The sequence below is a fragment of the Oncorhynchus gorbuscha genome, linkage group LG11 (genome assembly GCF_021184085.1).
Source record: "Oncorhynchus gorbuscha isolate QuinsamMale2020 ecotype Even-year linkage group LG11, OgorEven_v1.0, whole genome shotgun sequence".
NCBI lineage: Eukaryota > Metazoa > Chordata > Actinopteri > Salmoniformes > Salmonidae > Oncorhynchus > Oncorhynchus gorbuscha.
This window is the reverse complement of record NC_060183.1, coordinates 42,380,100-42,519,503: the sequence shown is the minus strand read 5'-3', so window position 1 is coordinate 42,519,503 and position 139,404 is coordinate 42,380,100. Positions and strand designations below refer to the sequence as shown.

At 43.4% G+C, this 139,404-nt stretch overlaps 1 protein-coding gene across 1 annotated transcript; it reads left to right on the top strand.

The window, feature by feature from the left end:
* The first annotated feature begins 18,585 nt into the window (after positions 1–18,585).
* On the top strand, positions 18,586–132,725 carry LOC124048675 (calmodulin-regulated spectrin-associated protein 1-B-like). Its single transcript, XM_046369690.1, is given in 20 exon segments — positions 18,586–18,722; positions 19,238–19,407; positions 35,077–35,339; positions 75,280–75,441; positions 76,977–77,057; positions 91,440–91,581; positions 98,654–98,793; positions 99,434–99,530; positions 99,712–99,844; positions 105,058–105,149; positions 105,717–105,801; positions 106,088–106,401; positions 106,404–108,601; positions 110,679–110,818; positions 111,375–111,586; positions 118,626–118,688; positions 123,955–124,045; positions 124,268–124,383; positions 128,005–128,123; positions 130,869–132,725. Coding segments are annotated over 19 exon segments (4,833 nt in total). The 5' UTR covers positions 18,586–18,722; positions 19,238–19,316; the 3' UTR covers positions 131,163–132,725.
* The last annotated feature ends 6,679 nt before the right edge of the window (positions 132,726–139,404 follow it).

The window sequence follows — 139,404 nt, the reverse complement described above, 5'->3', positions numbered from 1 at the left end:
CTGTATTCCTTTGAAACTTTTCTGAGTGTAATATTTACTATTCATTTTTGATTGTTTATTTCACTTTTGTCTATCTATTTCACTTGCTTTGGCAATGTCAACTTGTGTTTCTAATGCCAATAAAGCCCTTTGAATTTAATTAGATTGAGAGAGAGAGAGCGAGAGACAGAGAGAGAAAGAGACATTTATCTATTTAGAGATGTATCTATTTATTTATTTAACCTTTATTTAACTAGGCAAGTCAGGTAAAAACATAAAGAACAAATTCTTATTTACAATGACAGCCTACCCCGGCCAAACCCTCCCGTAACCCGGACGATGCTGGGCTAATTGTGCGCCTCCCTATAGGACTCCCAATCATGACCGGATGTGATACAGCCTGGACTTGCAAATGTCACTTGAAAAAATGTTTGGCACCAGTATTTTGTCGTTTATTTTGTTTTTTGCTTTGGGTTATTTTGTGGTGAGGGGAGGGAGGGATGAGCCAGAGTAGATCTCAGATGTCTAAGCCTGTGGGTTTATTATAGCCTCCTTTGTCAGCCTGATCCCTGCACCCCCCCCCCACAATAAACAAAACTGAAACAAACAATCATAAATTAACAGTAATCACTATCACATCATGAAGTGCTTTGAGAGACTAGTCAAGGACCATATCACCTCCACCCTACCTGACACCCTAGACCCACTCCAATTTGCTTACCTCCCAAATAGGTCCACAGACGATGCAATCTCAACCACACTGCACACTGCCGTAACCCATCTGGACAAGAGGAATACCTATGTGAGAATGCTATTCATCGACTACAGCTCGGCATTTAACACCATAGTACCCTCCAAGCTCGTCATCAAGCTCGAGACCCTGGGTCTCGACCCCGCCTTGTGCAACTGGGTACTGGACTTCCTGACGGGCCGCCCCCAAGTGGTGAGGGTAGGCAACAACATCTCCACCCCGCTGATCCTCAACACTGGGGCCCCACAAGGGTGCGTTCTGAGCCCTCTTCTGTACTCCCTGTTCACCCACGTCTGCGTGGCCACGCACGCCTCCAACTCAGTCATCAAGTTTGCGGACGACACAACAGTGGTAGGTTTGATTACCAACAACGACGAGACGGCCTACAGGGAGGAGGTGAGGGCCCTCGGAGTGTGGTGTCAGGAAAATGACCTCACACTCAACGTCAACAAAACTAAGGAGATGATTGTGGACTTCAGGAAACAGCAGAGGGAACACCCCCCTATCCACATCGATGGAACAGTAGTGGAGAGGGTAGTACGTTCTAAGTTCCTCGGCGTACACATCACAGACCAAATGAATTGGTCCACCCACACAGACAGCATCGTGAAGAAGAACCTCAGGAGGCTGAAGAAATTGGGCTTGTCACCAAAAGCACTCACAAACTTCTACAGATGTACAATCGAGAGCATCCTGTCCGGCTGTATCACCTCCTGGTACGGCAACTATAAGGCTCTCCAGAGTGTAGTGAGGTCAGTACGGGTGCATCAAAGCAGGGACCGAGACACTGAAAAACAGCTTCTATCTCATGGCCATCAGACAGCCACCACTAACATTGAGTGGCTGCTGCCAAGATACTGACTCAACTCCAGCCACTTTAATAATGGAAATTGATGGAAATTGATGAAAAAATGTATCATTAGCCACTTTAAACATTGCCACTTAATACAATGTTTACATACCCTACATTACTCATCTCATATGTATATGTATATACTGTACTCTATATCATCAACTGTATCTTGCCATCTTTATGTAAAACATGTATCACTAGCCACTTTAAACTATGCCACTTTTATGTTTACATACCCTACATTACTCATCTCATATGTATATACTCTCCTCGATACCATCTATTGCATCTTGCCTATGCTGTTCTGTACCATCACTCATTCATATATCTTTATGTACATATTCTTTATCCCTTTCCACTTGTGTGTATAAGGTAGTAGTTGTGGAATTGTTAGGTTAGTTCACTCATTGGTTATTACTGAATTGTTGGAACTAGAAGCACAAGCATTTCGCTACACTTGCATTAACATCTCCCACTTTACCACCACTAAAGCACCCCCAGACCATCACATTGCCTCCACCATGCTTGACAGATGGCGTCAAGCACTCCTTCAGCATCTTCATTTTATCTGAATGTTCTTTGTGATCAGAACACCACAAACTTAGATTTGTCTGTCCATAACACTTTTTTCCAATCTTCCTTTGTCCAGTGTCTGTGTGCCCATCTTAATCTTTTCTTTTTATTGGCCAGTCTGAGATATGGCTGTTTCTTTGCAACTCTGCCTAGAAGGCCAGCATCCCGGAGTGGCCAGTTGAGGACTTGTGAGGCGTCTGTTTCTCAAACCAGACGTTCTCATGTACTTGTCCTCTCAGTGGCACCGTGGCCTCCCACTCCTTTTTATATTCTGGTTAGAGCCATTTTGCACTGTTCTGTGAAGGGAGTAGTACACAGCGTTATAAGAGATTTTCAGTTTCTTGGCAATTTCTCGAATGGAATAGCTTTCATTTCTCAGAACAAGAATAGACTGACGAGTTTCAGAAGAAAGTACTTTGTTTCTGGCCATTTTGAGCCTGTAATCGAAACCACAAATGCGGATGCTCCAGATACTCAACTAGTCTAAGGAAGGACAGTTTTATTGCTTCTTTAATCAGGACAACAGTTTTCAGCTGTGCTAACATAATTGCGAAATGGATTGATGGTTGCTGATATTGGCCTCTACACCTATGTAGATATTCCATAAAAAATCTGCCGTTTCTAGCTACAATAGTCATTTACAACATTAACAATGTCTACACTGTATTTCTGATCCATTTGATGTTATTTTAATGGACAACAAATGTGCTTTTCTTTAAAAAACAAAGAAATGTCAGTGACCCCAAACGTTTGAACGGGAGTGTAAGTATTCAGACCCCTTTGCTAATTGAGCTCAGGTGCATCCTGTTTCCTTTTATCATCCTTGAGATATTTCTTCAACTTGATTAGAGTCCACCTGTGGACATGATTTGGAAAGGCACACATCTGTCTATCTGAATAAGGTCCCACAGTTGACAGTTCAGGTCAGAGCAAAAACTAAGCCATGGGGTCCAAGGAATTGTCCATAGAGCTCAGAGACAGTATTGTGTCCAGGCACAGATCTGGGGAAGGGTACCAAAACATGTCTGCAGCATTGAAGGTTCCCAAAAACAGTGGCCTCCATCATTCTTAAATGGAAGTTTGGAACCACCAAGACTCTTCCTAGAGCTGTCCGCCCAGCCAAACTGAGCAATCAGGGGAGAAGGGCCTTTGTCAGAGAGATGACCAAGAACCCGATGGTCACTATGACAAAGTTCCAAAGTTCCTCTGTGGAGATGAGAGAACCTTCCAGAAGGACAACCATCTCTGTAGCACTCCACTAATCAGGCCTTTATGGTAGAGTGGCCAGACGAAAGCAACTACTCAGTAAAAGGCACACAACAGCCTGCTTGGAGTTTGCCAAAAGGCACCTAACGGACGCGCAGACCATGAGAAATAATGTGAAAAAAAGAAATAACCAAGTTTCACGTCTGGAGGAAACCTGACACCATCCCTATGGTGTAGCATTGGAGGCGTGTGGCGAGGTGGACACCGGTGCTCCCGAAGAAGGTTATCCAGACGGATGGCCATCGCGATGAGATCGTCCAAGGATATGTTGCCATCCCGACATGCCAACTTTGTTTGAACCTCCTTGTGCAGTCCACTGCGGAATAGATTGTGGAGTGCCGGCTCATTCCATCGGCTGGAGGCTGACACAGTCCGGAAGGTGAGGGTGTACGTCACAGCTGTCTGGGCACCCTGCTGGAGTTGGAAAAGTCTCTCACATGCCTCTCTGCCCTCTGGAGGATGGTTGAAGACCGCTCTGAACAGAGCCATGACCCTCTCATAGGAACCCAGCTGGGTAGGCTGGGGGACTGGCTCACTGTGACAACAGTGGAGAACACGGAGGACCTCCTTAATTGTCGTACCCAGTAGATCCAACTGGTCGTGGTGTTTGTGGAGTAGATGACCTTGTTCCTCAAACCTCCGGAAGAAGGTGTTATCTTCTGCTACTTCCCTTTTTTCAAAGACATTATTCTGTAACGTATACGCAGGAAGTCAGGAAACAGGTGCAGAAGGTGACCTGAAGACTGAGGCTACTGAGGGCTAAATAAAGGGGAAGTAATCAAGGTAATGTCCAGGTGTGCATAACGATGGGGAGCAGGTGTGCGTATTGATGGTTGCCAGGTGTGCGAACTGTGGGTTGCCAAGATTGGTGGTTAGTAGACCGGCGACGTCGAGCCCCGGAGAGAGGGAACGGAAGTAGGTGTGATAATTATAGCCTTTTGCGTTGCACAACCCCACCCCGCAGTGGCTATATTGATATCAATAAATGAGACAAAACAAAATATTGATTAAGTCTTGGCTATAACCTGTCCTGAGCGAAATAGCTAGGGGTCCCAAATGGTCAAGACTATCTATAGCCTATTCTTATTCCCAAATCTGTTTTCCCTGTCAGCCACTTCACGTGCTTCTTCAACTATTTTGTTTAAAATGTATTTAGAGGCCTGTGAGCTAGGGTCTCTTTTTAAAGTGATACGCTAAAGAACTTTGGAGAATTTAGATCATTTCAATAAACAAATTTAATAACATTGTTCTATTCTCTTTGATTTAGTTCCTATTGCAGCTCATACAAATGACCGAATGGATGACATACTGACTGATGGCCATACTTCTGGACATCCTTCTTCGGGAGTGCTGGCGCCAACGTCTCTCCTCACCCCCCTCATTTGGCTGTCCTGAGGCAGAACCTCAACCCATGGAGGTAGGGGCCACATAGCTCTCTGCGGCAGAGCTGGGCTCTGTCCTATTTGCGGCCAGGAGGGGCACCAGCTTCAGTGGTGTCCTGTGCTTCTCAACCCGGATTCGACTAGGGCAGAGGGGCGACCCCATGATCTTCCGTCTCCCAGGGTAGGCCTGAGTATTCCAACATCTTTTTCCGCCAAACCCTTTTTGGTTTCCATTTCACTGGCTGGCTGTCCCTCCGGTTTTGTCTCTACAGCTTTAGTGGACTCCGGTGCCATGGGTAACTTCTTCGACCAGGCCCTCGCCTCGTCCCTGAACATAACCTCGTACCTGCTCTCCTCTCCTTTTCCAGTCTAAGCCCTGGAAAATCGACCATTGGGACCTGGTACAATTACGCACATCACAGCACCATTCACCCTTAGCATGGGACCCATGCCCCATGAAAGCCTTCCCTTCCTCATCATCACCATACACAAACTCTTCCTGTCATGTTTTGTCATATATTGTCTTGTCCTTGTGCTTTCCCTTCTGTTCGTTTCCCCCTGCTGGTCTTATTAGGTTCGTTCCCTTTTTCTATCCCTCTCTCTCCCCCTCCCTCTCTCTCTTCTCTCTATTGTTCCGTTCCTGCTCCCAGCTGTTCCTCATTCTCCTAACTCACTCATTTAGTCTTTTCACACCTGTCCCCTATTTTGCCCTTTGATTAGAGTCCCTATTTCTCCCCTTGTTTTCCGCTTCTGTCCTTGTCGGATCCTTGTATGATGTTCGCTGTGCTGTGTCCTTGTCTCGCCCTGTCGTGTCTTGTCTCCTTCAGATGCTGCGTGTGAGCAGGTGTCTTAGTCTGCTACAGTCGGTGCCTTCCCGAAGCAACCTGCAGTCAATGGTCGAGTCTCCAGTCTGTCCTCGTTACTACGAGTGGATTTAAGTTTTTTCCTGTTTTGTTTTCTTCTTTAGTGTTCCAGGATTATTACTTTTGCCATTTACTGGAATAAAGACTCTGTTTTCGCTAAGTCGCTTTTGGGTCCTCATTCACCTGCATAACAGAAGGATCCGACCAAGAATGGACCCAGCGACTACGGATTCTCGTAACACTGCCGTCGAGATCCAGGGAGCTATGCTCGGCAGACACGAGCAGGAATTGTCTGCTGCTCGTCATGCCGTTGAGACCCTGGCCGCTCAGGTTTCCGACCTCTCTGGACAGTTTCAGAGTCTTCGTCTCGTGCCACCAGCTACTTCCTGGTCTGCCGAGTCTCCGGAACCTAGGGTTAATAACCCACCATGTTACTCCGGACAGCCCACTGAGTGCCGCTCCTTTCTCACCCAGTGTGATATTGTGTTCTCTCTCCAACCCAACACATACTCGAGAGAGAGAGCTCGGATTGCATACGTCATTTCACTCCTTACTGGCCGGGCTCGAGAGTGGGGCACAGCTATCTGGGAGGCAAGGGCTGATTGTTCTAACAATTACCTGAACTTTAAAGAGGAGATGATACGGGTTTTTGATCGTTCAGTTTTTGGTAGGGAGGCTGCTAGGGCCCTGGCTTCCCTATGTCAAGGTGATCGATCCATAACGGATTACTCTATAGAGTTTCGCACTCTTGCTGCCTCTAGTGACTGGAACGAGCCGGCGCTGCTCGCTCGTTTTCTGGAGGGACTCCACGCAGAGGTTAAGGATGAGATTCTCTCCCGGGAGGTTCCTTCCAGTGTGGACTCTTTGATTGCACTCGCCATCCGCATAGAACGACGGGTAGATCTTCGTCACCAAGCTCGTGGAAGAGAGCTCGCGTTAACGGTGTTCCCCCTCTCCGCATCGCAACCATCTCCTCCCTCCGGCTCAGAGACTGAGCCCATGCAGCTGGGAGGTATTCGCATCTCGACTAAGGAGAGGGAACGGAGGATCACCAACCGCCTGTGCCTCTATTGCGGTTTTGCTGGACATTTTGTCAATTCATGTCCAGTAAAAGCCAGAGCTCATCAGTAAGCGGAGGGCTACTGGTGAGCGCTACTACTCAGGTCTCTCCATCAAGATCCTGTACTACTATGTCGGTCCATCTACGCTGGACCGGTTCGGCTGCTTCATGCAGTGCCTTGATAGACTCTGGGGCTGAGGGTTGTTTTATGGACAAAGCATGGGCTCGGAAACGTGACATTCCTCTCAGACAGTTAGGGAAGCCCACGCCCATGTTCGCCTTAGATGGTAGTCATCTCCCCAGTATCAGATATGAGACACTACCTTTAACCCTCACAGTATCTGGTAACCACAGTGAGACTATTTCCTTTTTGATTTTTCGTTCACCTTTTACACCTGTTGTTTTGGGTCATCCCTGGCTAGTATGTCATAATCCTTCTATGAATTGGTCTAGTAATTCTATCCTATCCTGGAACGTTTCTTGTCATGTGAAGTGTTTAATGTCTGCTATCCCTCCTGTTTCTTCTGTCCCCTCTTCTCAGGAGGAACCTGGTGATTTGACAGGAGTGCCGGAGGAATATCATGATCTGCGCACGGTCTTCAGTCGGTCCAGAGCCAACTCCCTTCCTCCTCACCGGTCGTATGATTGTAGTATTGATCTCCTTCCGGGGACCACTCCCCCTCGGGGTAGACTATACTCTCTGTCGGCTCCCGAACGTAAGGCTCTCGAGGATTATTTGTCTGTTTCTCTTGACGCCGGCACCGTAGTGCCTTCTTCCTCTGCTGCCGGAGCGGGGTTTTTTTTTGTTAAGAAGAAGGACGGTTCTCTGCGCCCCCTGCGTGGATTATCTGGCCAGGGCTGAATGACATAACGGTTAAGAATCGCTATTATCCTCTTCCCCTTATGTCATCAGCCTTCGCCCTAGATTCTGCAGGGAGCCAGGTTCTTTACTAAGTTGGACCTTCGTAATGCTTACCATCTCGTGCTTTTACACCGCATCAGAGAGGGGGACGAGTGGAAAACGGCGTTTAACACTCCGTTAGGGCATTTTGAGTACCGGGTTCTGCCGTTTGGTCTCGCTAATGCTCCAGCTGTTTTTCAGGCATTAGTTAATGATGTACTGAGAGACATGCTGAACATCTTTGTTTTTGTCTACCTTGACGATATCCTGATTTTTTCACCGTCACTCGAGATTCATGTTCAGCACGTTCGACGTGTACTCCAGCGCCTTTTTTAGAGAATTGTCTCTACGTGAAGGCTGAGAAGTGCGCCTTTCATGTCTCCTCTGTCACTTTTCTCGGTTCTGTTATTTCCGCTGAAGGCATTCAGATGGATCCCGCTAAGGTCCAGGCTGTCAGTGATTGGCCCGTTCCAAGGTCACGTGTCGAGTTGCAGCGCTTTCTAGGTTTCGCTAATTTCTATCGGCGTTTCATTCGTAATTTCGGTCAAGTTGCTGCCCCTCTCACAGCTCTTACTTCTGTCAAGACGTGCTTTAAGTGGTCCGGTTCCGCCCAGGGAGCTTTTGATCTCCTCAAGAAGCGTTTTACGTCCGCTCCTATCCTCGTTACTCCTGACGTCACCAAACAATTAATTGTCGAGGTTGACGCTTCTGAGGTGGGCGTGGGAGCCATTCTATCCCAGCGCTTCCAGTCTGACGATAAGGTCCATCCTTGCGTTTATTTTTCTCATCGCCTGTCGCCATCGGAACGCAACTATGATGTGGGTAACCGCGAACTGCTCGCCATCCGCTTAGCCCTAGGCGAATGGCGACAGTGGTTGGAGGGGGCGACCGTTCCTTTTGTCGTTTGGACTGACCATAAGAACCTTGAGTACATCCGTTCTGCCAAACGACTTAATGCACGTCAAGCTCGTTGGGCGTTGTTTTTCGCTCGTTTCGAGTTTGTGATTTCTTATCGCCCGGGTAATAAGAACACCAAGCCTGATGCCTTATCCCGTCTCTTTAGTTCTTCTGTGGCTTCTACCGATCCCGAGGGGATCCTTCCTTATGGGTGTGTTGTCGGGTTGACAGTCTGGGGAATTGAGAGACAGGTTAAGCAAGCACTCACTCACACTGCGTCGCCGCGCGCTTGTCCTAGTAACCTTCTTTTCGTTCCTGTTTCTACTCGTCTGGCTGTTCTTCAGTGGGCTCACTCTGCCAAGTTAGCTGGCCATCCCGGCGTTCGAGGTACACTTGCTTCTATTCGCCAGCGCTTTTGGTGGCCTACTCAGGAGCGTGACACGCGCCGTTTCGTGGCTGCTTGTTCGGACTGCGCGCACACTAAGTCAGGTAACTCTCCTCCTGCCGGTCGTCTCAGACCGCTTCCCATTCCTTCTCGACCATGGTCTCACATCGCCTTAGACTTCATTACCGGTCTGCCTTCGTCTGCGGGGAAGACTGTGATTCTTACGGTTGTCGATAGGTTCTCTAAGGCGGCACATTTCATTCCCCTCGCTAAGCTTCCTTCTGCTAAGGAGACGGCACAAATCATCATCGAGAATGTGTTCAGAATTCATGGCCTCCCGTTAGACGCCGTTTCAGACAGAGGTCTGCAATTCACATCACAGTTTTGGAGGGAGTTCTGTCGTTTGATTGGTGCTTCCGTCAGTCTCTCTTCCGGTTTTCATCCCCAGTCTAACGGTCAAGCAGAAAGGGCCAATCAGACGATTGGTCGCATACTACGCAGCCTTTCTTTTAGAAACCCTGCGTCTTGGGCAGAACAGCTCCCCTGGGCAGAATACGCTCACAACTCGCTTCCTTCGTCTGCTACCGGGCTATCTCCGTTTCAGAGTAGTCTGGGTTACCAGCCTCCTCTGTTCTCGTCCCAGCTCGCCAAGTCCAGCGTTCCCTCCGCTCAGGCGTTTGTCCAACGTTGTGAGCGCACCTGGAGGAGGGTGAGGTCTGCACTTTGCCGTTACAGGGCGCAGACTGTGAGAGCCGCCAATAAACGTAGGATTAAGAGTCCTAGGTATTGTCGCGGCCAGAGAGTGTGGCTTTCCACTCGTAACCTTCCCCTTACGACAGCTTCTCGTAAGTTGACTCCGCGGTTCATTGGTCCGTTCCGTGTCTCCCAGGTTGTCAATCCTGTCGCTGTGCGACTGCTTCTTCCGCGACATCTTCGTCGCGTCCATCCTGTCTTCCATGTCTCCTGTGTCAAGCCCTTTCTTCGCACCCCGTTCGTCTCCCCCCCCGTCCTTGTCGAGGGCGCACCTATTTACAAGGTACGTAGGATCATGGACATGCGTTCTCGGGGACGTGGTCACCAGTACTTAGTGGATTGGGAGGGTTACGGTCCTGAGGAGAGGAGTTGGGTTCCATCTCGGGACGTGCTGGACCGTTCGCTGATTGATGATTTCCTCCGTTGCCGCCAGGATTCCTCCTCGAGTGCGCCAGGAGGCGCTCGGTGAGTGGGGGGGTACTGTCATGTTTTGTCATATATTGTCTTGTCCTTGTGCTTTCCCTTCTGTTCGTTTCCCCTGCTGGTCTTATTAGGTTCGTTCCCTTTTTCTATCCCTCTCTCTCCCCCTCCCTCTCTCTCTTCTCTCTATCGTTCCGTTCCTGCTCCCAGCTGTTCCTCATTCTCCTAACTCACTCATTTAGTCTTTTCACACCTGTCCCCTATTTTGCCCTTTGATTAGAGTCCCTATTTCTCCCCTTGTTTTCCGCTTCTGTCCTTGTCGGATCCTTGTATGATGTTCGCTGTGCTGTGTCCTTGTCTCGCCCTGTCGTGTCTTGTCTCCTTCAGATGCTGCGTGTGAGCAGGTGTCTTAGTCTGCTACAGTCGGTGCCTTCCCGAAGCAACCTGCAGTCAATGGTCGAGTCTCCAGTCTGTCCTCGTTACTACGAGTGGATTTAAGTTTTTTCCTGTTTTGTTTTCTTCTTTAGTGTTCCAGGATTATTACTTTTGCCATTTACTGGAATAAAGACTGTTTTCGCTAAGTCGCTTTTGGGTCCTCATTCACCTGCATAACACTTCCTCCAATGTCATAACCCCACCATCTCCTGGTCGAGGATGAAAATCCCTACCTGGGCACCAGGATGCCGGATGACTTGCTTTCCCGTACCCTGTGGTTCCACATCTGTTGAGAGTCCTGTAAGTGCCCTCCAGCCCATCATTCGGTGGACATCCGCCAGGCTCTGGAGAGGGAACCAGCTCCTGCTTTCTGCCCTCCTGAATGCATGTACGTCCCCACTTGGGTAAGAGATCGGCTGTTGACCTGGGCACACACATCCCTCGCAGCTGGACACCCAGGTATCACCCGCACCATTCAATCCATCTCCCCAAAGTATTGTTGGCCCACCTTGGCACAGGACGTCACCCACTATGTCAACACATGTACAGTATGTACCCAAACAAAATCTCCCCGACTTGCTCCAGCAGCAAAACTCCTTCCCATACCCGTGCCTCAGCGGCCTTGGTCCCATCTGTCCATGGATTTTGTCACTCTCTCCAGTCTCTCCACCTCTCTCCAGTTCGTTGAGGAACTGTTCCAGTGGGTTTTCCAGCAGTATGGCTTTCCGGAGGACCTCGTCTCTGACCGTGGCCCTCAATTCACGTTGCTGGTATGGAGAGTCTTCATGGAGAAGCTGGGGGTCACGGCCAACCTCACATCCGGGTACCAGCCTCAGTCTAACGGCCAAGTGGAGACAACCAACCCGGAGCTGTGGAGGTTCCTTACGAGTCACTGCCAGGACCAGCAGGGGGAGTGGGCCCAGTTCCTTCCCTGGGCGGAGAACGCCCAGAACTCACTCTGTCACTCCTCCACCGGGCTGACTCCCTTCCAGTGCATCCTGGGATGTCAGCCAGCCCTGGCCCGTGGACCTCGAGCCAGACCGAATCCCCTGCGGTGGACGAGTGGTTCCGTGTCCAGAAGGAGCAGGCGGACCACCACTGTAGTGAGGCTCCTGTGTTCCATTCTGGTGATCGCGTCTGGCTCTCCACCAGGAACCTGAGCCACCGGTTTGTGGGACCCTTCAAGGTCATCCGGAGGGTCAAGAAGGTAACATACCATTTACAACTCCCCACCAATTACCAGATCTCACCATCTTCTCATGTTTCCCTTCTCAGGTTGGTGGTTCCTGGTCCCCAGGCTGATGCCTTCCCTCGCAACACCCCGATGCCTTCCCTTGCAACACCCCATCGCTTCCCCTGGGACCCCTGCCTATGCCGTCGGGTCCCTACTGGAATCCTGTTGTCGTTCAGTACGATACTTCTGTTCTGTTTATCTGCCTTGTCTTATTATCTATTTTTTGACTTTTCCCCTTTTTTCTGCCCAATTCCGTGGTATCCAATTGGTAGTTACAGTCTTATCTCATCGCTGCAACTCCTGTATGGACTCGAGAGAAGCGAAGGTCGAGAGCCATGCGTCCTCCGAAACACGACCCAACCAAGCTGTAATGCTTCTTGACACAATGCCTGCTTAACCCGGAAGCCAGCCACACCAATGTATTGGAGGAAACACCATACACCTGGCGACCGTGTCAGCGTGCATGCGCCCGGCCCACCACAGGAGTTGCTAGAGCATGATGGGACAAGGAGATCTCTGCTGGCCAAACCCTCCCCTAACCTGGACGATGCTGGGCCAATTGTGCACCACCCCATGGGTCTCCCGGTTGCGGCCGGCTGCGACAGAGCCTGGAGTCGAACCAGGATCTCTAGTGGCACAGCTAGCAACTCCGATGCAGTGCCTTAGGCCACTGAACCACGAGGGAGGCACCTTGTCTTATTATTAAACTGTCTTTCTGAACCTCGTTCCTTTCTCACTGTGTATACGTTACACTTCGTTGACAGCTGGAGCTGCTATCCTTTCACCCTCTCCCATGGCTGTTAGCTAGCTACCCACAAATGCATTTGGAGTTTGTGTTTTTAATCATACAATGATAAATACACCAAGATAGCTAGCTAATATGAAGTTAGGTAGCTGGTGATATATATATATATATTAAAATAGCCATCTATACAGTATGTAAAGTTGGCTAGCTAGCTTCGTTAGCAGCTCATTTGAGTTAGCCTCCACTGTAGCTAGCTAATAATAAATAGTTTTTATTTATATTTTTACATTTTTCAAATGTATTTACTTACTTGAATAGGTTCTCCCAGCCGTGTGGACTGTGGGAGACAAGGCAAACAAAGTTTGTTTGTCAACAGTGTGGTTTAGAGTAGAGGTCGACTGATTAATTAAGGCCGATTTCAAGTTTTCATAACAATCGGAAATCAGTATTACATTTACATTACATTTAAGTCATTTAGCAGACGCTCTTATCCAGAGCGACTTACAAATTGGTGCATTCACCTTATGACATCCAGTGGAACAGTCACTTTACAATAGTGCATCTAAATCTTAAAGGGGGGGTGAGAGGGATTACTTATCCTATCCTAGGTATTCCTTAAAGAGGTGGGGTTTCAGGTGTCTCCGGAAGGTGGTGATTGACTCCGCTGTCCTGGCGTCGTGAGGGAGTTTGTTCCACCATTGGGGGGCCAGAGCAGCGAACAGTTTTGACTGGGCTGAGCGGGAGCTGTACTTCCTCAGTGGTAGGGAGGCGAGCAGGCCAGAGGTGGATGAACGCAGTGCCCTTGTTTGGGTGTAGGGCCTGATCAGAGCCTGGAGGTACTGAGGTGCCGTTCCCCTCACAGCTCCGTAGGCAAGCACCATGGTCTTGTAGCGGATGCGAGCTTCAACTGGAAGCCAGTGGAGAGAGCGGAGGAGCGGGGTGACGTGAGAGAACTTGGGAAGGTTGAACACCAGACGGGCTGCGGCGTTCTGGATGAGTTGTAGGGGTTTAATGGCACAGGCAGGGAGCCCAGCCAACAGCGAGTTGCAGTAATCCAGACGGGAGATGACAAGTGCCTGGATTAGGACCTGCGCCGCTTCCTGTGTGAGGCAGGGTCGTACTCTGCGGATGTTGTAGAGCATGAACCTACAGGAACGGGCCACCGCCTTGATGTTAGTTGAGAACGACAGGGTGTTGTCCAGGATCACGCCAAGGTTCTTAGCGCTCTGGGAGGAGGACACAATGGAGTTGTCAACCGTGATGGCGAGATCATGGAACGGGCAGTCCTTCCCCGGGAGGAAGAGCAGCTCCGTCTTGCCGAGGTTCAGCTTGAGGTGGTGATCCGTCATCCACACTGATATGTCTGCCAGACATGCAGAGATGCGATTCGCCACCTGGTCATCAGAAGGGGGAGAGGAGAAGATTAATTGTGTGTCGTCTGCATAGCAATGATAGGAGAGACCATGTGAGGTTATGACAGAGCCAAGTGACTTGGTGTATAGCGAGAATAGGAGAAGGCCTAGAACAGAGCCCTGGGGGACACCAGTGGTGAGAGCGCGTGGTGAGGAGACAGATTCTCGCCATGCCACTTGGTAGGAGCGACCTGTCAGGTAGGACGCAATCCAAGCCTGGGCCGCACCGGAGATGCCCAACTCAGAGAGGATGGAGAGGAGGATCTGATGGTTCACAGTATCGAAGGCAGCCGATAGATCTAGAAGGATGAGAGCAGTGGAGAGAGAGTTAGCTTTAAAAGTGCGGAGCGCCTCCGTGATACAGAGGAGAGCAGTCTCAGTTGAATGACTAGTCTTGAAACCTGACTGATTTGGATCAAGAAGGTCATTCAGAGAGAGATAGCGGGAGAGCTGGCCAAGGACGGCACGTTCAAGAGTTTTGGAGAGAAAAGAAAGAAGGGATACTGGTCTGTAATTGTTGACATCGGAGGGATCGAGTGTAGGTTTTTTCAGAAGGGGTGCAACTCTCGCTCTCTTGAAGACGGAAGGGACGTAGCCAACGGTCAGGGATGAGTTGATGAGCGAGGTGAGGTAAGGGAGAAGGTCTCCGGAAATGGTCTGGAGAAGAGAGGAGGGGATAGGGTCAAGCGGGCAGGTTGTTGGGCGGCCGGCCGTCACAAGACGCGAGATTTCATCTGGAGAGAGAGGGGAGAAAGAGGTCAGAGCACAGGGTAGGGCAGTGTGAGCAGAACCAGCGGTGTCGTTTGACTTAGCAAACGAGGATCGGATGTCGTCGACCTTCTTTTCAAAATGGTTGACGAAGTCATCTGCAGAGAGGGAGGAGGGGGAGGGGCGGAGGATTCAGGAGGGAGGAGAAGGTGGCAAAGAGCTTCCTAGGGTTAGAGGCAGATGCTTGGAATTTAGCGTGGTAGAAAGTGGCTTTAGCAGCAGAGACAGAGGAGGAAAATGTAGAGAGGAGGGAGTGAAAGGATGCCAGGTCCGCAGGGAGGCGAGTTTTCCTCCATTTCCGCTCGGCTGCCCGGAGCCCTGTTCTGTGAGCTCGCAATGAGTCATCGAGCCACGGAGCGGGAGGGGAGGACCGAGCCGGCCTGGAGGATAGGGGACATAGAGAGTCAAGGGATGCAGAGAGGGAGGAGAGGAGGGTTGAGGAGGCAGAATCAGGAGATAGGTGGGAGAAGGTTTGAGCGGAGGGAAGAGATGATAGGATGGAAGAGGAGAGAGTAGCGGGGGAGAGAGCGAAGGTTGGGACGGCGCGATACCATCCGAGTAGGGGCAGTGTGGGAGGTGTTGGATGAGAGCGAGAGGGAAAAGGATACAAGGCAGTGGTCGGAGACTTGGAGGGGAGTTGCAATGAGGTTAGTGGAAGAACAGCATCTAGTAAAGATGAGGTCGAGCGTATTGCCTGCCTTGTGAGTAGGGGGGAAGGTGAGAGGGTGAGGTCAAAGAGGAGAGGAGTGGAAAGAAGGAGGCAGAGAGGAAAGAGTCAAAGGTAGACGTGGGGAGGTTAAAGTCGCCCAGAACTGTGAGAGGTGAGCCGTCCTCAGGAAAGGAGCTTATCAAGGCATCAAGCTCATTGATGAACTCTCCGAGGGAACCTGGAGGGCGATAAATGATAAGGATGTTAAGCTTGAAAGGGCTAGTAACTGTGACAGCATGGAATTCAAAGGAGGCGATAGACAGATGGGTAAGGGAGAAAGAGAGAATGACCACTTGGGAGAGATGAGGATCCCGGTGCCACCACCCCGCTGACCAGACGCTCTCGGGGTGTGCGAGAACACGTGGGCGGACGAAGAGAGAGCAGTAGGAGTAGCAGTGTTGTCTGTGGTGATCCATGTTTCCGTCAGTGCCAAGAAGTCGAGGGACTGGAGGGAGGCATAGGCTGAGATGAACTCTGCCTTGTTGACCGCAGATTGGCAGTTCCAGAGGCTACCGGAGACCTGGAACTCCACGTGGGTCGTGCGCGCTGGGACCACCAGAGTAGGGTGGCCGCGAGCGTTTGTATGGTCTGTGCAGAGAGGAGAGAACAGGGATAAACAGACACATAGTTGACAGGCTACAGAAAAGGCTACGCTAATGCAAAGGAGATTGGAATGACAAGTGGACTACACGTCTCGAATGTTCAGAAAGTTAAGCTACGTAGCAAGAATCTTATTGACTAAAATGATTAAAATGATACAGTACTGCTGAAGTAGGCCAGCTGGCAGTGGGTGCGTTGTTGACACTACACTAATCAAGTCGTTCCGTTGAGTGTAATAGTTTCTGCAGTGTTGCTATTCGGGGGCTAGCAGGCTAGCTAGCAGTGTTGTTTGCGTTACGTTGCGTTAAAAGAACGACAATAGATGGCTAGCGAACCTAGAAAATCGCTCTAGACTACACAATTATCTTTGATACAAAGACGGCTATGTAGCTAGCTAAGTAGCTAGCTACGATCAAACAAATCAAACCGTTGTACTGTAATGAAATGAAGTGAAAATGTGATACTACCTGTGAGTGCGACCGGGTAGTTGAGTTCTATACAGAAGACGTTGGCTAGCGATGGCTAGCTGTTGGCTAGCTAGCAGAGTCACCTACGTTAAGGACGACAAATAGCTGGCTAGCTAACCTCGGTAAATTAAGATAATCACTCTAAGACTACACACTCTAAACCTAAACAACACAATTATCTTGGATACGATGATACGAAGACAGCAAAGACAGCTATGTAGCTAGCTAACACTAAACTAATCAAGTCGTTCAGTTGAGTGTGATAGTTTCTCCAGTGCAGCTAATCAGTGGACGTTAGCTAGCTGGCTAGTGAAGACTACGTTAGGACGGCGAAATACGATAATTACGCAATTATCTTTGATACAAAGACGGCTATGTAGCTAGCTGAGAAGAATTTGCTAAGATAAGACAAATCAAACCGTTGACAGGCTACAGATGAGCTACAGATGAGGCTACGCTAATGCAAAGGAGATTGGAATGACAAGTGGACTACACGTCTCGAATGTTCAGAAAGTTAAGCTTACGTAGCAAGAATCTTATTGACTAAAATGATTAAAATGATACAGTACTTCTGAAGTAGGCTAGCTGGCAGTGGGTGCGTTGTTGACACTACACTAATCAAGTCGATCCGTTGAGTGTAATAGTTTCGACAGTGCTGCTATTCGGGGGCTAGCTGGCTAGCTAGTAGTGTTGATTACGTTACGTTGCGTTAAAAGAACGACAATAGCTGGCTAGCTAACCTAGAAAATCGCTCTAGACTACACAATTATCTTTGATACAAGGACGGCTATGTAGCTAGCTATGTAGCTAGCTACGATCAAACAAATCAAACCGTTGTACTGTAATGAAATGAAATGAAAATGTGATACTACCTGTGATGCCACCGGGTTGTTGAGTTCTATTCAGAAGACGTTGGCTAGCTGTTGGCTAGCTAGCAGAGTCTCCTACGTTAAGGACGACAAATAGCTGGCTAGCTAACCTCGGTAAATTAAGATAATCACTCTAAGACTACACACTCTAAACTACACAATTATCTTGGATACGAAGACAGCAAAGACAGCTATGTAGCTAGCTAACACTACACTAATCAAGTCGTTCAGTTGAGTGTAATAGTTTCTCGCCCCTTCCTGGTTCGAGCACAGGAAGGGGCGAGGAGAGGGACAGAAGCTATACTGTTACACTGGCAATACTATAGTGCCTATCAGAACATCCAATAGACAAAGGTATATGAAATACAAATGGTATAGAGAGAAATAGTCCTATAATTCTATATGAACTACAACCTAAAACCTCTTACCTTGGAATATTGAAGTCTCATGTTAAAAGGAACCACCAACTTTCATATGTTCTCATGTTCTGAGCAAGGAACTCAAATGTTAGCTTTTGTACATGGCACATATTGCACGTTTACTTCTCCAACACTTTGTTTTTGCATTATTTAAACCAAAATGAACATGTTTCATTATTTATTTGAGGCTAAATTAATTTTTATTGATGTATTATATTAAGTTAAAATAAGTGTTCATTCAGTATTGCTGCAATTGTCATTATTACAAATATAAGTTAACCTGTACAAGATGCCTAATAAATTACGTTGTTACAGGTGTCAAGCTTATGGGCATGTGGCAGCAGAGTGTAGGAGGGAGATGTGAGAAGTGTGCAGAAGGGCAAAGGACAAAGTAATGTGTAGCATTGGGGAAAGAAAAGGTATGTGTCAATTGTTGGGGTGCCCATGGACCTGGGGATCTGACATATCTGGTGCGAAAGAGACAGGTTGAGTTTTCCAGGGTTAGAGTAGTGTAGAAGTTGTCAGATGTTGAGGCAGTGAAGAAAGTAGAGGAAGATGGGTCAAGGTGAAGGGATCCTGAGAGGAGTGGTGTGGCCAACAAGCGATATATGCTTCAGTAAGAAGTACAGGGAAGTCGCAGAAAGGTTGTGGTGACAGGGTGTCTTTTTTTGGTATTTTTTTTTTTTACAAGTTTAGAGTTAGATGGTAGGGTATTTGTTGATTTATTTCCTTTGAATGTAAAAAAAAGTGCAATGTATAAGGGAATTGTACTCCAGGGTAGTAGGTGGCGGTAATGCAACATTTATTGGATGCCAACCGCCGTTAAACCTCATCTAAGAAGAACTGCACATCATATTGTCTTGCTGGTCAGTTGGTGGGGAGGACCAAACTGTAACTTTAGCTGTGGTGAAAGCGATGTTTTTTTTTGGGATACGTCACTATTCGTCAAAGCTGGATTGTGGATCTCGTGCTCATTTAAAAGTAATATTTTATTGCTTTAAAATGAATCAACTGTACAATGACTGTATTTGATAATTAGCCAGGTAGCATAGCTAACTAATTTGGCTAAGGTTAGCCGTGTCATCTCTCAAATCGGCTTAGCGTTGCTGCTAGACTATAAAACTAACGAAGCTACTACATCTAGCTGGCTAACCAACTAACTCTGATAAGGGAATTTAATCAATTAACGTGCTATTTGTGTGTCGTCTTATTTTACAAGAATTATGAATCGAGACTATGGTTAGTTACGTTTGGTGGTTGACCATCCGCTATAATCTTGTTTTTCCAGAGGTGGGCGTTTCATTCATGCGCCACGATGCATTTATTTTGTTAAACTAGCACATGAACTAACTAGTCATCTAGCGTTATTGTCTGTGATTGTATTTATACAGTACATTAGAATGCAGTTCCTTTGCTAGTAAATTAGCTGGTGCATACAGTTGACATTGGTAAATGTCATTGCTCTTTCTAACTAGTCTGTGGTTTGTCTGGTGCAGGATGGATTTAGACGTGTGTGCAGGCGGGAACAGTACCAAGGGAAAAGCTGATTCGGCTCATGCTGGTGAAGGAGGCGCTATGGCGACCGTGCCTCTGGAGCTCTATGACTCCGCTAGAGCGAAAATAGATGCAAATCTCCGCTGGCTGTTAGCCAAAGCTTACGGTATAGGTATGTGTTTTCTCTTGGGCGAGTGCTCGCAATCTTTTGTGTTTTGAATATTGAAACGCTACTGTTAGCTTTGGGACACATCGGGAGTCTGTCTATTGCTTGGACTCCCTGAGTTGTACTTCGTTTTGGTAGATGGCGACGGGAAAATAACCATGCCACGGTATAGCCGACGACTTGTCAATAAAAGCATATATATAACCTCTAGGCAGTCCAATTTACCAGACAAGGTGAAATGTCTCCCTCTCTGTCAAATAAATATTTGAATCCAACTTTTGTCCAAACAGCACCATATTCCTGTGGTGTAAACAGTGGTAGATTTGTACACTGAACAAAAATATGAACGCAACATGTAAAGTGTTGGTCTGATGTTTCATGAGCTGAAATAAAATATCCCAGAAATGTTCCATTTGCACAAAAAGCTTATTTCACTCAAATTTTGTATACACATTTGTTGACATCCTTGTTAGTGAGCATTTCTCCTTTGCCAAGATAATCCAACCACCTGACAGGTGTGCCATATCAATAAGCTGGTTAAACAGCATGATCATTACACAAGTGCACTTTGTAATGGGGGAAGTAAAAGGCCACTCTAAAATGTGCAGTTTTGTCACACAACACAATGCCACAGATGTCTCAAGTTATGGGGGAGTGTGCAATTGGCATGCTGACTGCAGGAATGTCCAACAGAGCTCTTGCCAGATTATTTTATGTTAAATTCTCTACGATAAGCTGCCTCTAATATTGTTTTTGAAAATTTGCCAGTACGTCCAACCTACATCACAACGGCAGACCAGGTGTAAACACTTAATCTATGGGATCATCTGAGACCAGCCACCCTGACAGCTAATGAAACAGGGTTTGCAAAAGCGAGTAATTTCTGCACAAACTGTCAAACCATCTCAAGGAAGCTCATCTGCGTGTTCGTCGTCTTGACCTGACTGCAGTTTGGTGTCGTAACCGGCTTAAGTGAGCACGCTGGAGAAGTGTGCTCTTCTAGGATGAATCCCAGTTTCAACTGTACTGGGAAGATAGCATGTATGGCGTTGTGAACAAAGTACCCCATGGTGGGGTTTTGGTATGGGCAGGCATAAGCTACGGACAACAAACACAATTGCATTTTATTGATGGCAATTTGAATGCACAGACATATCGTGACGAGATCCTGAGGACAATTGTCGTGCCATTCATCCGCCGCCATCTCATGTTTCAGCATGACAATGCACGGCCAATGTTGCAAGGATCTGTACATAATACCTGGATGCTGAAAATGTCCCAGTTCTTACATGGCCTGCATACTCACCCATTGAGCATGTTTTGGATGCTCTGGATTAGTGATGCACCGATATGACATTTTTGGCCGATATCTGATATTTTCCTTGCCAGAAAAAACGATACCAATAACTGATATTAAAAATTTTAGAATGCCTTTTAAGCATTCTAGTAGGAGGACCTGAGCCCTAGGACCACGCCCCAGGACTACCTGGCATGATGACTCCTTGCTGTCCCCAGTCCACCTGGCTGTGCTGCTGCTGCTCCAGTTTCAACTGGTCTGCCTGCGGCTATGGAATTCTGACCTGTTCACCGGACGTGCTACCTGTCCCAGACCTGCTGTTTTCAACTTTCTAGAGACAGCAGCAGTGGTAGAGATACTCTTAATGATCGGCTATGAAAAGCCAACTGACATTTACTCCTGAGGTGCTGACTTGCTGCACCCTCGACAACTACTGTGATTATTATTATTTGACCATGCTGGTCATTTATGAACATTTGAACATCTTGGCCATGTTCTGTTATAATCTCCACCCGGCTCAGCCAGAAGAGGACTGGCCACCCCTCATAGCCTGGTTCCTCTCTAGGTTTCTTCCTAGGTTTTGGCCTTTCTAGGGAGTTTTTCCTAGCCACCTTGCTTCTACACCTGCATTGCTTGCTGTTTGGGGTTTTAGTCTGGGTTTCTGTGCAGCACTTTGAGATATCAGCTGATGTACGAAGGGCTATATAAATACATTTGATTAGTAAAGTTAAATAGGTACCACACACACACACATGGGCACAGCGGTCTAAGGCACTGCAACTCAGTGCAAGAGGCGTCACTACAGTCCCTCGTTCGAATCCAGGCTGTGTCACATCCGGCCGTGATTGGGAGGTCCATAGGGCCCAGCATCGTCCGGGGTAGGCCGTCATTGTAAATAAGAATTTATTCTTAACTGACTTGGCTAAATAAATTAAGGTTACACACCAAACTGAACAAAAAGTTATTGTGTTGGCATTTACATATTTCTATTTATTTAAACTTTATTTAACCAGGTAGGCTAGTTGAGAAGAAGTGCTCATTTACAACTGCGACCTGGCCAAGATAAAGCAAAGCAGTGCAACACAAACAACAGAGTTACACATGGAATAAACAAACATACAGTCAATAACACAATATAAAAAAGTCTATATACAGTGTGTGCAAATGAGGTAAGATAAGGGAGGTAAGGCAAAAATAGGTCATAGTGACAAAATAATTACAATTTAGCAATTAAACACTGGAGTGATAGATGTGCAGAAGATGAATGTGACAGTAGAGTTACTGGGGTGCAAAGGAGCAAAATAAATGAATAACAGTAGGGGATGAGGTAGTTTGATTGGCTATTTACAGATGGGCTTATGTACAGGTGCAGTGATCTGTGAGCTGCTCTGACAGTTGGTGCTTAAAGCTAGTGAGGGAGATAAGTGTTTCCAGCTTCAGTGATTTTTGCAATTCGTTCCAGTCATTGGCAGCCAAAGGAGGAATTTGCTTTTGGGGTGACCAGTGAAATATACCTGCTGGAGTGCGTGCTACGAGTGGATGCTGCTATGGTGACCAGTGAGCTGAGATAAGGCGGGGCTTTACCTAGAAAATACTTATAGATGACCTGGAGCCAGTGGGTTTGGCGACGAATATGAAGCGAGGGCCAGCCAACGAGAGCATACAGGTCGCAGTGGTGGGTAGTGTATGGGGCTTTGGTGACAAAACGAATGGCACTGTGATAGACTGCATCCAATTTGCTGAGTAGGGTATTGGAGGCTATTTTGTAAATGACATTGCCGAAGTCAAGGATCGGTAGGATAGTCAGTTTTACAAGGGTATGTTTGGCAGCATGAGTGAAGGATGCTTTGTTGCGAAATAGGAAGCCGATTCTAGATTTAATTTTGGATTGGAGATGCTTAATGTGAGTCTGGAAGGAGAGTTTACAGTCTAACCAGACACCTAGGTATTTGTAGTTGTCCACATATTCTAAGTCCAAAGAACCGTCCAAAGTAGTGATGCTGGACGGGTGGGCAGGTGCTTGTAGCGATCGGTTGAAGAGCATGCATTTAGTTTTACTTGCATTTGAGAGCAGTTGGAGGCCACGGAAGGAGAGTTGAATGGCGTTGAAGCTCGTCTGGAGGTTAGTTAACCTGTCTGGCACCAGTAGGACGGTAGCATCCCACCTGACCAACATCCAGTGAAAGTGCAGGGCTCCAAATTCAAACAAGATAAATGTCATAATTAAAATTCCTCAAACATACAAGTATTAAACACGATTTTCAACATAAACGTCTTGTTAATCCAGCCACAGTGTCTGATTTCAAAAAGGTTTTACAGCAAAAGCACACCATGCGATTATGTTAGGCCACAGAAAACCATACAGCCATTTTCCAAAGAAGGAGAGATGACACAAAAGACAGAAATAGCGTTAAAAGGAATCACTAATCTTTGTTGATCTTCACCGGATGGCACTCCCAGGACTCCATGTTAGACAATAAATGTGTGTTTTGTTCGATAAAGTTCATCTTTATGTCCAAAAAACCTCATTTGAAATTGGTGCGTAATGTTCAGAAAAGCATTGTCTCAAACAAACATCTGGTGAAAGTGCAGAGAGCCACATCAAATTACAGAAATACTCATCATAAACATTGATCTAAGATACAAGTGTTTTACGTACGATTAAAGATAAACTTCTCCTTAATGCAACCGCTGTGTCAGATTTCAAAAAGGCTTTACGGCAAAAGCACACCATGCGATTATGTTAGGTCAGTGCCTAGCAGCAGAAAACCATACAGCCATTTTCCAACCAAGGAAAGGTGTCAAAAAAGTCAGAAATAGAGTTAAAATGAATCACTTACCTTTGATGATCTTCATCTGATGGCACTCCCAGGTCTCCATGTTAGACAATAAATGTTTGTTTTGTTCAATAAAGTTCATCTTTATGTCCAAATACCTCCTTTTTGTTCACACTTTTAGTCCAATAATCCAAATGCAGGAGGCGCGGGCACTAAGTCCAGACAAAAAGTCAAAGTTCCATTACAGTTTGTAGAAACATGTCAAACGATGTATAGAATCAGTCTTTAGGATGTTTTTATCATAAATCTTCAATAATATTCCAACCGGACAATTCCTTTGTCTTTAGAAATGAAAGGGAACAGAGCTTGTGCGTGACTAAACTAAAGGCTTTCTTCCAGACCACTGGTTCAAACCGCTCTTATTCACTCCCCTTTCACAGTAGAAGCCTGAAACAACATTCTAAAGACTGTTGACATCTAGTGGAAGCCGTAAGAAGTGCAATCGGACCCCATTTACACTGTATATTGGATAGGCAATCACTTGAAAAACTACAAACCTCATATTTCCCACTTCCTGGTTGGGTTTTTCCCAGGTTTTCACCTGCCATATAAGTTCTGTTATACTCAGACATCATTCAAACATTTTTCGAAACTTCAGAGTGTTCTATCCAAATCTACTAATAATATGCATATCCTATCCTCTGGGCCAGAGTAGCAGGCAGTTTACTATGGGCACGCTTTTCATCCGGACGTAAAAATACTGCCCCCTTCCCCAAAGAAGTTAACACCGTGTCCAAAGAAGGGTCAGAAGTATACACTATGGTATAGAGGTGGATCAGAGAATCACCAGCAGCAAGAGCGACATCATTGATGTATACAGAGAAAATAGTCGGCCCAAGAATTTGACCCTATGGCACCCCCATAGAGACTGCCAGAGGTCCGGACAACAGGCCCTCCGATTTGACACACTGAACTCTATCTGAGAAGTAGTTGGTGAACCAGTCGAGGCAGTCATTTGAGAAACCAAGGCTGTTTAGTCTGCCTGTAAGAATATGGTGATTGACAGAGTCGAAAGCCTTGGCCAGGTCTATGAATACAGCTGCACAGTATTGTCTCTTATCGATGGAGGTTATGATATCGTTTAGGACCTTGAGTGTGGCTGAGGTGCACCCTTGACCAGCTCGGAAACCAGATTGTATAGCGGAGAAGGTGTGGTGGGATTTGACATGGTCGGTGATCTGTTTGTTAACTTAGCTTTCGAAGACCTTGGAAAGGCAGGGTAGGATAGATATTGGTCTGTAGCAGTTTGGGTCAGAGTGTCTCCCCTTTGAAGAGGGGGATGACCGCGGTAATTTTCCATTCTTTGGGGGTCTCGGACGATACGAAAGAGAAGAGAGTTTTTTGAACAGGCTAGTAATAGGGGTTGCAACAATTTTGGCTGATAATTGTAGAAAGAGAGGGTCCAGATTGTCTAGCCCGGCTGATTTTCCAGCTCTTTCAGAACATCAGCTATCTAAATTTGGGTGAAGGAGATATGGGGAGGCTTGGGCAAGTTGCTGTGGGGGGTGCAGGGCTGTTGACCAGGACAGGGTTGGCCAGGTGAAAAGCATGGCCAACCGTAGAACAATTCTTATTGAAATTCTCAATTATCGTAGATTTATCGGTGGTGACAGTGTTTCCTAGCCTCAGTGCAGTGGGCAGCTGGGAGGAGGTGCTCTTCTTTTCCATGGACTTTACAGTGTCCCAGAACTTTTTGGAGTTTGTGCTGTAGGAAGGAAATTTCACAGGATGTTTTTGTGCTGGTCAAGGGCAGTCAAGTCTGGAGTGAAACACGGGCTGGCTATATCTGTTCCTGGTCCTACATTTTTTGAGTGGGGCATGCTTATTTAAGATTGTGAGAGAAGCACTTTTAAAGAATAACTAGGCATCTTCTACTGACGGAATGAGTTCAATATCCTTCCAGGATACCTGGGCCAGGTTGATTTGAAAGACCTGCTCGCTGAAGTGTTTTAGGGCGCGTTTGACAGTGATGAGGGGTGGTCGTTTGACCGCACACCCATTACAGACCAAAGCAATGATGCAGTGATCGCTGAGATCCTGGTTGAAGACAGCAGAGGTGTATTTGGAGGGCAAGTTGGTTAGGATGATATCTGAGAGTGCCTTGTGTTTACAGATTTTGAGTTGTAACAGGTAGGTTCATTGATAATTTGTGTGAGATTGAGGGCATCAAGCTTAGATTTTAGGAAGGCCGGGGTGTTAACCTCTTGCTTCTACCTGGCACGCAGGCGTCCCATCTAGAGCTCTGGAAATGCAAATGCACTATGCTAAATGCTAATAGTATTAATTAAAACTCAAACGTTCATTAAAATACACATGCAGGGTGTTGAATTAAAGCTACACTCGTTGTGAATCCAGGCAACAAGTCAGATTTTTAAAATACTTTTCGGCGAAAGCATGAGAAGCTATTATCTGATAGCATGTAACACCACAAAAGACACGCAGGGGACGTAAACAAGATAATTAGCATATTCGGCGCTACACAAACCGCACAATAAAATATAAAACATTCATTACCTTTGACCATCTTCTTTGTTGGCACTCCTAGATGTCCCATAATCACTATTGGGTCTTTTTTTCCCGATTAAATCGGTCCATATATAGCCTAGATATCGTTCTATGTAGACTGTGTGATAAACGAAAAAAATAGCGTTTCATAACGTAACATCATTTTTTTAAATTCAAAAAGTTGACGATAAACTTTCAAAAAAACACTTCGAAATACTTTTGTAATGCAACTTTAGGTATTAGTACACGTTAATAAGCGATACAATTCATCAGGAGGCGATGTAAATTCTATAGGTGTCATCTGGAAAAAAACATGGCCGGAGAGAGCTCGACCAAAACATCCGGTCGGAGACCGGAGGGAAGGAGTTCCCTTGAACCGGTTGGACCAAGAATCAAAGCTGAATCAAATGACAAGACTCTAGACAACGTGTGGTAGCTGTAGGCGCTGAAACCTCGGTCTCATGTAATTCGGTTCACTTTGACCAATTCCTGGAAGTAAGCGCAAGGATATTTATTTCAAATCAAATCAAATCAAATTTATTTATATAGCCCTTCGTACATCAGCTGATATCTCAAAGTGCTGTACAGAAACCCAGCCTAAAACCCCAAACAGCAAACAATGCAGGTGTAAAAGCACGGTGGCTAGGAAAAACTCCCTAGAAAGGCCAAAACCTAGGAAGAAACCTAGAGAGGAACCGGGCTATGTGGGGTGGCCAGTCCTCTTCTGGCTGTGCCGGGTAGAGATTATAACAGAAAATGACCAAGATGTTCAAATGTTCATAAATGACCAGCATGGTCAAATAATAATAAGGCAGAACAGTTGAAACTGGAGCAGCAGCACAGTCAGGTGGACTGGGGACAGCAAGGAGCCATCATGTCAGGTAGTCCTGGGGCACGGTCCTAGGGCTCAGGTCCTCCGAGAGAGAGAAAGAAAGAGAGAATTAGAGAGAGCATATGTGGGGTGGCCAGTCCTCTTCTGGCTGTGCCGGGTGGAGATTATAACAGAACGTGGCCAAGATGTTCAAATGTTCATAAATGACCAGCATGGTTGAATAATAGTAAGGCAGAACAGTTGAAACTGGAGCAGGAGCATGGCCAGGTGGACTGGGGACAGCAAGGAGTCCTCATGTCAGGTAGTCCTGGGACATGGTCCTAGGGCCCAGGCCAGTTGAAACTGGAGCAGCAGCATGGCCAGGTGGACTGGGGACAGCAAGGAGTCATCATGTCAGGTAGTCCTGGGGCATGGTTCTAGGGCTCAGGTCCTCCGAGAGAGAGAAAGAAGGAGAGAAGGAGAGAATTAGAGAACGCACACTTAGATTTACACAGGACACCGAATAGGACAGGAGAAGTACTCCAGATAAACAAACTGACCCTAGCCCCCGACACATAAACTACTGCAGCATAAATACTGGAGGCTGAGACAGGAGGGGTCAGGAGACACTGTGGCCCCATCCGAGGACACCCCGGACAGGGCCAAACAGGAAGGATATAACCCCACCCACTTGCCAAAGCACAGCCCCCACACCACTAGAGGGAAATCTACAACCACCAACTTACCATCCTGAGACAAGGCCGAGTATAGCCCACAAAGATCTCCGACACGGTACAACCCAAAGGGGGGAAACCCAGACAGGCCGACCACAACAGTGAATCAACCCACCCAGGTGACGCACCCCCAGGGACGGCACGAGAGAGCCCCAGCAAGCCAGTGACTCAGCCCCCGTAACAGGGTTAGAGGCAGAGAATCCCAGTGGAAAAAGGGGAACCGGCCAGGCAGAGACAGCAAGGGCGGTTCGTTGCTCCAGAGCCTTTCCGTTCACCTTCCCACTCCTGGGCCAGACTACACTCAATCATATGACCCACTGAAGAGATGAGTCTTCAGTAAAGACTTAAAGGTTGAGACCGAGTTTGCGTCTCTGACATGGGTAGGCAGACCGTTCCATAAAAATGGAGCTCTATAGGAGAAAGCCCTGCCTCCAGCTGTTTGCTTAGAAATTCTAGGGACAATTAGGAGGCCTGCGTCTTGTGACCGTAGCGTACGTATAGGTATGTACGGCAGGACCAAATCAGAGAGGTAGGTAGGAGCAAGCCCATGTAATGCTTTGTAGGTTAGCAGTAAAACCTTGAAATCAGCCCTTGCTTTGACAGGAAGCCAGTGTAGAGAGGCTAGCACTGGAGTAATATGATCAAATTTTTTGTGATCAATATGATCAATATGATAATATGATCAAATTATTTCCATTTTCAGTGATCAGGTTTTCCTGCGCTATTCAATGAAACTCACGCTCTGGTATAGTCACAGCCGTGATTTAACCAGTTTTATAAACGTCTGAGTGTTTTCTATCCACACATACTAATCATATGCATATACTATATTCCTGGCATTAGTAGCAGGGCGCTGAAATGTTGCGCGATTTTTAAGAGATTAATATGCTGATATATGCACATGATAGATATCACATGATATTTCATGAGCATTCATTACTATTCACAGCTTACATTATTAAATGTATTTAGTCTCATTTAGTCTGTTTAATGAACCTTGCGTTGTTATATATAGACGGCAATATATCAATAACAAACAACAATAGTTAAGAGTCAAAGATATGTTTTGTGTAATTCTATATATGTACCGGATTTCAAGGATCGGACCAAAGCGCAGCGTGATAAGTGTTCATGATGATTTTAATTAAAGAAAGCACTGAACACTGAATCAAAACAATAAACGATGATGTGAAATTACAAACCCGAAACAGTACCGTGTGGCCCAAACACTCACACGGAAACAAACACCCACAAACCAAACGTGAAACCCAGGCTACCTAAGTATGATTCTCAATCAGAGACAACTAACGACACCTGCCTCTGATTGAGAACCATACTAGACCGAACACAAAAACCAACATATAAAAACAAACATAGGCTGCCCACCCCAACTCACGCCCTGACCATACTAAAACAAATAATAAAATAACTATGGTCAGAACGTGACAGTACCCCCCCAAAGGTGCGGACTCCGGCCGCAAAACCTGAACCTATAGGGGAGGGTCTGTGTGGGCGTCTGTCCCGCCAGACGTGGACCCCACTTCACCATAGTTTTTGTCCGCCTCCTCAACCGCCCCCATGGCCTCTTATGCCGACCCTCGCTGCCAACCTCGGACTTGGGAACCTCGCCACGGGTCCCGAATGGAGGGGAGATTCCGTCAGCGCCGGTCAGGCGGGAGTCTCCAGCAGCGCCGGACAGGCGGCTCTGGCAGCTCCTGGCTGGCTGGCTTCTCTGGCGGCTCCTGGCTGGCGGCTCCTGGCTGGCTGGCTTCTCTGGCGGCTCCTGGCTGGCTGGCGGCTCTGGCAACTCCTGGCTGGCGGCTCCTGGCTGGCTGGTGGCTCTCGTCATATGCACCATTATGAGTTTCTATCTGGTTTCTGTCGTCCATTCATCCATTGACCACAGAATATAATATTTTAATGTTATTATGTTACTAGTTTTTGCTTAGTAGCCAGAGCAATTTGGTCATGTGCTGAATGCGTGGACAGCACGGATACTCTTGGGAAAAGTGACATTTTCAAATAGAGCTGCATCTTCTTATATTTAGAGTTTGACAAAGTGTCATAGTTTCGATGGGCCGGCTTTGCATGCTGGCAGGCATCATTTGTTTCCTACTCATATGTTTTTGCATTATTCTAAAGGCCTACTGCAACACATAGCATGTTTTTGTTTTCCTTACAAAAAATTGATTAGTAATTGAGTTATAGTAAATAAAACAGTCCTGTAACAGCCTCCTTTTACAAAGTAAAACGTAAAAGAGAATGGTATCAACTAGAGCTGACCCCATTTAGTTGATTGTTTGGTTGATAGGCTGTTGGTCAACCAAGATTTATTTTAGTTGAGCAGTCGCAATTTATTACATTTTTCATGGTGCACAAGACACCGGTCTGATTCGCGTCTGTCTTATTGGACTAGTCAATTGCGAAGGCCACGGGGATGGCACAGTCGATCACGCTAAGACATGTGATACTGAAATTGTATATGGTTGTAGTATGTAAAAACTAATGGTGCAACACTAATCTAATATTATTTTTGCGCTTTTTCCAGCGTTGGATATTGTTACTGTCTGCGGTTCTGAAACATCTTCAGTGTGCCATACAAGTGGCACCTTTCCCTATGTAGCTATGTGCGTAATAGCAAAATGAACCAGCATATTGGGATTGAGAACAATGCGGAGGAGGCAGCAGCAGCAGAGACAAGGAAACAGGCCTTGCATTAAGCCCTATTGGTACGGGATGTGTTTTTTCTGGGTTTCTAAAAAAATATATAGATGTTTAACCTTTTATTTAACTAGGAAAAGCCTTTTGAGACCCAGGTTGCGGTTCAAACTCACAGAAACCCCTCAGTTTGCAAGAGTACAATTCTGTTCACTTCGGGGCCTCCCCATAATTCAATTTGCGACAATTCTACATCCGCTAAAATCAGCCAAATTAAAACCTAAACGTCAACATACAAGTGTACGTAAAAATGAATTTAAATAAGTTAGAAATTGTGCTACTAATGCACGATGGCACAAACACGTCTCGTAAAAGTAATGATGTTTTTGTTTGGTTATCTTTTGGAAATTGTAGAAATAAAAAAAAATGTCCTTCAGAAGTCCCAGCTAGGCAGGCTAACGTCAATTAGATAATTAATTCACTAGCTATCATACTGTAGGCGTATATTAATAGTTATTTATATAATGTAAGTAGACATGCAATCAATATGGATTGTGTTTGGAAATTGCTCCCAAGGATGAACCAGATTTGTGGAGGTCTACAATGTTTTTTTCTGAGGTCTTGGCTGATTTCTTTAGATTTTCCCATGATGTCAAGCAGAGGCACTGAGGTTGAAGGTAGGCCTTGAAATACAGCCACACCTCCAATTGACTCAAATTAAGTAAATTAGCCTATCAGAAGCTTCTAAAGCCATGACATCATTTTCTGCAATTTTCCAAGCTGTTTAAAGGCACAGTCAACTTTGTGTATGTCAACTTCTGAGCCACTGGAATTGTGATACAGTGAAATAATCTGTCTGTAAACAATTGTTGGAAAAGTTACTTGTGTCATCTACAAAGCCGATGTCCTAACTGACATGCCAAAACTAGTTTTTTTAACAAGAATTTTGAGGATTGGTTGAAAAACTAGTTTTAATGACTCCAATCTAAGTGTATGTAAACTTCAGACTTCAACTGTAGGTATTCCTCTTGTCCAGATGGGTTAGGGTAGTTTTCAGTATGATTGCGATTGCATCATCTGTGGACCTATTGGGGCGGTAAGCAAATTGGAGTGGGTCTAGGGTCTCAAAGCACTTCCTGATGAGTGCCACAGGGCGATAGTCGTTTAGCTCAGTTACCTTAGCTTTCTTGGGAACAGGAACTATGGTGGGAACAGCAGACTGGGATAAGGATTGATTGAATATGTCCCAACAGTGTTGGGGCGGCAGGTAGCCTAGTGGTTAGAGCATTGGGCCAGTAACCGAAAGGTTGCTGGATCGAATCCCTGAGCTGACAAGGTAAAAATATGTTGTTCTGCCCCTGAGCAAGGCAGTTAACCCACTGTTCCCCAGGCACTGAAGACTTGGATGTCGATTATGGCAGACCCCCGCACCGCTCTGATTCAGAGGGTTTGGGTTAAATGCGGAAGACACATTTCGGTTGAATGCATTGTTGTACAACTGACTAGGTATCCCCCTTTCCTACTCTGTCTCTCTCGCTTGCTCTCTACCGCAGCTGCTGTCTCATCTCTGAATGCTCGGCTATGAAAAGCCAACTGACATTTACTCCTGAGGTGCAAAGATCGACCACCTGTTTTCCCTTCTACAACTACTATTATTTGAGCATGCTGGTCATCTATGAACGTTTGAACATCTTGAAGAACGATCTGGCCTTAATGGCCATGTACTATCATAATCTACCTCCGGCACAGCCAGAAGAGGACTGGCCGCCCCTCAGCGCCTGGTTTCTCTCTAGGTTTCTTCCTAGGTTCTTGCCTTTTCTAGGGAGTTTGGTAATGTAATAATGGTCTGGGCTACCAGCCCCAGACCATTATTCCCCCACCAAACTTTACAGTGGGCACTATGCATTGGGGCTGGTAGCGTTCTCCTGGCATCCGCCAAACCCAGATTCATCCATCGGACTGCCAGATGGTGAAGCGTGATTCTACACTCCAGTGAATGCATTTCCACTGCTCCAGACTCCAATAGCGGCAAGCTTTACACCACTCCAGCCAACGCTTGGCATTGCGCATGGAGATCTGAGCCTTGAGTGCGGCTGCTCGGCCATGAAAACCCATTTGATGAAGCTCCCGATGAACAGTTCTTGTGAAAAGAAAATGTATGTACGTATATATATGTGTATATGTATGAATGTTTATATATTTATATATATATATGAATATATGTGTGTATGTATATAGATATATATTACCGTTCAAAAGTTTGTTGTCACTTAGAAATGTCCTTGTTTTTGAAAGAAAATGATTTTTTTTGTCCATTTAAAATAATATCAAATTGATCAGAAATACAATGTAGACATTAATGTTGTAAATTACTATTGTAGCTGGAAATGGCAGATTTTTAAAGGAATATCTACATTTATCAGCAACCATCACTCCTCTGTTCCAATGGCACATTGTGTTAGCTAATCCAAGTTTATAATTTTAAAAGGCTAATTGATCATTAGAAAAGCCTTTGCAATTATGTTAGCACAGCTGAAAACTGTTGTCCTGATTAAAGAAGCAATACATCTGGCCTTCTTTAGAGTAGTTGAGTATCTGGAGCATCAGTATTTCTGGGTTCGATTACAGGCTCAAAAATAGCCAGAAACAAAGTACTTTCTTCTGAGACCTGTCAGTCTATCCTTGTTCTGAGAAATGAAGGCTATTACATGCAAGAAATTGCCAAGAAGCTGAAGATCTCGTACAACAGAACAGAGTAAACTGGCTCTAACCAGAATAGAAAGAGGAGTGGGAGGCCCCGGTGCACAACTGAGCAAGAGGGCAACAGTTGAAGTTGGAAGTTTACATACACTTAGGTTGGAGTCATTAACACATTGAACACAGTATATTCCGTCTTAAATTTGATCGATTATTTACGTTTTAGGGTATCTAACGTTGGATTAGGAAAGTTGTTTGGAAAACGTTTACAGGTAACTTATTAGATACTTTGTAGTCATGTTGGGCGAGTTGGAACCGGTGTATTTCTGAATCAAACGGGCAACATTTTGGGGATATAAAGAAGGCATTTATTGAACAAAAGGACCATTTGTGATGTTTCTGGGACATTTTGGAGTGCCAACAGAAGAAGATCTTCAAAGGTAAGGAATTAATTGTATCTTCATTTCTGACTTTTGTGTCGCACCTGCCTGGTTGAAATATGTTTTTCATGTGTTGGTATGCGGGGCGCTGTCCTCAGATAATCGCATGGTTTGCTTTTGCCGTAAATCATTTTTGAAATCTGACACGGCGGCTGGATTTACAACAACCAACTTGTTGCTTTATTTTGATGTATTGCACTTGTGATTTTATGAAAGTTAAATATTTTTAGTAATTTAATTTGAATTTGGAGCTCTGCAATTTCACCGGATGTTGTCAAGGTGGGTTGAGAACATTTGAGTCATTTGGAGGTGTACCTGTGGATGTATTTCAAGGCCTACCTTCAAACTCAGTGCCTCTTTGCTTGACATCATGGGAAAATCAAATGAAATCGGCCAAGACCTCAGAAAAAAACATTGTAGACCTCCACAAGTCTAGTTCATCCTTGGGAGCAATTTCCAAACGCCTGAAGGTATCAAGTTCATCTGTACAAACAGTAGTACACAAGTATAAACACAATGGGACCACACAGCCGTCATCCCGCGTTCTGTCTCCTAGAGATCAATGTACTTTGGTGCGAAAAGTGCAAGTCAATCCCAGAACAACAGCAATGGACCTTGTGAAGATGCTGGAGGAAACAGGTACAAAAGTATCAATATCCACAGTAAAACGAGTCCTATATCGACATAAACTGAAAGGCCGTTCAGCAAGGAAGAAGCCACTGCTCCAAAACCGCCATAAAATAGCCAGACTACGGTTTGCAACGGCACATGGAGGCAAAGATCGACAAAGATGTCCTCTGGCCTGATGAAAAAAAAATAGAACTCTTTGGCTATAATGACCATCGTTATGTTTGGAGGAAAAAGAGGGATGCTTGCAAGCCGAAGAACACCATCCCAACCGTGAAGCACGTGGGTGGCAGCACCATGTTGTGGGGGTGCTTTGCTGCAGGAGGGACTAGTGCCCGTCACAAAATAGATGGCAACATGAGGGAGGAAAATTATGTGCATATATTGAAGCAACATCTCAAGACAGCAGTCAGGAAGTTAAAGCTTGGTCACAGATGGGTCTTCCAAATGGACAATGACCACAAGCATACTTCCAAAGTTGTGGCAAAATGGCTTTAGGACAACAAAGTCAAGGTATTGGAGTGGCTTTCACAAAGCCCTGACCTCAATCCTATAGAAAATGTGTGGGCAGAACTGAAAAAGTGTGTGCGAGCAAGGAGACCTACAAACCTGACTCAGTTACACCCGCTCTGTCAGGAGGAATGGTCCAAAATTCACCCAACTTATTGTGGTAAGCTTGTGGAAGGCTACCTTAAACGTTTGACCCAAGTTAAACAATGTAAAGGCAATTCTAAAAAATACTAATTGAGTGTATGTAAACTTCTGACCCACTGGGAATGTGATGAAAGAAATAAAAGCTGTTATAAATCATTCTCTCCTATTTTTTTGACATTTCACATTCTTAACATAAAGTGGTGATCCTAACTGACATATGACAGGAAATTTGTATTATAATTAAATGTCAGGAGTTGTGAAAAACTGAGTTTAAATATATTTGGCTAAGGTGTATGTAACCTTCCAACTGTATCTAACAACTATTTTAATTTAAGTTGACTATCTCTTTTTTCTTTCTCTCCACCTCCCTCTCTGCCTCTCTGCATCTCTCTCTCTTCATCTTCCCCTCCTCCAGACCACATCCCAGAAGATCTATGTGACCCCTTCTACACGGACCAGTATGAGCAGGAGCACATCAAGCCGCCCGTCATCAGACTGCTGCTGTCCGGGGAGCTGTACTGCCGTGTCTGCGGCCTCATCCTGAAGGGCGAGCAGGCCTCAGCGCTCCAGTCCCACCTGTCCGTCATCCAGGCCCTCTCCCGGAAAGGCATCTACGTCCTGGAGAGCGACAACAACCCAGTCTCTGACGGTGACCTGGACTGTAGCCCCATCAAGATGGTGAGTAGAACGTACTGGGCTTGGATAGAGAGTTGTAGTTGGATATTATGGGTTTGAGGTTTAGGACTGGGAAAGCATGTCTGCATCCATATTTGGGTCTGGCTTTTGAAGTTGTTTCATTTATCTCCCCCACAGTTTTATTGATACAAATGAAGTAACCCTAATAAAATGTTTGTATACCAGATAGGAGATAGGAAATATCAAGCACTCTGTTTTGTTCTGCACTATTTTAATGCAGCAGCAATGCATGGTGGTGTTTACAACAGTAAATGTGGTGCTACAGTGACAGTATTGTAAATCCTGTCAGCAGTAGGGGAACGATTGGGAAAGGAAGGCCGTCTATTTGCCTTGACCCTGCTTCTGGCCAAATTAGCAGCACAGTCACCAGCACTGTGTGTGTTACTAAGAATTGTAACACATCTTGTACATGTGTTTTTGTTTTACTATACTGTAGGGGTGTAACCCGGGTTTGGTACGTATTGCGTTTTTTGAGTCATGTTTCGGGTACATCGGGAAAATTAATTGCCAAAAGTTACCTCTTTTAAGGATTTTATCTTTTGGTACCATCTTAGAAATGCAAGAGAGGGGCCATAATGTATTATTCCAGCCCAGGCGTAATTTAGATATGGACACTAGATGGCAGCAGTGTATGTACAATGGTTTTTTTGACTGATCCAATGAACCATTGCATTTATGTTCAAAATCCAAAGTGTTGGTATTCCTGATTCCATATATGATCATGTGTGTGTGTGTGTGTGTGTGTGTATAAAAATAGTGAATACATCAAAAAATGAAATAACACGTGGTATCATGTAATAACAAAAAAATATATATTTTATGTTCGAGGTCCTTCTGTAGCTCAGTTGGTAGAGCATGGCGCTTGTAGCGCCAGGGTAGTGGGTTCGATTCCCGGGACCACCCATACGTAGAATGTATGCACACATGACTGTAAGTCGCTTTGGATAAAAGCGTCCGCTAAATGGCATATATATGTTTGAGATTCTTCAACATAGCCACCCTTTGCCTTGATGACAGCTTTGCACACACTTGGTATTCTCTCAACCAGTTTCACCTGGAATGCTTTTCCAACCGTCTTGAAGGAGTTCCCACATATGCTGAGCACTTGTTGGCTGCTTTTCCTTCGATCTGCGGTCCAACTCATTCCAAACCATCTCAATTGGGTTGAGGTCAGGGGATTGTGGAGGCCAGGTCATCTGATCAGCACTCCATCACTCTCCTTGGTCAAATAGCCCGGAGGTGTGTTGGGTCATTGTCCTGTTGAAAAACAAATGATAGTCCCAATATGTGCAAACCAGGGGGGATGGTGTATCACTGCAGAATGCTGTGGTAGCCATGCTGGTTAAGTGTGCCTTGAATTCTAAATAAATCACAGACAGTGTCACCAGCAAAGCATCCCACACCATCACACCATCTCCTCAATGCATCACAGTGGGAACCACACATGCTTGGCGGTTGGAACCCGAAATCTCAAAGGACATATTTCCACCGGTTTAACGTCCATTGCTCGTGTTTCTTGGCCCAAGCAAGTCTCTTCTTATTATTGTTGTCCTTCAGTAGTGGTGTCTTTGCTACAATTCGACCATGAAAGCCGTGTGTCTGTTACTTGAATTCTGTGAAGTATTTATTTGGGCAGTTGGTAACTCTAATGAACTTATCCTCTGCAGCAGAGGTAACTCTGGGTCTTCCTTTCCTGTGGCGGTCCTCATGAGAGCCAGTTTCATCATAGTGCTTGATGGTTTTTGCGACTGCACTTGAAGAAACTTTCAAAGTTCTTGAAATTTCCCGGATTGACTGACCTTCATGTTTAAGGTAATGATGGACTGTCATTTCCCTTTGCTTATTTGAGCTGTTTTTGCCATAATATGGACTTGGTCTTTTACCAAATAGGGCTATCTTCTATATACCACCCCTACCTTGTCACAACACAACTGATTGGTTCAAACGCATTAAGAAGGAAAGAAATTCCACAAATTAACCTTTAACAAGGCACACCTGTTAATTGAAATGCATTTCCGGTGTGTCATGTATTTCTAGGAGTGGTGGGTGTAGAGTCAGGCGCAGAGAGCAAACTTCCAAAGAAATGTGTTTATTGCGCATAGTCCAGCCAAACAAAAAGGCAATGCCCATAGAACACGTATGTCTCCAAAACAGGGAAAGAACATAATACACAGGCGAAAAAAAACAACAGCACCACTGACAGTAAGGATAAGCCCGCACAACAGCAAGCGGGCACTAGAAGTTTAAATAGACAACATAATGAACCAAAATGAGCAAAAGGTGAAAACAAAACAAACAAAGGAAAAATTGATCGATGGCAGCTAGTAGACCGGTGACGGAGACCGCCAAGCACCTCCCGAACAGGGAGAGGAGCCACCTTTGGTGGAAGTCGTGGCAAGGTGACCACCTCATGAAACTGGTTGAGAGAATGCCAAGAATGTACAAAGCTGTCAGCAAGGCAAAGAGTGGCTACTTTTAAGAATCTAAAATGTATTTTGATTTGTTTAACACTTTTTGGTTTACTACATGAAACCATATGTATTATTTCATAGTTCTGATGTCTTCACTATTATCCTACAATGTAGAAAATAGTAAAAATAAAGAAAAACCCTTGAATGAGTAGGTGTGTCCAGATTTGTTAGGTAATGTAATATACTGTATTTTAGTCAATGCCACTTCGACATTGCTCGTCCTAATTTTATATTTCTTCATTCCATTCGATTTGTGTTTATTGTTGTGAATTTTTAGATCCTAGCTCCAACAGTGCAGTAGTAACACAAGCATTTTGCTACACCCGCAATACCATCTGTGACCAACAACATTTGATTGTGTGATTAATAAGATGCATAATGAATATACACACAGGCGAGTCAATTTAAGTACACCAAATTGTGCAAATTAAACCATAGACCGATAAGCATGACCGGTCTAATGTATTTACATCATCTGGTATTTCTATCAATAAATAGGCAAAAAAAAGCATTATTTAACAATGGGATGTTTTTACTTACTTCCTGACATTTTTATTGGCTTTTCTATAAAGAGAAATCAAGCCAAAAGCCGGCTATTAACAGCTAACGGAAACCCTGCCCCGGTGATGTGTTGGGCTGACTGCACCACCCTCTGGAGAGCCCTGCGATTGTGCACGGTGCAATTGGCCTTGCCAGGCGGTGTGAATGTCTTTGGGGCAAGCCGAATTTCTTCAGCCTCCTGATGTTGCGCCGTCTTCATCACATCTGTGAGGATGGACCATTTCAAGTTGTCTGTGATGTGCACGCTGAGGAAATGGAAGCTTATTTTTGTTTTATCTTCCTGTTAAACTAAGGGCTGATGTAATCTTTGGTGTACGCATGAATTGTCTGAGAAATTACAGGAAATAAATGTAGCTTGGGCAAAGGCCCGACGGACTGATTCTATGTCTGATTGGCAGTCCTTCAGACATTTGGGAAATAGATGCCTATCCCTGGTTAAAAAAGTTAGATCAACATATTTCTTGAATTGTGTATCAGAGTTGTTGTAATCCAGACAATTTCTGAAATGTGGTCAAATCTTTCAAACTAAACCACCCCCTTGTTGCCCCGGCAGGTTTTGACAGTCTCTGGTCCCATTTTAGACTAAATGGAGATTTGAGATGCTTTTAATAACCATTTTGCTTCATCTGGCCACCTGTTTAGAAGGATCATCTCTGAAAATTGAAACATCCTTTAGTCACATCAGAACAGATTGTAGAGAATGATGCATTAACAGACTGACATACTTTATTTTCATTTCAACCCTTTGATGTCTATGATGTACTAAGTACTTTGCTAAGGATTGATGTTAAAAAACAACAGCATAGGGACTTATTCAGTTGATCTCTTCTTACTGCAGCTCTGCCCCACTTATTGCAGAACCAATTGTTTCTGGTGTTATCCCTATGATCTGGCAAGCAGCCAATGTAAGGAGATCTTTATGATTTAGATAACTACAGTTCAATTTCCAAATGATCTTGCCTTTCCAAAGTTTTAGAATCCATTAACAACTTTCAGCTAAATACTTTAACTTCTCACTCTATTTTTAATGTGCACCAATCTAGTTTTAGATCTGGACATGGCACAGCTTCAGCTGCTTCGCTTATTTTAGGTGTGTTAAATTGCTTGAATCCTAAAAATAATTGTGCTGCCTTATTTATAGACCTTTCCAAGGCCTTTAATACCATTTACTGTATCATCACATTCTTATTCAACGGTTAACTGAAATAGGCCTGGATCAGGCTTCTTGCAAGTAGTTTGACAATTGTCAGACAGAAATCAATGAGCGATCTCTGGTGTTTCCTGGATATTACAAAAGGTGTACCGCAGGGGTCGGTACTGAGACCAGTTCTCTTTAATATTTATATAAATAATATTGGTCTATTTGTTAAAACTTGTAATATTCATCTGTATGCAGATGAGACTTGTGTATGCCGTTGCCCCAACGTTTGACCAGGATATGTTAGAGCTGCAATCTGACATTTTTAACTGGTTGTTTTGCCCTGGTTGTTTTAAAAATTGTACTTAATGCAGGTAAGACTAAATGCAGGTTTAAAAACTCTAATTGCCTAATTTCATTGCTAATGTATAAAATAATGCACTACCAAACCCATTCACAGGATTGGTTAACTCTTGAGGTCCTCTGGTGAATCCTCCTTTAATTTTAATGCCCCGCATTGTTGGAAAAACCTACAAAATTCTTTGCGTCTTGATTCCCTGGTGCCGCTAGGGCAGTTTAGGACTCTGGCGTTGAATGAATTAATTACAGTTATTTCGATAGTGTTTTATTTGTTGAAATTGTGATGTTGAGGTTTTCTTGTGGTTATTTGTTCTTCCTGTTGTGAGAATTTTTGTACTCAAGGTACCATTTGGAATGAGACCTTGGTCTCAATTGGGCAACATTGAATAAATACGTAAGTTCATACATTTTCACCACCCTCTCCACTACGGATTGGGGGGTGCTCTCTCTGTTGTCTCCTGAAGTCCACGATCAGCTCCTTCGTTTGGTTGACATAGAGGGAGGAGGTATCTTTTTTAGTATGTTTTTTTCTGCCAGACAATTCTCTCAAGATTCTATTTGATCTTTGGCAAACCTGTGACCGAAACATTTATTGCCACTCGTGGCAAACAGTTTACCAGGAGCCGTTTCTGGTAGTGATGCACCGATATGACATTTTTGGCCGATACTGATATCCTATATTTTCCTTGCCAAAAAATAAAACCGATATTTTAAATTTTAGTGGCCTTTTAAGCATTCTAGTGCATTTAGATAGGTAACACACACACACATGGACGCAGCAGTCTAAGGCACTGCATCTCAGTGCAAGAGGCATAACAAAAGTCCCTGGTTCGAATCTAGGCTGTATCACATCCGGCCGTGTTTGGGAGTCCCATAGGGCAGCGCACAATTGGCCCAGCGTCGTCCGGGCCATCATTGTCAATAAGAATTTGTTCTTAACTGACTTGCCTAGTTAAATAAAGGTTACACACACACACACACACACACACACACACACACACACACACACACACACACACACACACACACACACACACACACACACACACACACACACACACACACACACACACACACACACACACACACACACACACACACACACACACACACACACACACACACACACACACACAAACCAAAAAGGTATTTTGTTGGCATTTATGTGTATGTCCCCTTTACCAATAAAACATAATCAAAACCTATTTATTTCACTTACTTGCTGTGCTGTTTCGTTGTTCATCTGTTCAGTCGTTTCATTCTCAACCAGGATTTCTATGGAACGCCATTTGGGTCTTTGCATGTCAAATAAGCTTGTTGACCAATCAGGACCTGAGTATGACTGCACGTCACATAATAATTGAACACATTCACGTTCATTAATTGTTTACCTAGTTATTACACATCGATTACACTCACTCGTATTTCATATGTCAGAACAATTTATCGGTACGTATTCTATGTTGCTGGTAAAGTTGTCTCGCACACCTACAGTGCTGGTCATAAAACAAAGCTCGCTAGCTCATAGATGCACACAATGTTTTTCCCCCAAAACATAGCAAAACGACAATCTGTTTCAGTAGCTATAGCTAGCTAACTAACTATATAGCTAGGTGTCATCTAAAATAACCCTAATTTATAAGGACAGTTCTTATTTGATTAATGGTGGTTGGACCCATCTATGTGAAGCTAGCCACAATAAGGATTAGCCACAATAGTGGACTTTGTGGTTAGCCTTCAAAATAAAAGGCATAATTCTACTATTTGTATTCATTTACATCACTGTCAATTAAATACTTTTATTTTGAAAGCAAACTGCAAATTCCACTATTGTGCCTAATCCTTATTGTGGCCAGCTTCACAACACATAACCCGGTCTGGTCGAGCCTCACTTGCCAGCTGCTTATAACGTTAGCTTTGGGCAACAGGGATAAGTAGCTGGCTAGCTATTTATTTTACTAAGTTCAATTTCCATTGGCAAACAACAAATGGCAACCTAGCTAATACTTAGTCACAAGGATTCCCAAATCCTTGCTAAGAATAATAAAAATGACTGCAGTTTCTAATGGTCATTGTTTTCAGATTGGTGGTATTGGTGCTAGCTAGGTACCAAGCTAAAGCTATTTACCCCAGAAGTTGCGGTCGAACAAATGATGCTTTATGACCAACGCGGTATTGTAAACACATTTGTGTCCGGGGTTTGCTTGTTTGCAAACAGTTTTGTACAGCTTTGACAGTGCTCCTGTATCTTTTTTGACTCGCAAAGACTCAAACTGCATTCCATGATATGTATGCCGTGAAGCTAATAGCAGAGACGCTATTACTTTGTAACTCCGATAGGGCAACATCTGAAAAATAGCGCACTTGGTAGTGTGGTACCGGTGCTCGATCAGTCAGCGAAAGTCAACATCACCCACGACAGAGAAAGGTTGATTGTCAGGGGCAATGCATTCCATTATCTTGGCTTTAATGGTTTTCGCCTTTGAGTTGTCTCGCTGATATTTTCTTACTCTTTCAAATGACTGTTCGACTTGTTGACTTCTCGATCCACACAACAGACATTGTGTGGGATAGGTTATGAATGCTTTGTTGCATCGTGTAGCGCAACATTTTACGTGGCGTCATTACATCATGTACCTGATTATATAGGTATGCACGGTAGCTTTGACATCGGTGTTAAACTAGACATTCCGATATGTTCACCGATATATCGAAGCTTGTTAGCTTCGGGGATGGTAGTCTTCAGACGTCTGGACAGAAGGCGTTGTGCTGGGCTGCTGTCCATGTTTTCGGTGGGTGTGTTCCTCCACTGTAAGATCGCTTTCCATGGTTCGTTGCTGTCGCGCAAGGCCCTGCTTAACAGGTTTTTTGCAATCTTGACAGCTGATTCTGCCTTGCCATTTGCTTTTGGGTGTCTTGGAGAGGAGGTCACGTGGTCAAACTCCCATTCTGAGGCGAAACGCTTGAACTGTGCAGTGAATTGTGGGCCATTGTTCGTGATTACCTTGTTAGGCTGACCTTGCCTTGCAAACTGCGCCTTGCAGCGCTTTATGACCGTCTCTGCAGACAAGTCAGGGAGCAGTTCAGTTTCCCAAAAGTCAGAGTAGTGATCAACGATGAGAAGATAGTCCTTTTGTCTGTGGCTGAATAAGTCCATGCTGACGATTTGCCAGGCCCTTTTGGGCAGTTCGTGTGACATCATGGTTTCCTTTTGCTGTTCATGAGTGTACTCGTTACATGTGGTACAGTTGCTGACAAAGTCTTTAATTTTGGCTTGCATGTTTGACCAGTATAATGTTTCACGAGCCTGGCGGTAGCATGCGTCACCTCCAACGTGACTGGAGTGTATGCGGGTAAGCATCTCTGGACGTAGTGATTTGGGAATAATGACCTTCTGACCTCTGAACAAGACGCCATTTTGCACGCTGATCTCATCTCGAAAGGTCCAGTATTCTCTCACTGTGAAAGGTGTCTCCTCTTTCAGGTATGGCCAACCTGCGAGAGCCATGGACTTCAGTGACTGTAGGTGTTCGTCCTTGTCAGTGTGTTGCCTTATCTGGGCTAGGCGGTGATCTGTTACGTTTAAGTAGTCTGTCTGATTGATCTGTTGAACATCTTGTTGTTCCTGCTGTAGCGAACAGATGACCAGCCGCTGATAGACAGTGCCTCTGCCTGTACATTGTGTTGTTGCCCTGCTCAGTGTGTCGCTGATGTACATCTCTGGTCCTGGCTTGTAAATGACCTTCAGGCTGTAGTTTTGCAGAGTCAGGAGCATGCTTTGAAGCCTCTTGGGCGCGTTGAGGAGAGGTTTACTGAATATGGCAATGAGTGGTTTGTGGTCAGTTTCAGTGGTGACGAGCTCTCGCCCATATAAGTAGTGATGGAATCGCTGGCAGGAGATGACGATGCTGAGGCACTCTTTCTCAATTTGTGCATAGTTTTGTTCGGTGGGGGTGAGCCCTCTCGAGGCAAACGCAACGGGCTGGCCTTCCTGCATAAGGCAGCATCCAAGTCCCCTTTGGCTGGAGTCGCTCTGGATTGTGACAGGCTTCATGATGACGTAGTAGCGCAACAATGGCATGGATGAAGCCAGAGATTTCATCTCCTGCACTGCGGCCTCGTGCTTGGGTAAACAGTGCCATGGTGTGTCTTTGTCCAGCAACCGGCGCAGAGGCTCACAGACTGCTGATAGGTGTGGCATGAACTTTGCAAGATAGTTTGCAAAGCCGATGATACTCTGTACTCCTTTTGCATCAGACGGGTTTGGCATGTCGAGGATCGCTCTGACCTTGTCTGGGTCCGGCTTCAGGCCTTTTGCCGAGAGAATGTGGCCATGGAAGTGGGCGTCTTTCACCTTGAACTGCAGCTTCTTCAGGCCAAGGCGAAGCTTAACTGATCGGCAGCGCTCCATCAGTGCCAGGAGCTTCACATCGTGGTCGCGTTCTGCTTCTTCGTCTGTGTCACCACAGCCTACGATCAGGACATCATCGGCGATGGGTTCAATGCCCTTGAGCCCAGCCAGTAACTCGTGCTGCTTGCGTTGGTATATCTCAGGCGCCACTGAGACACCAAACGGGAGCTTGAGCCAGCGTTTCCGACCCCAGGGGGTCCAGAAGGTAGTCATGAAGCTGCTTTCTTTGTCCAGCTTGCATTGAAGGAATGCATCTCGGGCATCCACCAAGGTGAAAGTCCTGGCCTTGGGAAGCTTATAGAGGACATCCTCTAGTGTCGACATGATGTAGTGGGATCGTTTCAGTGCTTGGTTTAGATGCTATGGGTCGATGCAGACCCTCAGCTTCTCTGTTTTTTTCACTATGACCATATTGCTGATCCAGTCTTGTCCAGCTGGGCCTTCACAGCCACTTTCATTGCAATGGGCACATTGCGAGGAGCACACTGGACTGGAGTGATGCTCTCATCCACTTCAAAGTGTACCTCCCTAGGCACAGATTCAACGGGCATGTTGAATACATCGTCATATCTGCTGAGTAGTTGTTCTTTGGACAGGGGTCCATGCTGGACATGATCCACAATGTGCAGGTCATTTGGTACAGTGAACTGCATCAGTTCCAGGCGTTTGCATGTAGAGCCTGAAAGGAGAGGATGTTGACTGGTTTTTACAATCTCAAACTCCAGCTTGTGTTTGCGTCCCCGAATAACACATTCGGTCTCAAAGGTGCCCATAGAGCTCATTAGCTCTCCTGAGTACAGCTCTAGTCTAGTATCGCTGGGCAATAGATATGTGTCAGGTGCCAGGTTGATTTTGTCTTTGTAGCTCATTACGTGTACCTTGCCCTCACTCACCCTTCTTTTGCTTTTGAGACACACTTTTGCAAAATGATTATTAGTTCCACAAGCTCTGCATGGTTTTCCGTAGGCAGGGCAGTGCTCTTTGCCACGTGTGTGTGTGTGTGTATTCCCACAGTATTTACATGCTAATGGGCTCTCTGTGTTCACCGTTCGTGGTGAATTGCTCTGCCTCGATTGGTTTAGTCTGAATGTCTGCCTAGCAACAGCGTGAACAGTATCAACGTCGGAGCGTGTGGTGTTGATTTCAATTGTTCTCATTCTCATGTCAGTGACTTCAGCAGTGGGGCACATTTCGATGGCAGTTACTAATGTTAAGCCTCTCTCTCAGTAGACGCCGGCGTGTATCCTCATTTGCAATTCCCAGTACTATTTTGTCACGAATCAATTAATCTTTCAATCCCCCGTATTCACAAGTGGCGGATTTCTCTCTCAAACGGGTTACAAAGTTGTGCACTGACTCACCCTCTTCCTGTTTGCAGCTTCCGAAAACAAATCGCTCGTAAATGACGTTTCTGGCGGGTTTGAAGTAATTCTCCAATGCATCCAATATAGCCTTTGCATCACACTGTTGTCGTGCTGTGAGGGTGAGATTGTGCCGGTAGATATGCCTGCATTCGCTGCCCATTAAACTTCTCTTACCTCGTTGGGTTTCTCATGTAGACCGGTTGCCAGCGCATAGTCCTCGAATTCATCCCTGAAGTTGTCCCCATACATTTAGCCTTGTTTGTGCATTGTACCTATATGCACTGCTCAGAAAAATGGAGGGAACACTAAAATAACACATCCTAGATCTGAATGAATGAGGTGAATGCACCAATTTGTAAGTCGCTCTGGATAAGAGCGTCTGCTAAATGACTTAAATGTAAATGTAATGTAAATGTAATGTAAATGTCCCAATTAGTATTCCAGTCTCCTGTGAGAACCATGGGATTTGGTGGCGGAATGTTCGCTGCCATAGCAATGGAATATGAGATTTCTTTGCCTTCAGTCATCGAAGTAGGTAGTGATGCTAGCTAGCCAGCTAACAACGAGGTGATCAGTGTTGTGAGTAGGAAACGGCGTGTGTTCGCATATGGAACGTAACTGCGCCTATACTGTACTTAGCTACAAAAGTAACAAACGTGTGTTTTCCAAGCCACTTCTGATACCATGTTTCAGTATGATATGTTGGATAAAGGAATAAAGACAGACACCAATGTCAGGTTCAATAGCCTTGTTTGTGCATTGTACAAATCCCTACACATGGAGTCCGGGGAACAGTCTGGCTAGTCGAATACCTATCAACTAGACTCCGCAACAGTAACTACCGTTAGCTAGCTAACTAATGATTTGCCTAAACACATTTTTTGGTGAACACGTTGCTGTCTTTTGGTACAATTATGCATATCAATAGCATAATAGCTAAGGCAGCTAGCTAGCAACAATATGAGTTGATTTGACATCAAAGCAAAAGGTAACTTTTGAAGATTGATATCCTTGACCTACCCGTGGTGTTGGGAGAGGCTGTATTGGGAGGAGGATGCATCAACACCCTGGAAATATGTTTGTGGTGCACTCACAACTGTTTTTGAGTGATAAATTAGTATAGTTTTCAAGATTGATAAGGTAAGTAAATGCATGTATTAATTCTCATAAATATAGCCCATACATTCATTCTTTGTTACAATTGGATCTTTCATTGCTTTAAACTGGGGCTACAGGTAGTCTAGTGGTTAGTGTGTGCCTCACTCACCCCTAGAGTGTGTCAAATCCCCGAGCTGACAAGGTAAAAATCTCTCGTTCTGCCCCTGAACAAGGCAATTAACAAGGCAGTTAACCCACTGTTCACCGATAGGCCGTCATTGTAAATAAGAATTTGTTCTTAACTGACTTGCCTAGTTAAATCAATAAAAACTAGTAGCTAGCTCATATTGATGTTGTTCCTTCTCTCTTTCTAGAAGCAATCAGTTACAAAAATAAAGGTTTAGGCCTTCAATCAAACTGAGAACAGAGAATTATGTGTTCACCAGACAGGTCAAGGCTTCTTTGTATGTAAGGCTTTGAGATGTAAATTACACAAAAACAACAAAAAAATGGGTTGTTTGAATGACCCAATTGCTGGGTTGAAGGCATTTGGTTGTTTTCTGTAAGTACAGCAAGGTTGGGTTGTTGGTGCTGGACTATGACTATTTGACCCAGCAAGTGGGTTAATTCTCCACCCACCAACATGTGAAGTACACCAGAATAATGTGACTGATAAGTGGAAAACGGCTAACATTATTTTGACAGACTAAGGTTGCTTTGGCTGACTGAAAACCGTGGAAACAGTAAGTAACAAATGTTGTAAATTATGAATTTGATGGTCATTCAGGTCAAATAGGTTGTCCTATTAGCTAGGTAGCTAGCTAATGTTAGCTTGTGCATTAGTTAGCTCACAACTGTTAGCTAGCTAGCCATTTCCTGTGCTAATATCGCTAGCTGTGGTAACGTTTGCAAGCTAGCGACCATGCAAGTATTCTAGTTTACTGAAGTGTTGTCGTGGAATATATATATATATTTTTTTATTTCACCTTTATTTAACCAGGTAGGCTAGTTGAGAACAGGTTCTCATTTGCAACTGCGACCTGTCCAAGATAAAGCATAGCAGTGTGAACAGACAACACAGAGTTACACATGGGGTAAACAATTAACAAGTCAATAACACAGAGAAAAAAAGAGGAGTCTATATACAATGTGTGCAAAAGGCATGAGGAGGTAGGCGAATAATTACAATATTGCAGATTAACAATGGAGTGATAAATGATCATGTACAGGTAGAGATATTGGTGTGCAGAAGAGCAGAAAAGTAAATAAATAAAAACTGTGGGGATGAGGTAGGTGAAAATGGGTGTGCTATTTACCAATAGATTATGTACAGCTGCAGCGATCGGTTAGCTGCTCAGCTAGCTGATGTTTGAAGTTGGTGAGGGAGATAAAAGTCTCCAACTTCAGCGATTTTTGCAATTCGTTCCAGTCACAGGCAGCAGAGTACTGGAACGAAAGGCGGCCGAATGAGGTGTTGGCTTTAGGGATGATCAATGAGATACACCTGCTGGAGCGCGTGCTACGGATGGGTGTTGCCATCGTGACCAGTGAGCTGAGATAAGGCGGAGCTTTGCCTAGCATGACCTTGTAGATGACCTGAAGCCAGTGGGTCTGGCGACGAATATGTAGCGAGGGCCAGCCGACTAGAGCATACAAGTCGCAGTGGTGGGTAGTATAAGGTGCTTTAGTGACAAAACGGATGGCACTGTGATAAACTGCATCCAGTTTGCTGAGTAGAGTGTTGGAAGCAATTTTGTAGATGACGTCGCCGAAGTCGAGGATCGGTAGGATAGTCAGTTTTACTAGGGTAAGCTTGGCAGCGTGAGTGAAGGAGGCTTTGTTGCGGAATAGAAAGCCGATTCTTGATTTGATTTTCGATTGGAGATGTTTGATATGGGTCTGGAAGGAGAGTTTGCAGTCTAGCCAGACACCTAGGTACTTATAGGTGTCCACATATTCAAGGTCGGAGCCATCCAGTGTGGTGATGCTAGTCGGGCATGCGGGTGCAGGCAGCGATCGGTTGAAAAGCATGCATTTGGTTTTACTAGCGTTTAAGAGCAGTTGGAGGCCACGGAAGGAGTGTTGTATGGTATTGAAGCTTGTTTGGAGGTTAGATAGCACAGTGTCCAATGACGGGCCGAAAGTGTATACAATGGTGTCGTCTGCGTAGAGGTGGATCAGGGAATCGCCCGCAGCAAGAGCAACATCATTGATATATGATGTTGACAAACGCTCCACACCGCGTGGCCGCTGCCACCCTAATCTGGTGGTCCCAGCGCGGACGACCCACGTGGAGTTCCAGGTCTCCGGTAGCCTCTGGAACTGCCGATCTGCGGCCAACAAGGCAGAGTTCATCTCAGCCTATGCCTCCCTCCAGTCCCTCGACTTCTTGGCACTGACAGAAACATGGATCACCACAGATAACACTGCTACTCCTACTGCTCTCTCTTCGTCCGCCCACGTGTTCTCGCACACCCCGAGAGCTTCTGGTCAGCGGGGTGGTGGCATCGGGATCCTTATCTCTCCCAAGTGGTCATTCTCTCTTTCTCCCCTTACCCATCTGTCTATCGCCTCCTTTGAATTTCATGCTGTCACAGTTACCAGCCCTTTCAAGCTTAACATCCTTATCATTTATCGCCCTCCAGGTCCCTCGGAGAGTTCATCAATGAGCTTGATGCATTGATAAGCTCCTTTCCTGAGGACGGCTCACCTCTCACAGTTCTGGGCGACTTTAACCTCCCCACGTCTACCTTTGACTCATTCCTCTCTGCCTCCTTCTTTCCACTCCTCTCCTCTTTTGACCTCACCCTCTCACCTTCCCCCTACTCACAAGGCAGGCAATACGCTCGACCTCATCTTTACTAGATGCTGTTCTTCCACTAACCTCATTGCAACTCCCCTCCAAGTCTCCGACCACTACCTTGTATCCTTTTCCCTCTCGCTCTCATCCAACACTTCCCACACTGCCCCTACTCGGATGGTATCGCGCCGTCCCAACCTTCGCTCTCTCTCCCCCGCTACTCTCTCCTCTTCCATCCTATCATCTCTTCCCTCTGCTCAAACCTTCTCCAACCTATCTCCTGATTCTGCCTCCTCAACGCTCCTCTCCTCCCTTTCTGCATCCTTTGACTCTCTATGTCCCCTATCTTCCAGGCCGGCTCGGTCCTCCCCTCCCGCTCCGTGGCTTGACGACTCATTGCGAGCTCACAGAACAGGGCTCCGGGCAGCCGAGCGGAAATGGAGGAAAACTCGCCTCCCTGCGGACCTGGCATCCTTTCGCTCCCTCCTCTCTACATTTTCCTCGTCTGTCTCTGCTGCTAAAACCACTTTCTACCACTCTAAATTTCAAGCATCTGCCTCTAACCCTAGGAAGCTCTTTGCCACCTTCTCCTCCCTCCTGAATCCTCCTCCCCCCCCCCCTCCTCCCTCTCTGCAGATGACTTCGTCAACCATTTTGAAAAGAAGGTCGACGACATCCGATCCTCGTTTGCTAAGTCAAACGACACTGCTGGTTCTGCTCACACTGCCCTACCCTGTGCTCTGACCTCTTTCTCCCCTCTCTCTCCAGATGAAATCTCGCGTCTTGTGACGGCCGGCCGCCCAACAACCTGCCCGCTCGACCCTATCCCCTCCTCTCTTCTCCAGACCATTTCCGGAGACCTTCTCCCTTACCTCACCTCGCTCATCAACTTATCCCTGACCGCTGGCTACGTCCCTTCCGTCTTCAAGAGAGCGAGAGTTGCACCCCTTCTGAAAAAACCTACACTCGATCCCTCCGATGTTAACAACTACAGACCAGTATCCCTTCTTTCTTTTCTCTCCAAAACTCTTGAACGTGCCGTCCTTGGTCAGCTCTCCCGCTATCTCTCTCAGAATGACCTTCTTGATCCAAATCAGTCAGGTTTCAAGACTAGTCATTCAACTGAGACTGCTCTTCTCTGTATCACGGAGGCGCTCCGCACCGCTAAAGCTAACTCTCTCTCCTCTGCTCTCATCCTTCTAGACCTATCGGCTGCCTTCGATACTGTGAACCATCAGATCCTCCTCTCCACCCTCTCCGAGTTGGGCATCTCTGGCGCGGCCCACGCTTGGATTGCGTCCTACCTGACAGGTCGCTCCTACCAGGTGGCGTGGCGAGAATCTGTCTCCTCACCACGCGCTCTCACCACTGGTGTCCCCCAGGGCTCTGTTCTAGGCCCTCTCCTATTCTCGCTATACACCAAGTCACTTGGCTCTGTCATAACCTCACATGGTCTCTCCTATCATTGCTATGCAGACGACACACAATTAATCTTCTCCTTTCCCCCTTCTGATGACCAGGTGGCGAATCGCATCTCTGCATGTCTGGCAGACATATCAGTGTGGATGACGGATCACCACCTCAAGCTGAACTTCGGCAAGACGGAGCTGCTCTTCCTCCCGGGGAAGGACTGCCCGTTCCATGATCTCGCCATCACGGTTGACAACTCCATTGTGTCCTCCTCCCAGAGCGCTAAGAACCTTGGTGTGATCCTGGACAACACCCTGTCGTTCTCAACTAACATCAAGACGGTGGCACGTTCCTGTAGGTTCATGCTCTACAACATCCGCAGAGTACGACCCTGCCTCACACAGGAAGCGGCGCAGGTCCTAATCCAGGCACTTGTCATCTCCCGTCTGGATTACTGCAACTCGCTGTTGGCTGGGCTCCCTGCCTGTGCCATTAAACCCCTACAACTCATCCAGAACGCCGCAGCCCGTCTAGTGTTCAACCTTCCCAAGTTCTCTCACGTCACCCCGCTCCTCCGCTCTCTCCACTGGCTTCCAGTTGAAGCTCGCATCCGCTACAAGACCATGGTGCTTGCCTACGGAGCTGTGAGGGGAACGGCACCTCAGTACCTCCAGGCTCTGATCAGGCCCTACACCCAAATAAGGGCACTGCGTTCATCCACCTCTGGCCTGCTCGTCTCCCTACCACTGAGGAAGTACAGTTCCCGCTCAGCCCAGTCAAAACTGTTCGCTGCTCTGGCTCCCCAATGGTGGAACAAACTCCCTCACGACGCCAGGACAGCGGAGTCAATCACCACCTTCCGGAGACATCTGAAACCCCACCTCTTTAAGGAATACTTAGGATAGGATAAAGTAATCCTTCTCACCCCCCCCCCTTAAAATATTTAGATGCACTATTGTAAAGTGGCTGTTCCACTGGATGTCATAAGGTGAATGCACCAATTTGTAAGTCGCTCTGGATAAGAGCGTCTGCTAAATGACTTAAATGTAAATGTATATATATACAGAGAAAAGAGTCGGCCCGAGAATTGAACCCTGTGGCACCCCCATAGAGACTGCCAGAGGACCGGACAACATGCCCTCCGATTTAACACACTGAACTCTGTCTGCAAAGTAATTGGTGAACCAGGCAAGGCAGTCATCCGAAAAACCGAGGCTACTGAGTCTGCCGATAAGAATATGGTGATTGACAGAGTCGAAAGCCTTGGCAAGGTCGATGAAGACGGCTGCACAGTACTGTCTTTTATCGATGGCGGTTATGATGTCGTTTAGTACCTTGAGTGTGGCTGAGGTGCACCCGCGACTGGCTCGGAAACCGGATTGCATAGCGGAGAAGGTACGGTGGGATTCGAGATGGTCAGTCACCTGTTTATTGACTTGGCTTTTGAAGACCTTAGATAGGCAGGGCAGGATGGATATAGGTCTGTAACAGTTTGGGTCCAGGGTGTCACCCCCTTTGAAGAGGGGGATGACTGCGGCAGCTTTCCAGTCCTAGTTTCAGAAATAGAGGGTCCAGATTGTCAAGCCCAGCTGATTTATACGGGTCCAGGTTTTGCAGCTCTTTCAGAACATCTGCTATCTGGATTTGGGTAAAGGAGAACCTGGAGAGGCTTGGGCGAGGAGCTGCGGGGGGGCCGGGGCTGTTGGCCGAGGTAGGAGTAGCCAGGCGGAAGGCATGGCCAGCCGTTGAGAAATGCTTGTTGAAGTTTTCGATAATCATGGATTTGTCGGTGGTGACCGTGTTCCCTAGCCTCAGTGCAGTGGGCAGCTGGGAGGAGGTGCTCTTGTTCTCCATGGACTTCACAGTGTCCCAGAACTTTTTGGAGTTGGAGCTACAGGATGCAAACTTCTGCCTGAAGAAGCTGGCCTTAGCTTTCCTGACTGACTGCGTGTATTGGTTCCTGACTTCCTGAACAGTTGCATATCGCGGGGACTGTTCGATGCTATTGCAGTCCGCCACAGGATGTTTTTGTGCTGGTCGAGGGCAGTCAGGTCTGGAGTGAACCAAGGGCTGTATCTGTTCTTAGTTCTGCATTTTTTGAACGGAGCATGCTTATCTAAAATGGTGAGGAAGTTACTCTTAAAGAATTACCAGGCATCCTCAACTGACGGGATGAGGTCAATGTCCTTCCAGGATACCCGGGCCAGGTCGATTAGAAAGGCCTGCTCACAGAAGTGTTTTAGGGAGCGTTTGACAGTGATGAGGGGTGGTCGTTTGACTGCGGCACCGTAGCGGATACAGGAAATGAGGCAGTGGTCGCTGAGATCCTGGTTGAAGACAGCGGAGGTGTATTTGGAGGGCCAGTTGGTCAGGATGACGTCTATGAGGGTGCCCTTGCTTACAGAGTTAGGGTTGTACCTGGTGGGTTCTTTGATGATTTGTGTGAGATTGAGGGCATCTAGCTTAGATTGTAGGACTGCCGGGGTGTTAAGCATATCCCAGTTTAGGTCACCTAGCAGAACAAACTCTGAAGCTAGATGGGGGGCAATCAATTCACAAATGGTGTCCAGGGCACAGCTGGGAGCTGAGGGGGGTCGGTAGCAGGCGGCAACAGTGAGAGACTTATTTCTGGAGAGAGTGATTTTCAGAATTAGTAGTTCGAACTGTTTGGGTATGGGTTAGGGTTAGGGTATGACATTACATTACTTTGCAGGCTATCTCTGCAGTAGACTGCAACTCCTCCCCCTTTAGCAGTTCTATCTTGACGGAAGATGTTATAGTTGGGTATGGAAATCTCTGAATTTTTGGTGGCCTTCCTGAGCCAGGATTCAGACACGGCAAGGACATCAGGGTTAGCAGAGTGTGCTAAAGCAGTGAGTAAAACAAACTTAGGGAGGAGACTTCTGATGTTGACATGCATGAAACCAAGGCTTTTTCGATCACAGAAGTCAACAAATGAGGGTGCCTGGGGACATGCAGGGCCTGGGTTTACCTCCACATCACCCGCGGAACAGAGAAGGAGTAGTATGAGGGTGCGGCTAAGGGCTATCAAAACTGGTCGCCTAGAGCGTTGGGGACAGAGAATTAGAGGAGCAGGTTTCTGGGCATGATAGAATATATTCAGGACATCATGCGCAGACAGGGGTATGGTGGGGTGCGGGTACGGCGGAGGTAAGCCCAGGCACTGGGTGATGATGAGAGATTTTATCTCTGGACATGCTGGTGGTAATGGGTGAGATCACCGCATATGTTGGAGGAGGGACAAAGGAGGTATCAGGGGTATGAGGAGTGGGGCTAGGGGCTCCATAGTGAACTAAAACAATGATAACTAACCTGAGCAACAGTATACAAGGCATATTGATATTTGGGAGAGACATACAGCGAGGCATACAGTAATCACAGGTGTTGAATTGGGAAAGCTAGCTAAAACAGTGGGTGAGACAACAGCTAATCGGCTAGCATAACAACAGCAGGTAAAATGGCATTGACTAGGCAACGGGGCCGACAGATAAAACAAACAAGCAGAATCGAGTACCGTGATTAATGGACAGTCCAGCGTGCATCAGCTATGTAGCCAAGTGATCAGAGTCCAGGGGCAGGGGGGCTGGCGAGTGTTATCCAGGTTAAGAAAACTAACAATGACTAAGTAGCTTGTAGCTAGCTAGCTGGTAGCTAAGTAGCTTGTAGCTAGCTAGCTGGTAGCTAAATAGCTTGTAGCTAGCTAGCTGGTAGCTAAATGGCTTGTAGCTAGCTGGTTAGCTTCTGGAGGTTCTTGGGTGTGTTCTGGGCTAAACAAGCTAAACAAGCTAGCAGTTAGCATGCCGAGTTAGCAAGCAAGGAGATAGCGAGGGCTAGAGAGTTAGCCTTTGGAGGACGTTGCGATGGGGTGAGTCTGTTTATTCCTCTTCATGCGGTGACATCGATAGACCGGTCGTAGTCAAGGTATTGTAGCCCAGGAGTATGCTAGGAGCTCTGGCCGGGCTAGCGTCAAGCTACGTGGGTGGAAACGCTAGCCAGGAGTAATCAACCAGGGTTGCTGTTTAGCTCGATAGCTAGTTGTGAAGATCCAGCTGAAGAATGTTCCGTTTGTGGTGGGAATCCAGGGGTAAAAAATAAATAGGTCCGTTATGCTCTGGTTAGCGTCACGTTGTTCGAACTGGTGAGAGCTTTCCGAGCTAAAGGTTAGCTGAAGACCGCTAGCATAGCTCGCTAGCTTCAGTTGAAGGGTTCCGATTTCGGTTTCGAAGTAAATATAACTACTTTAGGAAAAGTAGCTACATTGGCGGGTTGCAGAAGAGTATTTGGAAGCTTAGGTTTAGCAAAATGTTTTTAAAGATATGCGAAGAAAAAAATATCTAAAATATCTAAAACGAAAAAGAGACGATATTTACAGAGAGACGATACGACAGGACGAGTTACTGCTACGCCATCTTGGAATCAGACATATAACGAAATGTATGTTATTTGTCGACCTAGCTAGCTAAGTTATCATAGCTAGCTTTGACTTATTCTCCATCTGGGTTAATTTAACCAAGCTATTTGGTAGGCTTATCTCATGCTTGCATGGTGATTTTTGAGTTAGCTAGCGTTACTGTACTGGTTTTCAATTATTTCTGACAGGGGTAGCTTTAGTCAGACTTGTGGAGTTGAGAAGGATGGTTGCTAATTCAGTTAGCTAGCTAACATTAGAGTTTAGCTTAAATTTGATGTAGCCAAGTTTGTCTAGTTAGCTAGCTATGTTTCTAACATTTATTTATTTCTGTACTTAAATGCAGAGGACAAGGGCCAGTAACTGTTTGGTTGCTAGTTCGAATTCCAGAGCCAGCAAGGTGGAAAAACATGTTTAATGCATTCATTTGTGCAACTGATTAGGTACCCCCTTTCCCTTTTACCCTCTGTTTTGCTGGGGAGGTGATGGACCAGGAAATGCTCTTGCTTTTGGATGACTCGACTATAGCCTGAAGTTAGAGAAGAACATAAAAGCCTTACACTCAGTGAGTGTTCTGCAAACACCAACTTTTTTATCTTTTTTATACACTAGGAGAGGTCCTCGGGACACGCATATTAATACATTGGACTGTAGACACACCAAGCAACACACCAAGCAACACACCAAGCAACACACCAAGCTTGACCAGTAGTCGGGTCTTGCCAGATACATGTTGAAAGATTTGTGTTTTGAAAACTGATTGTTAAAAGGAATTTATAATTCATTGAATACTTTGTGCTCACAAGTCAAATGTGAGAGGGCAGCCTTTTTTATTTTCAATCAAATATAATTGTCCTGAATGCAAAAACAAGGCTTCAAAGCACCCACACAACATGATTGAAAGTAGATCCACTGTAGATTATGTTACATTGAAAATCACAGTAGCAGGGGGGTTTAGAAACCATCACACCTACTCCATACCAGTAGGTGGGATGGTGTTCTTCAGCTTGCTAGCCTCCCCCTTTTTCCTCCAAACATAACGATGGTCATTGGCCAAACAGTTCTATTTTTGTATCATCAGACCAGAGGACATTGCACCAAAAAGTACAATCTTTGTCCCCATGTGCAGTTGCAAACCGTAGTCTGGCTTTTTTATGGTGGTTTTGGAGAAGTGGCTTCTTCCTTGCTCAGCGACCTTTCAAGTTATGTCGATATAGGACTCGTTTTACTGTGGATATAGATACTTTTGTACCTGTTTGTTTGTACAGATGAACGTGGTACCTTCAGGCGTTTCGAAATTGCTCCCAAGGATGAACCAGACTTGTGTAGGTCTACAATTTTTTTTCTGAGGTCTTGGCTGATTTCTTTAGATTTTCCCATGATGTCAAGCAAAGAGACACTGAGTTTGAAGGTAGGCATTGAAATCCATCCACAGGTACACATCCACTTGACTCAAATGATGTCAATTAGCCTATCAGATGCTTCTAAAGCCATGACAACTGTCAATTGAGTGTATGTAAACTTCTGGCCCACTGGAATTGTGATAGTGAAGTATAAGTGAAATAATCTGTCTGTAAACAATTGTTGGAAAAATGACTTGTGTAATGCACAAAGCAAATGTCCTAACCTACTTGCCAAAACAATAGTTTGTTAAAACAACTCTTAATGACTCCCAACCTAAGTGTATGTAAAATTGGATGGAGGGTACGTACACTTGTGTTGTACAGCCATGTATTTGTAGGGTAATTGGGATGTATTGATCTGTAACAATGGCTAGGTAGTATCTATACTATAGTGGGACAACGTTATCAAATCCATATTGAGCCTCTAACCCCCCCCCCCCCAGCATGCCAAATCAACCAAGATCATTTTCACATTCTGAGGTGTAACGTCACTCACTCACAACACTTACAAAAGTAATGCCAGCTAGCTACGTATTTGTAGATTAAAAAAAATATACTGGTCAAGCAATTTGGTACACCTAGTTCTTTAAAAAAATTATGTATATGCATGTATTGTCTTGATTAAACTAGGCTATACCTGCTTGATCTGAATTGATTGTTGGTAACAATGACTAACTTAATTCTAACTAATCCCTCATCCCAGCATGGCCAGCATGCTATGACTGCAGCAGCAGAGACTTTTTTCTCAATGCTTTCCCGGTCAGTTGAAGAACCCAGACAGGGACAGAATCAGGGAATGGCTGCTAACCCAACCGTTCCAAACGAGATGGCCAGGTAGTGTAGCCAGCAGCTTAAAAAGTAGAGTTAGTACACAAACATATTTTCCATGTTCAACAATAGAAAACTTTTGACATATCTTTTTTTGTTGTTGTTGTTATGAGTCGAAACTCTGAAATGACCCCATCCACAGCTGAAGAGCTGGAGCTAATCCAGGCCGGACTAGGGAAGAAACTACGAGTCACTGCTTATTCAGTGGTCTCCAATTTAACCTCTGGAGCTCAGAAATGATGAAGATTACACTGAGAGACAGTGCCACTCTGTTGGACTGGAATTTTGTGCTGATGTACAATAACACTGTAGACGTCCTGTTGATTACCCAAGGTTATGTTATTTGTATGCAGCAAGGGATGGAATGTTTTATTACAATTCTTCAGTTGCTGCTGCAGTTGCTCATTTTTATATTTTGACACAAAGTTCTGTATTTGTGGATCTACTGTATTAGTGTTTACAGAATTGTGCTAACCACCATTCAATGAGCTCTGTGTCACTTTAGCATTGTTATGTCACTGCCTGCTTTTGACTTTCATGTTAAGACACTGGATGGCATGTACACTAACTGTAAAGGTGTGTACACTAACTGTAAAGGCTCGATAAATTATATGGGGGGAGAAAGTTACCTCAGGAGCCATATGACACCCATGGATTCTTGAACTCTTCTGTAACAGGATAGTGTTTTATAGATCACTGCATTATTAGAACATACGAACGATTAACCTCTGAACTTGGAACATGTTTTCTGTATGCCCAATGGTAGTGCCATGAACATGTTACAATTATTCACGGGATTATTTTGACACTGTTATACTACACAATGTTGATTCTTACACAGTATTTATCAGTTTTATATGTTCAAATGTTGGGTTTGTTTTTAGAGAGAACCTACCTCCTCCCACTGCCACCTGCCTTCTCCATTTTTTGGGTAATGCTGTAATCAATGGGGAATACAATGCATCAAGTTTTGTGCGCTACTACAAAATATTTGATTGCTAATTTTATTTTAAAGCCTGGTTTTCGCTTTCAGAAAAAAAATATTGAAAAGAATAAAAAATTGCTCTCGACAAAAATACACAAATGTACCTCCATACAAGTGGCTTAACAACATCTGGCCGGCAACCCAGGTTGCGGAGTACATGAAGGAGACCGCGGTCCAGAAGGCTCAGTGGACCAGACAGAACGGGGCCAAGACAGTCTGAGAGTATCTGTCTGCTGAATACTCCAGGCATGGTGGGTTGCATGTTTTACTAAAACATTAGACTTGAATTTGATTCTGATGAGACCCACTTGACTCACAGGGAGAGGTGTGACAACACACATTAGTTTGTTAATCTAATATTGGCAAATAAATTGTGCGACAGGGTTTGATTGGTTCTCTCAAATATTTTTTTGATATGAGACCTCTCATTGTTTGAATCTGAAAATCCAATCATTGTAATAGAAGTGGGCGGCGCTCTGTGGCTGTGGGTGTTTAAATGAGAAAGACACAGAGAGCCAACCAGTAAAAGCACAGTCCCCTTTATTAAAGACACATTGTGCCGACAACATCAGTCATTCCCACTTGGGCGGCAGGGTAGCCTAGTGGTTAGAGCGTTGGACTAGAAACCGGAAGGTTGCAAGTTCAAACCCCCGAGCTGACAAGGTACAAATCTGTCATTCTGCCCCTGGACAGGCAGTTAACCCACTGTTCCTAGGCCGTAGTGATTAATTGCAATTGAAAAGTAATTGTTTGTCTGGCTACAACAACACAATTTGAAGTGTTAGAAACAGCATTGGGTGTGGATACAGTGACAACATGTGGATCTGAGGAAGTGTAATGTCATTCATGTTTGTGGATATGTATGTAAATGTTAAGTTGTCTTGCTTTTGTCAATGTATGTTTTTGTTTGTCAACAAAACAAAGTAGAATAAAATATCACAAAAAAAGTAATTGTTTTTTTTACTACACATTGCTCAGGATTTAAATCCAGCTAGGGGTCTTTGTTTCGCCAACCTAGAGAGAACCAGGCCCAATATATTGTCTTGGAAGTGTAGGTATAGTGTGAAATGACCCTGCTGGTGTCCGTATGCTTCCCTGACGAAACAGTAAGGAAGAGTTTGTGCATATATTATGATGACAATTTGTGACATTTTTGTTTGTTTTGGACTTCGTTACGGGTTTTCGGTCACACCACATTTTGGGGGGAGGCAAGCCGAAGTCTATAGCTGGTCTAAGCCCTTTAGTCGGTGATGGGTCAACAGTAAAGATTCTTCAGTAAAGTCGTTGTCATTCAACGAGAGACGACTTGTTTTCATACACATTTTCTCATTTAGAAAAATATCTTAGTTATATGTAAAATTGCGCAACTAAGATCTTTTCAGCAAAAACATAAAAATTAAGTCAATAAATCTTTATCTTAGATCGATTCAGACTACTTTGAGGAAGTATATACTGGCTACTGCATCTCAAAATTGACAAGCAGTACTATTGCTGCTTTTTTCTTGTTTTGTAACCCATTATAGTCTGTTACTGTTATTATCCAATACAAACGCATTGAATAACAAATAAACTACATGGAACAACAGTCCCCATAATATAATCTAAAGGAAGTTTGTTCAGAAGTTTCTGACCTATGTCTGAGAGAGAGAAAATTTTCTTTTTTACATTGAACCCCTTATTTTTGGCACTAAACAGTCTCCATATATACTTCCACTCACACCGACATGTTCGTGAGAGTCTCACCTTTACACAGAGGGGTCATATTAGTGTGTAGCCCAGACTGTTCGGACGAAGTTGGCAGATCGGCTGTACCGACTTCCAATGACTCCCAAGATGCTTTTGGGAGTCGTAGAGCAAAACGGAGATCACCATCGTGTTCGTGAGTCCAATATTTCCATAATAGTTTGTAGGCCAAACGATTCGGATGCTACAGAAGATTTTGAGAGAAGACTGCTTTTCGGGATGTCTCATGGTCTGACAAACACTGCTCGTGCTCTCTCACTTTTCACCACAGATGTGGAAATGCAAAAATGTCAGATGTGGTGGATTGAGACACATCCAATGCATGAAAAATACATATGTCTGACTTTGTCTATAGCCATTTTTTTTCGTTTTACACTCATTTTTTGTTGTTGCCTGAAACTAAGAAGTTATTCACTAAACATTCTTCTCTCCAGATACACAAGGTGACATCACTTTAAGACTTCTGCCAGTGGTCCTCCCAACAGTCTACAAGGTAGGCAGGAAGACATTTCCGATCCAGCTTCAGTGAGACCAGTCTGTAAGTTGTTATGCATAACTGCACATTACAAGACATTGGGTAGATTTCCATTCAAATTGCGACAGATTTCCATGCAAATATTTAAAAATCAGCATAAAACAATATGCGCATTTTCCCACCATAAATATTTCCAGTGAACAGACTTTTTGTGGATAAAAGGCTGTGCGTGATGACATGTGTACATAAAAATAACTTTTGCCACACAATTAACAAGTTTAATGGGTTTCCATCGCATTTTCAACTCTACTAATGGTTTTGTCAGAAACTGTTGTGTTATATAGCAAATGTTCCAACTCTGGTCTTGGCACATGAGCTCTAGCCAACAGCTAGATGATGAGACTATTATGGGACTATTATGGATAAGAGCGATATTACAGTTGAATTCAGAAGTTTACATACACTTAGGTTGGAGTTATTAAAACTCGTTTTTCAACCACTCCACAAATTACTTGATAACAAACTATAGTTTTGGTAAGTCAGTTAGGACATCTACTTTGAGCATGACACAAGTCGTTTTCCCAAAAATGGTTTACAAACAGATTATTTCACTTATAATTCACTGTATCACAATTCCAGTGGGCTAGAAGTTTACATACATGAAGTTGACTGTGCCTTCAAACAGCTTGGAAAATTCCAGAAAATTATATCATGGCTCTAGAAGCTTCAGATAGGCTAATTGATATACTTTGAGTCAATTGGAGGTGTACCTGTGGATGTATTCCAAGGCCTACCTTCAAACTCTGTGCCTCTTTGATTGACATGGGAAAATCAAAATAAATCATCCAAGACCTCAGAAAAAAAATTGTAGACCTCCACAAGTCTGGTTCATCCTTGGGAGTGTAACAGTATAGCTTCCGTCCCTTTCCTCGCCCCTACCTGGGCTTGAACTAGGGATCCTCTGCACACATAGATTACAGCCACCCTCGAAGTATCCTTACCCTTCGCTCCACAAAAGCCGCGGCCCTTGCAGAGCAAGGGGACCAACTACTTCAAGGTCTCAGAACGAATGACGTCACCGATTGAAACGCTATTAGCGTGCACCCCGCTAACTAGCTAGCCATTTCACATCGGGTACAGGAGCAATTTCCAAACGCCTGACGGTACCAAGTTCATTTGTACAAACAGTATTACACAAGTATAAACAGGTTGGGACCACACAGCCGTCATACCGCTCATGAAGGAGACGCGTCCTGTCTCCTAGAAATGAATGTACTTCGGTGCGAAAAGGGCAAATCAATTCCAGAACAACAGCAAAGGACCTTTTTTTTTTTTTTACCTTTATTTAACCAGGCAAGTCAGTTAAGAACATATTCTTATTTTCAATGACGGCCTGGGAACAGTGGGTTAACTGCCTGTTCAGGGGCAGAACGACAGATTTGTACCTTGTTAGCTCGGGGGTTTGAACTCGCAACCTTCCGGTTACTAGTCCAACGCTCTAACCACTAGGCTACGCTGCCGCCCCCTTGTGAAGATGCTGGAAGAAACAGATACAAAAGTATCTATATCCACAGTTAAACGAGTCCTATATCGACATAACCTGAAAGGCCGCTCAGCCAGGAAGAATCCACTGCTCCAAAACCGCCATAAAATAGCCAGACTACTGTTTGCAACTGCATATGGGGACAAAGATCGTACTTTTTGGAGAAATGTCCTCTGGTCTGTTGAAACAAATATAGAACTGCTTTGTCGCAAATGGGTCTTCCAAATGGACAATGACCCCAGGCATACTTCCAAAGTTGTGGGAAAATGGCTTAAGGACAACAAATTCAAGGTATTGGAGTGGCCATCACAAAGTCCTGACCTCAATCCTATAGAAAATTTGTGGGCAGAACTGAAAAAGCGTGTGCGAGCAAGGAAGGAGGCCTACAAACCTGACTCAGTTACACCAGCTCTGTCAGGAGGAATGGGCCACAATTCACCCAACTTATTGTGGGAAGCTTGTGGAAGGCTACCCAAAACATTTGACCTAAGTTAAACAATTTAAAGGCAATGCTACCAAATCCTAATTGAGTGTATGTAAACTTCTGACCCACTGGGAATGTGATAAAAGAAATAAAAGCTGAAATAAATCATTCTCTACTATTATTCTGACATTTCACATTCTTAAAATAAAGTGGTGATCCTTACTGACCTAAAACAGACTTTTTACTAGGATTAAATGTTAGGAATTGTGAAAAACTGAGTTTAAATGTATTTGGCTAAGGTGTATGTAAACTTCCGACTTCAACTGTATTTGTCAAACGGCAGCCAAGCATCGATCATCATGTCACCAATAAATATTGAGGGTCTTATTCTGGAGTATTTATCAACCTCATCACTTCACACATTCACCATTCAGTGAAGTTCATAATTTATTTAATAATCTCAAAGTATGATGACAAGCGCCGGGCAATGACAATCGCCCGACTGAACCACTTCAGTTTGTTGTCTTTTGAGCGTGAACTGACATACATTGGATTGTGATGAAATCAGCACCATATTCAACTCAGACTCGCAGTCTGTGCCTTGTGATGTAGGTCACACCTTATGATATGTCTACTAAAGGTAAGGTACCATTTTGTAGTACTATTACCCGCCGTGGTAAAAATTGTAACATCAAATATAGGCTTGTTTGCCCATCGAGAGTAAAGTGCATCTGAAGATGAGTTTTATGTTGTTGGCAACTGGTATAAAGTTAGTGTCTAATTTTAATATGCTGGGATATTTAATTATTTGTATATGTAACGAGGTTCTTCCAAGTACTATGCACAAGTATAAAACTATTCTATTACGAAATAATATACGGTGCACGTCGCAATTTATTTTTTAAATTAATGAGTATAAAACATGCCTATTGAAATTTTTCTAGGCCTATACCCCCCCCCACCCAAAATTCTGGTTAGGCCCCTGGACCAGACCCCAATTCTGGGGACTGCACACAGGTGTTTACAGCCATTAATGGACTGGCATTGGAGCAAGGTACACTGCTTGTGGCACTGGATGTGTGCTTCAAGTCCTATTATGTGTTTGACATTAACTTTCCCACTGTTGCCCAGCATGGGAATTCCTATAGTGTATCAGCTGCCAGGAACTGAATTCCCCACAGTAAGAGTGTTGCGAGCATGTCTTTTTTCCACTGAACAGTAGTGTATAAGTGCCCACTCTTGTATGTAGTGTGAGAACTGACAGGAGGAAGCACATCCCTCCAGCTGATGTGTTCCTGTGAATTAATAGATCAATGAGCCATGAGTATCTCATTCCAATGCATAATATGCTCTTAAGGAACTATTTATAGTTCTGTTAAATTGACATTTAATTTGTTTTTAAATGTATCTGTGCCGATTTTTTGCCAACGGTAATGTGTGTGTGGCTTGTTTGCCTTTAATTCAACTACTGGTGCCTTCTGGTAATCAAATCAAATTTTATTTGTCACATATACATGGTTAGCAGATGTTAATGCGAGTGTAGCGAAATGCTTGTGCTTCTAGTTCCGATAATGCAGTAATAACCAACAAGTAATCTAACTAACAATTCCAAAACTACTGTCTTATACACAGTGTAAGGGGATAAAGAATATGTACATAAAGATATATGAATGAGTGATGGTACAGAGCAGCATAGGCAAGATACAGTAGATGATATCGAGTACAGTATATACATATGAGATGTGTATGTAAACAAAGTGGCATGGTTAAAGTGGCTAGTGATACATGTATTACATAAGGATGCAGTCGATGATATAGAGTACAGTATATACGTATGCATATGAGATGAATAATGTAGGGTATGTAACATTATATAAGGTAGCATTGTTTAAAGTGGCTAGTGATATATTTACATCATTTCCCATCAATTCCCATTATTAAAGTGGCTGGAGTTGAGTCAGTGTCAGTGTCAGTGTGTTGGCAGCAGCCACTCAATGTTAGTGGTGGCTGTTTAACAGTCTGATGGCCTTGAGATAGAAGCTGTTTTTCAGTCTCTCGGTCCCAGCTTTGATGCACCTGTACTGACCTCGCCTTCTGGATGATAGCGGGGTGAACAGGCAGTGGCTCGGGTGGTTGTTGTCCTTGATGATCTTTATGGCCTTCCTGTAACATCGGGTGGTGTAGGTGATGCTTTGTGCAGACCTCACTACCCTCTGGAGAGCCTTACGGTTGAGGGCGGAGCAGTTGCCGGACCAGGCGGTGATACAGCCCGCCAGGATGCTCTCGATTGTGCATCTGTAGAAGTTTGTGAGTGCTTTTGGTGACAAGCCGAATTTCTTCAGCCTCCTGAGGTTGAAGAGACGCTGCTGCGCCTTCTTCACGATGCTGTCTGTGTGAGTGGACCAATTCAGTTTGTCTGTGATGTGTATGCCGAGGAACTTAAAATTTGCTACCCTCTCCACTACTGTTCCATCGATGTGGATAGGGGGGTGTTCCCTCTGCTGTTTCCTGAAGTCCACAATCATCTCCTTAGTTTTGTTGACATTGAGTGTGAGGTTATTTTCCTGACACCACACTCCGAGGGCCCTCACCTCCTCCCTGTAGGCCGTCTCGTCGTTGTGGGTAATCAAGCCTACCACTGTTGTGTCGTCCGCAAACTTGATGATTGAGTTGGAGGCGTGCGTGGCCATGCAGTCGTTTATTATACACTTTCATTCTATGACAACTATTTTTTTTAAATACAAATGTTACATTTTGGGGACTGTGAAGTGCTTTATGAATGAACATTAGGCAATGAGTCATTAGTCCATGTCCTTAGTATAGTGTAGAGGTCAGCCGATTATGATTTTTCAACGCCGATACAGATTATTGGAGGACCAAAAAGGCTGATACCAATTAATTGGCCGATTTTAAAAAATGTATATATTTAAGACAATTACAACAATATTGAATTAACACTTTTAATTTTTTTTTTTGTATAATACATCAATAAATACATTTTAGTCTCAAATAAATAATGAAACATGTTCAATTTGGTTTAAATAATGTAAAAACACAGTGTTAGAGAAGAAAGTAAAAGTGCAATATGTGCCATGTAAAAAAAGATAACGTTTTAGTTTCTTGCTCAGAACATGAGAACATATGAAAGCTGGCGGTTCCTTTTAACATGAGTCTTCAATATTCCCAGTTAAGAAGTTTTAGGTTGTAGTTAAAGGAATTATAGGACTATTTATCTCTATACCATTTGTATTTCATATACCTTTGACTATTGGATGTTCTTATTTGCACTTTAGAATTGCCAGCCTAATCTCGGAGGTTGATAGACTTGAAGTCATAAACATCGCAATGCTTGAAGCACATCGATGAGCTGCTGGCAAACGCACAAAAGTGCTGTTTGAATGAATGCTTAAGAGCCACCGCTCAGTCAGACTGCTCTATCAAATCATAGACCTAATTAGGATATAATAAACACACAGAAATACTAGCCTTAGGTCATTAATATGGTAAAAACCGGAAACTATCATTTTGAAAACAAAACGTTTATTCTTTCAGTGAAATACGGAACCGTTCCGTATTTTATCAAACGGGTGGTATCCCTAAGTATAAATATTGCTGTTACATTGCACATCCTTCAATGTTATGTCAAAATTATGTAAAATTTGTCAAATGAATTACGGTCTTTGTTAGGAAGAAATGGTCTTCTCACAGTTTGCAACGAGCCAGGCAGCCCAAACTGCTGCATATACCCTGACTCTGCTTGCACAGAACGCAAGAGAAGTTACACAATTTCCCTAGCTAAAAGAAATTCATGTTAGCAGGCAATATTAACTAAATATGCAGGTTTAAAAATATACTTTTGTATTGATTTTAAGAAAGGGATTGATGGTTATGTACACATTGGTGCAACGTCAGTGCTTTTTTCGCGAATGCGGTTGTTAAATCATCACCTGTTTGGCGAAGTTGGCTGTTATTCGATGATAAATGAACAGGCACCGCATTGATTGTATGCAAAGCAGGACACGCTAGATAAACTAGTAATATCGTCAACAATGTGATTATGTTAAGATTGATTGTTTTTTTTACAAGACAAGTTTAATGCTAGCTAGCAATTTACCTTGGCTCCTTGCTGTACTTGTGTAACAGGTGGTCAGCCTGCCATGTAGTCTCAGCATGAACGGCGTCCAAAAATGCCGATTACCGATTGTTATGAACATTTGAAATCGGCCCTAATTAATCGGCCATTCCGAGTGAACTTCAAATGTAATATTTTACACTTGACCTGTGTAACAATGTTTTAACTAGACCCAAATGAAGACTTATGTATGGCAAAACAACAGCATGGTGTGTACTGTCACCTAAAATAGCCTAAGCTAGCTGATGTGTGTCAGTTAATGTGAATGTCCATTCAATCTGGCACGGGTAAACATATTTAGATAATAGGGCTTTGTTTCAATGTGCTATTTAAAAAAATATATATATTCTTGTATATTCTCTGACGTGATGTATGTTTTAAAATGCAGGTAATAGAAATTAATTGTTTGAAATTCAACATTGTATCTTGATTAGGTGTGTGTAAGAAACATAGGTGGTGGGATGATAGAGAAGGCTAAATTGAAATTAGGATTAGATTGAGAGAAAAAAAATGACCCAGCTACTGGGTCAATCCCCAACCCCAATGTGCTGGGTGTATGTCACTACCCAACACGCTGGGTGGTTTTAACCCAGCAATATAGTCTAATTTATCCAACAGTTGAGTCAAGCGCTCAACCCAAGTCGCTGGGTTAGAAGCAAAACCCAAATCCACTGGGTTGAATTAACCCAATGCTTTGTTTTGTCCAATATTGACCCCAGAGCTGGGTTGTCAAAATTACCCAAATTAGGTTATTTTTAACCCAGCATTTTTTATAGTAACAATAGTTCATTTTGGGGAAATAATATTGCCATATTAGGCATAACTACATTGCTACCTTTTAAGATGCCAAAATATGCATTGTTTTCAGTATCATAATTTTGTTTTGTTTTCTGATTTGTTTTAGTGCATGCATTCAACGAGCTTTGGAGGAAGGACTTTCACAGGGTCACAATCTCCAAAGTTCACTCAAAAAGGCAATAGTTCCGAACTGGGTTTGATTTAGTTTTTGTTGTTTTAATTATTTTTTTAAATAGCTAATTATCTTATAAACTTCCATTGGTTAATTTATTGCTCAGTTATCACTTGGCTCATGTAAATAATTATTTTGTTATCCCTTTAAACATCCTAAGGTCAATGTCCCCATAGTGTTCACTTCACATTTCTCTCATGTAAATGTTGTAGCTGCATAAAAAGATTAAACATTTTATTTGGGAAATATCCTGTCTTTGCTATTTTCTTCATTACCATGCTGATGATTTCAAGTTGTATTGGATTTATTTTATCTGTTAAGACATTGAATACATGTTGTTTAGTATATTTACTACATTTAGTATGTTTCGTTTTTTTCTCTGTGAAGTAAGTTCATTTATAGTTGTGACTTGGTTTATGTATATACTTTTCAATGTTTAACACACAGTAACCAAAACCCTGATATAATTTCAATATTCGTGCTGAGTTTCCCAGAGTTGTTTGCCAGAAGTTCACAAGTTGCAAATTGTCCAAATGTTTGCCAGAAACCGGTTTTCTGTAAGGTAAATATTACCACCACCTTTTTAAAACCATGTCTATTAGGTATGTAACAATTCACATATGACTCGGTCCCGATTCAAATGTTTAAGATTCGACTGACTGCATCTGTACACGGACCCCAAACCGAACCAAATGTAGCATGCAGTCAGAAAATCGATTCAAACGTTACGCATCGCGGAGTCACAAAAATGTTTTGCCCTTTCTTTTTTTTTTACACCCAATGCGTCCTCTCCTTCGGTGTCGAACTAAGCATGTAACGTTAACTGTGTTAACAGTCATTTATCTACAAGTCATTGTGCATGCCGAACAACCCTAGGCTATATCAGTAGCCTCGTCAAACTGCACTGTGCCCAGTTTCGCACGATGACCAACGCGAGGTAGGCGGCCTGTTCCTGGTCTTGCACATCTGTGTGGCACCCATAACACGTTTAGCATTAGATTAGGCTTTATTAGTTAAGTGACTATGTCATTTGCTAGGTAATTGTTATATATGCACTGTTGAAAATGCTGTTTTAGCAGAATAAAAGTAAGTTACCGGAGACGCAACTCCGGCTACATGCTTAATTAACGGAGTTTACAATAGATTTTATTCAGATTGTTCAGGTTCATCATCAGCAATAATTTTGGTCAACTCTTTTAAAAAATGGTGATGTCTAGAACTTGAAAGGGTTATTTGACTGTCCTCTTAGAAGAACCCTTTAAAGAACCATTTTTAGTTCCAGGTAGGTTGGTTCTACCTGGGACCAAAACGGTTTCTCCTATGGGGACAGTCGAATAACCCTTCTGGAACCATTTTTTAAAGAATAGTTTTGCTTTAAACAATCTTTGTATATTTGGTCATGTTTTGATATACAGTGTGTGGTTGATCATTTGCGAGGTGCACTGCATGGCCTACACGGGAGTAGAGAAGAAGCTCACGAAAAAATTACAAACGATCAAAACCATTTGATTTTGAGATGGGGGTGAAATCCAAAGTTGTACTATATATTCATTCATTGGCTATGCCATTGCTCATTTGTACATTTTAAATATTGATACCTTACTAGCTCAAACACTTAATTTGCAAAATTACAATTTAATTAGTGGGTGATGGTGATTTCAGAACCAAAGTGTGGGGGACAGAAGACAGGCTACATTGCCCTCCCTAGTTTGACACACACACACAGTACATACACCGTATACATGCATAATTTACACACGTCAAGCTCAGACAGATCCAGCTCAGAGGCCCAGCTCATGAACTCCATCAGCAACAGATTTGAATCTAGAATGGAAATTAATGTGAAATGAATGAATGTGTTTATGCAACAAATGTTAGTGCATCGAACCGAATTGCATTGATTCGTTCTCTACTCAAACGTTTCTAGCTAAAATGTATCGTATCGGAGCCCATGTATCTAGATAAGGTACGTATGGAATCGTCTTGAAAGGGAAATATGCATACCCCTGTCTATTTTTTATTTTCCAAACACAATTCAACACATCACAATTTTTAAACATCATTGTAAGCATCTTTTAACACAAGATTAACACTTAAACACTTTTTTCCCTTTTTTTAAACTTATGCCCGAGTTTTTTCTAAATGAGCATTGTTGCACTATTAAAGGTCAGTACACTGCATTTCAAACCGTCGAGAATAATTTAATGAATTCAGGGCTTGTAAAATTATACCTAGGATAAATATAAGCCTTCCAGAACCATAAGACCAATTTAATTATTTTATCAATAATCACTGATTTGGCTTTCAAGTCTATGAAAATGCTATTTTTTGTTACAAACTTAACCAGAAACATGCACAATGCATATCCACTAATAATGACAAACTTCTGGTAGCAGGCAATATAGAAAACTAACACGGGTATCATAAACAATCTCTCAAGCACAAGCCCACATGCTAGTGAGTAGCCAGCTCATCTTTATATTTCAAGTCTAGCCAACTTTGATCCATTTGCTTGCTAAACAAGGAAGAACTATTAAACTGTTATAAATACATTGTTCATAATTGTTTCATAATTATTGGCACTCATTTAGTGCTTAGTGCAACCACCTCTGGCAAGGTTAACAGCATGGAGTCTATGCCAGATCCTTTCAAGATCCTTCCCATTCTTGGGTTTGAGCTTATCAACTGCCCTCTTCAACTCAGCCCACAGGTTTTCTATTGGATTGAGGTCCGGCGACTGAGATGGCCATGGCAGAACATAAATTTTGTTCGATCTTGAGGTATGTTTTGGGTCATTGTCTTGTTGGCCTGCAATTCTTTCTCAGTGATTATTGGGGATTTTGTTACTTCTCTCACCATCCTCCCTATCCTGGAGGGATTTGCATTTGCATCCTCTACCCGTGAGGTTAACTGTTCCATGTCTTTTGATTTTTTAAATAATTGCCCTGACAGTGCTCAGTGGTATATTCAATCATTTGTGTATCTTCTTGTAGCCGTTACCAGATTTCTGAAGGTCTATGACCATCTGTCTCTTTTGAACTGCCAGTTCTTTTGTTTTCTTCATGGTGTTGGATGACAAAGGGACATTGCATGCGTGTTACCATGTTTTTATACCCTAGTGAAACAGGAAGTGATGTAATGGCTCAATATAGTTCCTTAACACTTTTATATAAACTTAAATAAGTGGAATTTAATTCCTGGTTTAATTTTGGTAGATGTTATTTACTATAATCTTTAAGGTTGCCATTAATGGTGAAATTCTCACATGTTAGTATTTTGAGTTTCTCTTTATAGTATTGTTGGTGCATTGCCCATCAGAGGTGCCAGTAATTTTGGAGCCCACTGTACAGTACCCAACCCTACACATGTATTTATGCATGAATAGTTTAAAATGTGTATATTGTATCGGGAAACTCCACAAATTCACTTTTAAAAAGGCACACCTGTTAATTGAAATGCATTCCAAGTGACTGCCTCATGAAGCTGGTTGAGAGAATGCCGAGAGTGTGCAAAGGGTGGCTACTTTGAAGAATCTCAAATATAAAATATATTTTGATTTGTTTAACACTTTTTCCGTTTCTACATGATTCCATATGTATTATTTCTGTGTTACTTCTGTAACCGTAATAGCCTTGGTTTCATGCATGTTAACATTAGAAGCCTCCTCCCTAAGTTTGTTCTATTCACTTCTTTAGCACACTCTGCCAACCCGGATGTTCTAGCTGTGTCTGAATCCTGGCTTAGGAAGACCACCAAAAATTCTGAAATTTTAATCCCAAACTACAACATTTTCAGACAAGATAGAACTGCCAAAGGGGGCGGTGTTGCAATCTACTGCAAAGATAGCCTGCAGAGTTCTGTCCTACTATCCAGGTCTGTACCCAAACAATTTGAACTTCTACTTTTAAAAATCCACCTCTCTAAAAACAAGTCTCTCACCGTTGCCGCCTGCTATAGACCACCCTTTGCCCCCAGCTGTGCTCTGGACACCATATGTGAACTGATTGTCCCCCATCTATCTTCAGAGCTCGTGCTGCTAGGCGACCTAAACTGGAACATGCTTAACACCCCAGCCATCCTACAATCTAAGCTTGATGCCCTCAATCTCACACAAATTATCAATGAACCTACCAGGTACCTCCCCAAAGCCTTAAACATGGGCACCCTCATAGATATCATCCAAACCAACTTGCCCTCTAAATACACCTCTGCTGTCTTCAACCAAGATCTCAGCGATCACTGTCTCATTGCCTGCATCCGTAATGGGTCAGCGGTCAAACGACCTCAACTCATCACTGTATAACGCTCCCTGAAACACTTCAGCGAGCATGCCTTTCTAATCGACCTGGCTGGGGTATCCTGGAAGGATATTGATCTCATCCCGTCAGTAGAGGATGCCTGGATATTTTTTTTGAATGCCTTCCTAACCATCTTAAATAAACATGCCCCATTCAAGAAATTTAGAACAAGGAACAGATATAGCCCTTGGTTCTCCCCAGACCTGACTGCCCTTAACCAACACAAAAACATCCTATGGCGTTCTGCATTAGCATCGAACAGCCCCCGTGATATGCAGCTGTTCAGGGAAGCTAGAAACCATTATACACAGGCAGTTAGAAAAGCCAAGGCTAGCTTTTTCAAGCAGAAATGTGCTTCCTGCAACACTAACTCAAAAAAGTTCTGGGACACTGTAAGGTTCATGGAGAATAAGAACACCTCCTCCCAGCTGCCCACTGCACTGAAGACAGGAAACACTGTCACCACTGATAAATCCACCATAATTGAGAATTTCAATAAGCATTTTTCTACGGCTGGCCGTGCTTTCCATCTGGCTACTCCTACCCCGGTCAACAGCACTGCACACCCCACAGCAACTCGCCCAAGCCTTCCTCATTTCTCCTTCTCCCAAATCCGTTCAGCTGATGTTCTGAAAGAGCTGCAAAATCTGGACCCCTACAAATCAGCCGGGCTAGACAATCTGGACCCTTTCTAAAATTATCTGCCCGAAATTGTTGCCAGCCCTATTACTAGCCTGTTCAACCTCTCTTTCGTGTCGTCTGAGATTCCCAAAGATTGGAAAGCAGCTGCGGTCATCCCCCTCTTCAAAGGGGGGGACACTCTTGACCCAAACTGCTACAGACCTATATCTATCCTACCATGCCTTTCTAAGGTCTTCGAAAGCCAAGTCAACAAACCGATTACCGACCATTTTGAATCTCACCATACCTTCTCTGCTATGCAATCTGGTTTCAGAGCTGGTCATGGGTGCACCTCAGCCACGCTCAAGGTCCTAAACGATATCTTAACCGCCATCGATAAGAAACATTACTGTGCAGCCGTATTCATTGATCTGGCCAAGGCTTTTGACTCTGTCAATCACCACATCCTCATCGGCAGACTCGACAGCCTTGGTTTCTCAAATGATTGCCTCGCCTGGTTCACCAACTACTTCTCTGATAGAGTTCAGTGTGTCAAATCGGAGGGTCTGCTGTCCGGACCTCTGGCAGTCTCTATGGGGGTGCCACAGGGTTCAATTCTTGGACCGACTCTCTTCTCTGTATACATCAATGAGGTCGCTCTTGCTGCTGGTCTCTGATCCACCTCTACGCAGACGACACCATTCTGTATACTTCTGGCCCTTCTTTGGACACTGTGTTAACAACCCTCCAGGCAAGCTTCAATGCCATACAACTCTCCTTCCGTGGCCTCCAATTGCTCTTAAATACAAGTGAAACTAAATGCATGCTCTTCAACCGATCGCTACCTGCACCTGCCCGCCTGTCCAACATCACTACTCTGGACGGCTCTGACTTAGAATACGTGGACAACTACAAATACTTAGGTGTCTGGTTAGACTGTAAACTCTCCTTCCAGACCCATATCAAACATCTCCAATCCAAAGTTAAAATCTAGAATTGGCTTCCGATTTCGCAACAAAGCATCCTTCACTCATGCTGCCAAACATACCCTTGTAAAACTGACCATCCTACCAATCCTCGACTTTGGCGATGTCATTTACAAAATAGCCTCCAATACCCTACTCAACAAATTGGATGCAGTCTATCACAGTGCAATCCGTTTTGTCACCAAAGTCCCATATACTACCCACCATTGCGACCTGTACGCTCTCGTTGGCTGGTCCTCACTTCACACTCGTCGCCAAACCCACTGGCTCCATGTCATCTACAAGACCCTGCTAGGTAAAGTCCCCCCTTATCTCAGCTCGCTGGTCACCATAGCATCTCCCACCTGTAGCACACGCTCCAGCAGGTATATCTCTCTAGTCACCCACAAAACCAATTATTTCTTTGGCCGCCTCTCCTTCCAGTTCTCTGCTGCCAATGACTGGAACGAACTACAAAAATCTCTGAAACTGGAAACACTTATCTCCCTCACTAGCTTTAAGCACCAACTGTCAGAGCAGCTACATTTACATTACATTTAAGTCATTTAGCAGACGCTCTTATCCAGAGCGACTGCACCTGTACATAGCCCACCTATAATTTAGCCCAAACAACTCCCTCTTTCCCTACTATATTTAATTAATTTGTTTATTTTGCTCCTTTTCACCCCATTATTTTTATTTCTACTTTACAAATTCTTCCATTGCAAATCTACCATTCCAGTGTTTTACTTGCTATATTGTATTTAATTTGCCACCATGGCCTTTTTTTGCCTTTACCTCCCTTATCTCACCTCATTTGCTCACATCGTATATAGACTTGTTTATACTGTATTATTGACTGTATGTTTGTTTTACTCCATGTGTAACTCTGTGTCGTTGTATGTGTCGAACTGCTTTGCTTTATCTTGGCCAGGTCGCAATTGTAAATGAGAACTTGTTCTCAACTTGCCTACCTGGTTAAATAAAGGTGAAATAAAATAAAAATGTCAAAGTTTTGATGTCTTCACTATTATTCTACAATGTAGAAAATAGTAAAAATAAAAATAAACCCTGGAAGGAGTAGTTCTGTCCAAACTTTCGACTGGTACAGTACTTTTGTATATTATATATATAATTACAGTACAATTTTCAATGAACAAATAAGGTTTTATATGCAAGATGGTTAAATAAAGAGCTAAATTATTCATTATTATTATTTGTGCCCTTGTCCTGTAAGAGCTCTTTGTCACTTCCCACGAGCCGGGGTGTGACAAAAACAAATTATTGTGTTTAATAAATGTATGTGGCAGACTTACAATGATGACAAAAAAACATTTGCTGACCCTGTTTCTAGAGGGGGTACGCAGCTGGAGGTTGAATGTTTGAAGGGTACGGGACTATAAAAAGCTTGGGAACCACTGCCTTAAACGATCAATCGAGTAGGGTAGGAGCAAACATGCTAAACATATATTGTTTCTCCCCTGTGTGTACAGAGTTCCCACATACCATTAATTGATTCCCTGATGATGGCCTACACAGTGGAGATGATCAGCATAGAGCAGGTGGTAGGCTGCGTCAAACGCTTCTCCACCTTCAGCGCCGCCAAGGAGCTGCCCTTTGACCTGGAGGACGCCATGGTCTTCTGGATCAACAAGGTGAGCCGTGCGTGCGTCAGGGTTTCCATTAGGAAAATGTGTCACCGGACATTTAACCGGCAACATTTTAATTTAGCGGACATTTAAGACATTTACCGGATCCATATGCATTGGGTGCATAACCTGATCACGGCGTCCACCCACGGTGCTCAGAATGACATTTAGAATTAACTGAACATTCAAGTCGAGGATGCAATGATGTGCGGTCCTTCTTACTGAATTCTGATAACTACTTTTTTACTTTTCCTCAGCCAACACGACAAGTAACGAACGGCAAAATCACTAGCCTATGTGTGTCATTCTACTATAGTAGAAAAGTTTGTTGAGAAATAAATAGCCTATTCCAAACAGACTCGGGGACAGTTGTGGGACGATAGATCCCAAATTCATATAACCAGTAGGCCTACAATAGTTTACATGTTCTTTTTTTTTTACTTTGAAAAACAATGAGTCTGATGCAAAAGATCAGAATGTTTAACTTAAAATATTTATAAACGTATTTCTTCACATTGTAAGCGCATTAATATGCTAAAGGCAGTAGGCTGCGTGCAAATGTTTGTTCCAAAGTGCAATTCGCAGGAAAACACTACACATGAGAACTGGACATGAGAAGGACACTACACATGAGAACTGTTTCATGTGACCGAGATGAAAATATCAGTTAGAAATTTAGAAAGAGAGGAGATCTAATGGGCTACTTTGAAGCATGGTAAGACATGTCTTGTGTATTAAAACGTTCAACGTTAAAGCTTTCAAACAATTAAGTATATGTTTTCTAAATGCATACTGCCTCCAGCTCATTGGAAAAGAGAAAGGGGGATACCTAGTCAATTGTACAACTGAATGCATTTAACCCAACCCTTCTGAATCAGAGAGGTGCGGGGGGCTGCCATAATCGACATCCACGTCTTCGGTGCACGTGGAACAGTGGGTTAACTGCCTTGCTCAGGGGCAGAACGAGTGCAGTGGTATGTGACGCGCTGATGACGTGCTAATGAAGCCTGCCTTCCATTGCCGTTTGATGCCACTTTCAAAACAACTGGGAACTCGCAAATCTCTGATTTCAGTGCGTTCAAGTCAACTGGTCATCCAACTCGGAATTCTAACTCTTTCTAGAGCTCCGACCTGAAGATTACTGATGTCATGATTTGACTTCATATTTTTCAGTTCCCAGTTGTCTTGAAAGCACCACAATTTTGTGCTGTCTTGACAGATTTTCCACTCAAAGGCTCTGTATGCTGTACGCGTGTGATAAATAAGAGCATGACGAATATACTGTACACGCGCCAATTTAATTCCACTAAATTAAGAAAATTAACCACTAAGCATGACCTGTCAAATGTATTTACATTTCCAAAAATGAATAGGCTAAAAAGCAGTATTATGCAACAGGAATTTCTTCTCCCAGACTGTTGGCTGGCGGCAATTTTATTTTTCAGGTTTTCTATTATTTTATCGGACAAAAGCCTGCTATTGTGTGAGTGTGAGAAAGTGGGACTATGTGTGTAGTGTACTGACCCTTGTCTGTCCCCCAGGTGAATATGAAGATGAAGGAGATCACAGAGAAAGAGACCAAAATCAAGCAGCATCTGCTAGAGTCCCCCAGCCACCAAAAGGTATTCTTACGTTTTCCCCTCGCTGTCTCGCACGCTCACTCTCGCTGTCTTTTTCACTCTCACTGTCTTTCTCTCTCTCGCTGTCTCTCGCGAGCCATCTCTCTTTCAATTCAATTTAAAGGGCTATTTTGGCACTATCTGCATTTCTTTCATTTTTTTCCTCACGATTTCTTTCATTTTCACTCACCCTCACTTTCTCTATCTTCAATTTCTTATTACCATCCCTCAGTGTTCACCTACCATTGCTAAGGTGCGAACGGGCTCCCTGCCTACCTCTACCCTCTCCCTAAAACAATGTGTGCCTTTAATTGTTTGTAACAGGAAATGTTGATGTCAGCAGCCCTGGATACTGTTTCTGGGGCCTCTAGTTACAGCACCCCGCCAAATAAAAAAACCTGGGTGAAACACTACATTTTAGGTTGACGTTATAATTAACATGAGCATTTCCATGTCAGCCTGTATTTTTCTGGTCCCTGTATTGGCCTGTTACGATCAACTCTAAATGTTTGATTTGAACCTTCTTAGAGACCCTATTCTCCCAATATAGTGCACTACTTTAGACCTTAGCCAATAAAAGTAGTTCACTATACAGGCTAATAGTGTTATTTTGAGATGCGACCCATAGTCTAACCATGAAGTGTGGACCTGATCTCTTCCTGTCACTGCATCTGACCTTTGAACTGTCTGCTGCTCTTCCTGTTTGTCTCCCTAAACTCCTCACCCCCTGTCTTTTGAATACTTAGTCTCCCTCCAAATGTTACTGGAAGCTTGTACCTGTAAGTGGAAATGACTACAGCTTCTGCTATTGTGTGTGTCTCAGGTTTTCATTAGCTGCCAATTGCGGCTTTTGGCCCAAAACATTATATAAGAAGCCGATAAATAAAACTTTTGTTGGCCAAAATGACCAGGAGAAATAAAATCCCATTGCAAATGCTAAATATTGCTTTTTCTTCATTGATGGAAATACCAGTCAATGTAAATGCCTTTGACCATCATGCTTATCGGTCTATAGGTTAATTTGCATAATTGAGTGGAATGAAATTAGCCTGTGTGTATTTTTGTTAGTGAACATGTATCTTTTTTACCAACACAACTATCACACACAGCATACAGAGCCTATTCCTCTACTGGTTGTTGCTGGAGTAAAACATGTGCTTTTGCAAGACCATTCATTGCGCAACAATTCTTAATTACAATCCCGTGTTTAAAACATTTTCGGTGCACGACTAAAAATAGCTACTATTTTTATTTCTCAACTAGTCATTTAAGTGCGACTCCCATTCACCATTCAAGAGATACAAATCTAAAAGTTAAAATTACACTAATGTGAGAGCACCAGCCTCAGCTATATGGACACATTGAAACACCGTGATCAATTGCCGGCTAAAGAAATGAGTGCATGGAACTCATAGCCTATAGGCCAATGCAGCAGTAGGCCTATAGTTGCTCTTTTAAGATTTGTGATTATTGAAGGGAGATTGTTGGAAAGATTTTTAAAATAGGTTTTTATTTTTTTACTTTTTATTTCACCTTTATTTAACCAGGCAGGCAAGTCAGTTAAGAACAAATTCTTATTTACAATGACGGCCTTCTCCAGCCAAACCCAGATGGGCCAATTGTGCACCGCGCTATGGGACTCATTGCCTGATGTGATACAGCCTGGATTCGAACCAGGTACTATAGTGACGCCTCTTGCACTGAGATGCAGATGCTTCAGAAATACACTTGTGCATAAAACATTCTCCATTCAGGCTGTAAAGGCTTTCCTCCTCAACCAGATTGAATGGCTAGAAGGTAGAGAAAATAGGGAAAATAGGCATACAGAAGTGTATTACAGATTGTGCACATCAAGCCCATACGATAGTGGAGATCCATAACGCCCACTAGCGACTGCCCAGGCTACCGCTGAGGCATCGTCTCAATTACAGTTGAAGACGGAAGTTCACATACACCTTAGCCAAATACATTAAAACTCAGTTTTTCACAATTCCTGACATTTAATCCAAGTAAAAAGTCCCTGTTTTCGGTCAGTTTGTATCACCACTTTATTTTAAGAATGTGAAATGTCAGAATAACATTCCCAGTGGGTCAGAAGTTTACATACACTCACTTACTATTTTGTAGCATTGCCTTTAAATTGTTTAACTTGAGTCAAACATTTCGGGTAGAATCCACAAGCTTCCCACAATAAGTTAGATGAATTTTGTCAGAGCTGATGTAACTGAGTCAGGCCTCCTTGCTCGCACACGCCTTTTCAGTTCTGCCCACACATTTTCTATAGGATTTCTATAGGGCTTTGTGATGGCCACTCCAATACCTTGACTTTGTTGTCCTTAAGCCATTTTCCACAAATTTGGAAGTATGCTTGGGGTCATTGTCCATTTGGAAGAACCATTTGCCACCAAGCTTTAACTTCCTGACTGATGTCTTGAGATGTTGCTTCAAAATATCCACATAGTTTTCCTCCCTCATGAAGCCATCTATTTTGTGAAGTGCACCAGTCCCTACTGCAGCAAAGCACCCCCACAACATGATGCTGCCACCCCCGTGCTTCACCGTTGGGATGGTGTTCTTTGGCTTGCAAGCCTCCCCCTTTTTCCTCCAAACATAAGGATGGTCATTATGTTAAAACAGTTCTATTTTTGTTTCATCAGACCAGAAGACATTTCTACAAAAAGTATGAAGTTTGTCCCCATGTGCAGTTGCAAACAGTGGTCTGGCTTTTTTATGGTGATTTTGGAGCACTAGCTTCTTCCTTGCTGAGCGGCCTTTCAGGTTATGTTGATATAGGACTCATTTTACTGTGGATATAGATACTTTTGTACCTGTTTCCTCCAGCATCTTCACAAGGTCCATTGCTGTTGTTCTGGGATTGATTTGCACTTTTCGCACCAAAGTACGTTCATCTCTAGGAGACAGAACGGGTCTCCTTCCTGAGCGGTATGACGGCTGTGTGTGGTCCCATGGTGTTTATACTTGTGTACTATTGTTTGTACAGATGAACGTGGTGGTACCTTCAGGCGTTTGTAAATAGCTCCCAAGGATGAACCAGACTTGTGGAGGTCAACCATTTTTCTTCTGAGGTCTTGGGTGATTTCTTTTGATTTTTTCCATGTTTTCAAGCAAAGAGGCACTGAGTTGGAAGGTAGGCCTTGAAATACATCCACAGGTACACCTCCAATTGACTCAAATGATGTCAACTAGCCTATCAGAAGCTTCTAAAGCCCAGACAACAAATAATGGTTTAAGCAGGAACGTTGTGTAGCCTAACTGCCAACATTACCAACGTAAGCAAAATTGCTTCGGTAAGAGGGCAATGTAGGTTTTGGTAATTTTTGGTTTATCGTTCCACCTCTAGTTAGTGTTGTCTATCAAATTTTATACAACTGGTGGGTCTAATCCTGAATGATGATTGGCTAAAAGCACATTCCAGACGGTGTCTATTCCACAAGTTACCACCAGCTAAGTCTATGATGTTAAAATGCCTATTTACTCTGTTCTATCTGACTGTGCAATACACTGTCTCATCAGCCCAGGCAGGGAATGTATAAACTTGATATCCACTATAAAAAGCATCTCGACATCTCACATTTCTTTGAGACTAATATTTAGTTTTCAACAGCGATTTGTATAAACCTTGATTATTGAGTTTCAGCTGTCAGAGAAAAGCATCTAAAACAAAAATATGAACACAAAATGTCAAATGTTTGGACCCATATTTCATGAGCTGAAATAAAAGATCACAGAAATTTTCCTTATGCACAAAAAGCTTATTTATTTACAATTTTGTGCACAAATGCGTTTACATCCCTGTGAGTGAGTATTTCTCCTTTGCCAAGATAATCCATCCACCTGACAGGTGTGGCATATCAAGAAGTTTATTAAACAGCACGATCATTACATACATTACACATTACCTTGTGTTGGGGACAATAAAAGGCCACTCTAAAATGTGCAGTTTTGTCACAACACAATGCCACAGATGTCTCAATTATTGATGGAGCGTGCAAATTGGCATCCTGTTTGCAGGAATGTCCACCACAGCTGTTGCCAGAGAATTTAATGTTAATTTCTCTACCATAATCCTCCAATGTCGTTTTAGAGAATTTGCTAGTACATCCATCTGGCCTCACAATTGCAGACCTCGTGTAATTCTGCCAGCCCAGGACCTCCACATCTGGCTTCCTAACCTGCGGGATCGTCTAAGACCAGCCACCCAGACAGCTGATGAAACTGTGGGTTTGCACAAGCAAAGAATTTCTGCACAAACTGTCAGAAACCGTCTCAGGGAAGCTCATCTGCGTGCTCTTCGTCCTTACCAGGGTCTCAACCTGACTAGTTCGACGTTGTAACCGACTACAGTGTGCAAATGATCACCTTCGATGGCCACTGGCACGCTGGAGAAGTGTGCTCTTCACGGATGAATCCCAGTTTCAACTGAACTGGGCAGATGGCAGATGTGGATGAACGGTTTGCTGATGTCAACGTTGTGAACAGTGTGCCCCCCATGGTGGCAGTGGGGTTATGGTATGGGCAGGCATACGATACGGACAATGAACACAATTGCATTTTATCGATGGCAATTTCAATGCACAGAGATATCATGATGAGATCCTGAAGCCCGTTGTGGTGCCATTCATCCGCCACCATCACCTCATGTTTCAGTATGAAACCCATGTCGCAAGGATCTGTACACAATTCCTGGAAGCTGAAAATGTCCCAGTTCTTCCATAGCCTGCATACTCACCAGACATGTCACCTATTGAACATGTTTGGGAATGTTCTGGATCGACGTGTACGACTGCATCGATCCATTGATTTCCTTATATGAACTGTAACTCTTCGAGATGTTGCGTTTATATTTGTGTTCAGTGTAAGTGTGAAGATAATGTGTCTTGAGTATAATTTCAAATGTTGAGATAAGAAGAAGGGGAGGGCTGAATGGCAAAGATATAGGCATGTCCCTCTCCAGAATGGCTCAGCTGTCTCCTGCCAATTCTTGCACATTCATTGTTTCATTATGTGAATTGTTCGCGTTCGATAAAACTGTTTAATCAATTCTCAATTACATAGGTCACCAGTAGTATATGTACCGTTAATCCATGTTACTTGGTTACATTTATTTCTGTTAATGCATGTATTAATTAGTCATTTACCATTCTCAATGGAAACATGTTTACAGAGTTCACACCCTGCTACACTAGTGAGAAATAACCATAATTTACATGTCCATTTTTCATTGTCTTTTGTTTGGAATGCTCCATGGGAGCAATGGGCATGTGTCTGGCTTCTCTGTCCTGATAATGTTGACGGAGCGCGCGTGTGCCTGAGCATTCATAGAAGTACCTGGCCTGCTGCACGGAAATGTAGGAAAGTGTTTTTTTAACATCCATTGCGAATGATTTATTAAAACTATAGTTCCTCACAGTAAGCCCCCCAAAGCCAATTCCTCCTTCGACCGCCTTTCCTTCCAGTTCTCTGCTGCCAATGCCTGGAACAAACTGCAAAAATCCCTGAAGCTGGAGACTCATATCTCCCTTACTAGCTTTAACTACCAGCTGTCAGAGCAGCTCACAGATCACTGCACCTGTACATAGCCCATCCAACTACCTCATCACCATATTGTTATTCATTTTATTTATTTTTCTCCTTTGCACCCCAGTACCACTATTTGCACACTCATCTTCTGCACATCTATCATCCCAGAGTTTAATTTGACCTACTGTAATAATTTCGCCACTATGGCCTATTTATTGCCTCACCCCCCTTATCCTACCTCATTTGCACACACTGTATATAGACTTTCTCTATTGTACTATTGACTGTATGTTTGTTTATTCCATGTGTAACTCTGTGTTGTTGTTTGTCACACTGCTTTGCTTTATCTTGGCCAGATCGCAGTTATTAATGAGAACTTGTTCTAGCCTACCTGGTTAAATAAAGGTTCATTAAAAATGAAGGTATTAGATGAAATACCTAACTTCAAACATGTCTTACCTGGCACTGGAAAAAGTCAGTCTAGAGCCCTTCTACTTAGCTATCTTGCTTCAAAGCTTTGCCATTTGATACCTGATTTTATTAGACTTTTTGTCTAATAATATTCTAATGTTATAGCATAGTACCACCAGGTGAGCTACTGGGTGTGGAGGCTTTTGTTCCAGCCCTACTCTAACACACCAGATTCTACAAATCAACTGCTCAACAGGACATTGTTAAGCTGACTCAGGTGTGTTTGAGCAGGGCTGGATCAAAAGCCTGCACAGCCAGTGGCCTAGCTCCCTGCATGGAGAGTTGACCACATGTTTTATACAGTAACCGTGCTGTATATTTGACTTTATGGTGTTTTTCCCAGTGGTATTGTTATGGTATTGAGTTTCATTATACTAGCTAATGATTAACCCATTGGGGTAGCCCAAACAAATGCAGAAAGGCAACCCCATCCTTCAGCCATCTTTAACTTTGCCACAATGCTACTACTTCTGTTAAGCTACAGGAGCCTGCTCATTGCTAAAATGGCACACCTGTCTTATAATACACTACATGACCGAATGTACAGTGGGGAGAACAAGTATTTGATACACTGCCGATTTAGCAGGTTTTCCTACTTACAAAGCATGTAGAGGTCTAATTTTTTATCATAGGTACACTTCAACTGTGAGAGACGGAATCTAAAACAAAAATCCAGAAAATCACATTGTATGATTTTTAAGTAATTAATTTGCATTTTATTGCATGACATAAGTATTTGATACATCAGAAAAGCAGAACTTAATATTTGATACAGAGATCATATGTTTCCTGTAGTTCTTGACCAGGTTTGCACACACTGCAGCAGGGATTTTGGCCCACTCCTCCATACAGACCTTCTCCAGATCCTTCAGGTTTCAGGGCTGTCGTTGGGCAATACGGACTTTCAGCTCCATCCAAATATTTGCTATTGGGTTCAGGTCTGGAGACTGGCTAGGCCACTCCAGGACCTTGAGAGGCTTCTTACGGAGCCACTCCTTAGTTGCTCTGGCTGTGTGTTTCGGGTCGTTGTCATGCTGGAAGACCCAGCCACGACCCATCTTCAATGCTCTTACTGAGGGAAGGAGGTTGTTGGCCAAGATCTCGCGATACATGGCCCCATCCATCCTCCCCTCAATACGGTACAGTCGTCCTGTGCCCTTTGCAGAAAAGCATCCACAAAGAATGATGTTTCCACCTCCATGCTTCACGGTTGGGATGGTGTTCTTGGGGTTGTACTCATCCTTCTTCTTCCTCCAAACACGGCGAGTGGAGTTTAGACCAAAAAGCTCTATTTTTGTGTAATCAGACCACATGACCTTCTCCCATTCCTCCTCTGGATCATCCAGATGGTCATTGGCAAACTTCAGACGGGCCTGGACATGCGCTGGCTTGAGCAGGGGGACCTTGCGTGCGCTGCAGGACTTTGATCCATGACGGCATATTGTGTTACTAATGGTTTTCTTTGAGACTGTGGTCCCAGCTCTCTTCAGGTCATTGACCAGGTCCTGCCGTGTAGTTCTGGGCTGATCCCTCACCTTCCTCATGATCATTGATGCCCCACGAGGTGAGATCTTGCATGGAGCCCCAGACCTAGGGTGATTGACTGTCATCTGTCATGGAACTTCTTCCATTTTTGAATAGTTGCGCCAACAGTTGTTGCCTTCTCACCAAGCTGCTTGCCTATTGTCCTGTAGCCCATCCCAGCCTTGTGCAGGTCTACAATTTTATTTATGATTTCCTTAAACAGCTCCCTGTTCTTGGCCATTGTGGAGAGGTTGGAGTCTGTTTGATTGAGTATATAGACAGGTGTCTTTTATACAGTTAACGAGTTCAAACAGGTGCAGTTAATACAGGTAATGAGTGGAGAACAGGAGGGCTTCTTAAAGAAAAACTAACATGTCTATGAGAGCCGGAATTCTTACTGGTTGGTAGGTGATCAAATGCTTATGTCATGCAATAAAATGCAAAATTTCTGGATTTTTGTTTTAGATTCCGTCTCTCACAGTATAAGTGTACCTATGATAAAAATTACAGTCTTCTACATGCTTTGTAAGTAGGAAAACCTGCAAAATCGGCAGTGTATCAAATACTTGTTATCCCCACTGTATATGTCCACCTGCTCAACGATCATCTAATTCCAAAATCGGAGGCATTAATATGGAGTTCGTCCCCCCTTTGCTGCTATAACAGCCTCTACCCTTCTGGGAAGGCTTTCCACTAGATTTTGGAACATTGTGGCGGGGACTTCCTTCCATTCGGCAGCAAGAGCATTAGTGAGGTCGGTCACTGATGTTGGGAAATTAGGCCTGTCTCGTAGTCGGTGTTCCAATTCATCCCAAATGTGTTAGATAGGGATGAGGTCAGGGCTCTGTGCAGTCAAGTTCTTCCACACCAATCTCAACAAACCATTTCGGTATTGAATTCGCTTTGTGCACGGGGGCATTGTCATGCTGAAACAGGAAAGGGCCTTCCCCTTTTTCCACAAAGTTTTTCCACAAAGTTGGAAGCACAGAATCATCTAGAATGTCATTGTATGCTGTAGCATTAATATTTCCCTTCACTGAAAGGGGTGTACACACTTTTGTAAATATAATGTATGAGCCATGTAGGCTATAGCCTTTGGTGAAAGAGCCAGTCCTAAAAATACTACCTTTTGCCAACTTGACTTCATCTCGGGCCTAACAACACCCGTACCAATATATCTTCCAAACACCGGCTTCTCTGGCGTTATCACTTAAATGGAGAATATTTGTGATAAAAATAAGGGGTTAAATGTGTGTATTTAATACATACTTGTGTGCGACTGGGGACCGCATGAGTCCATAATCATCTCTCTGTGTCTCTGTCCAGCCTGATCTTATACATGCACTGACTTATTGGAACCAGTGGTGTTGTCTCGCGTGGTAACGTACACCCCATTAACCCGGCCCTTTCACCGCCTCTAAACTGCTGCACTGCTATCCCCTGTATGCAACTTCCATTCGGCAGGGTAGCCTAGTGGTTAGAGCGTTGGATTAGTAACCGGAAGGTTGCAAGTTCAAACCCCCAAGCTGACAAGGTACAAATCTGTCGTTCTGCCCCTGAACAGGCAGTTAACCCACTGTTCCTAGGCCGTCATTGAAAATAAGCATTTGTTCTTAACTGACTTGCCTAGTTAAATAAAGGAAAAATAAATAAATAAATCACCACTGTCTCTTGACTCTCGGGGCTGGGCAATATATCAAATTAATTTAATAGTATATTTCAGTGCGATGTTCCAAATGCTGTTAATGCAAGTATCAATGTTTTTATATTTTGTCATTTATATGAGCGTTTGTCTTTATGGACTCGTCTCATTCGCTCCTTCTGTTCTGTGTGCACCTTCCACTCGCACACAGGCACCAAGCCCCTACCACTTACAACTACAAAGATGATATGTATAATATAACATACACATTAAACACAATAGATACTGTTTATATATATCAGACCCTTCACTTTTCCAAATGTGCCCTGTATAATACAATATAACATACACATTAAACACAATAGATACTGTCTATATATCAGACCCTTCACTTTTCCAAATGTGCCCTGTATAATACAATATAACATACACATTAAACACAATAGATACTGTTTATATATCAGACCCTTCACTTTTTCAAAATATTGTTGTTACAGCTCTTCTAAAATGCATTACATATTTTTTTCCCCTCATCAATCTAAACACAATACCCCATAATGACAAGCCAAAAACAGGTTTTTAGACATTTTTGCAAATGTATGGAAAAAAGTATTATGGGAGAAACGCAGCACTTTGATGAAGCACCTTTGGCAGCGATTACAGCCTCGAGTCCTCTTGGGTATCAAGCTACAAGCTTGGCACTACTGTACATGGGGAGTTTATCCCATACACCTCTGCAGATCCTCTTAGGCTCTCAGGTTGGATGGGGAGCGTCACTGCACAGCTTTTTTCAGGTCTCTCCAGAGATGTTCGATCGGGTTCAAGTACGGGCTCTGGCTGGGCCACTCAAGGACATTCAGGGATTTGTTCCGAAGCCACTCCTGCATTGTCTTAGCTGTGTGCTTAGGGTCATTGTCTTTTTGGAAGTTGAACCTTAACCCCAGTCTGAAGTCCTGAGTTCTCTGGATCTCTCTGTACTTTGTACTGTTAATCTTTCCCTCGATCCTGACTGGTCTCCCAGTCCCTGCCGCTGAAAAACATCCCCACAACATGATGTTGTGTAGGGATGGTATTGGCTCTGTAGGGATGGTATTGGTCAGGTGATGAGTGGTGCCTAGTTTCCTCCAGACATGACACTTGGCATTTAGGCCAAAGTGTTCAATCTTGGTTTCATCAGACCAGAGAATCTTGTTTCTCATAGTCTGAGAGTCCTTTAGTTGCCTTTTAGCAAACTTCAAGTGGACTGTCGTGCCTTCTACTGAGGTGTGGCTTCCGTCTGGCCATTCTACCATAAAGGCCAGATGGGTGAAGTGCTGCACAGTTGGTTGTTTTTCTGGAAGGTCCTCCGATCTCCACAGAGGAACTCTGGATGTCTGTCAGAGTGACCATCAGGTTATTGGTCACCTCCCTGACCAGGGTCCTTCTCCCCCGATTGCTCAGAGTTGATTTTGAAGGATCTCTAGGGTTGGGCCGTGTAGGCTTAGTCACCTGCTGGGTTAGGTTTAGATCATTACACATGTTTTTTTAGATTGTCACCCAGTATAATAACTTCGGATTTTAGTAAAGGGAAATGGATATCAATAGTTATTATTAGTTATTATTAATTGGAATGGCCACTCCACCACCTCTGTCTTATCAGCTCTGAACAGATGATAAACCGCAATGTTAATATCAGAGCCCAGAATGTCCCGAGAGATCCCAAATTCAGTCAATACCAGAATATCCGGATTTGTCTGCATAAACCAGATCTTGATGTAATCCAGTTTAGGAAGTAAGCTCCTAATGTTCAGATGCATCAACCCAAGTCCTTTACAAATTTTAAAGTCACAATTTTAAAATCCAACTCAAACAAGCTAGGTTCAATAGGCGGTTGCAGGCCCTGTCTGATGGTTGATATTGATATAGTTGTAATGACTATAAGGTTGCATAGAACTGCACCATTTGGTCTATCCCTAATAGTAATAGAGGAAGGAAAAATATTGGAATTGCTTTTCCAAGGTTAACACTATAGGGCCTGAGGCTGCAGCCAATGTCAATACGAGGAACTCTGAGTAACCAATGATGGAATGTTAGAAACGGACATACATGAGCTTTGATTGCTATCATGCAACAGCCCAAGCCCTCTACATAATTTGAAAACCAAGGGGGTGTTCAAGTTTATGGAATTCACATTTGAACTTAAAGCACTGGGTGAGCAGACCACACTGAACTCATCTTTTGCGCTAACAATAACAGATCTAAGAGTGGAGTTCATATGAATGGGTTAAAGATTACAACTGACAACACCCCTAGTAGTATAGACAACAGTACGATGATAATGCTTACTACCTCCCATCCTTTCTATCTGAGCGGGGCTTGGTCTGTCTCCGAGTCAATGTCTTAATGCAGTCTTGAAATATGAAGAGAGGGTCCAGGCTCCTGGGATGGGAGGTCGGGTAGGATGGGAAGGGCAGGTGTGAGGGGAGAGGTGACTTTACTAGGGAGATCAGCCCTTGGCCAGTCAGAGAGTGGCAATATTGTGGCGAGGCAGTGGCACAACGACCAGGCTGAGGAGTAGAAAAGGAAAAGGTCTTAGAGGGGGACCTATCCAGGATACTCTGCAATGTCTTAATTTGCTCCTGGACGTCCAGCTCAGACATATATTCCTCAATAAGCTGACAGTTTCCACATGGTAATTTGGCTGGCCAATATTATCCAGAGAACTGTGCGAAATGGGTGCAGCTCCTACATGGGATGGAGCATTCACCATAGTCTCTGAACGTGGTTGCTGCCAATCTGTAAAAAGTCAGTTTCCCCATGTGGCAGAAAGTGGTAGACTCATTTTGGAACAATTCTGTTAAAATCCATGCAAATAAAATAGGTTGTTGAGGAATCAGCTAAAAGTCAATCAATACACACATTGAGATAGTTAGATTGAATCACACAGTTTGTAGGATCACCACTGTTATAGGCAGCAAGCCAACACCCAATCACAAACTAGTGTTGGGTTCTAGCTTGAAATATACTTATTCATGTTACTGTACTAGAACTTATTGATTACTTTACATATCTAATGAATGTCTATGTTGGGGTCAATGGAAAGTGGATAAGAACTAGGTGTATGGAAAGATACTGAGTGAGGAAGGGGGAGTGCAGAAAGTTTATATTTGATCAAAACATGGTATTGTTAAATCTCATGGCTCCTAAAGAGGGAGGCAAAGGTCTACAGTCTGGTTTCAGTCACTGATAAGGTAGGACAATCGTGGATAAGGGAAGAGCGAGAAATTCGGCCCGAGGTCAGTTCAGATGAAGTGAGAAGGAACAGTCCTATCCCACACACATGTACTTCCACTCCCATGAAGGTTCTAGCATGAGGCGGGGCCATGACTGCACCAGTGAGAGGAACCAATTAAGTTCATGACTAGCAACAGAGGTATTGGCTGTCGAGATGTGCAAAGAGTTGACTCCGCCTAGTAGGAGGGTATAAATATATGTGCTAGTGTAAACATCTCTTTGTCTTTGCACCCAGTGGGTGAATGAACCTGGTTTGAGCTTTTTCTAGTTTTTACTCTGTTTGTTCAGAACCTAACACTAGGACCCACAATAAGCACAACCAATGCGCCAAACTGGCCAACATAACAACAGCAAAGAGAGAGTGGTGACTTACTCCGTGCGATTAAATGCTGAGGCCGATCAAAACAGCAACGCAATGGAGGCCGTGTTACCAGTATGATAGCCAGGAGAGAAGCACCTTGGAGCGGATGTTAGTTTCCAGTACAGGCCGATGAAAAGCCGAGAGGGTGGCAAGCGCTACACCTAAATGCTTTTCAGTTTTTTCAACTTTTTAAGTTTAGGAGTCATTTTACAAGCCCTGAATTTATTAGATTATTCCTGACTGTTTGAAATGCAGTGTATTGACCTTTTAATTTAGCAACAAAGCTCATGTAGAGAAAACAAAACAAAATAATTGAGATATACAGTTGAAGTCGGAAGTTTACATACACCTTAACCAACTACATTTAAACTCATTTTTCACAGTTCCTGACATTTAATCTGAGTAAAAATTCCCTGTTTTAGGTCAGTTAGGATCACCACTTTATTTTAAGAATGTGAAATGTCAGAATAATAGAGAGAATGATTTATTTCAGCTTTTATTTTCTTTCATCACATTACCAGTGGGTCAGAAGTATACATAAACTCAATTAGTATTTGGTAACAATTCCTTTAAATTGTTTAACTTGGGTCAAACATTTCTGGTAGCCTTCCACAAGCTTCCCACAATATGTTGGGTGAATGTTGGCCCAATCCTCCTGACAGAGCTGGTGTAACTGAGTCAGGTTTGTAGGCCTCCTTGCACGCACACGCTTTTTCAGTTCTGCCCACAAATTTTCTATGGGATTGAGGTCAGGGCTTTGTGATGGCCACTCCAATACCTTGACTTTGTTGTCCTTGAGCCATTTTGACACAACTTTGGAAGTATGCTTCCATTTGCGACCAAGCTTTAACTTCCCGACTGATGTCTTGAGATGTTGCTTCAATATATCCACAAAATTTTCTTGCCTCATGATGCTATCTACTTTCTGAAGTGCACCAGTCCCTCCTGCAGCAAAGCACCCCCACAACATGATGCTGCCACCCCCGTGCTTCACGGATGGGATGGTGTTCTTCGGCTTGCAGGCCTCCCTATTTTACTTACTGATTCCTGGCTGTTGGTGTGGTGGTAGTTTTGTTGTTCTTGCTGTGCTCTTCTTGGCATGCAACTTCTGCTGATGACTTAACAAACAAACAAAGCAGAGCTCCTCAAATGACCTTCTAAGTCCGTGCAGAGAGGAGGATCGTGATCTCAACTGTCCCTATCCCTAACCCATGATAAACTCAGAGAGCTAAACAGAGCTATTTAAATCCCCTGTGTCACTGGCAGGAGCAGGCTGCCAAGAAGACCCCCACTACAGTGGATTGTGTGTGTGTGTGTGTGTGTGTGTGTGTGTGTGTGTGTGTGTGTGTGTGTGTGTGTGTGTGTGTGTGTGTGTGTGTGTGTGTGTGTGTGTGTGTGTGTGTGTGTGTGTGTGTGTGTGTGTGAGAAGGACTGTTCATCCCACACAGGCTGTGTGTGTGAGAGAAGGACTGTTCATCCCACACAGGCTGTGTGTGAGAAGGACTGTTCATCCCAAACAGGCTGACCCAGTCCTTGCCCCTGTCTGACCTCTGACCCATTTCTGTGTGTGTAGGTGCGATACCGTAGAGACAACCTCTCTGGCCGGCAGCTCCAGCACTTCCCCATGCTGGATGACCTCATGAAGGACATGTGTGATGGCGCCGCTCTGCTGTCAGTGGTGCACTTCTACTGCCCCGAATGTATGAGGCTAGAGGGTAGGTTGTCTTCTAACTGCCTTGAAATCATGAGTTCAGATATGTCAAGCATACCCGATCTGGCCTGCGAGCCGATTCAATGCTGGTGGTTTGAGTAAAAAAGTTATAACTCAATCTACATTTAAATGACTATAACCAAATAGAAACTGTGTAGAGATGATAATAGACCTGTATAAAGTCTCTTCACTTGAATCATCAAAGCGCCAAGCATTGAACATTTAAAAAATTGATGGTTAGAGGACAATTTTGTGCAAATTTTGACAGCAAGGAAGTATTGCCTATTTTCAGTGCGGCCCTCTGGACCTCGGTGAAGATCGAATGCGTCCCACGGGGAAAAATTTGTTACACGCCCCTGGGCTAGAGGGCACCCAAAGGAGGACGGAAAATGGGTGTCCTCCGGCTACACCATGGCGCTACCTCAAAGAGTACTGTTGAGGCTACTGTAGACCTTCATTGCAAAACAGTGTCTCAGCGATTAACTTTTTAAACTTCTCACTCTATTCTAAATATGCACCATTCTGGTTTTAGATCTGGACATAGCACTGTTTCAGCCACTATGCTTGTTTAATGTGATGTGGTAAATTGCCTAGATCATAAAACATTGTGCTGCCCTATTTATAGACTTTTCCAATGCATTTGACATAATATTCATCTGTACGCAGATGACACGGTTATATAAGCCCATCGCACCGACTGTTGACCAAGCTATGTTAGAGCTGCAATCTGATTTTGTTGCATGCAGTCAACTTTCCTGACAGTTCTTGACTCTGGTGACACCATTTACCAGAATTCAGCAGCCACTACTGTTAAACCTTTGTATGCTGTCTACCGTAGCGCCCTTCGTTTTATCACAGGTGACAGGTTTAATACTCACCACTGCATCCTGTATCAGAAGGTCGCCTGGACCTCACTAAAGTTCCGTAGATCACTTCATTACTTTCTTCTTGTTTACAAAACTCTGCTCCACAAGCTTCCAACATACTTCACTTCCCTATTTACAAAAATAAATATGAGACACCAAACACATTCACAGGGTTGATTAACTCTTGTGGTTCCGCTTGTCTCCACAAAGTTTGGTAAATTCACCTTTAGATTTAACGCACTGCAGTTATGGAATACCTTACAAAACAAATTGCACGTGAATTCCCGGGTGCTGATAGGGTAGTTTAAAATGCTCTTATTAAATGAGTTTACTGACATGTGCAATTGTATCAATTGATTATTATAAGTTGTTGTAATAACCTGATGTAATGTAATTATTAGGGATGCGCTATATATCAGTGAACATATTGGAATCGGACGATATTAGCTAAAAATGCCAACATCGGTATCGGCCCGATGTCTAGTTTAACGCCGATGTTAAAAACCGATGTCAAAGCTACCGTGGATACCTATATAACTTAGGAAGGAAGAAGGCAGATTGACATGACGTAATGAAGCCACGTAAAATTTTGCTTTACACGTACAACACAGCATTCCTAACCTAGTCCACACAATGTCTGCTGTGTGGATCGAGCAGTCATTTGAAAGGGTAAGAAAATTTCAGCGAGACAACTCAAAAGCAAAATCCATTAAAGCCAAGATAATGGAATTCACTGCCCTTGACAATCAAGCGTTCTCTGTCGTGGGACTGGTCGAGCACTGGTACACACTACCAAGTGAGCTATTTTTCTGATGTTGCCCTACACGAGTTGCACAGTAATAGCGTCACTGCTATTAGCTTCACGACATACATACTATGGAATGCCATTTGGGTCTTTGCATGTCAAAAAATATACAGTAGCACTGTCAAAGCTGTTCAAAAAACATCTGCAAACACTGGCCAAGAACGATGTGTTTACAATACCGCAATGGTAATAAAGCAACTTCTGGGGTAGCTAGCTTTAGCTTGGTACCTAGCTAGCACCAATACAACCAGCCTGAAAACAATGACCAGTAGAAACTGCAGTCATTTTCATTATTCTTAGCAAGGATTTAGGATTTTGACACTTGTTGTTCGCCTATTGAAATTGAACTTCAGTTCATGAAAATAAATAGCTAGCCAGCTGCTTAACCCTGTTGCCCAAAGCTAATGTTATAAGCAGCCAGCTAGCTTCATCTGGCTAGTGAGGCTCGACCGGACTGGGTTATGTGTTGTGAAGCTGGCCACAATAAGGATTAGGCACAATAGTGGAATTTGTGGTTTGCCTTCAAAATAAAAGTATGTCATTGACAGTGATGCAAATGAATAGAGACAGTAGATTTATGCCATACTTTTATTTTGAATGTTAATCGCAAAGTCCACTATTGTGACTAATTCTTATTGTGGCTAGCTTCACATGGATGAGTCCGACCACCATTAATCAAATAAGAACGGTCTTATAAATTAGAGTTATTTTAAATGATGACACGGCATCCAAAGTTTTAAGAGTAGTGGCTGCTGAATTCTGGTAAATGATGTCACCAGAGTCAAGAACTGTCAGGAAAGTTGACTGCACAATCTGCTTCCTTTTGTTCATGGAGAGGCAAGATCTATTCCTAAAAAATAAGCCTGTTTTAAATCTTAGCTTTTTAACTATCACATCGCAATTTTTTTTTACGTTAAACCTTTACGTTAGACCTCCTGGAGGGCAGGTAGTTTGCCCCCGGTGATGCGTTGTGCAGACCTCACTACCCTCTGGAGAGCCTTACGGTTGTGGGCGGAGCAGTTGCCGTACCAGACGGTGATACAGCCCGCCAGGATGCTCTCGACTGTGCATCTGTAGAAGTTTGTGAGTGCTTTTGGTGACAAGCCGAATTTCTTCAGCCTCCTGAGGTTGAAGAGGCACTGCTGCGCCTTCTTCACGATGCTGTCTGTGTGGGTGGACCAATTCAGTTTGTCTGTGATGTGTACGCCGAGGAACTTAAAACTTGCTACCCTCTCCACTACTGTTCCATCAACGTGGATAGGGGGGTGTTCCCTCTGCTGTTTCTTGAAGTCCACAATCATCTCCTTAGTTTTGTTGACGTTGGGTGTGAGGTTATTTTCCTGACACCACACTCCGAGGGCCCTCACCTCCTCCCTGTAGGCCGTCTCGTCGTTGTTGGTAATCAAGACTACCACTGTTGTGTCGTCCGCAAACTTGATGATTGAGTTGGAGGCGTGCGTGGCCACGCAGTCGTGGGTGAACAGGGAGTACAGGAGAGGGCTCAGAACGCACCCTTGTGGGGCCCCAGTGTTGAGGATCAGCAGGATGGAGATGCGGGGGATAGCAATCATCCAAGGTTTTGCCAGCCCTGGTTGCTCAATCGACATGCTGATACAATTTAGGGAGTCTTGTTTTCAGATTAGCCTTGTCAAAATCCCCAGCTACAATGAATGCAGCCTCAGGATATATGGATTTCAGTTTGCAAAGAGCCAAATAAAGTTTGTTCAGAGCCATCGATGTGTCTGCTTGGGGGGGATATACACGGCTGTGATTATAATCGAAGAGAATTCCCTTGGTAGATAATGCGGTCGACATTTGATTGAGGAATTCTAAATCAGGTGAACAGAAGGACTTGAGTTCCTGTATGTTGTTGTGACCACACCACGTCTCGTTAACCATGAAGCATACGCCCCCACCCCTCTTCTTACCAGAAAGATGTTTGTTTCTGTCGGCGTGATGCGTGGAGAAACCAGCTGGCTGCACCGACTCCGATAGCGTCTCTCCAGTGAGCCATGTTTCCGTCAAGCAAAGAACGTTACAGTCTCTGATGTCCCTGTGGAATTCTAAATTCCTCTATTATTTCCCAATCAGAATTCATTACTCTGTCAATGCATTCTATGGGATTGTAAAACCCATATTATTATAAGAATGGACAGAACCCCTGTCTTAATCGTCAGGTAACAGCGTTTAATTCAAGAGAGTACTCCCACATACACATTTTTCCACAGGTTATAAACTGAAAATGACGTCAGCGTTTTCTAAATGTTCTATCTCTTTCATGACACCGGTAGAGAGGCCCTATAGTTCTCGAGCCTTCGCTCCTCGCTTCGTTTCCCTCTTTTACGAAGTCGTTTTTTGGGTCGCCGGCTGGGATCCATTCTGTTGTCCTGGGTGAAAGGCAGAACACAGGATCCACTTCGCGAAAGTCATATTCTTGGTCGTACTGATGGTGAGTTGACGCTGCTCTTATATTCAGTAGTTCTTCTCGACTGTATGTAATGAAACCTAAGATGACCTGGGGTACGTACCAATGTAAGAAATAACACGTAAAAAAACAAAAAACTGCATAGTTTCCTAGGAACGCAAAGCGAGGTGGCCATCTCTGTCAACGCCGGAAGTAATACAGTGATAGTGTAATCAATGTGTAATAACTACGTAAAAAATGTAGGAACACGTTCAATTATTATGTGACGTGCAGTCATATTCAGGTCCTGATTATTCAGCAAGCTTATTTGACTCAAATGGCGTTCCATATAAATCTTGGTTGAGAATGAAATGACTGAACAAATGAACAATGAAAAAGCACAGCAAGTAAGTGAAACAAATAGGTTTTGATTATGTTTGACTGGTAATGTGGACATACGTACACTACAGTTCAAAAGTTTGGGGTCACTTAGAAATGTCCTTGTTTTTGAAAGAAAAGCACATTTTTTGTCCATTAAAATAACATCAAATTGATTTTTAAAAAATACAGTGTAGACATTGTTAACGTTGTAAATGACTATTATATCTGCAAGATATTATACTGCGGCAAACAACATTACCGTTGGAACTTAATTTGTCCGGGAAAAAAGAATAAAAACACTTGGTTTAAATCTTCACAAAAGTTTTGAAGCTGACATATGGAATTGTTTTAAGATGGTCATACTATGGATCATTTAGCTATTTGATTTTGAAATGTAGGTTCCTTTGGGTAAAAAAATATATATATATTGATTTGGCCTTCACTACTATAGCCCAGAGAAACGCGTTAATTAAATGGCAAAAAAAGACAGTCAAAAAATAAATCATAAGAAACAAGGTTTTGAAGTGTTTGTCCTGTATCTAGCAGATATTGTATAAGAACATTTCAGAAATATATACACTACCGTTCAAAAGTTTGGGGTCACTTAGAAATGTCCTTGTTTTTGAAAGAAAAACACATTTTTGACCATAAAATAACATCAAATTGATAAAAAATACACTGTACACATTGTTAACGTTGTAAATTACTATTGTATCTGGAATTGCTGTCCTCCATAGGGTACTGTATACCATGTTATTCTGTTGAAGAAGCTGTCCTCCATAGTGTACTGTAGACCATGTTATTCTGTTGAAGAAGCATTCCTCCATAGTGTACTGTAGACCATGTTATTCTGTTGAAGAAGCTGTCCTCCATAGGGTACTGTAGACCATGTTATTATATTGAAGAATCTGTCCTCCATAGGGTACTGTAGACCATGTTATTCTATTGAAGAAGCTGTCATCCACAGTGTACTGTAGACCATGTTAATATATTGAAGAAGCTGTCCTCCATAGGGTACTGTAGACCATGTTATTCTGTTGAAGAAGCATTCCTCCATAGTGTACTGTAGACCATGTTATTCTGTTGAAGAAGCTGTCCTCCATAGGGTACTGTAGACCATGTTATTCTGTTGAAGAAGCTGTCCTCCATAGGGTACTGTAGACCATGTTATTATATTGAAGAATCTGTCCTCCATAGGGTACTGTAGACCATGTTATTCTGTTGAAGAAGCATTCCTCCATAGTGTACTGTAGACCATGTTATTCTGTTGAAAAAGCATTCCTCCATAGTGTACTGTAGACCATGTTATTCTGTTGAAGAATCTGTCCTCCATAGGGTACTGTAGACCATTTTATTCTATTGAAGAAGCTGTCATCCACAGTGTACTGTAGACCATGTTAATATATTGAAGAAGCTGTCCTCCATAGGGTACTGTAGACCATGTTATTCTGTTGAAGAAGCTGTCCTCCATAGGGTACTGTAGACCATGTTATTCTGTTGAAGAAGCTGTCCTCCATAAGGTACTGTAGACCATGTTATTCCGTTGAAGAAGCTGTCCTCCACAGGGTACTGTAGACCATGTTATTCTATTGAAGAAGCTGTCCTCCATAGGGTGCTGTATACCATGTTATTCTATTGAAGAAGCTGTCCTCCATAGGGTACTGTAGACCATGTTATTCTGTTGAAGAAGCTGTCCTCCATAGTGTACTGTAGACCATGTTATTCTGTTGAAGAAGCTGTCCTCCATAGTGTACTGTAGACCATGTTATTCTGTTGAAGAAGCTGTCCTCCATAGGGTACTGTAGACCATGTTATTCTATTGAAGAAGCTGTCCTCCATAGGGTAGTGTAGACCATGTTATTCTGTTGAAGAAGCTGTCCTCCATAGGGTACTGTAGACCATGTTATTCTATTGAAGAAGCTGTCCTCCATAGTGTACTGTCGACTAAGTTATTCTGTTGAAGAAGATGTCCTCCATCTGGGCAGACAGATTCTGTAGTGCCCTTTCCTCTATGTTTATGGCGACGACGGAGCTTTAGATTTAAGTTCTTATCAACTGAGCCTAAATTGATCACCTAGCTACGTTGTCTGCTTTATTACCAGACAGTAAATGGAGCACTCCTGAACCCGATGATCCTGTGTGTGCGCGTGTAAGTAGCGTCAAGATCTGTCCTTTTCTTCTACCAATTCAAAATAATGCGAATACGTCCATGATTAAGGCTATTGTCTCTGCCATCTCGCTAGCTACAAGTTACCCTGCCCAGCTACCCGCCACAACGTTTGTGCTGGAATAGAAATATCGCGACGAACATATCCTAAGGGGAAGAAGTTTTATTTTGCCAACAAAGAAAAGGTCAATAATATTGTAAAAGTAACTAGGTAACGGATTACATAAAAACTAACGCGTTAGGTTATTAGTTACCACAAAGTATTGAGTACTTTAAGTACTTTGAGTACTTTAAAGTCACCCCCCAACACTCTTTCTGTACTAGTTATGTTGTGTGTCTGTCCTCGAGAGATTACACTATGTGTGACAAGGTTAGCTAATATAGCCTCATTCTAACAGTGAAGTAAAAATCAATCACATTTATTTTTTAAAGCCCTTTCTATGTGTCTTCCAGATATTTGCCTGAAAGTGGTGTCCTCCATAGCAGACAGCCTGTACAACATCCAGCTCTTGAGGGAGTTTTGTAATGAGTACCTGAACCGAAACTTCCACCTGCGTCCAGAAGATGTGCTGTATGCTCCCCCAGTGCTGAAGGTGAGCCCCCATTCTACTACTTTACCTCAGTGGAGAAACAGAGGCTATCATTCTTTCTTGATTTGCCTCACTCATTGCTTCTCATAGCGCATTGTAGGAGGTCAGACCTCTTCCATTGTGTTTCAGGAGGAATTGAGGAAATACAAAGAGACCCTGTCTGACCATCTCTGCTCCCTCCCTTCTGTGATTCAAACTAAATAAGGGGTTCCATTACATGGCTTTAACCTAACCTATCCAATCCTATCAGAACATTGGCCAGTTCTATAAAGAGGGAAGTAGGATGCATCTTGAAAGCATTTAAACAGGACCTCAATGCACTCACTACTAGCAGACATACAGGTAAATGCCAGAATAAAGGAAACACCAACATAAAGGGTCTTAATAGGGATTTGGGCCACAACAGCTTAAATGCACATTGACATAGATTCTATAATTGTTTGGTGTCGCATCCCTCCAATAGAGTTCCGTCTTCCACAAGAAATTCCATAATTTTGTGTTTTTGGTCGTCGAAAACGCTGTCTCAATACACTATGTATCCCTCATTTGCTTAAGTGTTTCCATTATTTTGGCAGTTACCAGTTATTTAAACACTCTCCAATGTTGTGGTGTTGACTCTGTTGTTTCTGACATCTTTCCAAAGCACAATATCATGGTGTTCATCGCAGAGCTATTCTGGTGGTTTGAGATCCTCAAGCCCGACTTTGTCCAGCCCCGGGATGTGCAAGAAGTCAAAGACGGTACAGACGTTGTATTCTTCTTCTTATAATATATTATTTTACACTGTTGTATAATATGTGCTACTGCCTTTCATTCATCCAGAGCCAATGTTTTCATCAGGTTTTTTGAATTTGTCTTTGAGCTACTCATAAGAAGGTTCCTCAGTGTTTTGGTTGACACTCTTTGCCATCAATCTCATAGTGAGGTCACTGCTGCAGCCCAAGGATTCCCGCCCCCATGTCTCCATCTCCAATGCTACCAAACGCAGCTTCCTGGCCACACCTGGCTCTCCTGACATCGTAACAACGTCCCAAAGCCCAGATATCTATAACAGGTACTACTTGAAACTCACTTTTCTGTCAGTCTGTTTCTGTCTGTGTGTTATCTTAGTTTTCTGCTAGGATTGGAATGAGCTTTTGCTCACGTGTGTGTGTGTGTGTGTGTGTGTGTGTGTGTGTGTGTGTGTGTGTGTGTGTGTGTGTGTGTGTGTGTGTGTGTGTGTGTGTGTGTGTGTGTGTGTGTGTGTGTGTGTGTGTGTGTGTGTGTGTGTGTGTGTGTGTGTGTACCTGTGTGTGTGTGTGTGTGTACCTGTGTGTGTGTGTGTACCTGTGTGTGTGTGTGTACCTGTGTGTGTGTGTGTGTGTGTGTGTGTACCTGTGTGTGTACCTGTGTGTGTACCTGTGTGTGCGGGCGTGCTTGTGTGTGCCAGGGTTTCTGTTAGCCGGTAATTGCTGGCTTTTGGCCGATTTTAAAATAAATGAAAAGTTGATAAATAAAATTGTAACCGGCCAAATTGTCCAGAGATGACATGCTACTGAGGAGAGAGAGAAAACAAGAGTGGAGCCTCGGCCTAGGCTGCTGTTGATGGCGAAGTTGGAGGCCTTTTTCATTGAAGTAAAATATAGTGAAAAGCCTAAAAGGCAGGGCTTTAGACTGCGACCCTTTGACTTGGCTGTGCGAGTTCAAACATTTATTGGTTGCATCGGTGCGGGCTGCAGATTCAGATTCATTCACCTCACTAAAAACGTTCTATTTTTTAGGAGGCTAAAACCATGATTTGGTCAAACAGTAAAGTACTATATCCTCATGATTTCTGTAATGAAAGTGTCTACATGCCAAAGTACCTGTTTCGCGGGGGCATGCTGCTGCACTCTCTCCTTTTTGGGCTTCCGAGTAGCGCAGCATCTCCGTGCAAGAGGCTTCAATATGGTAACTGGTTCGAATCCAGGCAGTATCACATCCGGCTGTGATTGGGAGTCCCATAGGCCGGAGTAGGCCATCATTATAAATAACAGTTTGTTCTTAACTGACTTGCCTAGTTAAATAAAGGTTACATAAAAAAATATGTACACTAGTTTGGAATCACTTAGAAATGTCCTTCTTTTTGAAAGAAAAGCTATTTTTTTGTCCATTTAAAATAACATCAAATTGATCAGAAATACAGTGTAGACCTTATTAATGTTGTAAATGACTATTGTAGCTGGTAACTGCAGATTGTTAATGGAATACATTGGGGCAAAAAAGTATTTAGTCAGCCACCAATTGTGCATGTTCTCCCACTTAAAAAGATGAGAGAGGCTTGTAATTTTCATCAAAGGTACACTTCAACTATGACAGACAAAATGAGAAAAAAAATCCAGATCGAGGGAGATTATCCGTGGTCTTGTATGTCTTCCATTTCCTAATAATTGCTCCCACAGTTGATTTCTTCAAACCAGTTTCAGAATGATAACTTCCAAAATGTGCTACATGACATTTATCATTAAGTCACCCAGGTGTCCCACACAAGTAGCCCAAATGTACCCAAGTGGCCAAATTGGTGAAGTTATACATTTTGAATGGTATAACTATATACAAAATACCAAAATGGTATTCTAACACATACCCCCAAAAAATTGAGAAAAAAATGAAAAAAATATATACATTAACAAAATAACACTTTCAATATTTGGAAGACCCTCAGTCCAATACACAATATTGTGCTGCTGATGCCAGGTGCCATAGCAGTCTCTTTCTGCTGTAAAGCAGAGGGTCACCAAGCATGTGGTGCAGGTGATGGGGGACTTCATTTTGCAAAGAACACAGTGACGCCTCCATGCTGTGCCCCTTTGGACCTGAGGCACATCCATGCCTGCAGAAATACATTTGGGCAGATGAACACCACTTGTGGCAGGGACTGGATGAACCAGCTTCAGTGGGGGATGGACACCTTGGCACTGGGGGCTCCCATTCGGAGTCAGTGTCACTGTGAAAGAAAATGTTCAGTTAGAATAGTTTCACATATGAGCCCAGTATCAACAGGTATAATAAACAGATGTATATAGAGTACAGGGAACATAAGGTTGAATATATTATTATAGACCTGCTAGATCTACTGTCTCATTTATAGTATGACATTTCAGCTCGAAATACTGTCTATTATATTATGACAGACCAGCTAGATCTGTCTTTATTATATTACAACAGGCCAGCTGTATCTACTGTCTCCATTTCACTTTGGACATTGTTGTGGGCCTGCCCTCCCCTCAACAGCCTCAAATAGGCTATTTCATTTCACAAATAATAGTTTATATCATTAATTTCAAACAAAGGCATTGGCATGAGAAAAACTTACCAGTCCAAAACAATGTCCTCTCCGTTCAAAAAATATTCCTCCATTTGGGAATCGCTAAATGAATCATCCTCCAACAATCTCTGTCTCATTTTCCCGATCAACTTCTTCTAAAATTGTGTGTACATCTGTATATCTAGAGTTAGATTTAGCTTTCCCTGACTTAGTCGCCATACTGATTGATATATAAACAGCTGAAGACGCGCTTTACCAAAACAACGCTGTGCGTAACATGCGTTGCTCCCCTGTATGAAACTTCAATGGCGAATGACCCTCTTTACGCCGGAGTTTACTACATGGGTTGGTCTTCCAACACATAAACATTACATGTTGCCATTTACCTCATCTCATTGGCTATCTACCCAGCTAGATTTCAAGATGATCAGTCAATCAACGAAACAGCGGTCAAAATCATTGGTGCACAATGATGTCATTACTTGTTGCCTTCAAATCGGTTTCTTTCAGTCAATACGTCCCGCAAAATGACCCATCAGGTTTGGTTGTGTTACAAACAAACCAGTTGATTGCAATGAAACCAAACATCGACTGGAAAAGTCACGTTTTGTGTGTGTATTTCACAAAATGTTTTGTGTTAGGTTATAAAAATGGATTTGATCAAACAAAAGACCATTCATTGTGTAACAATGAGCATTGGGATTGCAAACAGAGGAAGATCGTCAAAGGTAAACTATTTATTTTATTGCAGTTTGTGATTTTGTTACGCATGTGCTGGTTGAAATAGTTGTTTTTTATGGGGCTCTATCCTCAGATAATCGCATCGTATTCTTTCGCAGTAAATCCTTTTTTAAATCTGACAACGCGGTTGGATTAGCAAGATTCTAGGCTTTCGAAACATGTGAGACACTTGTATTTTCATGAATGTTTAATATGACTATTTATGTAGTGATCACCGTATGTTGTCGAATTTCATCCCGCTAACAGGTTCTGTATGCAGAGAGGTTAAATGTGCAGAAGTACTATCTCACAGCTCGATGAAACCTTCACTTTTGCGCATAGTTTATTTATTAAAACACTCACTCCCTGTGCTGGCTTCCGGACTCTCAGCGCACTCGTTACAGAATAACACCTCACCTAAGGGAAGCATCAGGAAGTGTTTTTTTTTTGTGTTTTTTTGTCAGTGTTAACGCCGGGTCCGGGAGCTGATACGGGCTCTCATGCCTCCGCCAGATCACCAGGATACCCTGCCTCAGCCAGCTCGTCGGGCTTTTATGCCTCCGCCAGATTGCCAGGCTCCCCTGCCTCAGCCGGCTCGTCAGGCTTTCATGCCCCAGCCAGATTGCCAGGCTCCGCTGCCTCAGCCGGCTCGTCAAGCTCCCCTGTCTCAGCCGGCTCTTCAGGCTTTCATGCCTCCGCAAGATCGCCAGGCTCCCCTGCCTCGGCCAGCCGGATTGTCACTTTCCCCTGCCTCAACCAGCTCCCCTGCCTCACCCGGCTCGTCGGGCTTTCATGCCTCCGCCAGATCGCCAGGCGCCCCTGCCTCAGCCGGTCTCTCATGTTCCCGCGTCCCAGCCAGCTCGACATGTTCCCGCGCTTCAGCAGGGGTGACCGGTCCGCTTTTGATCCCCGGGTTCATCCCGTTTGTCGGCGTCCTGCAGCTGGAGCTGCGTGTCGGGAGGGGGTGCTGTCACGTATACTCCCTCTCCGGCCTCTAGGTCATCAGGCTGCTGATTATCCCGCATACCTGTCACCATCATCAAGCGCACCAGCGCCTCATGACACTCACCTGGACTCCATCACCTCCTTGATTATCTTCCCTATATCTGTCACAACCCTTTGGTACTCTGTTTCATATCGGTGCGTTGTTTGTGTTCATTGTTTTGTTTATTTATTAATACACTTACTCCCTGTACTTGCTTCCGGACTCTCAGCGCACTCGTTATACAGGTACTTTCCCGAAACGGATGACACAAACAACTGGATTAGTTATTCCTTTCATGGCCTGCCTCCAGTCCACTTACCGATATCTGCACAAGAGAGCCTCATCGAAATTGGATTCTGTGAAAATTTAATTTTGAACCACTGGCAAATTTCTGGATAGGGCTGCGCTCAGAATATCCTGCCTTGGCAAATCGCAATGTTAAGACACTGATGCCCTTTGCAACCATGTACCAATGTGAGAGTGGATTCTCAGCCCTCACTAGCATGAAAACTAAATTCAGGCACAGACTGTGTGGAAAATTATTTAAGACTCAGACTCTCTCCAACATTGCAGAGTTATGTGCATCCTTTCAAGCACACCCTTCTCATTAACCTGTGCTGAATTATTCACGTTTTTGATTAACAAATAAGGTTTAATATGTAAGATGGCTAAATAAAGAGCAAAATGGTTGATTATTATTATTTGTGCCCTGGTCCTATAAGAGCTCTTCGTCACTTCCCACAAAGTATAATAAATGTATTGTATTGTGTGTTTGCCTTTGCGGGCAATGATGGCAAAAAACAACATTTGAGAATGCGCTGACCCTGGTGCTAGAGGGGTACGCAGCTGGAATTTTAATGTTTGAAGGGGTACGAGACTTTAAAAAGTTAGGAAACCACTGTTTTAGGCTTACCAGAGTTAAGCATTATATTATCTTTACAGAAAATATTCTAATCGTAAATTAAGGAATTAGCCTCCTTCTGTACGCCTATATCTGTATAGCAGACGCAGTAGTTGACAAGTATAAAGAAATTCATGTTGGTGTAGTAGAATGCCACCGGCATATCTCGATCTCTCTTTCTCTCTGGGACTAGGCCTAAGCTTCTTGTGTGGCCTAATGGGTTACATACCCGATGCATATGGATGACCGGTACATTTCTCAAATGTTCGATAAATTCAAATCTTCACTGTCAATTATCCAGCGCCAAATTCTCCTGACGCAAACCCTGGTGTGTGCGTGTTTGGGAAACTAATGCCCGATTTCTTTCTTTTGCAGTACCAAAGTCAGTCCTGCATCTAGCTCCTCACACGTATTACTCCCCCTGAGACAGAGGCAACAGAAGTCCATACAGAAGAATGACGCCTCAGGTAAGATGAACTAAATTGTATATTTTCTTTTCACATTGTCCTTTATGTGAAATTAGGCCAGCCCAGCACGGCTTGGCTTGCTCCTATAGTGTGAATCCTGTAGTGTGAATCGGGCATTTATTTGACCTTTTGTTTAAGCAGGGAGCCACCATTAAGACTAGGGTCTCTTTCACAAGGGAGCCCTGCATGCACAAGACAAAATTAAAAACAAGTCAAATACAGCACAACACAAATATTTAAGAAAAACAATGACATTCCTCAATAAGAAGGTCTGCAAGCACCAGAACATCCAATTGTAATTTATTTTGTATTTGGTTTCAGCAATGAGTTGCTTTTTAAAAATAAAAGCAGATTTACCTAGTTCGGTGGAGACCCGAGGATCCTTGAGTTAACCAACATGAGAAGCACAATATCAGACTTATAGTCGTACTGTAAATTAGTGATGTTAATTTTCACAAATGAGTAATGCTCATCACAATTTTATTTTATTTTTATCTCAATCCCATAATGTCACAAAGGCTGATGCATATATAAGGCTATTGTTTAATATTTTGTGTCTGTGTTTAGGGCAGAGAAACAGATCCAACTCTCTGTCACGTGTGGACAGTCAAGTTCAGGGGTCAAGCTTGGCCTGGCCAGAGAGGAGACAGAGGTGAGTGGTTCATTTAACATTTCAGTAATGTATGTTGAAACAAGATAAAAGAAAAGTGAGATTTCAAGTATGTGCAGCTAGGGAAGGTGAACTACAACAATGTCCTTTCATACTTCTCAGAACCCTTTCCACCTGCATGTTCAAGTTCACCTCTGGCTTCGTTAGATAGAGATGTTGAAAGATATTGTTATGGCAGTATCATGGTCTTGCTTTGATCTTTCTCCTCTTTCCTCCCCTCTTCATCTCACCCCATTCTACTCTCCCACTCGCTCCCCTCCCCACCCAGACCCCTTTCCCAGCCGGTGCCCTACGCTCTCCACTTCCCCCTGGAGAGAGAGTGCGATGGCCTGAGCCTGGCCCACTCCATCAGCAAGGACAGCCTGGGAACCAACATCATCAGAATCACACCCAAACACATGCCTGGTGGGCCGGGGATAGGTGTACAACTGCCCCCCCACAGGCTCAACGGTCAGGACATGATGGGCCACATCCGCTTCAAGGACAAGGAGATGGAGGAAGAAGAGCTGGTGGCCATCATCCACCCGGCGGCCCTGGCCAGTGCTACAGCCCCCGTGCCTCCCCCGAGAGTGACGAAATGGAGCAGGACGACCTGGAGGTCCAGAGTGAGGTGACCTCCAGAGTGTCCAGTGCTCGTCACGCCTACTGCCTCACTGCCCCTCACCCTGACCCCCAGGCTGAGAGTTTCTACCTGGAGCCCCTGATGCCAGCCGTTTTTAAGACAGCCAAAGAGAAGAGCATCAGCCTGAACAAGGAAGAGGAAAGCGGGGAGAGTACAAGCAAAGCGGTCCTTAAGAGAACCACTGAGGGTCTTAATTGCACGTTCACCCCCATCCCCAATGTGGAGGCCACCTTTGGTCACTTCAGACCACCCACGAAGGGGGGTACGGGTTCTTCTCAGCTCCCTCTGATGGGGGCAGCAGAGCCCATCACCAAGGATCAGTCTTGTGGCTTCTTCCTCCACCTGCCAGCGGAGCCCGGGGACCAGACGACGACCTTCTTGGGGCTGGCACCGAGCTACAGCCCCTTCCCCACCGCCATTACTACAGCTTGTGTGGGCCGGGACTCATACTCTGAGATTGCAAACCTGGAAGAGGAGGAGGAGGATGATCAGATGGAGCTGGCCAAGGAAGTGGTGAGGAGGGTCATGGGGAAGTGCCTGGGAGAGGGAGGGGAGAGCAAAGGGGAACCGGAGGGGGGCGAGGGCGAGTCGGCCAAGCTCCGGGAGGACATGAAGGTGTGCGAGCGCGAGGACAAGGAAGGCCTGGAAACCTGGAGCGGACCATCCAGCCCTTGCCTTAGCACGGCGTCCTGGGCCAGCAGTGTGTGCAACAGCGGCACCATGCGAATGACCAGCTTTGCAGAGCGCAAGCTCCACCGAAAGGTCAACAGCTTTCCCGACGACTGTTCCAAAAACAGCAGCTCCCAAAAGACCACACCCGATGGCTCGGAGAGCGCCCCCTACACTCTAGGAGGCTTGTGGTGCCTGCAGGCTCCTAGCCCATGTCGGCTGGCTAAAGACGGCGCTTTGCGGGTCAGAAAGGAGGTTGGCACCACCAACGTCCTGGCCTCAGAGGTGGTGCAGCTCCACATGCAGCTGGAGGAGCAGCGGCGGTCCATAGAGCACCAAAAGAAGAAGATGGAGACCATATCGGCGTGCCAGCGACTCAAGCTGGGCAAGGCTGCCTTCCTCAACATTGTCAAGAAGGGGGGTGGCAAGAACAACACGCTGCCCCAGCCCCTCAAACACCTGGAGACCCAATATCAGACGGCCGGCAAGGACAAGGCTTGCAGGGACGATTCGTGTTTGGATGTCCTGAAGGGTCAGAGGAAGGAAGGACAGCAGCAGAGGGAAAGGGACAACAGAACAAACAGTGGCGGTGCAGGGCCGCCGGACGAGGCGGGGGTCGAGCCAGACCTGAGCGAGTGTAGCCGCTCCATAGAGTTGCTGAATGAAGCCATCAGTGCCATTCAGCAGCAGATGATGCAGCTGTCTCTACAGCAGGACCGTCTGATAAAGCAGAGCGTCCAGTCACCCCTAGGGGTCCCGCATGCCGCCTCCCTTCTATCCCTGCCATCAGCCCCTACACCCACCCAAGACACCTCTTCAATTCCTTCCTCAGACTCCACCGTTACCCCCACCACTCACTCAGACTCCACCGCTACCCCCACCGACTCCAAATTCCGCCCGGCCGTGCGTTTCATGGAGACCATCACCACCGCTCCACCCACCCGCCGCCCTCCCAAACTGAGCTCCGGATGCAGCCCCAGGACCAAACCCTCAGAACTCAAACTGACCAAGGAGAATGGCAGGCCGGCTTCCAAGACCGGCACCCCTGCATCCAACACAGACCCTAGGCGCTCCCCGGGGTGGCACACCACCTCCCAAGGGGAGCAGGATAGGGACCGGAGTCAGAACAGCAGCCCCACCTGCGTGATATTCACAGAGAGCCCAAGGGCCTTGGAGAGAGGCACACTCCGTAGCACCACCTTCAAGATCAGAGATGAGGCCAACCAGCGCAGCCACAGAGACGGGCCCACCCTTAACCCTAAGGATTCAACCCCCTATGGCACCCCTCTCACACCCCACTGTGTGGACGTGGCTGAGGGGCGGGATCGTAGCGGCTCAGGGAAGGAGTTCGAGGAGGGAGGTCGAGGGAAAGGCCAGCTGATCGAGGTAGACCTGTCTGACCTGAAGGAACCATCGGAGGGGAAAGACTCCAATATAGGGGACACCTCGGCAGACGGAGAACAGAAGTCAGGGCTGGGTTTCTTCTTCAAGGTAGGAATTTTACTAAAAGTGGCAGCATCTCAATAGTCTCTCCTCGTCTGAAGTAATGAATTTCCCCTTGAGGGACAATACTTTTGTATTAGGGCTGTCAAAGTTAACGTGTTAATGACAGTTAGCTTTTACAATTGTATTTTATTTGAAGAATTTTTTTCACCCAAAAGGTTGGTGAGAAACCCTTAAAGGTCCAATGCAGCCATTTTTATCTCAATATCAAATACTTTCTGGATAACAATGAAGTACCTTAGTGTGATTGTTTGCAATTAAAATGGTCCAAATGAAATAAAAATTCTCAGGCAAGAATTTAGCTAGGACTGTCTGGGAGTGGTCTAATTTACCACATGGTGATGTCACCATGGAAGGTCAAAACTCCGTCCCGCCAAGACAGGCAGAAATTCCAGGCGGTCTTTTCAAACAGCTCTTACACTAAAGGGGCATTATCATAATTTTCTCAATTTCACAGTATTCTTCCAACCTCATAAATATGCACTGATTGTACCAAACATTATGAACACCTTTCCATGACAGACTGACCAGGTGAATCCAGGTGAAAGTTATGAGCACTTGTTAAATCACTGCTGGGTATTTCACACTCAACAGTTTCCTGTGTGTATCAAGAATGGTCCACCACTCAAAGGACATCCTGCCAGCTTGAGACAACTGTGGAAGCATTGGAGTCAACATGGGCCAGCATCCCTATGGAACACTTGGACACCTTGTAGAGTCCATGTCCTGACGATTTGAGGCTGTTTTAAGCTGCACGCATGGGCAGGTGGGCAGCTCCCCTCAGACTGCGCATCTGGGCAGAGAAACACGAGATTGAACTTCACTGAACTTTCTAGTTTTCCCCTTTAGTTAATACTATCAACATTTCGCTGTGCTATCTGAATAGTGCTCGAATCAACGCAATATTAGCCACTTTCAATGTAACATACCGAAACAAAATGAACAATGCCAGACTTGGTATGCAAAACTAACTGTGCCAGATATTTTCTTATAGGCAGCTCTCATTGGTGTAGGATTCTATTTTATTGACATGCATGACTCAGCCCGTACTCTACACAGACCGGTGCGCCAAATTGCCACATATGGATCTGTGCCATTCACTTTGAACTGGACAGCATGAGCAGTCTCGACTAGATGCGCTTGTTTTGAGATCGAAGTGAGAGTTGCATGTAGCCGCCACTGCACATGTGTTCATATTCTTTGCTATTTAGTGAGTTATTAGCCCAATCAACAATGGGGGAGTGGTTGCTTCCTACAAGAGAAAAACATTTTTGCATTTCTAGACAACTTTGAAAAGCAAGTCGAGTGAAGAGCTTTTTTTTATGGCTTAAAGGGGCAGTGTTGTTTTTTGAGACTGTTTTGAATAAGCTAAGTCGCCAATAGGCAGATGCTAGCATAACTGATTCTCTGTAATAATGGTATGGGAATAATAATGAATTATATTTTGTAAAGTGGTTTCTTGCATCAAACAACATTTGGATAAGCAGGGAAATGTCAAGCCCTGCATGTTTTTTTCAAAAGTCTCATGGAATGTAGGCTTACATTGAACACCACACAGGCTGACTGATAGGACAGCTATTTCCATGTTAAAATGTTATGGGATGCATTTTCTCCTCAGTGTTCACAGTAAACTCGTGCCGGAAGTTGCTCAGAATTTTCGTAATGTTCGAGTTTGCCCTCAGCAGACCTGAAATTTGCTCAGTGCCGAAAAAACATTAGAGGGAACATTGGGTCCAACTCAATAAATTAGGAAGGTGTTCTTAATATTTTGTACACTGTGTATATAAAACCAGGCTCATCATGTTCACTGCACTGGGCCATATCAAAATTGAAATTAATCTAAATTCATTACTGAAAATCATGCAATTAACCCGACTAATTTGTGTTGAATTTAATTGATGAAAGCACCGGACAGGGGAACTGAAATTCCCAAAGAGGCATCATCCACCATATTGCTTTAACCGATTCAGAGTTTTCAGATCAGTGCAGATTTTGTCATGTGCCTTAGCAATGAAATGGATGTTGTTCTTGTAGTAAATCAATTTGCCCCCCCCCCCTCCCAAAGGACGATGAGAAGATGGCAGAGGATGAGAGGGCAAAGCGTCGCGCTCACTTTCTCCTCAAACAGCAGCGGAAGATGGAGGAGGCACGGCTCCGCAAACTGCAGACGGAGGCTGAGAGCGAACAGAAACGAGACGAAGCCAGGTACAAACCATAGAGATGTACTAGTGAGCTGTTCCCAATGGCCACCTCTTTGAGAGCATGGGGAGAGCAAATAGTCCATTTCAGAAATATTTAGTAAAGAAATTGAAAAGTGTGTAGTACCACCTACTGTAATGGAGTATGTATGGTCTGAACAGGTATAAAGCCAAGATTGGTGAATTACTGCCACCTACAATTAAGGAATGTTTGCTTAGAAATATAATTATTGGCTGCCCCCTACTGCTGACCTGAATGGAATTACGTGATCCTTCCTTAACCCATAGCAAGTCATACCCACTTGACTATTACAAAATGGTGAACGCCCTCCATGGCGCTTCCCATGCTGTCACAGAAGCAGCCATTGAGAAGAGCACTCTAGTATCTCTATTATACAAACACATCAGTGGCTGGTAGGCCAAAGATGGTTTCAGGCCCTGATACAGAACATATTCCATCATGGCGTGTGTGTATGGTGTGTCAGTGTGCAGGGATAAAGAAAGTGTGTGTGTGTTGTTTGTGAAGGTAAACATAAAAGGTGTGTGTGTCTCTTTCCCCCCAGGCGTAAGGCAGAAGAGGACCGTGTGAGGAAGGAGGAGGAGAAGGTGCGGAGGGAGCTGATCAAGCAGGAGTACCTGAGGAGGAAGCAGCAGGAGCTGATAGAGGAGCAGGGTTTGGTTAAGCCCAGGTGTAAAGCCAGGAAGACCCGGCCTAAGTCCCTGCATCGTGGAGAGTCCTGCTCTGACACAGACTTCTCCAAGGGATCCTCCACACGTAGGCCTACACTAAAACACTATAACCCAAACCAACCCTATCTCCCCTTTACAGTTTTGAACCTCCCAACTAATCTCATCCTCCCTCTATTCTCTAACTAACCCTGTCTCACCCTATTCATGGGTTGCACGTAGTGTCACCCCATTGTTATTGACGTTCTCTTGAGGACTGTTACCTGACTGAACGTTCTACTCAATGCATTTTCAATTGGCGCTGATGAAGATTTCACATTATAGTGGCTTGGAAACACAATGCCATTACAAAAGCTGACAAATAATTAGTAGGGCGATGTCACGCCAAGACAGCTCGAAAATATTAGGAGCATCTCAGCATGTCTTCCCCCTCAGGAGGCTGGAAATATTTGGCATGGGCCATCGGATCCTCAGAAAGTTGTATAGCTGCACCACCGAGAGAATCATGACTGGCTGCATTACTGCTTGGTATGGCAAATGCACCGCCCTTGACCGAAAAGCGCTACAGAGGGTGGTGCAGACAGCTGTACCACACCAAAATGTGGAAAAAGTAAAGGGGTGCGAACACTTTCTGAAGGCACTGTACATGCCTTCTGTCCCTATGAGCCATGAAACATGATACAGACATCTGGAGGCATGTACAGGGATTTCAGAAAGTATTCATACCCCTTGACTTATTCCACATTTTGTTGTTACAGCCTGGATTCAAAATAGATTAAATATACTTTTTTCAGCCATCTACATATAATACCCCGTAATGACAAAGTGAAAATATGTTTTTTGATTTTTTTTTGGTACATTTATTGAAAATGAAATACAGAAATATGTCATTTACATAAGTATTCACACCCCTGAGACAATACTTTGTAGAAGCACATTTGGCAGCGATTACAGCTGTGAGTCTTTCTGGGTACGTCTAAGAGCTTTCCACACCTGGATTGTGAAACATTATCCTATTATTATTTTATCTGTCAAATTGATCCTTTTTGGACGACCATTTGCAGGTGTTAACATAGATTTTCAAGTAGATTTAAGTCAAAACTGTTCCTCGGCCACTCAGGAACATTCAGTGTCTTATTGGTAAGCAAGCCCAGTCTAGATTTGTTCTTGTGTTTTTAGGTTATTGTCCTGCTGAAAGGTGAATTCATCTCTCAGTGTCTGGTGGAAAGCAGACCGAACCAGGATTTCCTCTTGGATTTTGCCTGTGCTTAGCTCCATTCCGTTTCTTTTTCAGTCCACTTTGTCCTGAAAAATTCCCCAGTCCTTAACGATTACAAGCATACTCATAACATGATGCAGCAACCACTATGCTTGAAAATATGATGAGTGGTACTCAAACAGGATGCATGTTTTGAAATATTTGTATTCTGTATAGGCTTCCTTTTTTTCACTCTGTCAATTAGGTTAATATTGTGGAGTAACCACAATGTTGTTGATCCATCCTCAGTTTTCTCCTATCATAGCCAATAAACTCAGTAAATGTTTTAAAGTCACCATTGACCTCATGGTGAAATCCCTGAGCAGTATCCTTCCTTTCTGGCAACGGAGTTAGGAAGGACACCTGTATTTTTGTTGTGACTTGGTGTATTGATACACCATCCAAAGTGTAATTAGTAACGTCACCATACTCAAAGCGATTTTCAATGTCTGCTTTTTGTTTTACCCATCGACCAATAGACTGAGGGAACTTACAAATAATTGTATGTGTGTGGTACAGAGATGCAAATATTATACTTCTGAACTTATTTAGGCTTGCCATAACAAAGGGGTTGAATACTTATTGACTCAAAACATTTCTTCACTTTGCACTTTGTCTGTTGATACCACTGACGTGTGAGTAACAAGAGGTAGGGAAAATGGAGAACTGTTTGCCAAATATATTTTCCAAAATTGTATGTGTTAGTCATGCACATCCCCAATTTTATTTCGTAGTTAGCTCCTTAGCTAAAGCGCCATTATGACTAAGGTAGTTAGTACAGCGTTTAGTCAACTAAGCGAGAACACTTTCTTGTCCACACATGCTTTGATCTCCGCAACAGAAGTAGTAGGCGCGAGTACCCTGACGACTCACACTAAATTATTCCGCAGCTCTGTCATTCACTTCAAGGAACTAACATCCGTGAGCGTGGCGTAGCGTTTGGCCGGATCAAGGAGTAGCCAGGTAAAGGCGAGAGCGCACTGACGGGCAAAAGGAAACGTGTTGCGGTAGTTCAGTGCGCTTCGCTGCATGCATGGAAATGGACATGGCAGAGACATCTGTTGTGCTAATACCTTCCTTCACATAAAGTTATGTTAGACTGTTAAAGATTAGCAGGCCTAGGTTAATTAATCAGTTATTGATCTGTCCTCTTGACATACAGTGCCTTCAGAAGTATTTACACACATTGACTTTTTCCAAATGTTATGTTACAGCCGAATTTAAAATGGATTAAATTGAGATTTTGTCACTGATCTACACACAATACCCCATAATGGCAAAGTGAAAACAGTTTTTTAGAAATGTTTGCAAAAACAAATTTACATAATTTTTCAGACCCTTTGCTATGAGACTCGAAATTGAGCTCAGGTGCATCCTGTTTCCATTTTTCATCCTTGAGACGTTTCTACAACTTGATTGGAGTCCACCTGTGGTACATTCTATTGATTGGACATGATTTGGAAAGGCACACACCTGTCTATAGAAGGTCCCACAGTTGACAATGCATGTCACGGCAAAATCCAAGCAATGAGGTCGAAGGAATTGTCCATAGAGTACCGAGACAGGATTGTGTCGAGGCACAGATCTGGGGAAGGGTACCAAAAAATGTCTGCAGCATTGAAGATCCCTAAGAACACAATGGCCTCAATCATTCTTAAATGGAAGAAGTTTAGAACCATCAAGACTCTTCCTAGAGCTGGCCGCCTGGCCAAACCGAGCAATCAGGGGAGAAGTGCCTTGGTCAGGGAGGTGACCAAGAACCCGATGGTCACTCTGACAGAGCTCCAGAGTTATTCTGTGGAGATGGGAGAACCTTCCAGAAGGACAACCATCTCTGCAGCACTCCACCAATCAGGCCTTTATGGTTGAGTAGCCAGACGGAAGCCACTCTTCAGTCACAAGCACATGACAGCCCGCTTGAAGTTTGCCAAAAGGCACCTAAAGTACAGAGAGATCCTTGATGAAAACCTCAGACCGGGACGAAGGTTCACCTTCCAACAGGACAGCGACCCTAAGCACACACCCAAGACAACGTAGGAGTGGCTTCGGGACAAGTCTTTGAATGTCCTTGAGTTGCCCAGACATGAACCCGATCGAACATCTCAAATCAAATTTTATTTGTCACATACACATTTCTTGCAGATGTTATTGCGGGTGAAGCGAAATGGAGAGACCTGAAAATAGCTGTGCAGCGACACTCCCCATCCAACCTTACAGCGCTTGAAAGGATCTGCAGAGAAGAAAGGGAGAATCTCCCCGAATACAGGTGTGCCAAGCTTGTAGCGTCATACCTAAGAATCAAGGCTTTAATCGCTAAAAAAGTACTGAGTAAAGGGTCTGAATACTTATGTATATGTGATATTTCCATTTTTTATTTTTAACAAATGTGAAGAAAAAAAAAATCCTTTGTCATTATGGGGTATTGTGTGTAGATTAAGGGGGGGAAACAATTGAATCAATTTTAGAATAAGGCTGTAACGTAACCAAATGTGGACCAAGTCAAGGGGTCTGAATACTTTCTGTATGCACTGTACTTTCAGGAGTAAAGATGTGCTTACCCATTCACATAATAATGCAGTAATAGTGTTTAACATGATTTTTAAATGATTACCACATCTCTGTACCCCATACAATACATACAATTATCTGTAAGTTCCCTCAATCGAGAAGTGAATTTTAAGCACAGATTCAAGCCCAAAAACCAGGGAGGTTTTCCAATGGTTTGCAAAGAAGACCAACTATTGGTAGATATAACTATTGGGATATTCAATGTCTGATAGGTTAAAAAAAACAATCAGCATGGTGCAGTTACTAATTACTCTACAAAGATACAGGCACCCTTCCTAACGGGATTTCACCAGAGTTTAATGGCTGTGATAGGAGATAATTGAGGATGGATCATTGTAGTTACTCCACAATAAGAACATAAATTACAGAATGAAAACAAGTAAGCCTGTACAGAAAAAAATATTCCAAAACATGCACAAAATAAAGAATATTCCAAAACATGTACCTGGCACTTGAAGTAATACTGCAAGTAATACTGCAAAAAAATGTGGCGAAGACATTCACTTTTTGTCCTGAATACAAGGCGTTATGTTTGGGGCAAATCTAATACAACACATTACTGAATACCACTCTATATATTGTCAGCATGTTGGTGGCTGCATCATGTTATGGGTATGCTTGTCATCGGCAAGGACTCGTTTTTTAGGATAAAAATAAGCAAAATAGAGCTAAGCACAGGCAAAATCCTAGAGGAAAACTACTTCCATCAGACACTGGGGAGACAAATTCACCTTTCAGCATGACAATTACCTAAAACACAAGGCCAAATATACACTGCAGTTGCTTACCAAGACAACATTGAATGTTCCGGAGTGACCTAGTTACAGTTTTGACTTAAATCAGTTTGAAAATGTAGGGCAAGACTTGAAAATGATTGTCAACAACCAACTTGACAGAGCTTGAATAATATGTTAAACAATAATGAGAAATATTTTACAATCTAGGTGTGAAAGCTCTTAGAGACATACATAGAAAAGACTCACAGCTGTAATTGCTGCGAACGGTGATTCTAACATGCATTGTCTCAGGGGGTTGAATAATTATTTAATCAAGATGTTATTTTCCATTAATAAAAAATAAAAATCTTTCACCTTGACAGATTATTTTGTGTAGATTGTTGACAACAAAAAATGACAAATCCATTTTAATTCCATTTTGTAACTTTCTGAAGGCACTGTAGCTGTATGATTCTAACAGTAGTCTGCAATTGGTGTGGTCATGTCAAAAGTCGATCCTCCCAATTAAGTTTCTAAGTGAAAATTGGCAGAACTGTCTGAGATGCTCAAAATATGGCCTGTTGTGGAATCGCTCAGTAGGAAATGCCTTTGTCATTGGGATGACGGCAGATTGAATTTAGATGCTACCTAACATTGCGGGGAGAGCACTAGATTTTGGCTAGCTAACTGCTAGGTATTTTTGACAAACTTTTGTAGCTAATGGCAACATTGCCTCGGTCTAAAGTAAATTTGACTACATCATAATGATGACAATGCCATCGTATTTCCAAGCTACTATACTGTAATTTAGACACTAAACAATCATTAGCCCCTGTTGAGAATGATTGGGCACCACTTGACTTTCAGGAGTCACTATTGCTGAGAGCGTCTTGAGAACGTTCATAACAATGGCCTACTAATTCCAGGGTTTTTCTTTATTTTTACTATAAAATCATTGTAGAATAGTGAAGTCATCAAAACTATGAAATAATCCATGGAATCATGTAGTAAGCAAAAAAGTGTTAATCAAATTTGAGTTTCTTCAAAGTAGCCACTTTGCCATGATGACAGCTTTGCACGCTCTTGGTATTCTCTCAACCAGCTTCATGGAGGTAGTCACCTGTAATGCATTTCAATTAACAGGTGTGCCTTGCTAATTTGTGTAATTCCTTCCCTTCTTAATGCATTTGAGCCAATCAGTTGTGTAGGGATGGTATACAAAAGATGGCCCTATTTGGTAAAAGACCACGCCCATATTATGGCAAGAACCCATCAAATAAGCAAAGAGAAACAGTCCATCCTTACTTTAAGACATGAAGGTCAGTCAATCTGGAAAATGTCAAGAACTTTGAATGTTTCTTCAAGTGCAGTCACAAAAACATCCAGCGCTATGATGAAACTGTCTCTCATGAGGACCGCCACAGGAAAGGAAGACCCAGCGTTACCTGTCTCATGAGGACCGCCACAGGAAAGGAAGACCCAGAGTTACCTCTGCTGCAGAGGATAAGTTCATTAGTTACCAGCCTCAGAAATTGCAGCCCAAATAAATGCTTCACAGAGTTCAATTAACAGACACATCTCAACATCAACTGTTCAGAGGAGACTGCGGGAATCAGGACTTCATGGTCGAATTGCTGCAAAGAAACCACTACTAAAGGACCCCAATAATAAGAGGAGACTTGCTTGGGCCGGTGACTTGTTTGATACATTTCATGTACACATTTTATTAGAATATTTATGAAATGCACATTGTTATATATAAACCCTCTCACCCGGCTCGAATTTGACTCTCACGATATTACCTTAGAATATCTCAACAGCAAGGGATAATAGGTGAGAAGGACATCTCCGATAAGAATCCCGATTGTAAACTCGCTAGGGTGATGACAACTAGGGTATTAAGTTCCGATAGAATGATTATAGATCCTTATTATTATATAAGGATATGCTTTCCCATGCATTAAAATGAAACAGAAATAGTAAATGACTCCATCAATGCAACAGACATAAGGTTCAAGATGGATATTATCACATTTTCAATGTACCACATCAAAATAAATGAAAATAATAAACCCCAATGTTTTTTCACAACCCATGTCCAAATTACTGGCAAGCTATGCAAAATATATGCATGAACGACATTACAGTTCAGGAGCAATTCGATCACCTTTTAAATCTAATACCAATTAATTAAAACAAATCATCTCTATACTTGGTTTTAACCAGGGTATTACATTGGTGACCCTTTTTTCCCTCAACTCCAACCCCATTTGATGCATGGAACGGATGTGGGTGGAGCTATGTCTACATAAGGGTGCAAAAAAAAAATGTGTTTAAGTATGTTACGATATATTTCCATTTTCCTTTAACACTTTTTTTGGTTACTACATTATTCCATGTGTGTTTCAGAGTTTTGACGTCTTCACTATTATTCTACATATGAGTAGGTGTCAAACATTTGACTGGTACTGTAGGTGCATCCCATGAATACCACAATGTGTTGTGTGTGTGTTTGTATTCTTTGTTTAGCTTTCCTGTGTGTGTATTGTCTGTTTAGCCCTCGCGTGTGTGTTTTTGTCACCCAGGTTATTCTCTGAGAGCATCCATGTTGATGAGAGCCCAGGGATCAGCAGCAGGCAGTAGGGGAGGTGAAACATCTAACCTCATCTGCAGGACCCCCTGTCCTCATAACATCATACCATACCTCATATGGTCCTCGGGGTTTTGCCTGCTACATAAGTTCTGTTATACTCACAGACATGATTCAAACCGTTTTAGAAACTTCAGTGTTTTCTATCCAAATCTACTAATAATATGCATATCTTATATTCCTGGCATGAGTAGAAGGAAGTTGAAATTGTGCATGCTATTTATCCAAAAGTGAAAATGCTGCCCCCTATACCTTAAGAGGCAGCCCGCTCCTCATCACAGACCTGTTATGCTTCTCTACCAGAAAGGAATATTAGAAAATATTTGCCATTGCCTTCACTTAGCCTCTGCCCAAGTACTCAACAACATGATATTTTGTCATGATTTGTCCACTTGAGTTCGATTCTGCATTATAGCCCAACTGTTGTTTTTTGGGGAAGGGTAGCCAATAGGGGCGAGAGCATCATATACGATAATATTTTATGTGTACATAATCACAAGAGAACAGGTTGACATCACCTATCGATTTGGGGTGAGGGTGTGGGTGTGAGCAGGGTTGGGTAGTTTACTTTCTAAATGTAATCCGTTACTAATTACATGTCCAAACTTGTAATCAGTAACGTAACTTTTGGATTACCCAAACTCAGTAACTTAATCTGATTACATGCAGTTACTTTTAGATTACTTTCCCCTTAAGAGGGATGTATGTTGGTAATTGTATGTTAACAATTGAACAACATCTATTGCAGGATAAATCAATGTTAAAGTTTACATAGCTGGCCATACATGGATGTTTAATTGTACTTTATGGGTTGGTTATGTTGGCTTATTCTAACCCATCTCTTTCTACTACATATAATAACACGATTATATTTATCATTACATTAATATATATAATTTATAAGTCCAAAAATGGATGTGGCAACTACAGATTGCCCCCTTTTTAAGTCTATCAAAAGTGTGTGAGTTTGAGCATGTGTCCATTAGGGCTATGGATTTTTTTAAATGTATTATTTCTTACACTGTTACCCCAGGAAATCTTAAGTGTTATTACATACAGCCGGGAGGAACTATTGGATATAAGAGCAACGTCAACTTACCAACAATACGACCAGGAATACGACTTTCCCGAAGCGGATTCTCTGTTTGGTCCACCACCCAGGACAATGAATCTGACCCCAGCAGGCGACCCAAAACAACGGCGTCGCAGACAGAGCAGTCTTCTGGTCAGGCTCCATAGACGGGCTCATCGCCCACCGCTCCCGAGTATAATACTCGCCAATGTCCAGTCTTGACAACAAGGTAGACGAAATCCGAGCAAGGGTTTCCTTCCAGAGAGACATTAGAGATTGTAACATTCTGTTTCACGAAACATGGCTCACTCGGGATACGTTAGAGTCTGTACATCCACCTGGTTTCTTCGCACATCTCTCTGGTAAGAAGAAAAGCGGGGGTGTATGCCTTATGATTAACGAGTCGTGGTGTGATCATAACAACATACAGGAACTCAAGTCCTTTTGTTCACCTGACCTAGAATTCCTTACAATCAAATGCCGACCGCATTATCTACCAAGAGAATTCTCTTCGATTATAATCACAGCCGTGTATATCCCCCCACCAAACAGACACCTCGATGGCCCTGATTTTTTTTTATTTGACACTATATAAACTGGAAACCACATACCCTGTGGCTGCATTTATTGTAGCTGGATTTATCCACATCGACGGGACAGTAGTGGAGAAGGTGAAAAGTTTTAGTTCCTCTGTGTTCACATCACGGACAAACTGAGAAGGTCCACCCACACAGACTGTGTGGTGAAGCCACAACAGCGCCTCTTCAACCTCAGGAGGCTGAAGAAATTTGACTTGTCACCAAAAACAAACTTTTACAGATGCACAATCGAGAGCATCCTGTCGGGCTGTTTCACCGCCTGGTACGGCAACTGCTCAGCCCACAACCGTAAGGCTCTCCAGAGGGTAGCGCGGTCTGCACAACGCATCACCGGGGGCAAACTACCTGCCCTCCAGGACCTCTACACCACCCAATGTCACAGGAAGGCCAAAAAGATCATCAAGGACAACAACAACCCGAGCCACTGCATGTTCACCCTGCTATCATCCAGAAGGCGAGGTCAGTACAGGTGCATCAAATCTGGGACCGAGAGCCTGAAAAACAGCTTCTATCTCAAGGCCATCAGACTGGTAAACAGCCACCACTAACATTGAGTGGCTGCTGCCAACATACTGACTCAAATCTCTAGCCACTTTTAACAATTAATAATTGAATGTAATAAATGTATCACTAGTCACTTTAAACAATGCCACTTATTTAATGTTTACATACCCTACATTACTCATATGTATAAACTGTACTCTATACCATCTACTGCATCTTGCCTATGCCGTTCGGCCATCGCTCACCCATATATTTATATGTACATATTCTTATTCATTCCTTTACACTTGTGTGTGCTATCGTGTCTTTGGCTATGCCGGTTTAAGTGATATGACATGCTATTCTATAAAATAATTTATCCGTAATTAATATCACCTGATTGAGCTAATCATGTAAATGTAATTAACTAGTGTCAGGCACCACTAAAGAATATTTATAGAGCTGTTATCTTCCGAATAAACTCTTAAATACCTAGTAATATTTTACATCAATAGCAGTCAATATCAACCCTCATCTTAATTCAGACTCCTCTGAAAGTTGTAAATTCTTGGTTATCTGCACGAACCCTGGCTAACAATTTGAATCAGCAGTACAAAATTTGATTTCATTATTTATTTACTAAATACCTAATTAATCACACAGAATTACACATACACATACTTAAATCATAACTTGATTACAAATTACGTCATAAAGGAAAACGTCCCTAGTGGGCGGAACAGATATGACAGCTTGTTTCACAAAGGAAAAGGGCTGGGTTTGAGTGAAAGAGCGGGAAGACTGAAGGACACAGGGAGAAGCTGTGCTATCGTAATTACAGTATCTGATGCATTCTAAATTACTTGTTATTATTTGGAAAAGGAAAATGCAATAAATATGTACTCTGAGCTGCGCTTCGGTAGGTTGGTGGTAGATGGAAGGCTGTGTTGCCAAACCGAATCCTTTGAAGAATGTCTCTGGTTGTCAATTGGATACGTTGTAGTAACGTGATAGACGGGATACTCTGTCTGTTCCTTCCTAACCCTCATTGCATCTGCTGTTGCTAACTCAACGGCTAGGAGGTATCACTTCTATAGTGAATAAGAGTTCAAAATTCATACCATTCGCAACAAAGCTCACGCTGATGTTGGCTTCGTTCTGTAGTTATTATCTGAACCATTCTGACATTGGACCGTCGTCCTCACATCATCGGAACAGGAAGTTGTATTGTCGTCAAGGGCTTATATAGGAAGGGAAAGGAAGGCGTGTTTGAAAAGGTTTATAGCCCATGTCCCTTCACAGGGCCACTGATTGAGCAGCCCTATCTTATGAAAACCCACATCTCCCATTTTAGAAGCTAAAATCACATTTCATCCCGTCACGAATCATTTAATATTCAAACATTTAAATTGAACAACAATTCCATATGAATCCGATAACTCTGTATACTTTCCACTGTAGAGTTTGTCATCTTATCATTGATGAGAATGTCTCAGATGACAACCGAACTGACATCATATACATTAAGTACCACCATGTTCAATTGTTCGATTTACCACAATAACAATGCAGTTAATTTCCCCCCACCTACTGATGTTCCCAGAATCTCTGTGTTAACCAAGGGTTTTGCAAATGTAACCTCAGTAGGGTAGAGAGAGGAAAAAAGGGGGGGAACGTCATGACAGTGTATGAGGTAGTTTTTGTGAAATTGTTAGATTACTTGTTAGATATTACTGCATGGTCGGAACTAGAAGCATTTTGTTACACTCATATTAACATCTTCTAACCATGTGTATGTGACCAATAAAATTTGATTTGGATCTTGGTCTTTTTTAAGTTAGATTGAGCAATAAAAGCCCCACTTTTATTCCACAGGCTAGGATCCGCACAATTCAGCTGTTGCAAGAGCGCATTTTTCAATGGCTGTCTAATGGTTTGAACAACAATGATTGATAGGCAGCTTAAACTTCTTGAATTCAACCGTTTTTGGGTTTAAATGTACTTTTAGATATGTGAACAGCCATCCAGAACAACCACAATCCGTAAGGCGCAAATAGCTAAATGTGAGAGCAGCGGTATGATTGACATCAATGCGCTATGTAGATATAAATAATAAGTGATATCCGTATCGCTGTACACTACACCACTGCTGTCATCCTTACCTCCAAGCGTTTATTCAAGTTGGATAATCTTTGGATGCCGACAGCAGTGCCCCTTTGGAAGACACAGCTTAGACTGTAGCCTACAAAAGACTATTCCTGCTCTTTTCCCAGGATCCATCAAACACATTTGGTGTGTCATCACAGTGGTCTCTGATTTATGGTCAGACTCGCTCAGGTGGAACAAACTTAAACTTGCGCCTTTTTTCAATGCTGATTTGAATGTCATTGACAAAAAAGTTTTTTTTCGCCAATATCCTTTCTGAATTCAAAAGTAATCCTACAAGTAATCATCTAGCTTTTCAAAAGTATCTGTAATCTGATTACAATATTTTAGCTTGTAACAGATTACAGTTAGTTTTTTTGTATCCCTTGTCACGGATTACATGTCATCTGTTACACCCCAACCCTGGGTGTGAGTGATGGTCAAAGAATTGGGAAAGGTTTGTATTCGTTTGCTAATAATTAAATACATGTACTCTAAATTTACAAATGCATCTATTGAGCAGATTACGTTATAACCACTAACCAAGTTACAGAAGACATTTTGATTGTTTGAAGTATGTCAAGTGCAGTGAAAATATGTTCATTTTGGTTTTCAGCTGTGTATCAGAACAAACAGTAATTGGAACGACTAGCATACGACAAATATTTTGTCTTTAGACCTGTTTTACATGAACATGCCAGTACTTCAGTACCAAAACATGTTTGCGTACTCGAGCAGACATTCTTTCAAATGCCCATCCCTAATAAAGGTTATCTTCCTATGCTGCTTGTATGTGGATGGTTAATGAATATCAGTGAAATGACTGTTCAGTGTCTGTTTTTATTTGGTGTACACAGACATACAGTGTATTTACAATAATAATAATATATGCCATGAAGCAGACATTTTTATCCAAAGCTTCTTGTTCTATGGTATTGATTAACTCTTATCTCGTTGACTTCCAGAGGACATTCTCCACTGTTTCCAATCAGGCTCCACTCTCTCCTTGGCCACCGAGACAGAGAGTGTCACTTTTGGAGGAGCCAAACCACAGAGGTGTGTGTGCGCGCATATGTGCAGGGTTGGGTGCGTGTGGTTGTTTGTGTGAGTATGTGTCAGACAGACACCCTGTTAACTCTGTGTGTGTGTGTGTGTGTGTGTGTGTGTGTGTGTGTGTGTGTGTGTGTGTGTGTGTGTGTGTGTGTGTGTGTGTGTGTGTGTGTGTGTGTGTGTGTGTGTGTGTGTGTGTGTGTGTGTGTGTGTGTGTGTGTGTTCCAGGCGTGGGTCGGTGGAGTCGTTCCCTCTTCTAAGCATGAACTCCAGTAGGAACATGGAGAGAGACTGGGAGAACGGCTCTACAGCCTCCTCCATCACATCTACAGTAGAGTACAATGGTGAGTATTAAACATGCACCCACACACACCTGAGTACAATGGTGAGTAGGTGTGTGAATGTTTTCAATTTAAACCAAATTGGGATCCTAACAAAAATAAAAGATAATCACAACATTTTAATCACATTGTAGCTGGGCTCGATTATTCTTCACTAATGATGCGAGTCTGTCTTCACTCTGTTGCGTGTGGAATATTCTAGCCTATTCATTGATGATAGGCCCTGCTATACTAAAGTTCCAAGACATTGCAAGCCAAGAAATTGCGAAATACAGCATTCCATTGCGAGATACAGCTTTTGATTGCAGATAGATAGGCCTAGTGCAAAGTTCTGACTGTCTTTGCCTGGTGACCAACATGCCCACACTGTGCCACTCCCCACTCTCTCCGTCCCTCGCTAGCTCTCTATAAAAGATGCAAGTGTTTGTTCTCGGAAGTACAGCAACTAATCAGTCTCCTCTGTTCAAAATACTGAATCTTTTATTTTAACATGGGAGACCTATTGAGACATAGGACTCTTTTCCAAATGCGCCCTGTATATTACAATATAAATATACACAACCGTTCAAAAGGTTGGGGTCACTTAGAAATTACCTATTTTTTTAAAGAAAAGCACATTTTTTGTGCATTAAAATAACATCAAATTGATCAGAAATACAGTGTAGACATTGTTAATGTTGTAAATGACATGAATGACTATTGTAGCTGGAAACAGCTAATTCTTAATGGAATATCTACAGAAGCCCATTTATCAGCAACCATCACTCCTGTGATCCAAAGACACGTTGTGTGAGCTAATCCAAGTTTATAATTTTTGAGAGGCTAATTGATCATTAGAAAACCTTTTCGCAATTGTTAGCACAGCTGAACAACTTTTTCTTTGCAACTCTGCCTAGAAGGCCAGCATCCCGGAGTCGCCTCTTCACTGTTGAAGTTGAAACTGGTGTTTTGCAGGTACTTTAAAGGCCAGTTTTATTGCTTCTTTAATCAGAACAACAGTTTTAATCTGTTCTAACATAATTGCAAAAGGATTTTCTAATGATCAATTAGACTTTTTAAATGATAAACTTGGATTAACTAACAAAATGTGCCATTGAAACACGGGAGTGATAGTCGTCTATGTAGATATTACATTAGAAATCTTCCATTTCCAGCTGCAATAGTCATTTACAACATTAAATGTCTACACTGTATTTCTGATAAATTTGATGTTATTTTAATGGACAAAAAAAATTGCTTTTCTTTCAAAAACAAGGACATTTCTAAGTGACCCAAAACTTTTGAATGATACTGTACACAGACAGACAGACAGACAGACAGACAGACAGACAGACAGACAGACAGACAGACAGACAGACAGACAGACAGACAGACAGACAGACAGACAGACAGACAGACAGACAGACAGACAGACAGACAGACAGACAGACAGACAGACAGACAGACAGACAGACAGACAGACAGTCAGTCAGTCAGTCAGTCAGTCAGTCAGTCAGTCAGTCATGGCCAAATGTTTTGAGAATGACACAAATATTAAATTCCACAAAGTTTGCTGCTTCAGTGTCTTCAGATATTTTGTCAGATGTTACTATGGAATACTGAAGTATAATTACAAGCATTTCATAAGTGTCAAAGGCTTTTATTGACAATTACATGAAGTTTATGCATAGAGTCAATATTTGCAGTGTTGACCCTTCTTTTTCAAGACCTCTGTAATCCGCCCTGGCATGCTGTCAATTAACTTCTGGCCCACATCCTGACTGATGGCATCCCATTCTTGCATAATCAATGCTTAGATTTTGTCAGAATGTGTGGGTTTTTGTTTGTCCACCCGCCTCTTGAGGATTGACCAAAAGTTCTCAATGGAACGAAGTTCTGGGCCCAAAATATCGCTGTTTTGTTCCCCGAGCCACTTAGTTATCACTTTTGCCTTATGGCATGGTGCTCCATCATTCTGGAAAAGGCATTGTTCGTCACCAAACTGTTCCTGGATGGTTGGGAGAAGTTGCTCTCGGAGGATGTGTTGGTACTATTCTTTATTCATGGCTGTGTTCTTAGGCAAAATTGTGAGTGAGCCCACTCCCTTTAAATTGTTTAACTTGGGTCAAAGTTTCAGGGAGCCTTCCACAAGCTTCCCACAATAAGTTGAGTAAATTTTGAAAAGTGTGTGTGAGGAAGGAGGCTGACAACCCTGACTCAGTTACACCAGTTCTGTCAGGAGGAATGGGCCAAAATTCACTGAACTTATTGTGGGAAGCTTGTGGAAGGCTACCCGACACGCTTGACCCAAGATAAACAATTTAAAGGCAATGCTACCAGGGATTTTTTTACGGATTAAATGTTAGGAATTGTGAAAAACTGAGTTTTTTTAAAATGTATTTGGCTAAGGTGTATGTAAACTTCTGACTTCAACTGTACATGCACGCACACGCACGCACACACATACACACAAAAATACACAGTCATGGTAAGCACCAATAAAACATCACAAATCACCCATAAAAACGGTTATATTCCTCCACAAATACGTCCCCAATCAATTTAAAGTACTTCTTCAGGAAAGAATGGTCTGCACGCAGTAGGCAAGCAAGGTTATTTGACTGACAGTTCTGGTCACTTAGTTATTAGTCCTACTTTAGAAGCAGCATTCCTTGACAGACAAGTAAAATTACCGTTCAGTTGCGCTTCGAAACTATCTCCAGAGAAGGTTTTGTGTCTGCATTTATTAAAAAGCCGTAGTGTGCCCTTACATGCTGACTAGACTGGACGCGTCACGTGTGCGAGGGTTTCAAAATAGACGTACACATACATGTTATTCAATCATTGCACCCACACTGCTCGCGAGCATTTGCAGAAGTTGGTTCTATTTGTGACGCTCAACGCGCTGCAAATCCTGCCTCTCCCATCTCCTCATTGGTTTTTAGGAGCATATACCCACATGGGTGATTGAAAGAAGAATTGAGGTCCAGAATCCATTCAGTTGTGGTAATACACCTTAAAGTTGGTTGCCAACCGCCATATAAAGTCCGAAGAAGAAGCCTGAAGAAAGGAGGAGAAATTACTAGAAACCAATTCAGTTTACTGTTTTGTCTGTGGATTAATTGTCAGCGTAGAGGACCGTGTGCATTGTAAAATAACAACCCAATGTTTACATCCCAGGACAAATGAACTAGCAACAGCAAGCTAGCTAAATTGCCCTAAATGTTTAATGCTTTTCGACTTGTCCCCACAATAATATAATTGGTTCAGAGTTTGTTTTGATATTTCAACCTGCGTGTCCTAATCACGTCTGGTGTTTGGAGAACAAATCAACATGCGCCCGATGGTGTCTGGTCAGCATGTTACAGACAAACAAACATGCTGTAACCGAGGCTCTTTTAAGAGTATATGACTGTAGTAGATATAACTTCATTGCCCAGCCCTAGCAGTCATACATACGTAATAGGACCATTATTCTGCATTGTAAATTGACGTGGAATTTAATGATTGTTTTGTTATCGCTTTAACGGAAAATGGCTTTTTCAACGTTGAGCAAAATGTTTCATTTGTCACATCCCTAATGGTGAGTATTACATACACACCAGAGTACAATGGTGAGCATTATGGTTTCTGTCCTCGTTGCAGGTCCCAAGCTGTTTAAGGAGTGTGTTTCCAAGTCCAACAAGCCGATAATCCACAATGCCATCACCCACTGCTGCCTGGCTGGCAAGGTCAACGAAGCCCAGAAGAACACCATCCTAGAGGTCAGTCCATCCATAGTATAGTATGGTAGTACTAGAAGGCCTCCATGATTTTACTATAGCCAAAAATATCAATGCAACATGTAAAGTGTTGGTCCCATGTTTCGGGGACTGAGTGGCGCAGCGGTCTAAGGCACTGTATCGCAGTGCTAGAGGCGTCACGACAGACCCGGGTTCGATCCCGGGCTGTATCACAACTGGCCGTGATTGGGAGTCCCATAGGGCGGTGCACAATTGGCCCAGCGTCGTCCAGGTTTGGCCGGGGTAGGCTGTCATTGCCTAGTTAAGTAAAGGTTAAATCAATTTTAAAAATTAGCTGAAATAAAATATCCCAGAAATGTTTCATAAGCACAAATGTGTTTACATCCCTGTTAGTGTGCATTTCTCCTTTGCCCAGATAATCCATCCACCTGACAGGTGTGGCATATTAAGAAGCTGATTGAACAGCATTATCATTACACAGGTGCACCTTGTGCTGGGGAAAATAAAAAGCCACTCTATATTATGCAGTTTTGTCACACAACACAATGCCACAGATGTCTCAAGTTTGAGGGAATGTGCAATTGGCTTGCGACTGCAGGAATGTCTACCAGAGCTGTTGCCAGAGAATTGAATGTTAATTTCTCGACCATAATCCGCCTCCAACGTTGTTTTGGAGAATTTGGCAGTACGTCCAACCGAACTCACAACTGCAGACCACGCGTAACCACGCCAGCCCAGGACTTCCACATCCGGGTTCTTCACCTGAGGAATCATCTGGGACCACCCACCCGGACAGCTGATGAAACTGTGGGTTTGCACAACCAAAGAATTTCTGCACAAACTGTCAGAATGCATAGTGCCAACTGTAAAGTTTGTTTTTTCATAGTTCGGGCAAGGCCACTTAATTTTAACATTATAGCATGTAATGATTTTCTAGATGATTTTGTGCTTCCAACTTTGTGCCTAATTTGTCCACATACTTTTGGTCACTCTGCACAAACTGTCAGAAACCGTCTCAGGGAAGCTCATGCGCGTGCTCGTCGTTCTCAGGGTCTTGACCTGACTGCATCATAACCGACTTCAGTGGGAAAATGCTGACCTTCGATGGCCAATGGCACTGTGGAGAAGTGTGCTCTTCACAGATGAATCCCTGTTTCAACTGTACTGGGCAGATGGCGTCGTGTGGGTGAGCGGTTTGCTGATGTCAGCTTTGTGAACAGAGTCCCCTATGGTGGCGTTGGGGTTATGATATGGGCAGGCATAAGCTACGTACAACTAACACAATTGCATTTTATCGTGACGAGATCCAGAGGCCCCTTGTGAGGCCCATTTCTTTTAAGGTATCTGTGATCAACAGATGCATATCTGTATTCCCAGTCATGTGAAATCGATAGATTAGGGCCTGAGGAATTTATTTCAATTGTCTGATTTCCGTATATGAACTGTAACTCAGTAAAAAATAGTTGCTTTTATATTTTGTTCAGTGCAGAAGGCCTTTGCAATTTCAGTATAGACAATTAATTTTCCTCATTACCTGTGAGAATTATTTGAGGTTAGTCAATAGAATTGTAGTTCTAGAAAGAGTCTGTGATTTTGCTATAGCCAATTAATTGTCCTCATTACTAGTGTCAAGAAGTTACCGTAATTGCTGGACTATTAAGCGCACCTGAATATAAACCGCACCCACTGAATTATTAAAAAATAGGTATTTTGTACATAAATATGCCGCAGGTGCCTACCGGCACATTGAAACAAATGAACTTGGTCACTATCTTCCTCCTCCTGTGCACTGAAACCACTGAAGTCATCTCCTTCGATGTCGGAGATGAATAGCCTCAAAATTGCTTCATCCGATGTTGGATCGTTTTCATTGTCGCTCTCGTCACTTTCATCCAGAGGCAAATACCCCGCTGAGCTCATGCTGCCCCTTCAACACGCAGCAGTCCAGCCTTTCGAAACCCATTGATGATAGTGGATTTTTGACAATGCTCCACGCTGTCAGGACCCACTGGCAGACTTGGCCATAAGTTGCTCTTCGCATGCAGCCCGTTTTAGTGAAGGATTTCTCCCCACTTGTCATCCAAGACTCCCACTAAACAAGGATCGCCACCTTAAATGCATGATTTACACTGATGTCGAGTGGCTGCAAATACTTTGGGCCATCTGCTTTTCTTCCCTCTGAAAGCCTTTGTTGTCTTTTTGCACTGAGTCAGTTCCTCACGCTGCTGTTTCCAACGTCTTATCATCGACTCATTAAGGCCAAGCTCCCGTGCAGCAGCTCTCTTTCCTTTTCCAACAGCCAGATCGATCGCCTTCAACTTGAAAGCTGCATCAAATGCATTTCTCCGTGTCTTTGCCATGATGAGGGTGACAAAATTACTACCGTAATCAGAATGATGGGAGGTTTGAGCGTGCTCGATTTTACGTCACATTATGTGACGGTGCTCAGTTTTTTGGCGGCATAAATCTTGTGAAAGCGGGAAAAATCCATAAATTAGCCGCGTCATTGTATAAACCGCAACGTTCAAAGCGTGGGAATAAAGTAGCGGCTTATAGTCCGGAAATTATGGTATATGCAGTAAAAGAGAAAACAGTCCGAGTCAATAAAAACATCAGAATGTTTGGCCTAAATGTTTTTTGTTAGTGTTTATACAGTTATCCTGTTTTTTTATATATCCCTCTGATTCCCACTGTATAGTAGAGTTTGATGTTCTTCTTCCCATGGTTACTAATGGTTGTTTCTACCATCTGTCTCTCCAATGCCAGGAGCTGGAGAGGTGTGAGGCCAACCACCTGATGATTCTGTTCAGGGACGGTAGCTGCCAGTTCCGAGCCATCTACTCCTTCTCCCCCGACACAGAGGAGATTGTCAAGTTCACCGGCATGGGGCCACGCAGCATCAGCCGCAAGATGATCGACAAGCTCTATAAGTATAGCTCCGACCGCAAGCAGTTCAACTGCATCCCCGCCAAGACCGTGTCAGTCAGCGTGGATGCCCTGACCATACACAACCACCTGTGGCAGATCAAGAGGCCCAGTGTCACTTCTAGGAAGAATTGAGGAAGGGAAGAAGAGGAGGACAAGAAGGCACACCATAGGCATTCATTCTACGATTGGGCAGGACCCAGTAGTCTCGGATATGACCATTCTGTGGGTTTGGCCTGTTGATGACGGGGGATTGGTCTATTGCTGTGTGTGTATAGCCTTCGGATTGGTGTAAATGGCGGTCTCCGTGGAGATGGACCTGAGAATTTTAATGAACACCTTCCAACTAACCAAATTAGTTTTTTAAATATTAGGAATGTTTTTGATTTTTCTCAAGGCAGTTTTCTGCATGTGGCACTTTTTATGTTTGAAGTATTAGGTTTTATGCTAACTAAGGAATAGCCTATAGTTTAGCACTGAACACACTTCTTCTATACAGTACTTTACCCTTATGTAGTGGATCAAAAAGACAAAACAAAGTAATACTGAAAATACAGACTACTGAAATTAGTGCAAATAGAGGCAGCACTGAAAGTACAGACGCTACAAACTTATAATAATAGAAACCACAGGCATTGTCAAAATTGTTTGAAAGTGTTTGTTCTAGTCGGGCAAAATCCTGCAGCTGTTACCCCTCTGATATCCTTCAAAAGGCTATTTATTCAATAATACTAGTATGGGCTTTTAAGTTATTTTACCATGAATAAACTTTACTTAATATTTTTGAGAATTATGAGAAAGATATGGTCAAGTCTTGTTTTTGTGTGTGTTTTTGCAGATGTTTGTGAAAAAGGGGGTTGGGAATGCGTGGTTGTGTGTCTCTCTGAATGTGTTTACTCGTTTAAATTATGTTTTTGTCCCAGGAGAAGGGAGGCTCATCATTTCCTCAGTGTTATTGTTAGTGTTGAGGTGGTGATTAGTATTTACTCGGTTCCAGTCTATTGCACTCTATCTACAGTATGTTACAGCAGAATACTGGCCCACGATCAATGGTACTCATGAAGATCCAAATCCACTGAATGCTCAGCTCACTCTTACCAGCAGAGAGACACCAAGGTCTTCTGCTCCTTTTCACTAACACACTGGAACCTGATCTGAAGTAACTGACTAGGTTTAGGATTTTTTTCTGGCAATGTGATCTGGCCAGGACAACAAAAACAACTATTGTCCCTACTTGCAGCCTATAACATGAGCCAGGATTTTTCCCTAGTCACATGGTCGGGGAAAAGTCCTGGCCCCATTCATGACCTAAACCTGCTGTCTGTGAGCACTAAGAGCAGCTCTACCATGACTGACTATGCCTCAAGTTCATTCAATTCAAGGAAAACTGGACAATACTTGATATTATTTGCTGCATTTTGTACATGTGAGTAGTGGTTTTGTATATACATATAGTGGTTTAGTAAACATATATCCTTATGTTTACTAAAAGTTGGCGCAATTGAATTTTTCATTACTGGCTTTAAAGATTCTATTTGTTTCTTTAAAATATTCTACTATATATTTATTTTGAAAAACACTAGTGTAATAAATAATACTGGTAAACTAACTATGGTTCCTTTGCTTTGTTGCCCATGATTTCATTTAATTCATGAAAATGTATTTGTATTGTGGGTTTTTTCAGCTGTTGATCATAATGCATTGCTTCTAAACTGGATTAAGATCTTGACTTATCGTGTCATTATCGCATCATGGGGGATAGAGTGCAAGCAGAGCATTGGAAGAGTCACATACAAATAGCACTACAGTCTGAAGTGTAGCCTATGATTTAAGCATGCTTTCAGCTTTTTATTTGGAAAACTAATCCTTGGGCCAGCCTGGTGGACACTATCTTTATATTATGAAATGTCTTTACAAACATACCATATGTCTGGAGAACTAAATATAGTCCTGCTGGGCTACACAAGACTCATCTGAAGGTCCCCCGGTACAAGTGGGGGAAAATAAATGGGAGTATACAGTATATGGAGATTTTTTTAGTGCCACAAATAAGGGGTTAAATATATGTATATTTTAGGTGACCCGTTTCAAGAAGATTGACGTATATCGCACATTACTACTTAATCAAAATATTTTTGGGGCAGAAACGCTTTCTGGAATGTGAACTTTCATGTGCCTTAATAAGGAACTTGTATGCCATCTGTAAATATTAGGGATGCACGACATATCGGTAAGCATGTTGGAATCGAACGATATTAGCTAACAATGCCAACATCGGCATCGGCCCGATGTCTAGTTTAACGCCGATGTGCAAAACCGATGTGCATGCCTATGTAACGTAGGTAGGTGACTTAATGATGCCACGAAAAATAGCACTACACGTGCAACAGCATTCCTAACCTAGCCCACAATATCTGCAGTGTGGATATATTTTGAAGGAAGATAACAAAAAGGCCATATACAATGTTTGTGCTGCTATTATTTCCAGAAGAGGGGAGAAAGTGAAATCTTTCAATACCACAAGCCTAATTACTCAATTTGAAAGTGCATTACCCCCAGACATTCAGCGACTACTTAGGACGAAAGCAGAAAAAAACTAAGGACACACTTCAAACAACTAAATAAGTTCAAGTCGATTAGTCATTTGAATGAGTAAGAATATTTCAGCCAGACAACCCAAGGGTGAAATCCATTAACGCCAAGATAATGGAATTCATTGCCCTTGACAATCAACCGTTCTCTGTCGTGGGTGATGTTGGCTTTCGCCGACTGGTCGAGCACCTCGAGTCCCAAAACACACTACCAAGTAGGCGCTATTTTTCAGATGTTGCCCTACCGGAGTAACACAGTATTGTTGAACACACATCCATGAGCTACTTGCTTTGGACGTCACTGCTATTAGCTTCAGGACTGACATTTGGACCAGCGATGTCAGCTCCATGTGCATGCTGAGTCTGACAGCAGAGTGGGTCGACGAGGATTTCATACTGGGGAAAGCCTTATTGCATGCTCAAGAATGTGCTGGTTCTCATACCGCTGCTGCCATTTCAATGGCATTTGGTGAGGCAGAGACTCTAGAGGACAGAAAAGATGACATACAAGCAAAGTGATGAATAGTACTCCAAAGACGGACAGAAGGTGAGGCAGAGACACCAGAGGACAGAAAAGATGACATACAAGCACAAAGTGATGAAGAGTACTCCAGAGACAGAGGGACAGAAGATGAGGCAGAGATGACATACAAGCACAAAGTGATGAAGAGTACTCCAAAGACAGAGGGACAGAAGGTGAGGCAGAGACACCAGAGGACAAAAAAGATGACATACAAGCACAAAGTGATGAAGAGTACTCCAAAGACAGAGGGACAGAAGGTAAGGCAGAGACTCTAGAGGACAGAAAATATGACATACAAGCACAAAGTGATGAAGAGTACTCCAAAGACAGAGGGACAGAAGGTAAGGCAGAAACTCTAGAGGACAGAAAAGATGACATACAAGCACAAAGTGATGAAGAGTACTCCAGAGACAGAGGGACAGAAGGTGAGGCAGAGACTCTAGAGGACAGAAAAGATGACATACAAGCACAAAGTGATGAAGAGTACTCCAGAGACAGAGGGACAGAAGGTGAGGCAGAGACTCTAGAGGACAGAAAAGATGACATACAAGCACAAAGTGATGAAGAGTACTCCAGAGACAGAGGGACAGAAGGTGAGGCAGAGACTAGAGGACAGAAAAGATGACATACAAGCACAAAGTGATGAAGAGTACTCCAGAGACAGAGGGACAGAACAAGTGAGTGATGCTAAAAGAATGACCAGACCAGGGGCAGTCATTTTGCATTTCTATTAAGGTGGATGAAAATAAAGTAGAAGAAAAAGAAACGCACAGCTATTTAGGCGAGATGTTTACTAGCGGAGTAGAAAACTTGAAAATAAAAGAGAGCCGCACAATCTAGGTGCTCAGATGCAAAAATGTAATATCCAACGTTTTGACAGCCAAGCTGTCTTCAGGGTATAATCACAAACACTGCGGGATGACTCGTTTATGTAGTGTTCAAAAGACACAGGTTGTCACGCCTTGGTCTTAGTATTTTGTGTTTTCTTTATTTATTTGGTCAGGCCAGGGTGTGACATGGGTTTATTTTGTGGTGTGTTTTTGTATTGGGGTTTTAGTAGGTATTGGGATTGTGGCTGAGTAGGGTTGTCTAGGAAAGTCTATGGTTGCCAGAGGCGGCTCTTAATCAGAGGCAGGTGATTTTCGTTGTCTCTGATTGGGAACCATATTTAGGCAGCCATATTCTTTGAGTGTTTCGTGGGTGATTGTTCCTGTCTCTGTTAGTTGTCACCAGATAAGCTGTATAGGTTTTCACATTTCCGTTTGTTGTTTTTGTATTATTTGTGTTTTTTTTCTTCATTAAAGATGTATCGAACTAACCACGCTGCATTTTGGTCCGACTCTCCTTTGACGGAAGAAAACCGTAACACAGGTGTCTGTAATCATGGCCAAGAGTGGCCTAATATCATTGGTTAATTCTCAAATATTAAAATGGCATACAAAGAACAGCATACAAAAAACAAATGGATAGCATATGATCATAAATTCATTTTAGACTACACAAGCTTACAAACAATTACAATGGCAAAGTCACAATAATCACAAGAATGGCTTCAGATCAAAGTCTACATTGAGATCGAAGGGAGCAAGGGTCTTTAAGTTAAAGATCCAGGCAGCCTCTCGTATTAACAATAAATTATTATATTACCCCTCTCCTAGGGAGGGTGACATGTTCGATGCCAATGTAACGCAGAGATGAAATCGAGTTGTTTGCCTCCAAAAAGTGGGCCGCAACTGGGCAAGTCAAGTTTTTGTGATGCTCTGAGATACTTACTTTTAATTCGTGCTTTGTTTTACCCACATCATTTTTACCACAAGGACAAGTTATAAGATAAATATCTGCCTTAGTGGAGCACGTAATAACACCATTGGGACTGATTCAAACACCCTGTTTGAGGGTGTTTGAAGGATCTACATTTACAAGTGTCATTGCATTGAGCACAGCCATTACACATGTAATATCCATCTCCAGTAGGGGCGCAAATAGACGTTGTTCAGGAATATCTTGGGGTGGTAAATCAGAGTGTACCAATTGGTCTCTGAGATTTCTGCCGCGTGAGAATACAACCAAGGGAAGGTCCGAAAACACATTACTGAGACTATCATCGGATTTTAGAATGTGCCAATGTTTGTGAATGATTCCCTTAATTTGTTCAGAGCACTTTGAGTAGCGGGTAGTTAGAATGCAAGAATTTTCTCAATGGCAATATTAATCTGATCATTTCTGTACCCCCTGTCCTTGAACTTTCCTCGCGTCTCAGCCATATTTTCTGTCGAAATCTGATAGTTTTTTGCTAATTCTTTCGACAATTGGCTGTAAGGCAAAAAAATTTCAAGGGAAGTGGGTGACAACTGTGAGCCCTCAACAAACTGTTACAATCAGTAGGTTTCCTGTAAAGATCAGTGTATAGAACATTATTTTCACACAAGATCAGAAGATCAAGTAAACTGATTTGAAGTGTATCAGATTGCATAGTAAATCTCAAATGATCCGTTAAGAAAAGCATGGAAGGTCTGGAGCTGTTTGGCATCACTCCTCCATAGAACAAAAACATCATCAATATACCGTATCCAAATAATGAGGTTATTCAACAATACATTTTTGAGAGGATTGATAATAGACTTTCTCCATGTAACCCACATACAAAGTAGCATAGTTAGGAGCCATGAGGGATTCCATAGCAGTACTCTTCGTCTGAATAAAGAAATCATTTAGAAACATGAAATAGTTATGTGTGAGTACTATTTCAGCCAATGTTATAATGCAAGCACTGGAAGGTATGGATCCTGGCCGGCGACCCCAAAAAACGACTTTGTAAAAGGGGAAAATGAAGCGGTCTTCTTGTCAGACTCCGGAGACTGGCACATCTGAGAGACGCTATCGGAGTCGGTGCAGCCAGCTGGTTTCTCCACGCATCGCGCGGACAGAAACAAACATCTTTCTGGTAAGAAGAGGGGCGGGGGCAAGGGCATATGCTTTATGGTTAACGAGACGTGGTATTGCCACAGCAACATACAGGAACTCAAGTCCTTCTGTTCACCTGATTTAGAATTCCTCACAATCAAATGTCGACCGCATTATCTACCAAGGGAATTATCTTCGATTATAATCACAGCCGTATATATTCCCCCCCAAGCAGACACATCGATGGCTCTGAACAAACTTTATTTGACTCTTTGCAAACTGGAATCCATATATCCGGAGGCTGCATTCATTGTTGCTGGGGATTTTAACAAGGCACCCTAAATCTGAAAACAAGACTCCCTAAATTTTATCAGCATATCGATTGTGCAACCAGGGCTGGAAACCTTGGATCATTGCTAATTCAACTTCCGCGACACATATAAGGCCCTGCCCCGCTCTCCTTTCTGAAAAGCTGACCACGACTCCATTTTGTTGATCCCTGCCTACAGACAGAAACTAAAACAAGAAGCTCCCGCACTGAGGTCTGTTCAACGCTGATCCGACCAATCTGATTCCACACTCCAAGACTGCTTCCATCATGTGGACTGGGATATGTTCCGTATTGCGTCAGACAATAACATTGACGAATACGCTGATTCGGTGAGCGAGTTCATTAGAATGTGCGTTGAAGATGTCGTTCCCATAGCAATGATTAAAACATTCCCAACCCAGAAACCGTGGATTGATGGCAGCATTCGTGTGAAACTGAAAGCGCGAACCACTGCTTTTAATCAGGGCAAGGTGACTGGAAACATGACCGAATACAAACAGTGTAACTATTCCCTCCACAAGGCAATCAAACAAGCTAAGTGTCAGTATAGAGACAAAGTAGAATCTCAATTCAAAGGCTCAGACACAAGAGGTATATGGCAGGGTCTACAGTCAATCACAGATTACAAAAAGAAAACCAGCCCCGTCACGGACCAGGATGTCTTGCTCCCAGGCAGACTAAATAACTTTTTTGCCCGCTTTGAGGACAATACAGTGCCACTGACATTAAAACATGCGGACTCTCCTTCACTACAGCCGACGTGAGGAAAACATTTAAACGTGTCAACCCTCGCAAGGCTGCAGGCCCAGACGGCATCCCCAGCCGCGCCCTCAGAGCATGCGCAGACCAGCTGGCTGGTGTGTTTACGGACATATTCAATCAATCCCTATCCCAGTCTGTTGTTCCCACATGCTTCAAGAGGGCCACCATTGTTCCTGTTCCCAAGAAAGCTAAGGTAACTGAGCTAAACGACTACCGCCCCGTAGCACTCACTTCCGTCATCATGAAGTGCTTTGAGAGACTAGTCAAGGACCATATCACCTCCACCCTACCTGACAACCTAGACCCACTCCAATTTGCTTACCGCCCAAATAGGTCCACAGACGATGCACTCTCAACCACACTGCACACTGCCCTAACCCATCTGGACAAGAGGAATACCTATGTGAGAATGCCTTTCATTGACTACAGCTCGGCATTTAAACTGTTACTCCTACCCCCTACTTTTTCGAACATTCTGTTAAAAATCGCGCAACATTTCAGCGCCCTGCTGCTCCTGCCAGGAATATGGTATATGCATATGATTAGTATGTGTGGATAGAAAACACTCAGATGTTTATAAAACTGGTTAAATCACGGCTGTGACTATAACAGAACGTGCGTTTCATCGAAAAGTGCAGGAAAATCTGATCACTGAAAATGGAAAAATATATCCATGCGCGACTTGAACCCATTGATAAAGGTGAACCACATTTAATGAGGCTGAGGTTGCAATACCTACAGCTTCCACACGTTGTCTAGAGTCTTTTGCCTACTATTTGTTTCTTGGTCAAACAGACGCAAGGCAGCGCAGTTCTTCCGGTCTCCGACCGGATATTTTGGTTGAGATTTACCCAGACGGACAGCTAAAGAATATACTTCGCCTCGTGATCAATTTGATCGCTTATTAACGTTTACTAATACCTAAAGTTGCATTACAAAAGTATTTTGAAGTGTTTTGTGAAAGTTTATCGTCGACTTTTTTAATTTAAAAAAAATGACGTTACGTTATAAGACGCTATTTTTTTCCGTTTATCACACAGTCTTCATAGATCGATATCTAGGCTATATGTGGACCGATTTAATCGAAAAAAAGACCCAATATTGATTATGGGACATCTAGGAGTGCCAACAAAGAAGATGGTCAAAGGTAATGAATGTTTTATATTTTATTTTTGCGGTTTGTGTAGCGACGACTATGCTCATTATTTTGTTTACGTCCCCTGCGGGTCTTTTGGGGTGTTACATGCTATCAGATAATAGCTTCTC